Below are 117871 nucleotides of genomic sequence, written 5' to 3' on the forward strand. Positions count from 1 at the left end.
ATTTGAATACAGGATGGTTCCTGCAATGGCTTACAGCACTATGCAGCCTTGGGAAGAGATAGTGTATGTTTGCTGTTTGTAGATAAGCAATTTTTGCCCCTTCTGAATGATTTACAATTCATATTCTCATGCTAGAGTTTCAGTTTTGTATTTTTTTTTCCTTAATATGGTTCAAGAAATCTAAACTCCTGTTCCTGACATAAATAAAACTTACCTTGCATCTAGGCCTTATATTCTCTAAATGGTTCCCCTTTTTCCGCTTAAAGTTCTCCTTTGGCATTACAGAGAAGTGAGTTAGGGGAATGGTGTTATTAAAATCACCCCAAGTATTGAGAAACTTGACTTGCTAGCCTCATTAGCTCATTTTTTGTAACTTCTGCTACAATATTATAAGGCTTGCACTGTCTGAGTAGCTGCTGTTTTTATATGCATGTAGTCAGATTTTCTTTTATTTAAGATAGTTTGGTTGGATGCTTTTAGATTTTGTTAACTGGTTCCCCACCTCCCAACCAAACAAGAAACCGGGGGATTGGTTTTCATTTGGAATGAGGATTATGTTGAAATAAACAAACTGAAAGTTAATATCTTGAATGAACTGAATCTTATTTTTTGGTCTAAAAACTCCCTTCTCTTTCTCTTGAATGATTTGTAATGTGAATGTGAGGTTGAATCGTACATCTTTGCTTGTATTATAAATTTAAAATGTTGGGTTGGTCTAACTTCTCTCAATCACAAATTATTACCCACTAATTATCAGCTTATCATTAACGACTTTTTATGCGTTGGCAGTTTAAAAGTGCATCTGTCGTCTCACATCTTTTATCTGTTTTTGTAGTTGGAAGCTGCAGCAGTTAACTTGGTTGCTGGAGAGAAACCAGCTGATGTTTATTCAGAAATTGCTGTAAGGTATATTGAATTTCATTTCTCAAACCTGCAAGTAAGGCATTGGAACTGAAGAATTCGTTTAGTTATTAACTAGTAAACTTGTAATGGGCATAGAAAGCTTGCTGTATCACACATCTTTTCTTGATTCAGTCAGAATTTTTTCCTGGTCATATTGTTTGAACCATTTAGTTGTTACTTAAGGATGAGGAAAGGAGTAAATAGGAACCAAAACATAAACATTCCACTTGCATATTGAAGTAAAAGTCAAACTTTTAATGTTTAATTCTTTAAAAAAAAATTTTGGCTTATGGATTCAAAGTGGACTTTTTGCCTTTTACTTTGGTAGCAAAATTAAGGAAAAAAAGCAACAATTAACGGAGCCTCAGTCATTGGGGAAAAGACTGCTGGATGTTGGTAGTGCTGCTTTAACTGAAACATTACACTTGGTAGAAGCATATACATAGAAGAAATCTTTTTCCATATAAATAGACATTTAAAAACTAAAGCAACATGAATTAGACAATTCAGGAATTTGATTATGGATTAGATATATTTGGTTTGGTAGATCAAAATCAAAGGAGCTGTTGATATAATTTCATAATTGCAGCATGAGGTGTAGATAAAAGGAACTTTTAGAAGGAGTATGGTGATAAATCTTAGAATAAACTCAAAAAATAGCCTGTCAAACTTGCAGGCTTTGTGGATACTTCCGTGATATAGAGCTTATAGAGCCGGTTACAGAAGTTGCCTTTGATCACTTGCTCTGTGCACTAGCCTATGAAGTTTGTAACATATGGTGTGTGATACATAACTGGTCCTATATGAAAATGCTTGACTTAAAAAGTTGAAGAATAGATAAGATACTAGTTGCAAGAGTTTCTGAACTGCAGCAATGTGGAAGAGTTTAAGGATGGTTTCAAATGTTTAAAGGATACAGAAGGAGAAACTTGGTGGTGGGTTGCCTAAGGTTGGAAAGATCAAGTACTTGAGGACTTCTCTGAGGGTATGATATGAAAACTGTTGATTTTGGCAGCTTGTAGCAGATGATTGAGCATTTGATAGTGGAAAGAGATGAGATCCCAAAGGTGTAAGATGAAAGGGTTAAGTGAGTTGCAAGTGCTACGTAGTATTATTGCGAGAGAATCAATTGAATTCTTTTAATGTCAGAAAATTAAGGATAAGAAAGAGAAAAATAAACAATCAGAAGATCTAAAGAAAACTCAGATGCTTACAAAATGAACTCATTCTATTCTACTCTAATCAGGTTCAATGATAATTGACGGCTGGTTCAATGTCTGCCAACTCTCTGTCAACTCTTACAATCTGCTCAGCCTGCTAGGAGAATTTTGCATTAGGCGGCTACAAAACTTGACTACTAAATTAACATGATAATTCATGGTTCAATAAATGAAGCTTTTTATTTTAGTAAATTAATCAAGCAATGTGACTGAAAATTTGTTGTAAAATTGGATCATCTTCTTAAATTTGAAAACAATAAGAAGAGACTGATCATCACTACTAAGCACAAAATATTACGAAGAGGACTTGGTTTTCTAGGTCTATTCTCAACAGGACCAGCATGTGGTATAACCTTGAGTTATCATATCATCCTTGCTTGAAAGTGGCCTATGTGTCTTGAGGGCACCTATGAAGCTCGGATACACGATAACCCTGTGTTTGTTTTATACATGTATAAACCCTTGATAAGGGGGATGTATTGGACTTGGTGGGATACAACCAAAAAGTAAAAAAGAAAAAAAGGGGGAAAAGTCAGATATGGTAGTACATTGAGAGGACACCAGATGGAAAAGGACAAGGCTGTGCTTTCATCATTTGGCTCCACCTTGAGTGACTCGTTGCAGATTTCCAATGGGTAAAATGGATGGTGGATGGCCGGTCTTGTTAGTTCTGTCAAGATAAAAAGAAAGGAAAGAAAAAGATTAAGAGAGGGAAAGTGTTTGACTGAAGGAAAGAAAGTTTGTTGCTAAAGAGATGGCTGTAGCAAAGAGTAGTTATTTACTGGAAGTGTGCAGCGGCATCAAATGAAGAGGACAAGAAGACCATAGTATCTGATTTTCAGGTTTCTAATTGGGCTGGGTCTGGGCATTTTTTTGGTCAAAGAATATATTTAAGCTGGATGCATTGGATAATTTTCATAATTGACTTTACTCTTATAAAGTTTTACTACTATTTTGATTTCAATATATATAACCCAATCACGAAAACAATTTATCCTGCATATGAATTCGGCATATGGGATCAAATTCCATCTGGGAGGGATGGAAACAGATACTGTACTCCTACTGTTTTAAGACTCTCTATGTCATTGTGCTCATACAAGTGTTTTCCACATAGCTTGTGTCCATATCTGTGCTTCATAGGTGAACACCTTTCAACATCATTTTCTTGTTGCCTAATCTTTGGGTGTTATGTCAGTCTCTTATCTCTTTTGCTACTTTAATTTCTGGCAATTTTCTTCTATTTCTTAAATATAATACTGCAAAATGAGGACTAAAGATTTTCTTGATTCCTTATCACTATTTAATTAATATTTTTGGGGGCTGGCAGGGTTCACAATATAATGAAGAGGGACAGTGACAAGGATCCTGCAACAAATCCCAATGCTTCATTGGCAAAGCTCTTAATTGATCAGGTTGGACTTGGTTCTTTTGAAACCAAAATTTCTAGATTTCCCTGAAGAGTTAGCCTTGAAATTTGTTATAATTGATTTTGAATTAGGATTTTCTGTTCTTACACTAACAGCTTAAAATGTTGGAAACTTTTAGGTGGATCGGAAATTAGTAAAACAAACAGTAATGACCTCAGTATATGGTGTCACTTTTGTTGGGGCACGTGAGCAAATAAAACGACGATTAGAGGAGAAGGGTCATATAACTGATGATAGAGTGCTGTTTGCCGCAGCTTGCTATACTGCAAAAGTAAGCAATGCATTTAGCATTATGTATTTATGCATGTGTGAACAATGCATGTGCACACTGTGATGATCTCTATAAACACATGCTACTGACTTGTGTGCACATGCATACGTACAGATCTCTCTCTTTCTCTCTCTCGTTCTCTTCAATTGATCTCAAATACTCTTTCTTCTCTGAATTTCTTGACATTGGTATCATATTCTTTGAAAATTGTTGTTGTTAGACTGATGTGAAATGAGAGTGTTCTGGATTTGTTCTTTTATTAGGTGGGTGGGGTTCCTAGAACTGTTTCATCAGTATTTGGAGGATGAAAGAAATGTTCTATTTATGTATGCATGTGGTGTGTGTGTCTCGGTGTTTTTGTTTGCCTGTGTCCTTGAAAAAGGGTAAATAAAAACAATTTTTTCTAATATTAATATTTTCTGTTGAAACTAAACAACTATGCTCAACATCTGAATTTGATACCAAAGTTATAAATTTTTTGACAGGTGACATTGGCAGCCCTTGGAGAACTATTTCAAGCAGCACGAAACATAATGGGCTGGCTTGGTGACTGTGCGAAGGTATACAAGAATCAATGCATAGAAACTGCCTTATGGTAATTATGGAGCATTGAGTTCTGGTACAATCATTTACTGGACTGTGAAATCCTTGTAGGTTATCGCTTCGGAGAATCAACCGGTGCAGTGGACAACACCTCTTGGACTCCCTGTTGTGCAACCCTACTATAAAAGTGAACGACATCTTGTAAGTGTTAAGAGTTGCAGTGTATTGGATTTCAAATGAGCAACATGATATCCTTATTAGCACTTTTATTAAATACTCGTAGGATATCAGGATGGCAGTTAAGATTTATGGTTACTCAACACTTTCTTAATTACTAAATAACTACTGATCATTAATCATTTTTGGTGGCATTGATCATTAGGGGCAGAAATGGTTAGAGTATAAGATTTTAATGAGAAATCAATTGATATGCAGCCTTTATATTCAAGACAGTTTCTAGGTTTATCAGACTTGGGAGCAGACATTAACAGAAGGATTGAGACGCAAGGTCAACAATCAAACTGTTATGTGCAAGGTTGAAAGAATGTTTTATAACATAATTTTAGAACATTATTAATTGTGTAAACTTAAAAAAATTTAAAAATTAAAGATTTTTACAGTTGAACAAGGATGCCCTATATAGCATACCAGAGCTGTACTTTTAAGTGTTTCTGTTTAAATAATTAATTGACATTAGAGTAACAAACTCACTGCTGCTTTTCAGATAAGAACATCTCTCCAGGTATTAGCCTTGCAGCGGGAGGGCGACTCAGTAAGTTCATTATTTTAGCCCTTCTTTTGAGTTCCCATTTCTGCTTTGGTTTGTTTTAAAACAAGTAGAAACACTCATATTTTGTCAATTCCAGGTAGAAGTTAGAAAACAGAGAACTGCATTCCCTCCGAACTTTGTGCACTCACTTGATGGTTCTCACATGATGATGACTGCTGTTGCATGCAGGGATGCTGGTCTACATTTTGCAGGTCTGTCTTGCTAACCTTTAGTAGGCAGAGCTTAGACCAATATAAGATTATTTTTGCATGAGAACAAGCAAAATTAACTTTCTATAGAGCCTTTGCACATTATTAGAATAGGTGGAAATACTTTAAGTGAATGCATATTCAAAAAAATGTATTAAACTGTTATACATCTTATAATCTTTTGCATATGTTGGGCATATTCATTACTTTATGGTGTCTACGTTTTCTCTTAATAGAATTTTCTTTTTATTGTCAAATATGTGGAACAAAGGAAACATAAATACCTAAAAACTTATTAAAGCTTTGCCACATTTAGCATTGACATACAGCTTAGATTGCTTCAACTGCATATTACAATTGGCTGCATGTTTTTTCATGCGTCTATTAAGAATTTTGGAGGCATGTTGATTACTAAGCTTAGAAGTGAAAAATCTTTGGAGGATAAACCATGATTTTGGTAGATTCTTTGGTTGTTCTCCTGGTCTCATTCTCTCAAGATGAAGGTGACATTCTGCTGTGTCACCACTAGTATGTCATAGTTCAAGTATGTGTTCTCCTTTATTTTATCAGAATTTCTCACAGTAAAAGCTATTATAACCATCTAAACGCCCTTGATTTAAGATCAACTTCCGCCATATTATTTACATAGGCTTTGATACTTTCTTGTGATGTTGTAATGTCTGTAATCAAACTCTTCAACAGAAAAGCATTTGTTGCAAAAATGAGCTTGAAAATAATTTGCAGGGTATCTAGTTTGTTATTAACATATATGTAAGAGTGAACTTGCTATATTTAGTATTTACACTTTTTCAAGATATTGGGAAGACCATAAAAAAAAATGTTTTTCTGACACGTAAATGTTCATGTCCTTATAAAATAAATCTTTTGCAGGGGTCCATGACTCCTTCTGGACACATGCATGCGATGTGGAGAAGATGAACCAGATACTCAGAGAAAAATTTGTTGAGCTTTATAGCATGCCAGTTCTTGAAAATGTAAGTGTTGTGATCCCTGTCTTTCTATTCTTAGAGGGAGCCGGTAGACAGTATTTTATTGGTTTGTAAATGTTTCTTTAGTTCACCTTCCCGTATATGAAAGTCAAAAACCTTTTTCGTTCTAATATTAACCAGTCAATTGTGGTGTTGCTTTTATTTTGTTTTAATTTGAAAATTGACTATTACATTTACCAACTTTTCAATGTATTCTTAAATTTATGTTTCATTCATTTTCTTTGACCATATTAATTTTACTTTGATTCTCCCCAGTTGTTTGAAAGCTTCCAGACATCATATCCATCATTGGTTTTTCCTCCCCTTCCAGAGAGAGGCAACTTTGACTTGCGAGAGGTTCTCAAGTCTCCTTACTTTTTCAACTGATTCTTGAAGTGGAACAACATTTGTATATTATGTGCAGAAACAGTGCTAGCTTGTGCTACAAACATTGCTAGCTTGTTGTACATTCTTTTGCCCTAGAGCATCAAGAAGTTTCGGAGAGGAGTAAATCCCTGTGGGACTCAACTGAAATTTGGGATATGAAGATCTGACTGCTTTTGCTTCCGGGTAAGCTATCTAGACTGTGTAGGATTAGAATTGTCCTTAACAGTGGCTGAGATTTATAGAGAAACCTTGTCTCTGGCTTTGAGGTACTGTTACTCAGAGGAAATGGTTACTCCTTATATGGAAGTGTTAATGATTTCTAGAGCATGGGTTGAAACTTCCTGGAAGCCAAGAGACATTGTAGATGCCAAATACTTGCAGCGATTTTTTATATGCTGCGGGAGCTGATCATCCAAGATTACAACAGATGTCTTTTTTGAGTGATGTAAACAAGTAGCTGTTTCTATTCTTTCATGTCTATTTGTTGTATCAAAGGAACAAAAGATAATGTAGCAGGCACACGGGTAGTCACATGCACCTGCTGAATATCAACCTATGTACCTTAAAGCCAACATAATGAAATAGAAGAAAATTCTTTTAGCTCACTTGCACTCCCTTCAAAATCGGATATGTAAGTTTCTTCAAGTACTTTAATCCAAGTTTCATTTTGCACTCCCTTCAACATCGGATATGTAAGTTTCTTCAAGTTCTTTAATCCAAGTTTCTTTTAGCTTCATGACCCAACTCGACACTGAGTTTCTCACGAACTTAAGTTTCTCCATGTTCAGCCTTTAGTGCCAACTAGAAGTTCAATTGTTTTCCTGGTTTTGACAATATTTAGTCCTAGCCCTCTACTTATTGGATGGATATTTTGGTTGGTGATGAGAAATTGTGAGTGAATTCAGGAAAATAAGATAATTCAAATATTATATATTTTACTTAAATTTTGAGGGTATATATTTTATGAACCAAGCAAATACGCAAAACAATTGAAACTTAGGAAACGAGATTGATACGTGAAATCAGATATTATCTGAGAGACTTTTATTCAGCTGATACAAACAAATATTACATGTAATAAAGAGAAAAAGAGGTATGATGCGGTATGCTTTCCTGTATCTAATAGTACAAATATTTTGTAAACCAGAAGTATGGCTGCAAAAATGATCGAGAAACCAACATTCTGAACCAACAAATCCAACCATAATTGGATGATGATACCCCAGTTTGTTTCACGGAGTAGCATGCCTTGTCAATGAACACTAACTACTGTGCCCGAAGCTAATATTCTTGGTGAAGTAGAATTGAGGACAAACCCACCTCTATCTTCTTCTTGTTGGCTTGACTTTGCTTGCTCCCTCATTTGAGTTTATTTGATATTTTCACTTCCACAAACTGGCTTCAAATACACAGCTTTTCACTTCTTCGCACTCCATTCCATGGTAGTGGCATCTGCAAGAATCCTCCAAGCATCCAATGGCGTCTGCTTACCAGTTTCAGAATAGCTGGTTTCGCTTCAAGCTTCCACAGAGCTGAAAGAACAGCACAAAAATATTTCAGCTGAGCAAATGGAGAAGGCAGAAAAAGCAGAGATAGCAAGATCAACGTTATACACTCCAGATTTCAGCCAGAATTTTAACCAAAAAACGAAAATCGTTGAATGTGAGTCTTCAACATGGACGCTCAAATGAGGCTGAAAAATAACTCCTTGAATGTCAATTTTAGACAGGGATGTGCACCCAAGGCCAAAGAAGAAGCCAAAAGATAATCATGCTCTTAAAGAGAAATAAGAAGATCCAAAGTAAGTAATGGCTGTAACCGGTTTAAAAGCCGTTACACTTTGGGGAAAAGAAATGAGAAACCATGAAGTTGTGTAGAGAATAAGTATCAACTATTCATAAAATCCACCCTTCTGAATTTTCTGTCAAAAGCATTTAACTTCAAAAAATTTTAAGAAGTTGCTTGAGCAACAAAGACAAACTTGATTTCTTATATTCAAAGATATAGGAAATCATCAGAAGCCCATAGATGAAAGAAGTCACTGACAGAATCTTCATGTATGCATACGCAGAGGAAATAAATGCAGGGTAGAAAATTGATCGCCTTAGAGGCAAATACCTGGGAAATGTTTAAGTAGAATTCCAAGACGAGTTTGGATGTGAAATGACAGAAGCAAAAAGATTATGTAGGTCCACCTTCTGCAGTTCACATTCCCATCTGCTTCATCCACAATGACCACTTAACAGCCTCTAAGAACTTATCATTCTTTCGTAATGCAGTGATTAAATTGTTGTAAGTTATGTTATCAGGCTCTACCCCATTTTCTCGCATTTCCTTAATCAAACCCACAGCATCTTCAACCATTCCAGCAATTCCATATGCCTTTATCAATGTGTTATAACTGCAGAGATCAGGTCCTAGTCCACATTCTTTCAGTTCGGTCAACACAGCAGCAACTTCATCAATCCATCTCTGTTCTCCATAAATATTGATCATAATGTTGTATGTATAGCGGTCCAAAGCACAATTCGATTCCTTCATCCTCTGCAAGACACTTCTAAATTTCTCCATTTGGCCATCTTTTCCATACGTGTCCAACATACAATTGTAGGCTTCAAGGGAAACTGAAAAACCATTGAATTGCATTTCTCGAACAGTTGATGACATATTCTTTAAGTCCTTATTTTGACCATAGGCAGCTATAACAGTATTGTAAGAGATTACATCCACCAATCCTCGAGTTTTTGCCATCCAGAATAGTTTCTTGACCTTCTTGAAAAGTTTGGCTTTACCATAAACATCAAGCATGACATTGAAGGTGATAGTATGAGGGCCAAAACCATGCAGAAGCATCCGATCAAAAATCTTAGAAAGCTCATCAACTGGCAGGGCACGTGCACAACAGTTAATGACACAGTTATACATTTCTTGATCCCAAGTGACTCCGCTCTTCAAAATTTTATAGTAAAGTTCTGCTAATTTATCCTTCATGTTGCACTTTTGATAGATTCTGAGCATGTCACGGAACAGATAAATGTCTGGGACAATTTCTTTCTGCTTCTCCATGATTTGTAGAACACTGCAAGCATCTTTTAAAGATCCAGCTTTAACATACATTCTTCCAACTATGCTAAAGCCAATCATGTCCAAGGCAACTCCTGAGGATTTCAACTTCAAATAGAGTGTTTCTGCTTCAGTGAAGTGACCCATGACACTATAAATGTCAATCATTGTACACATTATATGCAAGTTTGGCTTGATTTCAGCATTAGGCATTTGAGAAAATATCTTAACAGCATTATCAAGATCACCCAGCTCCTTGCAAGAGCAAATTAATAAATGATACAGGTTATCCTCAAAAACTGGATCCTTCCATTTTTTGCTCCCCAATACTTTAATTGCATAATCCACTAATCCATTTTTCACATAAGCCATGACCAGAATGGAACAAGAAGTCTGATCCTTTAAGACATGTTCATAGAAAGACCCAATTAAGATGAGAGGTACTTTATCAATCCTCCCAACCCTCTCATATGCTTGCAAAACAGTACCAAGGATTGAAGAATGTTGACACCTCATCTTGAGCATATCATCAAGTGTTTTAGTGGCACCCTCTTCATCCCCGTGCTTTGCTTGCAAAGTTATTAGCGTGTACAAGTTGGAAGAGTTAGGCTTGAATCCCAGCTGTTTGAGCTCCTTGTAATACCATTTAACTTCCTTATAGTTGTCAGCTCGTCCCCAGCCCTCAATCATTGAACGGTAAGTTGTTTCATCAGGTTCTAATCCAACTTGCTGGATGCTCAGGAATACAAGTTGAGCAGCATCCATATTAGATGATTTCCCATACCCTGTGATCAGTGTATTATATGCAACAATATTTGGAGAAAAGCCTGCTTCTTGCATTGAGACCAATACCTGCTCAGCCTCCTCTAACTTGCCCCGTTGACTATAGGCATTAAGCATCACCAACCAATTTTCGAGATTCAATATCACTTTATCTTTTCTCATAAAGCCAATAATATCTTCTGCCTTGTCATACAAACTCAAGCGTGTATATATCGTGATCATCGCAGAGTATGCAGATTGACAAACAATGCCAGAATTCCTCATCTGTGAGAATGTAAACTCTGCCTCGCTAGCATTCCAACCCTTCTGGTAAAGTCCCATAAGCATGCCAAAAGTGGCAACATTTGGCCGAAACCCATGTTCCAGCATCATCCTAAACCACTTTGCCCCCAATTCCACAAGCCCCTTTTTAGAACACGCATATATAATCGTATTGAAAACCTGAAAATTAAGTTTACAACCTGAATCACCATTTGCTTGCCTTAACATCATTTCCGCTGCATCCCAATCTTCTCTCCTACCCAACACTCGAAGAACCAACCTATAGGCAGTCACATTTCCCTTTAATTTCCCATTGCTCCTCATCCACTCAAAAAATCTCAAAGCATTACTATCATTAGACCTCTCAAGTCTTTTCAATATAAAATTACAATGCGGCAAGTTCAAGTTAGGCTTAATAGCAGAGTAATCAACATCCAAGCCACTATTATTATGTACAAAAAGATCCTCTCTTTCTATTTCATTTCTATTCCTTCTGAAACGAAACTTGAAACCCACATTTTTTCTAATCCCTTTCTTGGGGTTTTGACCTTTTTGGCCCTCAACAAATTTTGGGTTTTCATTCACTAAATGAATTTTAGAAGAAAAATGGATATCTTTGTCGACTGGGCTTGGCTCAGGAATGTTGGGGAATTCAGTTTCAAAGCGTGAGACTTTGAAATGCTTAAGCCTAGTCAGAGAAGTGAGATTAGAAGCAGCTTTTGTAACATGTATACAACTAGTGAATGAAAAAATGGAGCAATGATCAGGTACATGAGATGGGTTTACATAGAAATTGAGTTTCTTTGAATCAACAGTGTCCAAAGAAATGGGCAATTTCAAAGAAGCCATAGCTGCTCTTGTTACTGTTATCAAATTTTGACTCAGAAGAAGAAAGTTTTATGCATCATTTTGTGAATGAAAGAATTAAGAAGATTCAGTACAAAGAGTAGTTGCACTTGTTTGAAAGAGAAGGAAAAAGTGAGAAAGCTTTTGTGCATACCTTGATGATGGGTCGTTGGGATAAAGGAAGTTGAAGCAGTGGAGGAAAATAACTGTCTCTGGATTTTCATGTTTAGTTTTTATGTTTCTCTCTCTACATTTCCTTTTCAGCTATTTTTAATATTCTTTAAATTCTAGTGTTAATCTAATTCAGATTTTTGCTCCCTTTCTGGTAATTTGCCTGCTGTTTTGTTTCTTTTTACATTTTACCTTACATACTTTTATACGTATAGACTACCGGTACGCAAAATTCTTTTTCTTTTGGAAGGGGCTAACTTTGGGAAAACGCCAAAATGTAAAGGTGGCAGGTGGAGGAGAGAGAGGGTTCGTAACGAAACGAACAGGGGCCAGCTTTCCCTCGCCCTCCCTCCAACGTCACTCGACTCGACTGTCGACACTGTCCTATGTAGTCCTGCTCTCTCTCTCTCTCTCTCTTTTCCTCTTCCCTCCGTTTCTCCAGAGACTTTGAAACAAGAGAGTAATGAGCGAAGAAAACCCTAAGCAATTAAAGAAGCGAACAGCATTAGTAATGGCGTGGGACTCGAATGTTAAAGCTTCAGTTTCAGAAAAGCTTCTTCATTTGCTTGGAGACTTCAATTACAACCCTGATAGCTTGCGCGTCCTCACTGTAACGATAGTTTTACTCCCTTTCGTTTCTTTTGTTTTCTTTCATGATTCTTTGGGTTCGGGTAAATGAAAAAACACCAATCCTTCCTTATGTTTGTTTTGGTACCTTTGTTGTTCAGGAGTATGTTGTCGTGCTTGTTTCTAATGGCAAGTGCCAGTCTGAAGTAAAATCTGCGTTGGAGGCGTTTCTTGGTGATAGTGTCACTGAGTTTGTATCCTGGTAACCAACCCTATCATGTTTCTTCATCAACGGACTACTTTTTTGTTTTCATCTTCATTCTTTTTTTACAACTGCAAATGTTTTCTTTTGTATAGGCTATGGGACATTCTATCAGAAACTTCCAATGATTTAAATGCGAATATGAGCTCGTCAGATTTGGAGAACATCACTGGTGCAAGTTCCACTGAGGCTGATGCTTCTGGCAAGAACCAGTCACAAAAATGTGGGTCAGAAGCCCCTAAGAGTCATTGCCAGTTTTCGGTCTTTTCTAACACGTTGGCTGAGGAAACTAATAAGGATGCTTCAACGCATTCTTGTAAATTTAACAAAAACTTCAGAGAATTTGAGAATAATCAAGATGGGTCCTTAGCTGGCTGTTCATTTAAAACGAAGCCCTCTGCTGAAATCCTGGTTGCTGATGAACAACATATGCAATACGAGAAGGTTCATGAGAGTAAGCCTTTCCCGATCATTTGTAGTTATTTGGTACCTATTATTGGTGTCTAATAACTGAAACTCAAATGCTTTTGAAACACGTATCTGACTGAAAATATAATGGTTTGTCGTCTTAGCCTTCTCAAGGACCAAAGAGCAAACTGCTATCCAGGAATACTAACCCTTAAACTTCTGCTAATTGTAACGTCAAAGGATGTCTGCTTAGGCTTCACTACTGTCTCTTTGGCGTGTGTTGGCGTGTGTGTGTGGCTGTGTGTGCATGTGTATTTAAAATGCGGTGAGATTTAATCATTCATGCATGCAGTGCATTTATTTGGTGTCAAGAATGTGTTTTGCCCCTGTTATTGTTCTGCATTAATTTTTTGTACTAATACTTCTCTGATACCCATTAATGATCTGGAATGGCTCTCCCTAATTTTTACTCTTCTATCAGATAACTGAATATTTTACAGAATTTGTTGTAGAAAATTATACATGTGTGCACAATTAAATGTTGGAGTTCATCTGAATAAAAGTAACCTGAAAGCTGGCATGTGAATCAATTAAATGTTTATGGGAATTTTATGCAGGAAGCCCTCCTTCCAAGCATTGTCAGGAGACAAATGTTGGTAGAAGGAGGCTCTTTTCCAAGGCAGCTGGTGTCATATTTGTTCAGAAGGGAATTAATGGAACCACACGTGGTAATGTTTGGGATAGATTGGGAAAGCTGACTGAAAATGACAAGGTTAAAGCAAATGAAGGTGATAATATCAAGAGGCAAATGTTAGAACAGAATTCGCCAAGGCTTGGTCAAAATACATTGATACCTACTGTTCATGACAGCAAAGTCAATGAAAATGTGTCAGGAAACTGTAATGTGAAAACTTATCGAAGCAATCATGATCGAAAGAGGCAATTAAATGATTTTATTCCTATTTCTGCTAGCACTTCAAATTCTCTGTATCATGAAGAAGAAAAATCTAGAAAATATAGAAGACAGGCTGAAAATTACACTTATATGCTCAAAGAGAGTGGTGCTTCATGTAAATCAGAAAAGTCAAAAAGTTACAATAAGTGCTGCACATCTGTTTTTGATGCATCAGTAAGCTCCAGACCAGAAAAAATATCTCAAGAGAAGTTGAGGATGGAGGCTCCGGAGTCTACTCAGACACTGATTTCACATAGTGCTTGTCCAGCCACCACTGGAGGAACTGGGCCTGTCCAAGCTGTAAGGAAATAAGTGCTTGCAAAACCGTCAGATGCTTTCTTGAAGTTCAAATAGAGTTTGTTTACTTAACATGCTTAAGCTTTTGATTTCTTACACAGCAATTGGTAGATATGAAGTTAAGATTACATCAACTTGAAACAGAAATTTCCAAGCTAAAATCAAATCCAGTGAACAAGGATGGAAATCATGCCTTATCCTCTAGCTTTGGTAAGATCATTTTATATGAGGTGCTTTCTTAATGAATGAGTCTAATGATCTTTGCATAAATAACTTCTTCAAATTGTCTATATTTCTTTGCTGCCCTGTCTTTTAATTTGAAATCAAGTCGTTTGAGGACTGTGGCTGGGCTATGTTGTTTTCTGATGTGTGGCAGTGGAAATAATTGACATCAAGATACTTCATAAATTTTTGAAAACATTTGTTTGTTTCTTGTTTTTGAGTTTGACAGCACAACTTCAAATTTGTCGTTTCATTGAATGCTGAATAATATATATTTATTTAAGAGGCTGTAATCAAAGAACATTTGGCTCTAGTGTACTGTGGAGATGTCTAGATTCCGTCTAGCAGATGTACAGGAAGGAATTTAATCAACTATGAAAAAGTTTTTGTGTTTTTTATGTGATTTTTGTATGCAGAAGATTTTTTTTTAGTCGGAATAATGTTTTCTTTGGCTACTTCAGGTTCAATTGATCTGCTCAAGGAAGGAGTTGAGTCAAGGACTGTATCTGTGACAAATGTGAGTTTGATGGATCATTTTTGAGTCATATCTCTTTTACCTTGGAATATTATTTTGTTTGGTTGCTGCTGCAAATTCTTTTTGTTTTTCCCTTCACTTGTGTGATATTTGTGCATAGCAAAGCACCATAGTGTATTGTTGCTTCTTTTGTCATGAATGTGGGCATTGTTCTCAAAGATTTCTTATTGTTCACAGATTTGATCATTTAAAAATTTCCCTGTTTTGCCGTGAAAAAGAAACAATTATAGAGGTATACCTTCCGTGTTCTTTGTGTTGTTTATCAATTTTTGGAATGATTTGGCTGGTAGATAATAGTTTTTGCAACTTTAATCATACATTTGTTTTGCATTGTTCTTTAATCATGAATGAAGAAATTGGAAAGGTTGGGCTATTGATTCTTCCATTATGATCATACCACCTTAGAGGGCTTCACACTGTCAAATTCTATATTAGAATGTCAATTACTTTCTTTATTTTATTGTTTTTGTTAAAAACTTTTCAGTGCTATCAATTCCTAGGAGTGATTAGCGCTGAGCTGCAGTATAACTTAAAACAACTCACCACTTGATCTAAGAGAGATTGTATATATTAGGTTATTTTATCATATCTTCATTTTAGTGCTATGATCTTTATCATCATCTGTTATCCTTGAAATGGGAGTATTAGAAGAAATCTATTGGTAAACTTGTGTCAAAAAAATGCATTCCTATCATTTTTATTTCTTTTATATCTGCCAGTTACTTCTGAAGATATAAGTAGTCAATCACGAAGGTTGTCCTGTTAACCAGAGTCCAATTGACACTGTAGATTCACCTGCAACAGCACTGACTTTTTGTCTCTCAAGTCCTACGTCTGAACTAATTGTAAACTTGGTACTGTCAAATTTGGGGATCATTTATGGCAATAACTCCTTGTAGTTAAAACACACTTTAGGTTCATGTTGCAGCAACTCAAGATGCTGTGAGATCTTACTTTGCCAGATGTGGAGCCATTATCAGAGTTATTAAGTTGACTGACACATTAACTGTCAAACAGAAATGGTATGACTCTCACCTCAGTTACTGTGTTGTACTTAATCTACCCTTTATTATGTTTTTTGCAGCATGATTAACAATGACTTTGGCTTATCAGGTCTGCATACATTACCTTTGCCAACAAGGAGTCAGTGGACAAGGCATTGGCATTGAATGGGACAAATTTCTTTTCCAGGATCATATGGGTTAGTAAGAAATTTTAGCTGTACTTCTTTGATGCTTGGGATTGGGGAGATTAATGTAGTACTCATAGCCATTCTAAATTTGACTAGTTTTGGTACCTTTTTGCAGCACTAGAAACATGAAAAGCTTGTTATTGTATTATGAATAACAATGCACTGAATTTGGAACAAGATTAGGACTTGTTCTTGTCCTCCATAGACATATACTGCCATGCATTGGTTTGTGTTATTGTGAGGTATAATTCTCACATGACAACTCTGCCTGAAGATGATTGGGGGATCTCACATATAAGAAAAGAGAAATCATTGAAGAAAAATGGATCTAGTTTGGAAAATGTCCACATAGATGAGATTACCCTTGTGTTGTGTGTGTCTCTGTGTGTCTGCACTTTATTTTTTTTTATCAGTTTATAGTTTTGGGTGAGGAGGGAATGGAATCCAGCTTAGAGAGTTAGAGGATATATCGCACTTACCATTTAGCAAATACTTAGGTATCTCTATCTATGTGGTTGGGAGTGAGGGAGGGCTCACAGATATATCTACCAGATCATAGTTCACGAGTTATTTCCCTTTTTTTCTTTTTTCATATATATTCGATTGTCGTAAGAACCATTCTCGTTGCCTGGAGTAGTCCAGAATTGCTTTGCGTAAATAGTAAAAAAAAAAAAATAATGCAAGTAGTATTAAGTTGTCAAGTCTTCCATGTCCTTAGATAAGATAGTAGTAGTTAATCCCAAAACCCATGCAATAATTGTTGTGTAAAACTTTTATCTGTGAGCTACAGAAGAGTCTACTAAGGAAATTGATGAACTCAGAGCTATTTTTCTGTAACAAATAAACATGCTATGAATTTTACATTTCCTTGAACAAATAGTTTCATTATGCATATTTCATTAAACTCATGCACCAGGTGTCCAGTCAATGTTTACATATTGCACAGAAACTTAGGTGTCAAAGATGCAGTCTCGTTAGTCTCTAGTATTATTACTGTTGCTGCTCTTTCATTTAGGTAAGAAAAGCAGGAAAGCAGCAAGCCAACCTGCTCGCAACATGCCAGTGACAGGGAAGCTATCTTCCAACAAAAGCACTATCACAACCCTCATCTACCTTGGCAAAGGAACTATGTAGATGATGCTCACTGACAGCATAGAGACATTATGTTGATGCAGAATTTTCAACTTAGCGAGCTGTATGATTTCCGCCAATTAAAAGACAAGATGTTTTGGGGGATTGAGACAAGGATCCAATGGCATCTCTAACCTTGTGTAAGCTTGAACCTGTTGAAAAAAGTTTGTACATGGATCTGCATGCGCACCTCTCTCTCTCTCTCTCTCTCTCTCTCTTCTACTAAACATTTATAAGTCTGTTCACTTAATGAAAAGCCACAAAGAAAGCAAGAGAAAAAGTTTCCAGGTTTTGAGCGTTTTTCTGGTCAAAAAGTTATCAGCATTTCACTGTCTTCCTCATCGATTCCAATTGCGACCATAACCTACTTATTATATGTAATGTCTAGGATATTCAAGTAAATCACACCGGACGAGATTAGAAGTATAATACAACCATGCCTGACATATATGAGATGTTAAATTCAAATGGGACAAGACTGAATTAAACCATTTCTAATAATTTCAACATGGTTCACATCTCAATCGAAACATTGTGCTGAATGTTGATTGGATATTTTTGGGAAAGGAAGAATGGTTTGTGGCCACCCACATAAACATTGCAGTCACATAGAGAAATGTTCTCTTCCTTATTTCGAGAAACCTGTCACCCAACCCAAATTCAGGAGTCACTGACTTGTTCCAAGCCCGGCATCGAGGTTCCTGATAAGAATGCTTTGACGAGTGTGAGAGCTAGTTTGGGTCTATGCAAAGGGACTTCATGCCCAGCTCCCCTCACTGAAACAAAGTTAAGTCCAGCATACTCCTGAGTCCATCCTCCCACCTGTTTGGCAGATTATTACTCACCATGATTACTGTCAAAAGCTGGATAACAGTGCCCAAGACACTGCTATACATATATAGCTACCAATAATGCTAGTTACTATGACAAAGAATCAAATCCGAAATTTTTTTAAGGAATGACTAGTTAAAATTACCTATAGAAATGAAAGATTATGGAATATATAAGATACAGTTCCTAAAGCGATTTACCTGTCCATCATCATACCAGGCACGCCAAGGCTTCACAGTTGGAAGCTTGAGAGCATCTATACTGTAGCGGGTGGATGTAACAGGGATTACAGCATCTGCGTCACCACTGTGGAATTGGTGGGATGTGGGGAATAAAGAAAATGAAAAAGATCAGAAAACATTGTCTGAAGTCACTTCTACAAAAAAAAAGGTAAAACTGCATTGAGAATCTAAATTATATAAAAAGACATGAGTTGTGCATGTCTAAATTCCAAAAAATGTTCAGTGAGTGTTTGATATGTCAAACTGTAATGTAATAGAACCTAAACATAAATCTAGCATTCGAAACAAAACAGATAAATTATCTTCACAAATAATGGTTTGCATTCTAACGATAATAATCTTCTACCATTTCAGTCTTTTAGACAGAAAGGTATGCAAGTTCCAAACATTATAAATGATAAATTATGAACACAAAAACACTAAATTAATCCACACAGCATATATTGCCAAGTATACCAGCATGAACACTTCTATCAGTCTTTCACCAGTGATAATATTTAGATATATCCTATTATTACACTATCAAATCTTAATCACTCCTTTTATAATTTGTCTCATGCATCCCAAATTGACATTATTACTGTATTCTGGAAAAGTTTGTCCATCAAGCTTATTCATAGTATATTTATTTTTCAAACTATCTTCCTATAACTTCTAGCTGTGAGATTTACATAACAATTTTACAGGATCAATGGAAACGTTCTATTCACTCAAAGTGTATCATCATGCATGAGTCACCAACTTATACAACTTACACTCCTTTCACTCCATGCAAAAGTAAAAATCAAAGGTTACAGTGCAGTGAACAGTATATACAAATGAAAAGGTGAAAAGAGGATAATATGTTGAAGGATAATGCTAGGATGAGATTTAACAAGATAGAGATTACTAATATCATATACAGAATAGTTTTTGTATTGATCCATTTCTTCAAACACTAAAGCATTTACGATTGACCTCTTGCAACCTATGTTAGACACATGCTAGCTATATAGTAAAGCAACATCACAGATTTAGAGATAAACCTGAATATCCATATGCGAAGTCCTACATGTATAAGCTCACGGTAAACATCCAGCATAGTTCTTGGAGAATCCTTCCAGTTGGTACTTACAATATCACTGCAAAAAAGAAAGAAAAGCAAAACCTTTTAATTAAGACATATGTCTCCATGTGACTTCTAGAAAGTAAATGGGTAAACAGAAATGGTATCAAATAAAAGATGGTTTGAATTTACACATGGCGTGTAAAATAATTTAATGCTCAAACTTTGCTCTAAAAGAAGCAAACTAATAACGGTTTTCCTTATCAGCATACTGGATATGTCCTCTGAACACATTAAAATAAGGTTCATATGGACACAGTTAGAGCTATAACATTTTGTTGGGTGGTCTAGTTACTTTCGGTGAATGAAGGAATTCGTATCTATGAAAATACACCACATACCTGCACGTCTCCCACTTAGATGGTGCAACTTCTGGTAAAACATGGAGTGCCTTTTGAACCTCAGGTAGATTGAAGTATACTTCTGAGTGCTTCTCAGTGCAAGGATCATACTTATCACTGACCTGACCAACCCTCTGTTGCATAATACCGAATTTCCATAATGATTACACATAAAATATCAAATTCTCTAGAATTCAGTGTCAATTATTTAAAATAAAGTCTAAAATTTTCATTTCTGGTTAATTCCGGGGACTGTTATGGCCAATGAATTCTGCAGTTGATGAACTTTACGATAGCTTAAGTGAGCCTCAGTTCTTAAGAGTATAAATACAGATGAAAATTATCAGGTTCCTGCAGCAACTGTTACCACAAATATGAATATAATGATTTTGAAGATGATATGTGATCACCATCATTGAAATTCCTAAGAATAAGGACAGAAGAGTTAGATACATATAGACAGCATAAAAACCACCGAAAAAAATTAATGCTAAGAATTTTAAATTATAGACAATGCATATGTTCAACTGAATGCTGTCAAAACTTAAGCCTGAAGTTGAATTAATTAGAAAATCTTTTGACCGATATTAAAGATGGGAGAAAAGATGCAGAAGAATTACTCACAAGCCTTCTTTTCAGAAGCCACTTTGACTGGCTAACATTAGCAGAGCAGGGAGGAGTGAAGATGCTATATGGGTCAATATTTCCAAGTTCTTCACTTGCAACCTCCATAATCTTATCACAAGAACTTGAGGAGTGGACAAATGACTCAAAATCACATAGTACATTCAATAGCTTGTATGTTTCATCAGAAATCAAACCTGCTGACCACATAAATTGGAAGACCCCCAAATGATCGAAGTAATCATCAGTTAAAGCATTTCCAACCTGCATTACATATAGCCTCTATATGTCAGTTTTCTCAAATGATGCAAAGCTGATTCTGTTTCAAGAATAGAGTCTCTACCATATAACCCTTTAGATTAATTGCTTTTGCCTTGGTTGCCCAGTTGTATCTTAAAATAGCTTGACTTAGCTGTGGAACATAATGCCCTGCAATACAGTCTTTAATGTAAAAAACTACAACAACAAAAAAATCATAATGAATTTATTGTTAAACAGCAATTAAATATACAAAATATAAATATTGCAAAGTTCCAAAGTCATCAAGGGTATTGATGAATGTTACTTTTCTTATTTTCACAAATTTCTTTTGACTCCAAGCATACATCAGGCAGCACCAAAGTCATTTAACATACGTCCCAAAATGAAATGAAACATTCTTTAGCAACCTGTTATTTCGTACATTTACAGTGGCCACCTAGCTAAGTGGAGGTCAGAACTTGTTTGCATTTCTTTGAGCCATGAATATGAATATAACTCTTATACCCCTTTGCAAGCAGCTTATTTTAATAGAAAGAAAACTGCAAAACCAAAACATTTATGATTTCAGCCCGTAGCTGTTTTCAATGGTTCAGCTACGTGAATCTGTTTTCTCCAATCCACTCAGTTATACTTTTTGAAGATAAAAGGCAGCAAAATAGTTTTCTATGATTTCAACACAAGTAGTTTTTAGTCTACCTTTACCTCTTTTTATTCTTCCTACAGTGACCAAATCACTCTTGAGCACACAAGAGCATCCCGAGTTGGCAGCAATCCTGCAATTGAAGACAGTTTTCTTCTTTTTGCCCCTTCCACCCATCTTGCACTCCTTTACAGGTGTGATCTACTTGTAATTTCCAGCATGTCCAATATATTTTAGATATTCAGAATTATCTTTCTTGCCTAGAAACCTGGCTTTTATTACCAATTTGTGTTTATCAATATTTTAACTTCAGAAATGTCCCAATCAGTAGCTTAACAAAACAGAAACAGATGTTTGTTATTAATCTTAACTTAATGGCAAATGGTCCTTGAAAGAAGCATGTTATTTCGCTAGAATAACAGAGCTAGTAAACCACATTATGCGTTTCTGTAATCCAAAGGAAAATGACAAAAATTACTATTTACCTCCGTAGCTCTCTCCAGCAATGTAGAAATCCCTTTCTTTATACTGAGGAAAGCGCTCAAGCCACTTTAGCAAAAATGCCAGTGAGTCCTTAGCTGTACATCAAAGGGTGAGAAGGTACACAATTGCATAAGCTAGCCAAAATAAAAATTCAACTCTAGGTATGAAGTAGAAATGTTTCAGCCTTACCGGTTCTTTTATCACCATTGTTAAGCAAATCAAACGAAGTATTTGAATATGAAAAACCAACTCCAATGGGAGACTCAAGAAATAGAAGGTTGGCAACTGCAAAGCAGTAAAAGAATCTTGTAATGATGTAACTAATAAGGTTATTTCTAACATTCACATCCCCAAGTTGAAAAAAAATACTCTTGACATAGATTCAAACAGCACAGCTCTTTTAGATACAATGGGGTAAAAATCTTCTGAAAAATCATTCAAGCATAACATGCAGCTGACAATGTAATAAAAGGAAATTGTCAAGATTCCATAGAGCTCAAAAGAAAATGAAAATCATATGCTCACCAATACACATTTGTTGGTCACTTGGGTTTATGTTTTGGGTGTCTACACATGCGTGCACGTGTTGTTTTATGAGAGGGGGAGGAGGAGGAGGAAGATGCAGGTGCAAGAGTGCAGCAACAGCTTTAGATTTGAGTGCTAAATAAGATTGTGTAATAATTTGGATAGTAAAAGCCCACAATAGCCTAAGGAAAGTGATTGAAGTTAACCAGATGAAATGATATAACTTTTTTTTTTAAAAAAAAAAAAACAGATGAAATGATACACCCAAAAAGTAATGGTTGCACCTAAGAATAAATATCTCTACGTCATAATGAAATTGAACTAATTGGCACTGCCCACCTATCGCGCACCATAAACAAATCATTCTCTTCTAGGTAATAAATAAAGTATACCATCATTCTAGAGGCTCAAGTACATGAAGTAAAACAATTCCATTTCCAATTTTTTACACCAACTATAAGAAGCACTAAAGAGAAAGTTTTGTCTTGCAAAACTGCTTTAATTTGCTCAACTCTCCGGTGAAATTTTAAAAGAATTGATTACCTTTATTCCAAGAGTAAGGGTTCAAGTAAAGGGTCTTTCCATCTGGCCTAATGTGAAATGGGCCTATTTCCTCTGCTTCACCATAAGCAACGGATGAACACCCAGGCCCTGAAAACATAAAACTGGAAATGAGTACTGCCTTTTTCCCCTGATGAGAAGTATTGGTATTGATTAGAAGCCAAACATAAAACTATTTCTAAAACCAAAACAAGATAATAAGAACTACAGGAGCCAACACACAAACTAGAAAAGAAATAAATCAAAAACACAATATTCCTATAAAAAGTTTTCTGCATGTTTAGACTCAAACAAAGAGAAACAAAGCTAATCAAATGAGAAAGGAAAAAGAATATACCCAGAAAAGGATCACAGTGAAATCATAAAACAAAAGATTGGATATTCAATAACATAGTCAATAATCAGTAAAAAGAACTAATGACCATATAATCATAATGTAAATAGCGAAACAGTATATACCCACATAATTAAATTAATCAAATAGTGCTAAAAAAAAGTCAAAACAAGACAAGAATCTTAAAACGTTTTAAACTCTGACCTCCATTGAGCCAAAGAAGAAGAGGCTTGGAATCAGGATCCTCAGCAGCTTCAAAGAACCAGTAAAAGAGAGCTCTCCCTGAGCCTTCATTGACAGTAACATAACCAGCATAGTGTGCAAAGCTCACATTGAAATTCTGCCCAGGAAGCTTAGGAACCTTATCAAGTTTTTGTTGGGCAACTGAGTCTTCCAAAGAAGTTGCAATTACACAACTACTCAGAGAGAGATAGAGGCTTGTTAAGATCAACCAGGTCTTAAGACCAAAAACCCATCCTGGATTTGCCATGTACTTGTTTTGTTGTGTTTAGTCAAGTTTAAGATTGTTGTATGAGTTTTTGTTGGGTTTTTATAGAGAGAAAGAGTCGGAACAGGGAAGCAAGCTGGGGTCAATGAAAATGTCCCATTTGCTTGCTTTGTCGGCTTCTGCCATGAAATTTATGTGAAGGAATGGCTGCTGCAGAAAAAGATTACAACTTGAACTGAAAACTGGTTTTCTTTTCTATCTTACCATTTTGGGATGCGAAAAGGTCAGCATCTTGCTTGGAATTTGAATGTTTTTTATCCGAGATATGTTTAATTTTTTTGGAAGGGAAATTTAATTTAGTTGATGAAGAAGAATAGAAGATGGTCGGTATAATATTTTTAAAAAAAATTAGAAATTTTATCTTTTTAATATATTTAGTTAATTTTTTATTTTAAATTAAATGAATTTATAAAATATAATAATAATAATAAAATAATTTTAAAAGTACAATTTGATGTAATTTAATCTACATTTCCTTTCCATGTTTATTTCCATTTATATTTCCTTTCTGCCCATTCTTCATCTTTTTCTTCTCCTTCTGCTAAATATAATATCCACATGAGAAATAATTTATTCGAGTAGATATTGTTCAAGGTTTAGTAGATTTCAGTATCTACTAAAAGATATCATTATATAAATTACAAAACTTCGAAAGAGATGGTGTAACTTGCTTAGCACCATAAGAGACTAACTGACAACCTATCACTGACCGGGCAACGAAGAGCCACAAAAATGAAGGCTAAGGTAACAAGAGCAACACTATTTGAGATGTGACCTTATCTTTGCTTGTGTATAATAGTCCTAAGTCCCAACCCAATGACAAAAAGGTGAAAGGCAAGTGCACCCAATGAACATAAACGAGGAAGCCATCTTTTCAACTATGGGCAAAAAAGTAAGGGAAGCCAACTTTTTAGCCATTCAAAAAGGGGAGAAAGGGGCAAATTTTGCTTTGTCATGGTCTAACTTTTTTCATCTGTTGGGGTTTGGGTTTGACGAATAATTTACATTTATGTAACGTTTGGTATTTTATAATATAATATAATTATAAATAATGTGATTACAAGTAATATGATTGTAGAAAAGATAACATTACAGTGTTTGGTATATAAGTAATGTAATGATTAAAATACAGAGAAGATAATATTGCAGCGTTTGTTTTGTAAGTACTTTACAGGATATGTAATGTTAATTTTCAAAACTACTCTTATATATTAAAATATAAGCTTAACATGTATTTTTTTATTGTTAATTTTTATATAATGTCATTTTTAAATATGGTTTTAATTAAATATATTTTTTTCATTTCTTATTACAAGTATATATTTTATTTTTATTTTTAATATAATTTCTTATATTGTATATTTTATTTTAAATTTTTTCTTTAGAAGATAATATTTTATTTTTATTTCTTAATACGTTTTATATGTATACATTAATGTGATAGCTTCCTCTCTTGTAACCAATAGCAAATTGGCAATAAAATACCCATAATTCTCAATCTCCAATTAATTTCTTTTGAAAATATCATAAATTCAAAATAACTTACTATCTAGCTAAAATAAAATATCAAGCATAACATCACCAAAACCAAATAATTGAAAATCATAAATGAAGTTCCTTAATTGATGCTCTAAACCAAAAGTCATAAAGTTCTAATAAACCAAAGTTGAAGTCACCTAAAGGATAGATACACCATTGTTAAAATACAAAAGAGTTCAAAGTTAATAACACTGTTAAAGTTCACCCTAAATTGATAACTAGTTCTTTACAATAACAATACCCATCATTTAGATAGAGCCCACTAAGCAAAACCTTCACATATATGCAACTCCTCTGACAATGAAAATAGATAATTTATCTTCCACATATCATTAGAGATGATATGTCTAGCCTTAACAATTTCTTCGGGAGTCAAACCTTCAACTCCTTGAACTGTCTCAACTACACGCTTTTTCAACCTCACATCTTCAGCCATGAATTGAAAACAACTTGCTAATTTATCAATTCCTTCCCTTGCACCTTGACAAATTTCTCCAATTTTATCCACACTAGATTGGAATGCATGAACAATGTTGTCACCATTACTTTTTGTCTTAGTTTTTTTGCGACTCACCTCTCTGTCACCTTGCTTTATAGTCTTTCTTCTAGCAGCAGTAGATCCCTCACTATTGGTAGCTTGAGCAGGAGAAACATCATCATCACCATTGTCATCTTCATCAACATTCAATGCACTTAAAGCTTCTGAAGCTACCCTTGTTACTACAAATGCAACTTCCTCAGTTTCTAAGTTCTCCACTGCATCAGCTGGTGACTCTACTCCTTCCCCAGTTGCTCTATCCTTCCCAAATATAATGGCTAATTGATCAAAGTGAGGGAAAGGCTTGTTTCTAAGTCCTGCAGCAGCTGGGTGACTCTATATATAAAACCAAATACAAGGCATCAAAAAACCATGCAAAACCAAATATATGCCTAACTTTAGAATATAACAATGCTGTAAAATAAATTAGAATCATTACCTTGACCCAAGCAATCCAAACATCATCATCACAAGTAACACATTTCTTGACATCATCCCAACCGAATCCAGAAGTGGAATGCGATATCATCTCAGCAATTTCCCTATATTGTGTCTTCAACAACCTCATTCTAGAGTTAATATGGGGGATAACCCTTATGTTGCAATTTGGGATCCTTTCTTTCATCCATTGCTCAAGTTGTTGCAAGTAACCAGGCTTGAATGTTCCATTATCTCTACCCCAACTTCCTTCATTCACAAGATCAATGCAGCAGTCAATTAAGACTCCATCTTAAGTAGGTGTTCACTGATGGGTGGATCTTTTGCTTGTCCTTCCTAATCCTTGAGATGATGCAACTTCCATCTACAGGTATAAAACATAATATAGAAACGGCATAATAACAAATATATAGTATACAATAGTTAATTAAAAATTAAAGAAGAAACATAACTTATCTAATTAAGAACAAATACAAATATGTCTCAATCAACACAATTTTGAGTTATTACAAATAAAACATACAACATTTGTTGAACCAAATAAAAAATTAAGTTTCATTTCTCGAAGCTATCCAATCATTCCACATTTCTTGTGCCAAGTTATTTCTCCAAGTAGTCCATGCATTTGATGTCTCAATGTATTGGATCGTATCTGCATTTTTCATCGCTTCTGATTCCACATACTTTTCATCCATTTCATCCTCAAGTGGATCATGTGTCATTTCTCTCCTAATGTGATTGTGTAACAATGCACAAGCAGAGATAATTCTACATTTTGTTTTCACTAGGTACCCAAACTTCTCTCTAAGTATTGCCCATCTCATCTTAAGGAATCCAAAACATCTCTCAATAACATTCCTAACACTAGAGTGTTTGTAATTAAACAGTTCTTTTTTTGAATGAGGAGTGGGATTTTGTCTCCATTCATTCAAATGATAACGCTGACCTCTATATAGAGTTAAAAACCCTTCTCCATTTGTAAACCCAGCATCACATAAGTAGAAAAAACCTATGATAAAAAATTTATTTTTAGTCCATCACTCTAAAATAGTTAATAATTGAATGTATATTTTCCTCATACCTTTTGGGACTTTCAATCCATTTCTTCTAGATATTGCATGTCGAAGAACCCTAAAGTCTGAAGCAAAACCCTCCCATCCAGGTAAGATATATATGAATTGCATATCCTGTGAACATACCCCTAACACATTTGTAGCAATTTCATTCTTCCTTGTTCTATATCTAGGCTTATCAATTTTCAGGGCATTGACTTTAATGTAAGGTCCATCTAAAGCACCTAAACAATTCTATTGTTTTCAATAGAATAATGACAAAATTATCCTTTAGTTGCATTTTTAATAGATTTTTTTATACTCAAGCTATAAATGTTTAAGAAATTTTAATTTACCTTAAACCATTTCCATCTGAAGTCAGTTGAATTCTCAGGTACAAGCTCTAGCTTCTTTAGCAGTATTGATTACAATCTTAAAACAGAATTCAAAACTAAACCAAAATGCCTAGTCACTGTCTCACCACTTCTAACAAATTCCCTCTTTATGATCCTATTCTTTGCATGATGAGAAATAATGTACAAAAAGATAGCCACCATTTCCTCAACATTCATGTTTTTTGTTGGTGTAAACCTACCAATGCATTGAAGCATATTACATAGTTTATAAAATGCAGCTCTATCCATTCTAATATTTTCAATGCATGTTAAATCAAAATCAAACACTATTCTCCTAAAATTTAATTGTCTAATAATATGTCTCCTATAAGTATTAGTTTTGGATTTTTTACGCTTTCTAGTATATATTAAAATATGATAACATCCTTGAACCAAAGTATTAGCTAAACGTATCATGTTGAACAACTCAATGGCTAATACAATAGCAGACACGATCGTTGCAGTTTGCTCTTGAGAAAACCCTTCCATTGTGTGAACTAACAATATAAAAAATAATTAAAATAATGAAATATAAACATTATATAAAAACAACATATACTAAGCACAAAGTTAACTTTTCATGTCCACCTTACAAATATTCAATTTATATAAAAACATTATATAAATATATTTTCATTATTTTTAAGTTAACTTTTTGCACTCTTTTCTTGCACCCTAAAATCTAAAAAAAAATTGCAATGATTTTCTACTATCAAGACCAATTTTACCTTAAACAAAATAAAAAAAAATGGGAGGTCAAATCTTAAAAAAAAGGCAAAAAAAGAGTAAAAATTTAAATTCATGGTTAAAATGAGGTTTTTTGGGGTCAAAACAGCAGCAGACCGCCTTCGGCTGTTTGTCAACGCGTAGATCTCGAAAAGTTACATGGATTCAAAAAAACACCCCCATCGGACAACCGAGCGTAAAGTTATGACCTTTTGAAGTTGAGTAGGGGAAGAGATTCCTATATAAACCAACCGGGCATTTTTAAAGATAAGATATTTTCACTATGTACAGAAACATGTGACACGTCATGTACAGAAATATGTGACACGCCATGTACAAAAATATGTAACACGCCATGTAAAGGAACATATGACATGCCATGTACAGAAATATGTAACACGTCATGTATAAAAATATGTGACACGTCATGTACAAAAATATGTGACTCGCCATGTACAAAAACATGTGACTCGTCATGTACAAAAACATGTGACTCACCATGTACAAAAACATGTGACTCACCATGTACAAAAACATATGACACGCCATATACAGAAATATGTGACATGTCATGTAAAGGAATATGTGACACGCCATATATAGAAACATATAACACGCTATATATAAAAACATGTGACAAGTCATGGTTAGCTTGTTACACGTCATGTTGAAAAAAAATACCATTGTTACACGTCATGTATAAAAACATGTTACATGCCATAGTTAAAAAAGGTTGTTACACGCAATGTTGAAAAAAAAATATTGTTATTACACGTCATGTTGAAAAAATATTATTGTTACACGACATATTCAAAAACATTTTGTTACATGTTAATACTAGGTATGAGTTCTGCTCAAAGCTAGGATCTATGGATTTGGCAATGCTAGGTACGAGTTCTGCTGCTTTCAGCATTTCTAATTGGATAGAAGTTCTAATTGGATATAACTTGAAAACTATTTGATTACCCATATTTTGTTGAGGGAACAAAAACCAAAAATTGCAACACCAAAAATTACAACCAAACACGCAGCATTTTATTTCATCACAATTACCTGTGCATTTTGTTGAAAATTAGCCCAGAAATCCAACCTTTCTTACCGATCAAGGGCCAAATTGTTTCAGCGATAAACCCTAAAATACAAATAAGAAGAAAACTTAAATTAACACAAAAAAAGTCAGATTAAAGAATACAAGAAGAAGATAAAAAAAAATGAGAAAAAAAAAGAAGAATGGGAGATTTTAACCCACAATTTCAGATGATGATGAAGCAGAACTAGAAGAAGGATGAGCAACTTTAGCAAAATGGAGAAGAAGCAGCAGAAATCCCAAAAACGATGATTTTGCTTCAGATTTTTTAGTTATTTTTTTAAAAGATGATGGGTAAAAATGTCCTTAAAGACATTGTAGAGTGCAATGTAATGTGATTGCATTGGTTTTGAACTGCAATCACATTATATCCATTGGCTGCAATGTGATTGCATTGCAATCTTACATTGCAATGGTCTGTTACAAAACAAACACTGCAATGTAATTTAATTGGACACAAGACAGGAAATGTGACTTTACATCCCTTATACCAAACACAACCTTAAGTTTTAGCAGTCCCCTTTTCACCTACTTACAATATACATATCTATATCTATCTCTATATGCATAATATGTAAGATTTGTGTGTTGAGACATGATAAAATTAGACAAGTAATGATAGTAGTTTCCAAGTTACTGCAATTTAGAAATTGAGATGTGATTTGTACTATTCTAAATGCTCTTTTTTGTTTTCTTCAACTAGGAGGATAAGGAAGAGTGAGTTGGCGGAGGCCATTTTATTATTGCTTGGCTAGTAGTGTAGATAAGGTTATATTATGTTGGTGTATTTTTAAAATAAAAAAATTATGTCACATAATGAAAAGTTATTTTAATTTAAAAGTTATGTCACATAAATAGTGTGACTATTAGATTATAAGTAAATTTTTCATGTGAATAGTTATTTCTCCTGATAATATAACATATTGAAAAAACACCTCTAAATCCAAAAGTAATGAGATAATTGAAAAAATACCATAGCTAAAAAGTTTAGATATAAAAAATTATCTTTTCATATTATAGCTCAAAAATTATATTTTATGGAATGAATGGACAACCATTCATAAGGATGATTATTGAAATAATACATCTATCTAAGGATTGTATCTTATAAAATGCAAATGTATTTTTAAGACAAAGAAGTGTCTTAATGAAAAAGTTGTGTCTCTAAAAACAGACACTTGTAAGCTTATATAAATGACTTGCTACTAACCATTTTTATACACAAAAAACAAATAAAATATTAGTAGAAAAATCAAAATAAATACAAATCTTATGTTCTAAAATTAAACATAAATGCTCAAATTCCCATCATCTATCAAAGGAATCAAAATTCTTTATAATCCACTCACCGTAAAAAAGTAAGCTCCTCTAAAGCGAAACAACATTGCAAACTACCTAGTGTATCTAGCAGTCTACTTTTGTAGAGTGCAAAGACGAAGTTAAACGTTAACTTCATTGTATCTTATTCGTATAATTTTTTCTTTTTACATACCAAGTGATAAGAGCGAAATAAATTTTAAAAATAATATCTATTAAAAGGCTTGTAGAGTCAAATTTACCGATTATTTGAATTCTATCTAAACCCTATTTACACCAACCTATTATGTTCTACAATTTATCTTTGCAGGGTGAATTTGTGTTCAACTTGAACTGAAAACTGCTTTTCTTTTCTATCTTACCATTTTGGGATGCGAAAAGGTCAGCATCTTGTTTGGAATTTGAATGTTTTTTATTCGAGAGATGTTTAATTTTTTTGAAAGGGAAATTTAATTTAGTTGATGAAGAAGAATAGAAGATGGTCGGTATAATATTTTTTAAAAAAATTAAAAATTTTATCTTTTTAATATATTCAATCTATTTTTTATTTTTTATTTTTTATTTTAAATCAAATGAACTCATAAAATATAATAATAATAATAAAATAATTTTAAAAGTACAATTTGATGTAATTTAGTCTCCATTTCCTTCCCCTGTTTATTTCCATTTATATTTCCTTTCTGCCCATTCCTCATCTTTTTCTTCTCCTTCTGCTAAATATAATATTCACAGGAGAAATAATTTATTCGAGTAGATATTATTCAAGGTTTAGTAGATTTCAGTATGTACTAAAAGATATCATTATATAAATTACAAAACCTCGAAAGAGATGGTGTAACTTGCTTAGCACCATAGGAGACTAACTGACAACCTATCACTGACCGGGCAACGAAGAGCCACAAAAATGAAGGCTAAGGTAACAAGAGCAACACTATTTGAGATGTGACCTTATCTTTGCTTGTGTATAATAGTCCCAAGTCCCAACCCAATGACAAAAAGGTGAAAGGCAAGTGCACCCAATGAACATAAACAAGGAAGCCATCTTTTCAACTATGGGCAAAAAGCAAGGGAAGCCAACTTTTTAGCCATTCAAAAAGGGGAGAAAGGGGCAAATTTTGCTTTGTCATGGTCTAACTTTTTCCATCTGTTGGGGTTTGATGAATAATTTACATTTAAGTTTTAGCAGTCCCCTTTTTGCCTCTTACAGTATACATATCTATATCTATCCCTATATGTATAATATGTAAGATTTGTGTGTTGAGACATGATAAAATCAGACAAGTAATGATAGTAGTTTCAAGTTACTGCAATTTAGAAATTGAGATGTGATTTGTACTATTCTAAATGCTCTTTTTTGTTTTCTTCAACTAGGAGGATAAGGAAAAGTGAGTTGGCGGAGGCCATTTAATTATTGCTTGGCTAGTAGTGTAGATAAGGTTATATTATGTTGGTGTATTTTTAAAATAAAAAAATTATGTCACATAATGAAAAGTTATTTTAATTTAAAAGTTATGTCATATAAATAGTGTGATTATTAGATTATAAGTAAATTTTTCATGTGAATAATTATGTCTCCTGATAATATGACATATTAGAAAAACACATCTAAATCCAAAAATAATGAGATAATTGAAAAAATACCACAGCTAAAAAGTTTAGATATAAAAAATTATCTTGCCATGTTGTAACTCAAAAATTATATTTTATGGAATGAATGGACAACCATTCATAAGGATGATTATTGAAATAATACATCTATCTAAGGATTGTATCTTATAAAATGCAAATGTATTTTTAAGATAAAGAAGTGTCTTAATGAAAAAGTTGTGTCTCTAAAAAAAGACACTTGTAAGCTTATATAAATGACTTGCTACCAACCATTTTTATACACCAAAAACAAATAAAATATTAGTAGAAAAATCAAAAGCAATACAAGTGTTATGTTCGAAAATTAAACATAAATACTCAAGTTCCCATCATCTATCAAAAAAATCAAAATTCTTTTATAATCTACTCACTGTAAAAAAGAAAGCTCCTCTAAAGCCGAATAACATTGCAAACTCCCTAGTGTATCTAGCAATCTACTTTTGTAGAGTGCAAAGACGAAGTTAAACGTTAACTTCATTGTATCTTTAAGGTTATTCGTATAATTTTTCCTTTTTATATACAAAGTAGTAAGAGCGAAATAAATTTTAAAAATAATATCTATTGAAAGGCTCGTAGAGTCAAATTTACCGATTATTTGAATTCTATCTAAATCCTATTTACACCAACCTGTTGTGTTTTATAATTTATCTTTACAGGGTGGATTTTTGTTCAACATTCTAAATTAGGCCCATTTGAGCCCAACCTACGATCCTTTTGTCTGTTTTGCACCTTCAAAACTGGTAGGTAGCAGCAGTCTGAAACAATTCTGTTGCTTTAAATCTAAGTTTCAACAGATAATTAATGTTTTCATTCCTTGGAAGAAGTCACCGGCCATTCATTTCTTCACTCATCCCCACTTCGTATCCACACTTGGGATATATATATGCAACGACCGTATGCTCTCTTCTCCAAGCCATTAAAGAAGAAAATAAAAGAAGAAAACCCTCATGACGACTGTGTTTACGTAAGTCATTTGGTTGCCTTGTACAGTTGAGACTTATTTTGCCCCATCCAGTTGGGAGTTGGTATTGAAATCATGTTGCTTTTCTTTTAAAACTTCTTCCCACGCAAACAACTATTCTTACTTTTTGTATTTCTTTTGTCAAAGAAAACAATACTCCTTACGTTCTCAATGGAAAATAAAAAAAGAAGATTATTTTAAGGTTAAAGCACTAAATAAGCTTCTAAATTAACTTAAAATATTTTTAAAAAATCATTAGCTTTTATCTTTTTATTATACACAAATAAGTTCCTATTCTGTAATTTTATTTAGATAAGTTTTTATATTAATGAAAAGACTGCATGTGATCTTAATGATCATTCAACTCATGATCGGCTGAAATGACCATCTCTTAAGAAGAAAATTTTTCTACATAATCCATTTTCGTAATGTAAAAAAAGTCCTGTTATTATCTACTTGTACGAAAGATATTAATTGATCGCGAACCTAACAGTTGTTAAGGGTCACGTGATAAAAGATGGAATATCTTGATAGCACAAGGGTTTATTTGGATATAAATCAAAAAATAAAAATTTATTTAAATATAATAAAAAAGATAAATCAAAATATTACCTGCTTAAAAAATTACTAATCATTTCGTTCCTTACTTGCTTTTTATTTAGAAAAGAGTGCAACCCAAAGAATCAATTATCTAGCTTCTAATTTTAAAAAATATGTTAGAAAAATTAATAATGCAACGCTGGCGCTAAAAAATATAGTTATTAGTTGAATTTAAGATTGAAATTTGATATAGACGTTGGATTGCCTAACTATAGAAAAAAATCATACTTGACATTTGGTTAAGCCCTGATGGTTGCAAGGGAAGCCCACCCTCCCTCTTTCCTCAACTGTTTACCCAAATAGTTTACCTTTGGACAAATGCTCATTTTGTTGGATTAAATTTTTTAAAATTTTAATTGAAATTTGACGTAAATCTTTAATTTTTGAAATAAATAATAAAATTTAAAAATGCAAATAACATTAATAAAAGATATAATTTTTTTTTTCAAATAATGTGATCATAATCGACCAATACGTTCTCATTCGCAAGCTAACCATCCCATGGCATGTGCTTCCCAAGAGAGGTGCCCCCTCCATTGGGTGCATCAAATTGGTTCTCCGGGAGCACCAAATTGGGTCTCGCCTCCCCTGGCTTGAATTTTTTTTTTTGTTAAATAAAAAATATAATTTATATAATATTAATTTTTAATATTAATAAAAAGTAAAATTATTATTTTAATATTATCATATCATTAAATTAACAAAAACATTAATAATTGATTAACGACTAGATCTATATATCTAACGAAATATTTTTTAAAAATAAATATTTATTTAAAAATTAATAAATTAATGTGAAATTTCAATTAAAACTTAAAAGATTTATGTATTTTAGCCTCTTTTGTTTGATCCAAACCAATGAAAACCAAGTCTTAGTCTTGTTATATTATATTGACCGTCCAACTAATCAACTTGGAGTACTCCATTTTGTTTATATTAGATTTGAGAGTTGCACCCAACACAGATGTCAATCATTGATAACGCCAAACATTAACAATCCAACAAGATGGGAGATCACATTGGTCTGATACTTCTCTTTTTCTCTCTCTTTTTTTTTATTATTTTTTAAATACAGTCATTCGTCTACCTTATCACTTTCCCAGCCCCTCACTCACCACTATGATAATATTTTTATCCATACTAAATTTTTTGTTCTTAACTCATTCCATGGCTCCGGCGAGTAAAAAGAGGAAGTAGAAAGTTTTTTAAATCATGAAAGCATCAGCTAGATTTCGTTTCATCTTTGGAATGATAATCTACAGCACTGTTACGGAAAGCTAATTTGTTATTTCATCATTAGAATAATAATGTTATTGGATAAATTTAATTTTAAAAATAAATAAGTTACTTCAATCTTTATAATAAAACATAAAATGTAAATGTCCAGAATTATCTTCAAAATAAAAAATAAAATTTCTTTATTTTTTGAGAAAAATATAGTTTTAAAAGAAGAGGGATCCAAATTCAACTTTTTGAAAAATGAGATCTACTATATAATGAGATTCTAGATTCCATTACAAAATGGTATCTAAAATTAAGAATTAAAATTACTTTGTAATTACCAAATTACAATATTTGAATTTTTATTACGTTTAATTAAGTCAATGTGTTTTTATTTTTAGTCAAATAAGTTTTTATATTTTTATTATGAGTCAAATAAGTTTTTATGACTAATAATTGACTTAATTAAAATATCATACATCATTGTATCTCATATGACGCTAACGTGATAGAATAACATATCATAATTAATAATAAAATAGCATGCTAACATATCATAACTAATGATGACGTGATATACTAATTTAATATCATAACATGATTGTGGCATTTTTCATCATTTACGTTAATACTAATTTAGTGTCACGTGAATATAACATGAAAAATGATATTTTGTCATATGGATATAAAATGACAAGTAATATTATGAGTAATGATAATTAATCAATTATTAATTATAAAAACTAATTTGATTCAAAATGAAAATACAAAAACTTAACTGAACACAATAAAATCACAAAAAATTATTTAAAACTTTTTTGAATAGTTTAAGAACTTATTTAAGTATTATTCCCATTTCTAACTACCTCTTTATATTGATCAAAACTTTTTATTTTTATTATAATTCTTATTATTTTATAATTTCATATAATAAACATAACAAGGAAAAACACTATTTTACAGTCAAAGTAGATCAAAAAAAACGTGTTACTATATTTTACATGTTTAATACACGTCACTCTAATATCAATCAACAAGTTTATAAAAAATAAAGAAATTATGTATTTAAATATTTAATTTACTAATAAATACATATAAAAAGTCAAATCCTTATTTGCTAATTTTTTTTAAACTAAATTATGTCTTTCTTTACTTCCCCCTTCTTGCACGTTTCACATTTAAAAATTCTAGCACCTCAGCTTTCATGTTTTAATTTAATTCATCCTCTTTCACATTGACACGTAAATCCCAAGTAGCCATAATCATTTTTCTCCTAGGCAAGAGCTCGACAAGATCAATATTATTAGTCAAGTCCTTGTTTTATTATTATTAATTTTTTGTTAATGATTTTACCAAGCAAAAGTTGATAGGATCAAATTCCCCTCTCAAACTCAATGATTTCATCGAGACATCATTAGCTTTTTCCACCTCGCGCTCCTAAAACCTTTTCCACGTTGAAAAAACAGATTGATTTATCTCACGACTTTTAGACTCGATGGCTAAGACTACGTGGGTAAATATTGTAATTAAAACATTTATTTGAATAATATACTAAAACTTAATAGTCAATTGAAATTTTTTTTGTACATAATCAACACTAAAATTTCAATTTTAAATTTAAGTTTATTTTTTTTCTTTCAATAATTAAAAATAGAACGATATTCTGCCCACATAATTAATCTCTCTAATAGAAACAGCATGAACGTGTTTTGCCTCGTGTGGAAATTAATGTTTATTCCAATTGCCCGTCCACATCTACAGTATTGTAATTGACTTCACATGTTTTCCTTGGACCCCATAAGAAAATCCCACATGCATATTTTTGTGACCAATTCTTGTAGACATGATTCTGTTCAATCATATTCAATCCCAAACCGAATCAATGGAAGGCCACGTGTATCCATGGCTTGGCTAACTAACATTGGACCTCAAAAATGTTAGCTTTTATATATTTTATATTAGATATTAGATATAAGTTTAAATTTTAAATTTAAAGTTGTTCACTATTGGCTTCAACTTCTTGCTAGCTCATTCGTTTTTATTTGTTACCATTTAATACATTTATTATTATTGTCCACATCCCCAAAGTTGATAATTAATTATTAGATTCCGTGCAAATGATGATGATAAATACGTCAAAAAGTAATAAATAAAAATTAATGAAAAACATCTTAATCCAGTTAAATTAAAAATTAAGTTATAACATACCAATTTTACGTATCAAATTGACATTATATAAGTTTAAACATGTATTCTCGATCAACATTATACATTTGAATCCAAACCTTTACAAGTTCCATCCTAAGAGTGATTGGCATATGCTAAGTTTGCATTAATTATGAATGGGACATTAATCATAGAGGAGTACGCTCGCATCCCTTTTAACATGTTTTATAATAAATATTATATATTTTTATTAAATTTTAATATTAAAATATATTTTAAAAAATTAAAATTAAAATATATTATTATTTAAATAATAAAATAATAACAATAATACAAACCCTAAACGCCTAGAATGACTCAAGATTGAGAGCCTAAATCAAAGTCACTTTCAAGTTTTAACATATTCATGCACATGCAAAGCATTTTTGCAGCCTGGCTAGTTGCCAGGTGCTATCTAAGGAAGTTGCCAAGAAACAGCTAAATTCAGCACAGCAGTGCCATTGAATCAATTGTGTCCCTGTTTCCCCTTTAATGTAAAAAAAAAAAAAAAGTGGCGAAATGTCAGCAATTAACAGGCTTACTTATCTAGTCACCGTGTCTCCGTTTTCAGCCACGAAGGTGGACTGAGCACAGTGTACGAGCATGCGTGAGTCGGTGGGTCTTCTTTGTTCACAAGATGTTACCCTGTAATTTCCTTTGGCATCTTCAATGGCTGGCTAGCCCCGGAAGGAGGCAAAGACAACTTGAAGATTTGGGTCATCTAATTCTGTGACCTTTTGTCCAATTAATTACATTAACAATGTGATTTTTGTACAATTTCTTAATTATTCCCAAGCAAGCGTGGCATTTGAGGATTGCAATTGGGCATCTGAAAACAAAATGGTACCGTAAAGAAGGCAATAATTAAAGGTGTAGAAACAAAGAAGATGTGTAGCATGCTCCTTTGTGGGCTAATAATGAAACACTACGTGACCACTTGAACTACTTATTTTTAGATAAAGGAAGCTGTGGTTCTGCCAAGAATAGTAGTAGTAAGTGCAAACAATGAGCTCAGAAGAAATGATTGTGCAGATACAGTGATAGAGAGGTTGGGGTAGGAGAATGTACGGATGCAGAATCAGTGACGGTGATGGAGGATAACTAAATTGGTACTTCGCTAGCAAACGCCATTATTAATTCTAATTTCAAGTTTCTATTTTTTAGGGATTTTGATTTTAAATTTTAAAATAGATACGATAATCTTTATAAAATAAAAGAATTATCTCTTGTCGTTTAACTTAAAATCTCTTCGTAATTAAATAATTAATCTCATTATAATTAGTAATAAAATATAAATATAAACCACCTTCTCGATTTTGGATTTATTTTCTTAACGGAGATGAATTTCTTATGTACATATTTAAGTAAGTTGAGCAGTGGGAATTACTTGAAAATAAAAGTAAAATTTTTTATTTGGATTAAATTTTTATTTATGTGTAGCATATAAGTATTTTGTTTAAATAAATGAGAATCACGTTCTATTATGATTTCTTAATTTTATATAAATCTTTGCTATTTGAGGTTATGGCTGGTTACCATCGGTTCAAAACTCCTTTTACCTCTAATACCACTTTTCAACCCCAATCCATTTCTATTTGTTAGAGGAAAATTCTTTACTGATAAATTAAAAATTTATCTTATTTTTTACTAACGTGGATAAACTATATCTCTTTAAATTATAAATAATAAACTTATCAAAAAATATATAAATATTAAAAAAATAAAATCTCAATCCTTTTTAAAAGTATTAATCATTGAATTAAATTCAAATTGTTCAAAAAATTGGATATTTAATACAATTTAATTTAATAAAAATAATATTATTCCTTCCAAAGATTAGTTTTTTTTTGAATTAGTATTATTTTTCCAAATCCAACAGTGAGAAGAAAAAATTTATTCACTTTTTAACTTGTTATTAAAGATTCAAGATTGGATTTTACATGAATTAGTTGAGGTGAAAGAGTACTTCCTTGAGATAAGTCCTTGTTATATAAAAACAAATTAAATTTTCTTTCGAAGATGGAATTTCCGTAAATTAAAGAATAGAAAACTGGGATTTTCAGAAATGACAAAATTAAAATAAAGCTGCATTAATCCAATAATTAAAACAATTAGTCAAATGATAAGGCTATAAATAAAAATAAAAATAAAAATAAAAGCTGATTAGCTTTTACTTGTTCTTCCAACAGAGATAAAGGAAAGAAAGAGAGAGAGAGATAAACTGAGAGAGCTCTTCTGCTCACACCGTCGTGGTTACTTCCTGCAGAAGGTTCTCTGTGATTCTCCCATTATTACTATAAAAAAAAAAAACCAAAGAAGAAGACGTAGATATTTAAAAAAATAAAAAAAATTTTATATCGAAGGGGTTTCGTGGAGAGAACCTTGTTTCCAACCCTATAAAAAAAAAATTCCCTCCTTTCAGATTCCTTCTCTTCACGTAATTGCTTTTGATTTTTGTCTCCTCTCAGCTTCCGATTCCTCTTCCCTTTCCTCTTCGAAACGCCCTTTTCATTTTCCCTGGAGGAAACGTGGGGATTATCTGAGAATTGAGGTGGGGTTTTCTCTGGGTCTGTGGTAATTAATTGAATTTGTTGGTGGGTTGATCATGATAGGATTTTGGTGGCTTTATAATTGTTGGGTCTGGTCGGAATTCGGCTTTTTGGGATAAATTTCATGGTGGGTCTATTTCGATTTAGGGGTTTTGAGAAGGATTCAAGCTTAAATTTGGGAATTTTATTGGTCTGCTATATTTTTTGTGGGAGCCGTTGCAGAGGTGGATTTGGTCAAAATTTTGAGTTTTATCATTAAAGGAAGAGTTTTTGGGATTTTTTTGTCATTTGACTGCGGGTTAATTTGCAAAAATATTGAATTTTGAGTGGTCTATTTGAGATTTTTATTGTGGTTTCTGGGAGCTGAAGAAAAGATGAGTTCAAGTATCACGGAGAATTTGGTTCCTGAAGGGAAGCTTTTGGTTCATATAGCTGAAAATGGACATTCGTTTGAGCTTGATTGTGATGAAACTACATTGGTTGAAGCAGTTATGCAATCGATCCAACCAGTTTCCGGGATTCACTTTAATGATCAGCTTGTTCTATGTTCAGACATGAAACTTGAGCCACATAGGCCACTTTCTGCATATAAGCTTCCTTCTAGTGACCGCGAAGTCTTCATATTTAACAAGTCAAGGTTGCAAACTAATTCCCCCCCACCAATACCAGAGCAAGTTGATATAGATGAAGTTTCAGAACCCCGGCCGCCAGCTTCTTCTAGTGATCCTCATCCTTTGGATGATGCTCCCGACCCTGCTTTGAAGGCTTTACCTTCTTATGAGAGGCAATTTAGGTACCATTATCACCGTGGACATGTTATATATAATCGAACACTAGCAAAGTTGAATAATTGTGAAAGGCTGTTGAGGGAGCAGAAGGTTCAGGAGAGAGCATTGGAAGTTGCAAGGAGTAATTTAGATCAATATTATAGGATGATTCACCAAAATTGTTCGGAATTCATGAAGCGCTATAAACAGCAATATCGTTTTCATTCTGATTTGTTGGCAAACTTTGATAAGGATATGCAGAAGTTGAGATCCACCAAGCTTCATCCTACATTGCAGACTGCTACTAGGAAATGCTTATTGGATTTTCTGAAGGAAGATAACTTAAGGAAGTCCGCAGATGATTGTAACAGCTCCCACAAGCAGTTTGAGAACAAAGTTGTAGATTTCAATCAGACGTTTGGTGAAGTGAAGCGCAAGGTAGAGGAGTTGTTCACTTGGAGGGCTACCTTACCTATTAAAAATTTAGAACTAACCATTAAGGAGCACCATCGGTACCTGAATGAACAGAAGAGCATTATGCAGTCTTTAAGGTTTGCTCTCTTGGTTTATGCATTTTTTTCCTTCCTAGTAATTTGAAGGGAGTTTTGATCTTTACATACCATCCACCTTGCATTATGGTTTAAAGTTCTGATTCAGAGAGTTGATCATTTATGCAAGTTTTCCTGTTTCAATCTTGAACTCTTCATGTTTTCTTTTTATATGGATGCTTGACCTCACAGTAGGTGAAATTGAGACTTTGGTATGGACAAATCATTGCTTTTGTTCTTCTTTTGACCTTTGTTCTGCATGATTTGTCAGAAATGTTGCAATGAATATTTAGATACACAACCTAGGACAAATGTCTGATCCGCATGGCTGCTGGAATGGAAGCAGGGATTAGCATTACAGATTAGAAAAGAACTGAGTTGGTGTGTTTCTTGTCTGAATTGATGTTTAGGCATTAAGGCCCTTTGGTTGGAAATTCAAAGTGGAGATTTGAGGAGCTAGACATTGATGACTTCATGTTTATTGTGGAAATAATCGATATCCAGGGCAGTGATGAATTGAAGTCAATCACCTGAGTGATTGATGAGGATTGTCAGAACTTGCAGATGAGGATTATCCTTTTTACAAATATTATATGGCCTTATCAATTTGGAGGAGGTTTATTGTTGGGTTTCCTCATGTCCATGTCGGGGACTGCTTTTTTTTTTTTTGGGTTACAAGAGGGAGCATTGCGGCTTGAACCTAAGATCTCTGATCTGTCAGAGACTGCCTTTGTTGTAGAGCTTAGCGTATAATAACTTATGTACATCAATCTAAAGTAGTGTCAACTTCAGAACTTTTCAAACGCAAGATTGGGAGTGTTAATGTCATAGTTGTCTAAAAAAGTCATAAAAGGGTCAAGGACCTTTAATAACACTTGAAAACGTATTTGAAGCATGCATAAGTGAAAATATTTCTTTTAATGCTAGCTATTAATACTTCACCTCTTATAGAATATTTTGAGTTAATCTATATTTTAGACAATTTTACAATGCTTATTTCCTCTATACTCTACTTTCTGAGATCCAAATGGATCTTACATGTTCCAGTCATAAGGTTGAGTTTTGTTTAATAATTTTTTTGCAACTGCTTTATAGTTTACACTGTTTTCTATGTTCGTCATCTGGGGTGTTATTCTGTAATAGTTGTCTTCGTAGAATTTCATTGATGTCTGAAATTGAAGAATTTGGGTGTCTATTCTTGCAGCAAAGATGTCAATACAGTGAAGAAGCTTGTAGATGATTGTCTGTCCTGCCAATTGTCTTCTTCCCTTCGTCCTCATGATGCAGTTTCAGCCCTGGGTCCTATGTACGATGTCCACGACAAGAGTCATCTGCCCAGGATGCTGGCTTGTGAGCGTGCAATATCAAAGCTGCTTGACTTTTTTAAGGATAAGAAGAATGAGATGAACATCTTTGTTCACAACTACATGCAAAAAACAACCTATGTTACGTACTATATTAAGGATGTCAAGTTGCAGTTTCCTGTTTTCAGAGAGGCGATGATCCGTCAGGATGATCTATTTACGGACCTTAAGTCTGTCCGTGGAATTGGTCCCGCATATAGAGCCTGTCTTGCTGAAATAGTAAGAAGAAAGGCATCTATGAAGCTTTACATGGGCATGGCTGGTCAGCTGGCTGAAAGGCTTGCAACAAAGAGAGAAGTTGAGGTCAGGAGACGAGAGGAGTTTCTAAAAGCACATGGTCGTTTCATACCCAAGGATGTATTGGCTTCCATGGGGTTATGTGATACCCCTAGCCAGTGCGATGTCAATATAGCTCCTTTTGACACTACATTGCTTGATATTGATATTCCTGATCTGGACCATTATGCTCCTGAGTATTTAGCTGGACTGCCTACCAAGGCTGAGAAGCCTGGTAGCTTAAGAGCTTCTATTTCCATGTCGAATGAGAGTTCTAATTTGGCTGATACTGAAGAGGTTGGTGTAGATACTCTTGAAAAAGATGATTCTGATGACTTCCTTGGATGTGAACTGGTAGAGATTGCTGGAACTAGCAAGATGGAAGTTGAGAATGCAAAACTGAAAGCTGAACTTGCTTCTGCAATAGCCCTGATTTGTTCTATGGGTCCTGAATTTGAATATGAATCACTTGATGATAGTAAAGTAAATAATTTGTTGAAAGATGCTGCAGAAAAGACTGCTGAAGCCTTGCATCTAAAAGATGAGTATGGGAAACACCTCCAGTCTATGCTCAAGGCAAAGCAAATGCAGTGTGTTTCATATGAGAAGCGCATTCAGGAACTGGAGCAGAGATTGTCTGATAAGTATTCACAGGGGCAAAAGCTTTCCACAACTAATGATGGCACTGACTTTGGCCTCCTGGCTTCAAAGGCTGTTGATTGCAAGCCAGAAATCTCAGGTTGTGAGGTCAATATGCCTCGCATATCTACATCTGAGCCCATGGATGAGGTTTCATGCATTTCTAATTCTTTGGATGCAAAGCTGGGACTTTTTACACGGCAATCAAGCAAAGGTCGAGAAGGGGTTGATGAGAATATGATGGATTCCTCTGGAATACTCAACCCTCAGTTGGATTCATCAATGCAAGAGCCGCATCGAGAAGAACTGCAAGTTGGTGAGAAAGATGGTAAAGATAAGATAGTGGGACATTCGGGCATGTCACTCACTAACAGTTCTACCGCAGAGAGCATGCCTGAGCCTTTGAATGCTTTACCTTGTGGGACAGCAGCTGAGCTGATTTTCGATTCTAAAGTTAGGGAGGATCTTGTGTTGGAATTGCAAAGTGCACTTGCAGAGAAGTCAAACCAATTAAGTGTAACTGAAACCAAGCTCAGAGATGCTTTGGATGAGGTTGCCATGCTTAGGAGGGAGATGGAAACAAGTAGTAAACTTCTTGATGAATCTCAGGTAGAGCAGATGAAAATTTTTCCCTCCCTATTTGCATTTTGGTTTTCCTGAAAATTGTGATAATTTAGCTGATTCTATTTGCATTTCTTACTGTTCTTAATTTAGCATGTCCTTTTTTAAGCATTCATGTTAGGTAATGCATGGATATTACTGGGATTCCCTGCTTCACATGTTATGAACTACATTATTTGAAGTCATATACTTTATTTTAGTACTTTAAGTTACCTGGAATATTATGTGGAAGTGGCGATGAAACTTGGTGCGAATTGTTAGGCTAACTATCTGCATATTGCATAACAAGGTTATTCTTGTATGTTGAATGCATTAAGCTGCCTATTCTTCACTTCAGCACCTTTTGTAGTAGCCCACCCACAGTATGGGTGGAGAGAGAGACAGAATTGGAGAAGACTAAGACTAAAGAACATTCGAGGTGTAACTAACTTTTCAAAGTGAGAGAAAATGTGATAAAGTAAGAGGTTGAACTAGGTGCCCAAATTGGATGGCAGACCAACTTTCTTATAAATTTAGGAGGAGGTTAATGGTGAACTCAAGGGCTCCTTTATATATTGTAGAGAGGTTATGAACTTGTTAATGTTATTACTTTTCTAATAGTTTTTCTGGTATGCTAGAGTCGATTTGAAACTTGGTAGCAATTGCTAAGCTGTTCTATCTGCAAATTATGGCTGAGAGTTTTAGCCTTTTCAGTATTACTAAAAAGCAGCATGGGTATAATGGGCTGTATGCTGTCTCCTTTTTAATGCAGTTCCTTTGAGTTGATTTAAAGATTCTAGGAACAAGGAATTTTATTCTTCTGTGGTAGAATCCACTTAAAGTTGGGATGTCTGGAGGATCAAGTCTATGACAGCACCCAGATTACATCTAATTGCATTGTGAGGATTGTATGCCCTGTTACAGTGATATCATGTAATTTTAAATTTCCTGAAAATATCTTTAGCGAATGAGATAATCAAACCTTGATTATTTTCAAGCCATTGATTGACTGCCTTTTCTTTTTGCTTTCTCCTGTTTCGTTTTCATTATTTCTGACTTTTTCCCTAATGCCCCTTGTCATCAATATTCCAATGTTGCTTTAGTTTAAAGTTATGAGGTTGTTGTTATGGTTGATTTACATCTTTGTTCCTAAGACAAATGTAATGCATGTAATCAACATTGCGTTTTCTCTCAAGTCTGCATCCCCCCTTTCTATTATGGTGGATAAGGCCACCTAGGTGAGATCTTGTCTAATATTGTTGGCAGTTAGGTGTAAATATAAATATATAGAAAAGTGGATACTAAAAGCTTTGATTTGTCTGATGACATTTTTGCCTGTGTAGTAGCTGGTGTGCTTGTGAAAAGAATTTCATTTATTTTTATTTTTGCCTCCCGCTTGTGAGGTATAGTTTGCAAACCTTAGGGATTCTGGGGAAATTGGAGAAACGGCAAAAAATTGTCGTTTCTTATGAAGTATTTAGTAACTAATGGCTTCTAGATAGCATTAAAGGGACTAAAAATAATTGTTGCAGCCAATTGTGCTGCCAATCAAATTTGATATGAGGGAATGTTGGAGGAAAGTATTTTATTTGCTTTAATAGTGTAAATTAGCTATTTGATCACCATTACATGCTAAACTCTAATTTTTCCCTCTCTGAGTTGCAGATGAACTGTGCTCACTTAGAGAATTGTTTGCATGAAGCAAGGGAGGAAGCCCAAAGCCATCGTTGTGCTGCTGATCGGAGGGCCTCAGAGTATAGTGCACTGCGTGCATCTGCTGTGAAGATGCGTGGTATTTTTGAAAGACTTCGAAATTGTGTCTACGCTCCTGGTGGGATGGCTGGTTTTGCTGATTCTTTGCGTGCTTTGGCTCAGTCTTTGGCCAAGTAAGTTACTTGCTACAATGCTTGTGAGGCTTCCACAGTAGTAATTTTATGTTCAGTCTCACCAACTCCCACTATTTCCCTTTCCAGTGTTAGGCCATTTTTAGGTGCAAAAGATTGGTGGGCTTAGGGCTGGAATAAAACTAGAAACTTATTTTATTCTCTACTTTATAAATTAAAGCAGAGAGAAAGCTTAATCAAATTTTAAAGTTGAAGTCCATGCACAAAAATTATTTGTTCATAATAAAACTTTTAGGTCCTATTTAGCATTCCAGAAAGTGCATTTGTTTATAAGAATGTAGTTGTAAATGCATTTTTCCCCCCTTTCAACACATTGCTTTTTTCAATTTTTGGGGAAAAAGTTGAAACTTCTGTAATCTAATATACTTAGAAGTTTAAAGGGCTATACACAGACATGACTGTTATCTTTTCTGATGTTCTGAAGTGTATTTTTTTTTTCCTGTTGAATATCACTTATGTGATTGACAATTTAATGACAATGTTCCAAACATCTGTGCTATGAAATTTTCAGTTCCATTAGTGATAGTGAAGATGATGGAACTGCTGAGTTCCGCAAATGTATCCGGGTCCTTGCCGAAAAAGTTGGTTTCTTGTCCAGGCATCGCGAAGAGCTGCATGAGAAGTACACTAATATTGAAGCAGTAAAGGAACAGCTTAGGAAGGAACTGGAAGAGAAAAATGAGCTGGTTAAAACCCTCTACACTAAGCATCAACTTGAGAAGCAGGTAACCTGTTCTCAATGATAGGGCTGGGTGGATAAGACTTGTTTATGCCATGCAGATATATGCTTGAACCACGAAAAAAAGTTTCTACCAGCTTTTGTTCTTGCCGAGCCATTAACCATGTATAGCAAGCTGTTGTAGAATAAATAATTTGCTTGTCACTTATTCTTCCTGATTATTCTAAATCTAATTGTTCATGGCCTCTTTCTTTTTATGTGCATGCACAGAGAGGATATATAGGATCTTTTTAGTCTTAACTAAGTTGTTTGATGTTCTTGGTTCAGGCAAACAAGGAAAAGATATCTTTCAGCCGCTTGCAGGTCCATGAGATTGCTGCATTTGTACTTAACTCAGCTGGGCATTATGAGGCTATCACCCGAAACTGCTCCAACTACTACTTGTCTACTGAATCTGTGGCCTTGTTTACTGATCATCTCCCAATCCAACCAAGCTTTATTGTCGGCCAGATTGTGCATATTGAGCGCCAAACTGTAAAGTCACTGCCGCCTTCATCAACTAGACCTGAGCATGGTAGGGCGGATCCTGTGGATCAAATGACTTTTGACTCTGGGACAGAGCGGTTAACCTTGAATTCTGGATCAAGTTTAAACCCCTATGGTCTCCCTATTGGATGTGAATACTTCATTGTGACAGTAGCCATGTTACCTGATACCACCATTCATTCAGCGCCTCCTTCCTGATCCCTGCCCTGAAAGCAGATATGACATGATGGAAGAAACCAAAGTGTACATACGTTATAAAAGCCATCATGGTGGCAGTTGATCTAGATTTTCCTTTTGTACAGCTGATATTCCAAGTTTAATTTCCTTTGTACATAAAGCTCCTCTTTTTAGATATGTAAAAAGAAAAAAAAAACTGTAAATATTCTCCAGGCATTTGCCCTTTAACAAAGCCTTGCTCATTTATTCAAAGTTCATTTCAAAAATGTGCTTCTGCATGCTTGAACATCATCTACCCCATCATCTTTACCTGTAAAATATCACTTGAAGGCAATCATCACCTGCATTATTTCCTGATGTTGCTAGCAGAAATGAGTTTTATTTCCTGATGTTGTCTCAGACCAGCTGCCCTTTTGAATTGTTGTTATTAAGAAAGCTGGATGTCTGCAAATGTTTGTGGTAATATTCGTTGCATTCACTAGCGATTAGGACTTGTTTTACCGTGGTGTGATTGCAACCCTTTCCTTTGTTGTTAGACATACCCGTAAAGCCTTACTATGAACACTTTTTAAACATATTTTCAGAATCTAATGCTTCGGAAGTTTGAACCCATTTTGTGATAATTAAATTTTGCAAATGATATCTGGTGGAGGATGTACGGAGGACTGGATTTTTGTCACCAATGAATATTAGCACTTGGGACCTTGTCATAGACATCAATACATGGGCAAAGTTTATAATGACAGGAAAATCAGGAAACCATAGACATTTTTACATAAAGTTTTCATTTTCCTTATGGATGCATCTTACATAAATAGCTACTATTTAGGAGATGAGGATGACTGGATGAGAGTTTCATGGTTCATGGGTTTGTTCTACATTGACTTTTGACAAAACCCAAAGTCCCATCCCCAAGGGAAAAAAAGAGAAAGAAGAAATGGCTTTGCTTGCTGGCAGCCCAATGCAAACGGCAGATTCTACTTGGAGGTGTACATTAAGGCCGACAACCCTGAACTCCAGTTAGATAACCCACCAATTAGAAGAAAACTTCTGTAGGCTGAACCTTTTGGATGCTATTCGACATGTTGATGACTTGATACAAGTGGCTGACTTCAGTACCTCAGGTAGGTTTCGGCCAACCACAACTACACTTGACAATTTTTAAGTCCAACATTAACGAGAAGATGAACTAACAAATCATTCAAAATGACTGCTTCTTTTTCCTTCCATATGTGATCAATAATCAACAACCTGAGGGGCCACGTCCCCTGCTTCCAAGCTATATATAAGCCTTAGAGCATGCCTTGTTTTCCTCACTCAAACCATAAGAGAGAACTTTCCTTCTTTAAGAAAACAGTACTCTGCTTAGTTTCAAATCTCTAGAAATGGCCTCTTTCAATTGTTTTGTTTTAGCATTCTTCATGGCTTTTTCATTTTCAAGCATCAATGTTGGCCTAGCAGCTCGTTATCTTCTCCAGATGCCACCTTTACCACCAATGCCAACTTTCCCTAGAGCAACGCTGCCACCATTGCCATCTATTCCAAATCTCCCACAGCCAACAACACCAACATTGCCAACCACCCAACCATCTCTACCCAAGCCTGGAACTCTACCCCCTCTTCCTAGCATGCCAACCTTGCCCACCATCCCTAATACCCCCAAAATAACCCTACCACCTCTGCCTAACATGCCCTCAATCCCCACCATACCGACTACTATTCCATCCATCCCATTTTTCTCACCACCTCCTGCAAAAACTAGCCCTTGATGAAAATGTTCAGTTTGTGCTCCCTGATACAAAGAGTTTGGATTATGTGTCTTTGCTTTGGTGTGGTTTAATACTTTTAAACATTAATCTTGTATCACCAAGGGATTACATAGAGGCTTTTAGCCGATTGATTCATTCCAGTTTACTTGTGGCAGAGGTTTTTTTTTTTATTCATATTTGTTTGTACAAATATTGGGAGTTTGCTGTATTATTGGTGTCTTGTTCTTGTATGATCAGAAATCACTTTGTGATTATATATATTGAATGAATACCGCAATAATATTGTAAATTGTGGAATGATTGAATGCAAAGAATCAGTTGGGAGAATTTCTGAAATATTTTTCATCATCTACAAATTCAGTTACAAGCTGCTGATGAACAGTTAACTGAATAACAGAATGAGGAGTAAAATTGTCCAAGCCACAAATGAACAGTAACAGTCTGTTAAAAACATTAAACAAACTTGGTAAAATACTACTAGACCTATAGCATCTCAAACTGAAGCCACTAAGATTTTTGTTGACAACAAATCAACCATTGCCATTAATAAGAATTTTGTTTATTATGGTAGGACCAAACATATCCATGTGAAGTTCCATGCATCAGAGAAGCTAAGAAGAATGGTGAAATTCATGTAAACTACTACCGCTTTGAAATTCAGTTGGCAGACATTATGGCCAAAGGTTTGCCTAGGTAGAGTTTTGAGTATCTGAGATCAAAGTTGGGAGTCTTAAAAGCAATTCTCAAGGAGGACTGTTGAAGTTGAGACCTTCGTCGAAGACACAACTACAGGAAGCATAAACACTTCACTGATGCAGCAGCAGCCTACTGGATGAAGCTAAATATTTTTGGTCTTCATTCCTTTTGTAACTTAGGGTCTTGTAGCATATGTTTGCATGATTATAAGGTTGTGTAGGCGGTGTATATTTCCACTGTATGTGATGTAATGTTGACTTCTTCTAAAGAACACATTTTGTGATTTTATATTAGCATCTGTGGGAGTAGGTGGCAGTATTGTATTTTGAACTCTGCCCAGATTACTTGCAAAGTTTAGTTAGTGTGCTTTACAAGCTTATGTCATGATCATTGGAGTAAACTTGCTTGCATATAAACCCTATTGTGAATGAAAGAAATGAGAGGGAAAAATTTCAGTTCAAAACCAAGAGCTTAAACAATTCCTGCACTGCTTCTCTTCTTTCATTGGTCTTAGTCTCTAATGCTTCCGTGTTTGAACTGAGTTAATGCTGTTTTTATTACGTTTCATCAAATATCAATACAACAGGCAAAATTCAGAGGCAAATCCAACTCAGCTCAAGGTTGTGTGATGCGGCAGCATAGTCAGCCAACTTCAACAAAATGGGCTAATATCTATTATTCCTTTTCTGCTTGTTACATGAGTTATCGTTTATTCTGTATATCTGAACCTAATCCTGTCCTCCATTGTTAATGTCTAGAGTTAAAAATCCAGTGTATATTGTTCCTAAGAACAGTCTTGTGCAACACCGCTGTCCATAAAGCATTGCAGGGCCAGGATAGTTTGATCTGCACACGACAGATCTATTTTTGATTTAGTGGTTTCTTCAACACTGATCGTTTCTAGCTGTCCAATGTGAACACTTCAATATGATTCATTTTCCAGCTTATTCATCTCTTTCACACTTGCACCAGATTAGCCCATCTTTCCGGTGTCACCTTTCTGTTTCTTCATTCAAATGTTAATAGATGATTGCAGTTGCAGTTGCACGGGCTCAAAAGACGTTCCCATCTTTAAAAAGTATAGAAATATACGCCACAGTGAGGCTTCAAACAAAGAGCATAACATAGATTTGCTAAGGAAGGAAACATGTCTAGGACTAGTAATCTACCTTTGTGACGAGAGCATACAAGGGCAAGGTGATGTAACTGCATAGACCTTGAGCAATTACACTGCAGAAGCAAAAAACCAAGATGAAAATATACAAAACAAGTACTGATGGACACCAGGATACAGCATCAGGTCTCGATTATTTACCCCATTATGAGTCTAGTGATGATATAGCCTTTTCTTCCCATGATGCATGAATGGAAACCATAGGTCCACTGAGAGGATATGACTTTAAACAAGTTAATACATTTACAAAACACACTAGAGAAAGATAGCTTATCTTCTTCCCAAAAATGCCATACCAAGATCCAGAAGAAGAATGCAATCTCAAAGGCATTCTGAAATAGAATAAAGTGAATAAAGTGAAGAACGATCCGAGGGCGATTAAACCAGAAGTATTCATCGGAAGGTTTTACTGGTGGTGCTGCTTCCCGCCCCTGCAGCTTCTTCATTTCATCAACATCTTGAGCTAAACGAACTATTATGTGCTCTAGCTTGGCTCCCACAAGAAGTAGAAGCTGTAAAACTCCATTTACTTAAAAAATGTTAAACTATGTAAATCTCAGTCCACAACCAGTTTAAATGATCCACTGAAATTCAACTAATTCACTTACAACTACAGGTAGAAATGATAACCAGAAATACGCGTGCCATCCTGCTTGGAATTATAGAAATACTTAGAATCCCATTATTGTGAATTGTGAAATGTGAAACGACAAATGCAGTTGATTCATTCAGATTAAAGGAAAACTTACCTTCCACATTCAATGTCAAAAACACCACCACAAATAGCCATTGGTACCAGCTATGTAGGACAGGATACTAGTGAGCAATATTTATCTTCAAATCAAACAGATCTTGGGTTTAAAATTTGCTAAGATTTTAAGAATTACCTTATGCCAACAACATGTCTGAAGTCCCTTTCAAGTGACAATGTCATGTACTTGTGAAAATCATATTCACGATTGTCAGGGCAATGGGTCTAAGACGGTAGGGAAATAGGTAAGTAGCATGCTTTTTGTAAAGCAACAATACAAACAAAACTAAAAACCAAGCATTAAGTACATATTAGACGAGAACTTAACCATGATAAACCCATCTCGAAGTGCTATGTACTCTGACAGGGTAACAGGGCTATGAAACTGTTTAAAAAATGACATCTGCCAAAAGAACATGGAAATCAATTGCCGTCATATGCTAAAGCTGAGTCATTATACCTCGCAGGAAAACATCAAACACCTTAGTTATTGTTAGCAACAATTGTAAAAAAATTATCATATAGAAATTTTTTTTTTTACTCCTACCTTTAACCATTGTCAACAATGTTTTTTACTTTTAACTTAAAACTCCCTTAGCTAAATAACAGACGTGATACTGGAAAATGTCATAAGTTTGTGCCATTGCTGGTGTAACTTGTAAAAATAAGAAATAACTATTATTTTAGACAAGTAAGAGTAAGATGAGCAGATGCATGCAGGATAGATGAAAAATATATGTAAAATTTTGTTACTTGTTCAGGAACAGCTGTAATACTTACGGTCCAGCTCACAACAGCTGCCTTTCTCCAATATCCCCATGCATGTTTTTCGAGTACCTTTTGAAGATGATGGTTATGAGTGTCTATACCTGCAAAACAAGATGAATCTCAACTCTGAATTATAAAACTCCAAGAAACCAGGATGCTCTAATAATAAAAGATAACTAATAATCTTTGGAAACTCTATTGAGTATTTACCCTTTTCTACTTTAGAAATCCACTCTTCCCAAGGTTTCCATTCGCGTATCTACATGAAATAAAGCTATAGATTTTGTTAGTTGAGAGTCGAAAACAATTACAACAGTTCAATTAAAGAGCAGGCAATTTCGAAATTGATCTGGTACTCCTATATCATGAAATATTTAACCTTGTTTTTACTCATTTTTACCATTGTTATTGAGTCTGATTGCATGACGTCGACGCTCAAATACTTATTTTTAGCCGAAGTTGCAGTCATATTAAGGCATGACATCCTCTAAAACGAATAAGCTATCAAATTACATTGCTGCAAATAGTGAAAGTTAGAGGCAGATTACATTACCCTGGCTCCGCCAAGAACCAATATAATGGCACAGGATACCACGTGGACAACTGCCACTACAAAGATTAAAATGTGCAGCTGATGAAATGCTTCCGTTGATAATAAAGGGACCTTCCCCTGAGTTTGGAAAGAGAAAATTACAGAAATAAGCTAGATGCAACCTTAAATCAACCCCTCTTGGAAGGGTGAGCTTCATCTTGAGTTTCTTTCTTTTTCTTTTATTACCCAAAAGAAGCAGGCAATCCCTGCTATAAGAGAACACTTCTACAAAAGCAAGAAAACAGAGAAAACAAAAAGCTCAATCAAACATTGTTTCTCCCAATCCCCAGACCATACACAATTCACAGTTAAGTAGATCCCTGGTAATATGCTGCAAGCCTGAGAGTCTGAATCTGCTACCATATGCCATGAAGAATCTCGTCTTGAGATCTCCCCCTTCTCCTAAAGAACCTGCCATTTCTTTCTGTCCACACAGTATAGATATAAGCACTCCAGGCAAGCCTTAAACAACAGAGTTAAAGCCTTGTCTTTTAAACTTTGCTAAGCCCTCTGAAATTCACTCATCCAGTTCTTGACATGTCTCCTCAAACCATGGAGTTGGAGAATCCAGATCCACAAGTGCTTCGTGAAAGCATAGCCAAAGAAGAGATACTCCCTGGTTTCCTCATCATGGTAGCAGAATAAACACCAAGTGTTTATAACAGAAGAAGCACCCCAAAATATAATTCTCTTTTTCGTTGGCAGCCTATCCATTGCCGTCCACACTACTGAAGTATTTGTAGAAGTATAATGTTTAAACTCTCTCCTACTTATGGCGAAAAACCCTCCAAGGGCTGGCAGTACAATGCAATGTACATGTGTTTCATCTTGAGTTTCATCATTGTATTTTCTCATTAAAAAAAAATAGGAAATGTATGTGAAAGGGGATGTGCAAGCGCATAGGCATCCCTCAATTGACATGAAGGGCCACATTCATTAGCCAGCATCGGCAGGGTGCTGAAAAAATAAACAACTTCTTTAAGCATGGTAACGTACCTCACGTGAACAATGCTCTGAACTACTATCTGCAGAAAAGAGGAGATGTCCATTGACAGCTAGAGAAGAAAATTCTTTGTGACTTTTGCTTTCAGTATGCTTCTTGCATGGAAGCATACTAGATTCCAAGTGAGTTGGGATGCAGATTTGACTTATTAGACCTTGAAAGACATTTAATAGAAGGGAAATGAATCCTAATAGCATCAATTCTGTCAAGAAACATCAGTAGCACATTGGTTAGGCTAAAAACATAGTAACTTGGGGAAATTTAAGGTGTGGTGAAGATGCACAGATAAGTTAGGAATCAATCTATACCATTTCTGCGCCGTAAATGACCATTCATGAATTAAAGAAGTGAAACTGTATTTGGTCAAGATCAGGTACAACAGTATGTGTGAATGCAAGTGAGAAGCATATTAAAGTTGACGTTAGGACAATCTGAAAAACTGAGAAGCATCTTAAAGTTGAAGGGCTAATTGATACAAGACATTATGTGTGAATGCAAGTAAATATTCAAAGCCAAGTACATAACTGCTTCAAACTCCCTAAAATTCTACCTTTGCAATTGTGATAAAACTTTTTACTTGGTTAATGTTGTGTTGCGTATATAACTAAATTACAGAACCACAAAGCTAAGTTGGATTAACTCCTAATTTGATAAATGTGACAGAAATTACTGAGCATTACATCAGCTGCCTCGACATTTTAATTCAGCAAATCTAAAACACTGCTAATGCATGAGAAGTTCAAGACAGAAGAAAGGGCAAACCTGCTTTTAGTTTTTGTAATGCTTCAAACAGTGCATCTTGTTTGTTACGCCTCAACCACTGGATTGCCAAGTCAAAAACATACACAAGATTTTCTTAGGAGTGAGACACCCATGAACTGAAAAATTTTAGTTCTGGAAGCTTCGTAGAACAGCTCCAATAGAAAATACCAAGAGATAAAGGAATTCCATTGTGAGTGACTGCAATATACATTCAAAAGTCCTAAGAAATATTAAGACCTTCACGTTCTGCAAAATTTTACAGACTGGAGAGGCAGATATGATCCTACATAGAATTAGATTTCTCTCTAAATGTCCAATGACTCATGATTTAGTCAGCTTTATAAAGCAGGTGCAAGTTGGTTTGACCTGCTTCAGAAGCATGAAATTCTTCTTTCGAACTTCCTCTTGTATTAAGAATATGAATTTGACCTCTAAAATCATCTGTAAGTCTGGTAATTTAAGAAAAGCTCACACCCTAGAGCTATTGCATTAAATAAATTTGGAACTTGTGCTTCCCCTTCCCACTTCTGTTTGAATTCCAGGACAAATATTTAATTGGAATAAAGGAAAAACAGAATTGCGATTTTATCGTTCTACAAAATACAATTATACATTTGGTGAAACATGGAGGTCAGAAGAATGTAAAGTGTACCTTTCCAAGGTGATTAAGGCCACGTTCAGCGAAAAGACATATAAGAATAATGACAAAACAGACCGCTGCAACCACCCATGTTGGTTTATACTCCAGGGACCTGGACTCTGCCATTATCTTGATTCAAGTCAATATAGGGTAGCTTCTGCGCACTGATGAGCCACCAGAAAATGAATGCAGATGTTGTCTCAAGTACATTGTATATGAAGCTTGACTTTGACTTTACGAATATATGAAACAGAAAGAAGTGAGGGTGGCAAAGAATAAAGCATATACAAAGCTAAGGGTAAAGAACTTGATTGGATAACCCTAGTAACTTTCCAAGGAATCAACTCCCGCTGTTGGTGTGATTCATATGAATCACTTGATCATTCATGTTGTTTCCGTGGCATGACAAAACATATCTAGGATTAGGAACAAGAGCTTTACAACCTTTCTTACATTAAATCAAGAAATGCTTGTCAATTTAACGATGCTGTCGGCCTAGTTTCCTAATCAGAAGCATTCATATGGGATAGCTCACAAAGTGAAATAGCTAGTGTAAAGATCTCTAAACTCCTAAATAAGCAACCCTTTGAAATTAAGCTCTTGCTTGTTATGAAGTACATAGAAAAGTACAAGGATGAAATATTGAGACAAGGGTTGTAGAGGAATTTCTTCTGTAATAAGAAGAGATAGTGTTGCAAACAAGGAAAATGGATATGCTGATTGTGTAGAGGAAGATCAAAGCAAATATCTTTGAAATACTAAATGCTTGGGATATATAAGTTTATTTAAAAGTAAATCTACTTAATTCTTGATAATCAAGTAATATATAGGGTTCTACAAATATGAAGTTGGTTTTAGCCTTTAGAATTATGAGAGAGATAAATTTTTTATGAGCGATTCACAAAATTGTAAAATTGTGAGAAAGAGTAGGAAACCCCTCGATTAATTTTTTGAGATAAAAGGTATTTCATTGGTCTAAACACGTGAATATAAATATTAAGTTAATTTTGGAGTTCAAGTTTACTCTTTGTTTTCTAGTGTTTTGTGCTTCTTTTTTTTTAATTTTTACACTTAATAATAAATTATTTCTTTTTCTTTTGTGGATGTAGATGGTAGGTGCCGAATTACATTAAATATTATCTTTTATATATGATTTTATTTTTGTTTTCCATGCGATAATACAATTTACCGTAGAACAAGATTAGTTCTTGAAAAGATGATATATTAATAACCAAAATTAAGCATATTTAGTTGAAAGCTGAAACAGATTTTCTATTAATTTGTTTGCATGGTAATTTTTTAATATATATATATATATATATTGGCTATAATTAAAAATACCAATATTTATAAAATAAAACAATATATACTTATTGCAACTGAAAGCAGAGAAGAAAACAGTAAAGAAAACCCTTTGATAATGATACAGCAACAAGTATATGGCAAATCAATTTAAATAAAATAGTTATGTAATTGCATAAAAAATGTAAATTTTTTCTGATAATTATAAAACATATTTAAATGTCAAACACTGGAGTTCCTATTTCATGCAAATAATTGAGTAAAAACTAAAGTCTAATTAATAATTTTGTTGTAAAACATAATAGAAGTTGCAAAAATTTCAAAAGGAAAAAGAAAAACTAAAAGTGTGATAGGGAAATAAAGGAGAAACGAAAAAAAAAAGGTTGCATTCATAATTGCTGTATTTTCTTGGCAGTAATTAGTGTAAAAAATATTTGTTTTGATTAATTGAAAAGATAAATTTATAATTTAAGGAATTAAAAGAATAAAGTGCAATAATGTTTACATAAAAAATAGTCAAATGAAATAAAACTAGTGATTAATTATACTAAAAGTGTCAACGAATTATAAAATTATATATCTTATGGAAGGGTCATAGTCCCCATTAATAAAATAAAGGCGGTTGTGGTGGACTTCTAGTCCACACTGAAGAAGGACAAGTCGTGGACCAAAGCCTTTATATGGAGGATTAAACCCTACCTCCAACCAACAAAGTGTAGATTGTTTTCTTGAAACCCTTCGCAGGTTTTCTCTTTCAACGTTAATCAGGGTATGATTTATATGTATATAGTTTATGTCAAACTGTTTCAACGCTTATGCCTTTTCCATGTTTTGTTCCTTCGTTTGCATTAGTTCAATCTCTATTGATATGTGAGATTAAGATGGGTTTGGATCTTTTTAACTTCTTTTTCCAAAGAACATGTTACATGTGCTCTTTCTTCTTTGTGATTTCACTTTCCAGGATTTTATTTTTCAATGGCGACGTCGAAGGATGACCCTCTTGATCAAAGGGAAGATCCAAGACTCTGCTTCTTGGAGAACACCAACAGGCAAGGCCTTCGACCTTCGTCAGGATCTTTGCTTGCTTTTTTCAGGCAATGCAGATAGTTCATAATCAGTGCTATCCTTTTGGCCCTGAGGCCGATTTTATTAACCCAAATCTGTATACAAGTCTGATGAGTTCTAGAAATTACTTTCCTAACACATGCCAAATTTTCATGGTTCCAGGAAGGTAATTGATGGCAATTCCCAACGCCTCAGCGCATACCATCCTCCCCATCAAGGCGTTTCAAGTCCTGGCAACAACCTGCCCGGTGGCGCTTCGAGCTCTGGTCACAGTAGAGGACTTCGGACTTGGAGTCGTGTTCGCGGAATTCTGAATGGTACACACCACGCTGGTGAATCTTCTCGAGCCTCTAACCCTGCTTTAGCAGCGGCAATGTCAAGCAGAGAGTCGATAGAATCCACTCGTATTGTCAGTGGACAACATCCTTTAGGATTAAAGCATGGTTCTGCTGATGAAGTTAGGACCTCCCAAACTGAAAACTTAGCAAACTCTTCAGTAGTTAAGCCCACGGGATTCAATAAAGTAAAAAGTCGCTCAGGTATTTTGCAATTTTGGCTCCTTATTATGTTTATCTTACCCCTAAAGTAAGATCATTCTTGGATAATAACAATTTATCCACATCTTTTTTTTTTTTTTGATAAGTCTTATCTACTGTATATGGGGAACTTCCTAATTATTCTGTTAACAGAATTGATTTCTCATATGTAAGATGCGTTAACAAACCATGTTTTCAGCTTGAAATTAGAGCTGATACATTACTTCTTGAAACCCAGGTCATGCTCAACAGCATCAATACAATAAGACAGAGAGGAACCATGATCCTGCACCCTTGGTTAACAAGAGTGGATCCAATAGAACTCCAGTATCTAGGCTGTCTAAGCAGCAAGAAGAAACAACAGAACCTCCCAAAAATCACTCAAGTTCGTTCAGGAGTGTAACTAGTAGAATTCCGGTGTCAACGCAGCGTAGACTGATGGGTACAACCCAACCTCTCAAAGATCCCGCAGAATCAGCCAAAACGAGTACAATTAGTAGAATTCGGGCGTCGATGCGTTTTGTGAAGAAGGAAAGAACCCAACCTCCCAAAAATCCTACAGATTTGGTCGAGAATGGTGGAATAGGTACAATTCTGGCATCAAAGCATGCAATGCAGAAAAAGGAAACAGCCCAACCTCCCAAAGATCCTGCAAGATTGGTCAGGAATATTGGAACCGTTAGAATTCCAGTATCAATTGATGGTAATATTGGAACTAGTAGACTTCCGGTATCAATGCATAGGATGCAGAAAAAGGAAACGACCCAATCTCCCAAAGACTCCGCAGCGTTGGTTAAGAAGAATGAAACCACTAGTAGAATTCCGATGGGGAAGCAGGTTACTCAGAAAAAGGCAGAATCCCAACCTTCCAAAGGCACTTCTGATCTGGTCAGCAAGAGTGCAACAGGTAGAACTCTGCCTTCTATGCTGGTTACAAGGAACATAGAGACAACCCCAGCCAAACCAAGACAAAAGCAACTTTTCTGTACCTACGAAGATCATATTGTGTGGGAAGGTATGTCCAAAGGTTCTTTCTGGTTTGTTCTACTCTTATCTGATACTAATATCTTTTAACATTCATCCAACACTTGCTGGTGGATGATGATCTGAGTACAACATTGTTCTTTCAGTTTAGTCCAATACTGTAGTTGCTCTTGTAACATGCATAATTGCATATACATTTGCCTGAAAAATCCCAGAAGAGATCCTGGAAAGTAAATATCTTGCATTTGGCTTACCGCTCTTTTCAAGTAGCATGTTAAAGGAGTAGAGCTAAAAACAGATAACTGAGATGTATGGCAGATTGCTTAGACTGACAGAACTTATATGTGAAATAACTAGGAATAAAAATTGGTGAACTCAGTTTCAGTCAAAGGATAGCAAAAGTATTAGGAAGAGGGAGGAAACTTGCGGCCTAGTATGTTAAAAGATACCAAAAGTAAAGGCCAGCAGAGTTAATTGCATGGAGAGACAGCTTGATGTTTTCTGTAATCTGTTATACAATGTAAAGATCCACCAATTTAGTGTTCATTTAGAATTAACCCAAAATGGAAATCTGAAAAAACAATAATAACCTTGATCATAACAATTTCCTTCCAATTTTGCAGGTTTTGACGAGCGCATTGTGCCACTTGGGAAGAGCTGTCTCTTATGCGATGGTGATCTAGCAAATAAACCAGTAAATAGTCCAGATATAGAGCGTCTTAACCCTTCGGAGAATGCTGTTCTTTCTTGTGGTCATGTCTATCATAGCCTGTGCTTGCAGTTCGTCACATCAGAAGAGAAGTCTAGAGATCCTCCTTGCATAATATGTGCCAGTATTTTGTCTTAAAGCCTCTATATTTTTTCATTCTCTTAAAATCTTCTCATTTTTTGTACTACATTCTTTGGCTGTTTTACCAGAGTAGGAAAGTCGAACGAAAACCGAATACAAGTGGGAACTGTTGATAACTTCATGAACCATAAATTTTATGCAATTGTAAGAAGCATGGAATAGAAAAACTTACTTCATAAACTTCCTGTATATGTATCGCTATACTTGTACAAGTAAGGATTGCTGAACTTACTTTGTGACAGTTTATCACATTGATATATGGCTGAATCATATATTAATTTCCTTCACAAAATCTCCCTTTTCCTTACTTTTCTTATTTTTATCTTATCCCATGCACTGTGAGAACACGAATTTCAACAATACCATGGAGGAAAAGGTTACCGGGCGTTTTTTACAGTAACAAATTGGAATGAGGGGCGTGTTCACTTTCCTCTGTACATCCACGTTTAAGTTCCCACTAGCATAGCTTTTCACGTATTATTCCCCTTCCCAGTCATAATCAGAAGATGCTTCCGGAGCCGGCTTTTCTTCCATGTGGTCATGCCTTTCACAGCATGTTACATCCTAAAAAGCAGCCGAAAGATCCTCCACACCTTCTAGTGACGTGCAAATGTTTTGGGGTATATGTAGTTCGTCCTCTAAAGTTCTTTCCATTGACCTCTCATTCATTTTGTTCATTCTCTCAAAATCTTGGCAATCAAGGGAAGTGATTGCAAATCAAATAGTAAATGGAACTGCTTGAATTTTCTTTCATCAAGAATATATGCAATGGAAAAGACTAAAAGTTGCCCCCACCAACGCTCAAACAAGTTTGTATTGCTGAAAATGCTTGAACTGTCTTGTATCAGAACTTTTCAATATCCATAGTTGAAGTAACTTCATCCCTCACACAAGTTTTACTTGTCTATCTTTCCCCTTGGAACAGAGTGCGGTTGGGTGGCTAGAAGGAATTGAGAACACCTTACCGTATCCGAACTGCTATAAGAAAGCAAGTCTTATCACTGTCATTAATTACTAAGCAAGGCTTATCACTAGCATTAATTACAAACCCTTTGTTTTCTGAAAGGCTCGTTAATTACATTAATTACAAACCTCATGCGGGTGGTTATGACTCTTTGATTGGTTGCCCGCAAAAATTAGAAATACGAAACATCTATCAACAGGATTCAGCAAAATATCCACGGGAACCAACGTCACCAAACAGCAAAATGGAAACTCGCCCCAATCCCATCATGTCAAAATATCCAACTTACAATCAAGAGCCAAAAACAATTGACCAATTTCCACAGTGTATGATAAGAACAGAGAACTTGCAAGGATCAATTACAATTTACTTACAAATTAAAATAGAAACAACAATCTGCTCCAGATATTACATCAAACAATTTTGCTAAAACTCCTAAAGATTTTTACATGGGATTTACTAGAATTCTTCATCAAAAGAATTTTCCAAATCCTGATAAATCCCATTGTCGAAGCATCCCACGACATACATTTGATATAATAGACAACCTTCAGCTTTGCAACTAACATGAGAGAGATTGGGAAATTCATCATTTTCCAAAAGGTCGATAAACAAGAACACTATCTTATCTAGCTTGACTCTCTCCATCATCTTCTGAAATGTTAAACAAGAATTTTGGGAGAGATGCAATTCGGGGAAGATGAAGTAGCAACTCACCAAATGAGTCTTTTCTTGACATGCCTGGAGCCTGCTTGCTAGTAGAGACTTCCTTTGTATCCCCTTCAGAAGTCTTCACATCACCGTTAGCTGTAATATTAAACCCAGATTCGTAACTTCCATTTAGCTGAACATCTTTTCCATCATCAGGTCCACCGTAATTTTCTCCATTAGCCTGTGAGTTTGTGCCTGTTGTAGTGTCCTTTTGCAAAAGACAACAGAGAGAATTGACCCTTGACATGAGGGATTTCTCATCAGAGGCTGTTGTAAACTGAGTGTCACTGAGAAGGTACTGTGCAATCTCCTCCAGCATTTCCTGGCAGTCTGGTATATTTTCAGAGGATGGATTTCCAGAGGTCATCTGTTCTGAAAGACAGTGTCCGATATGGCTCATAAAATCACTCATGGACATAGATGGGTGAAGTCCAGGCACTTTTATCTGGTCCCAATTCCTTGACCCCTTTGAATCCACTGCTTCACAAACTCCACTTCCTTCAATGGCATGAGAATCCATCACTAATGTGAAAATGAGAAATTAATTAGAGAATAATAAAGAAAAGTAAAAATGCTACAGTTACAAATAGATTATACTGTGTCATAAGGAAGAAAACATTATTGTACTAAAGCTATAAGTCTAAGCCCAGGAAGAAATGAAACAGTATCAATGTGCATACTAAATCCATCAGACACTGAACAATTCAAATAGCATGTATATGCAGAATACAGCATATATAGAAATAAAAAATAGACTACTGTGTATTTCTATGCTGCTACCTATATCAAAGCAGTACCACCACCATTAGCAAAAAGATATATAACTTCAAGTCTGTGCAACATCATTATCAACAATCAAAAAGCATGCTTTAGATCAAATGTATGCAAATTCCTAAGAAATCACACGCCACATTGTGTTAGGCATTGGACTTCAATAAAGTAAATAAAAGAAAATACAAAAAGTCTAAATAACTTAAGACACTCTATCCATCAGCACATCAAAAACAAACCCAAAGCTCCTGACTGTACCTGAACTGGGGGATGGAGCTTCCCTGGACATGTTTTCTGAGGTTATACCAGCAGAATCCCCCTTCTCAACCTCCAGGGATGAAGACTGAGCTGCAGCTGGTGATGCTATATTCTGGAAGCCAGAGCTAGTGGATCCTTTACCAGTCTCCCCCTGGCCAAAACCATGCCCTTTCGATTCATCAGGATCCTCAAACACTGAAGTTCGTGATTCGAAGTATGGTGAATCCAAAATTATCTCTGGCTGTCTGCTTAAACAGTTCAAACGCATGTCACACTGGATAAGCTTTTCAAAATGCTTGTTTAACAATCCTTGGGGACACTGCAGAAAATGTTGCCTAAAAAGCAACAATAAAAATTTTGCATTAGTATATTAGCCATATAGCCATATGCAAACACTCTGATAAAGCATCAAAATTCATCTTGTACCTCCACAAATAAGAATTAGATCCATATTAGTCTTACCTATGCATGCTAGCTTGACCGTCAGTAAAATCTGAAGTTGCCTGCCATAAGGTGTGTTTTCTAGGCTGTGGATTAGTCTCCCTAAAAAAAAGTGGCTGTCTAGCCAGCTGCAGCATAGAAGAAATAACGAAGTCATACATATTCAGATTGCAGGAGAAGAGAGAGAAACAGAGAAGATTATACTAAAAACAAAAAAATCTTACCACAACATTCAAAGTCCCTGATCCATTATCAGGACAGTTTGCCTTAAGAGCCATAATATCCGACCACTGTATTTCAATCTTACTCTTCAGCCCACCTTCCAATACCTCCCAAACAAGCTTATGCTTTGCAAAATAACACTTGGCCACTAAATCACCTTCATACCTCGACTTATACTGCAAATCACCAAGTAAAACAATCCTTCAGGTACTTGACCCCCATTATGAATGCACTTAATCACACAATTAAACTAAACTTATTAAAAAATTACCTCCCAATGGCCGATTCGGAGAATGGAAGCTGGAAAATTTGAGGCTTTAAGCTTATCCGTAGTCACAGCAGCTTTAGCCTCCTTTTTGACTCCAGAGCTCAAATTTTCAGCTTCGGCAGCTGAGCTACTGCTTTGGGATTGAGAAAGGCGCATTTGGATCAAATCCAAAAGTGAAGGACTCTTCCTTAGCCTCAAACCAAGTGGACTCGGCTCATCCAACGGATTGTATAGCGATGGAGGGATCGGGAAAGCATTGACGTCGGAGTTCCACTGACAAAAAAAAATCATCAAAACAATGCCAAAAAACACAGAAATAAAATCTTTAAAATTTAAAACCTCTAATACAAAGCTCTTTTTTTTTCCTTAAATAGCTAACATCTTTCTCCAAAATTAATTTAATGTTTTATTTCTTAAAATTACACAGGGAAATAAATTTGAGAAAAGAAATTACCTGTTGAAGATTTGGAGAGGCTTTGGATCGTTTACTAAGAGGGCCATGTTCTTCCTCTAAAGTATCCTCGACGATCTCCAATTTCACCGGCGGCTTGTCCCGGCACGACGTCGTCTCCGGCTCCGGCCTAAGATTTCCCGATCTCATTAACTGCACCATCCAATTCAAATCGAAACCCCGATTATCCCAATCTCAACCCCAAAAATCGCGGAAAATTCTAAATTTAACTTTTTCTTCTCTCTCAAAATTTCAAGAAAGAGAGCAAATTTCGGAGATTCTGAAGACCCTAGAAATTACTTTGGGGCAATCTAATTAACGGTGTTGAAGGAAGAGAGAGAGGGAAAGAGGGCCTTTTTTCTGACGGCGAGCACGTGCGAGATCCCGCGTTCTTTGATCCCTCGCACATGCGATAAGTTTCGGGGATTACTCCAATATCCTTGGTTTATAGCAATTATTGGCGTTAGAGCGGATGTTATTTTGGGTATTTGGCAAGAAAAGAGAAGCATGTGCTGGCAGACACGTAAACACATTAACGGATAATATGTGGGGTCCAGCGGAGTTAGGGTTTCTTTTAAATGACGGCGGTTGTTTGGTGCTGTCTGAAACGTGGCGAAAGATCCGGGGGTAGCTTCTAGCCTATGGTTTTTGAAGTTGACACGTGCACTGTTCCATTGAACGCCGAGGACAAAAGGTTAATACGAGGATGATTTGTTTTGTAGTCATTGTAATCAAAAGTGTCATTCTACCGTATAAATTTATATAAATTAATATTATTATATCATAAAATTTATCAATTACTTAAAATATTATTTAATTAATAAATTAATAATTTATTAACTTATAGATCAATTAAACTTTTGCTATACTTAATTAATGTATAAATTAATTATTTGATATTATTTTTGGTATTGGAGCATGTTTGGCATAAAGACACTCAAAATAATAATCACATTATATAATTTTTTCTCACAATACGATAGCATTATACCAAATATATCAATTTTAAAAAAAATTAGAGATGAGGTTTAAAAAGATATCAATTTTAAAAATAAACAAGTAATATTGGAGTTATATTTTATAAAGGTCTCATAATTGAGTTATTTATATATATAATTTTGATGTATAAGGAGATTATTAATTTATATATCAAGTGAAGCATATATGTTTTTTTAGATGTATTATTATATAAATTTAGTAAATTATTAATATACCACATTGATCCTGATCAATTAAAAATATTATTTAATCGAAATTATTAATTTATCAAGTATTAATTTAAAGAGGTTATATTGTACTATGATCCCGTTCCAAAATTGAAAGTTTATTTTTGATTTGGTATGAAAATTTTAAAAAAATGTTTTTCTTTTTCTTAATAATGTTTTCAAAAAATTGTTTTATAACATTAATAAATTTATAGTTTCCATATAAAAAATTATAAAAATTATTATAAAAATATTGAAAGAAAATAAAAAGTATACATGCCTAAAATAGAAAAATGAATTAATTTTAAAACAAATTTAAAAAAAGAAAAATAGATATTTAATTTGAAACAAATAGAATATTATTTTCATCGTATGTTAATTTATCAGACTAGTCGCAAGTGGTATGAACTTAATAAAACATATTCTTAATGGATGTTTATATATACTTGCTAAAATTAATTAAATGTTTAAATTTAAAGTTAATAAAATACTATTTTTAAATTTTCTTTCCATTTCATACATTACTACATTATACTTGCTTTGAGGACACTTTTAAAGTTTATCATATTAAATAAATATCTCCTTTCACTATTTAAATTTAAAATAAGTTATGGAAAATGATCAATTTCATAAGTTTATTTTTAAAATAACTTTTAATATAAAATTAATTATTTTATTCAAAATTTAGTCATGAAGTGATAAAAATGTTTTTGAAACCATTTTAAACAAATTAAACTTTCAGTTTCCCCATCTTATTATCTATACAAATTAAATGCTCTCTTAGTTCTCTTTTGTCATCCAAGTCTCTCAACTCTCTCTTGACATCCAGTTCTTTGTAATACTACCACCATTCTCATCGCCATTGCCATCGTCATCATTTTTTAATTTATCTCTTGTAGTGATTTATTTAATTTAAAATAAAATATAATAAAATTTTTTAAAATTTATACAATAATTTGAGAACCTTTTAAAACATTACATTTTTATTTAATAACTTCAGGCTCTTCTTTGATTTGAATTAAAATACTATCTCTTTTGATTGGAGCATTTAACAGACGATTGTAATCGTGGCTCATCATTAAGTTATTGGACCGTCTGCCCGGTCATACCAAAAACGTGGTGAAAATGGTACAAAAATATTCTCTGATGCAATTAATTAAAGATATTGATATGATTAGAGGTCGGTGGTTTAAAGGGAACAAAGCTCAGAGAAAGATGCTTCGATTGGGACGACATTACATTGCGTACGAACATTGTATTTACAGAAATACAACTGTAATTTGATGCCACTTGCACAGGGAAGCACACAATCAGATATTTTAGGCAATAAATAGAATGGTGGGGTCCAGAAATGAAGGCCGGCTTTGGGGTTTGAAAAGTTTGGCCAGTCGTTTGACATTTAAGCACATTTAACACAACGCAATATGGTAGCCAAGCCGCCAAACGCGACCGCCCTCTGCGGTTCTTATTATTTGCCAAATTCAGAAATTATTACCGAATCTTAACAAGTTAAATCATTTAAGTTTAGCTAAGTTAAATTCATCATTAACTTAAATTTAATAGAACATGCCGCCATAGACAGATCACTTCTCTCTAGGGTCTCAAAACCATTAATTATTTATCAATTTATCATAGTTTTCGAGAATATTTAGGATTAGGTTGAAAAATTCTTTCGAAAAATATTTTAATCTATTTTTTTCTCATTTGAAAGGATAAAAACTTTTATAAATATAAAATGCTTACTAGTCAACGAGAAAAACTATGTTGATCGATGTAAATTGTTTTACATTTAAAGAAGGTATAAAGCGTTTTTCATTTATTTTCTCCCTTTTTGAAAACGATTTCATAAATCTCGAAATCAATTTCACTTCAAAAATATTACTTTTCCTTTCTTGTGAGATCAATCCCACATAGCCATAAAGCATCATTAATTTTTTTTAATCTATTTAATTATTATTTTCCTGCTTGTGGGATCAATCTCATAAAATTAATTACATATGGAAGGAGAAAATGAAAATAATGTTTGTCGTTTATTAAAAACTTTCCCCAGTTTTGTTGTTTCTAATGTACCTCCCGGAAATGAGGGCAGATGAAAGTGGAGTTTGAGGATTTAGCTAACCAAAATTCATGCTTTTCCTCTTGAAGCCATGAATTGTGGAAAGATACACTGAACATCAAGAGGAGACAAGGTTGTCCATTAACATGACAAGGACATTGGAACAAGGAACAAAGCAATTAACTTACCATTTGGACGCGTTGCATGTTTTTTCTGGAACGTGTCTTATCTGGGTAAGTGTTCAAGGACCATGTTAGGTTGGATATGAGAAGAAGGAAAATGGAAATATCTATTCAGTCTGGTTTCAAAGTTCAAACCAACCCACACTCGCTAAACGGGTAGAGAAATTAGGAAAACATAAGATCGGTGGTAGGTAGAAGCTACTCTCGGATTTGAATCCAACTCTTCTACACGTGAACACCCATAATGAATGTATTAAAAAATGGCCGATGAAAAAAATAAAAAAAAAATCAAATTAAATTTCCGTATATATAATATTTTCTCTTTTTTTTTAATAGACCAAGAGTAGGATGGGAATTAAAAGAAAATATGTAATAAATCAAATTAAATTTCCGTATATATAAAACTTTGTTGCTAATTAAAAGAAAATAAACATTCATGTTTTTCTATCCATCTTTTCATTCTTTTGTAGAAGCACAATGTTTGGAGCAAATTGGCAAAAGAAAAAGGTTCTTCTTCTCTTCACCTTTATTAACTTTCCATTCTCCTGCTGCTCAAAGAAACCTGCCAAGCGTGTTTTTACTTTGGTTCTGAAATTGGATTTTGATGGGTGTGAGACCCTACAGAGAGCAACATGACATGTTCTCAACCTTAATAGGAGAAAACAAGATTTGATGGGTTTGAAAGATGGCCGGCCAATAAGCAAAAACTTGAGCCCGTGATGGGAAAACACTCCATATATTTAGCTTTGTGAACTTCAGTTGCTAACAAGTAGTCAAGAACAGAATAGGCTTTTTATCAAGATGGAAATTGGCAACAAGATTTTGCTGGTAGGGATAGCATTGCTCTACCAAATGAGTTTCCTGTTAGGGATAGTGATGCCTACCAATTATAACAAACGAAAAACGCTACACTTAATGTTTTTTCTGTCCTCAAAATAGCCCACCATGCATAACCACTCCATTGTTAAATACCGTCGTCGTTTCGTGAATCATCTACCCTTCCTTCTATTCACCAAAGTTGAGTTGCACGGACTGCTTATTGCACTCCAGAAATCAACTCTTGTTAACCAAATGAATTGCTATTAAAACAAATACCAATGAAAAGGTAGACTTCACACAACAGTAACATAACAAAGCAAATACAAGAGATGTCATGAACCATTCTATCCCTTTTGTTTAGAACAGAAATGATTGAGGATCCTTATGGATGGCCTAAGCCTTTTTTTTAAACCCCAAAGCATCCACCATCCAAGGAATCGGCATTTGATGCATGTAATATTTATTTGTGTGATGTCGTAAACTGGGTTCTGAGCATCAACATGAGTGGAAAAAAATAAAATTCAAATTAGAAATTAAAACAATCAACAAACTTTTCTCTGACATAATTGTGAGAAATTACAAGGTAACAAAATAATTAACTCCTCACATGACACTTGAAGACACTCTCTTTACTTAGCATTTCTATTTACTTTGAGATAAGGCAACGCACCAATCACATTGTCATAGTCATTCCGGCTAACTGCATGCTGCAAACAGAAATTGACACATACACTATAAGAACAAATTATATACTTCAATAAAGACCAAACGATTTAACCTTACACATTAAAAGAAAAGTGTTTCATTGTAAATTATCTCAGCAATTTAAACAGTCTGTTTAAAACAAACAAGGTAATGGATCAATTTCTCTTATGTCCCAAGGCATCTTGAAGACATGAAGACTAGACGGTAAGTAAGTCCATGATGTTAAACAGGGCATGTCTTCATGTCTTCAAAAGTGCAGTAAATTTTAAGTGTAGCGTATGAATAAAGTCTCTTGGTTTAAGTGTAGTGTATGAATAAAGTCTAACAATGGTCAAATATGATCAGTAAATTTCTCTATGACCTAATTTTATGCATATGCTTATGTATTGTACTAAACATGGTGCTAAATTTTAAGCTTTTTGAATAGCCTATCCCTTTAAGTTTAACATGGGACTTTCTCACAGTGTCATCTTATCAGAAAAACAAAAGTGCAATCTGCCTCTCATCCACCACACTTACCACAGAATGGGTAATAGCAAATAACTATAATTTCACCTTGAAATACAGTAAATAGATAAAGATGACATTCAGTTTACAATATATGTTTCAACATCTCCAGTCCAGGTATCTTTATATGAGTTCATATGAAGAAACAAAGAATCATGTTATCAACTGAGCATTTAAGAAAAACATTTCATTGATGGCGGTGCATGTTACTTTTGAATACCGTTCACTCACTTCATAAGGTCAATATGGAACTTTCTCACACTGTCGACTTATCAGAAAAAAAGTGCAATTTGCATCCCATCCCACCACACTCACCAAACAATGGGTAAGAAAAAAAAAACAATGATTCCACCCATCAAAACCTCCCAAAAAATCCAAGCTGATTTTGCTATATCCCAGAAAGAACATAGGTTCATTATTTCACCGTAAAAAAAGCTATATAGATACTCTGGGGATGCCTGACCCTTTAGTCAGTACAAGATATGAAATGTATCTATATTAATTGGGTAGCCACAACTCTGCTTGAAAGAACAGGCGTGAACTTCGAATTCTACCTTTTGACAACGTTAAAAAGAGAAAAAACATGTCACAAATATAACAGGCAACAAAACAGGTGCCCCTTCAGGACTCTTTTCTCTCTCTGGATAAATTAAAAAGGAAAAATGTTATTCATAGCCTGTGTGACATGCCAAGGTGGAGTCCATTTACTAATCCCAACCACACATGGGAAACTCATTAAAGCCAACAGACAAGAGACTGAATAGCAGGATTGAATTCCCATTGATGTGGAGGAAAAGAAGGGTGGTGGGAGAAAGAGGAATGGGGAAGGCACCAAAATTTAGGATATAATTTTGAAAATGAGCCTCATTCTAAGACATTCAGATCTAGAGTAAAAATGATCTAATTATTCTATTTTTTTACAAAATATTCTTCTCTATGCAATGTCTGATTTGCTCTCTCTCTCTCTCTCTCACCCCTCAACACAATTCTCTGCAGATTCAAAATTTATTTCTTTGACACAATATACCAGTCATTATAAATAGCTCCAATTAAGAAATTAAAAATATGACCTACAAATTCATTTCCCCAAGTTGGTATCTCCAATTAAAGGGATCAAGTGGCTTATCCTGTCCTAAGTTATAAAATGAAAGACAGCATAAATTTGGAGCAATGCTCACTTTTTTAGACTATCTAAAAGCTCAAAGATTAAATAAGAACAAAGCACAAGCAGAGGCAAAACTTTGGAGGAAAATAAAAAAACTGACCATCTTGGAAAGGCGCAATTTACGTTTGGTGTTCTTCTTAGCCAACAAATGCTGCTTCCCAGCTCTCCTCCTAACTATTTTCCCTCTTCCTGTTACACGGAATCGCTTTGCAGAAGCCTAATAAACCATATGACAACACGAAATCCATTAGAAAAACATACCCAAATGCATAAAAGGTAGAACAAACGCGTTGTAGTTTTTAAGCTGTGTCTTTCAATTGCCAAGAAAAATTTTCAACCATTTTGGAAGAATAGTCGTAAGGAACCGAATTTGCTCCAAAAATTCTAACTTTTCTGAACTCAAACCAGAGCTAAAAGTGTGGACTCTTTTGGCCTAATTTTAACTCAATATACCAACCAAATTTATAATATTGTTTGATATAATAACAGAAAAATAATGCTTAGAAAATGTAATCTTTCCTTTGTTTTGTAAGGAGTCAGTAGAGAAGAAAGAGAGAAGTACCTTATGGGTTTTCATTTTGTAGCCTTTAGCAGCAAAGACAGTGAGAGATTGGAGTCTTTGAGGGGCAGGGGTGATAGTGCAAAGCTTATAGGAAACAAATGAAGGGAACCCAGAAATGTTCTGAGTGGAACTCAGTTTCAAGGCCTTGCCCAACTTGTTGAATTGGGGGAGTTGGAGTGAGTCGCGCGAGAGTCGAGTGGAGGAGGAGTGGTAAGAATGGCAAAAGGGTAAATTAAAAGACATGGTCGTTAAATTCAGAGAAGAAGCCATTGATGATTGATGAGTGTGTTCTTTCGTTGAAGCTAAGGTTATGTTTGTGGGAAGGGACTGGTCATTGCATTTACGTGGGAGGCAGTGGATTTGGATAGAACGGAAATGTGCAGCCTTGACATTGCGTCCTCATGGAATGTCATGGACCAGCGGAACATGGGCGTTTGTGGCTGTAATTCGTTTGATACCAAAACTTTTACCTCTCCCTGTTCTATGGAAAGAAATGTTAGTAATATTTTTATGTAGAGGCAGTAGTTGATAATTTATGTGACAAATTTTAACATATATTAGAAGAATATGTTTATTATAATAATTATAAAAAGTATGCTTAAAATATTCATTTATAAACCTTATAATAAATAAATATCTATGAATATTATTAATTTATAAAGTAACCAGTGATAAATAATAAAATTAATTAATTTTAATTGAGAAGGTAATAAAAAATCTCGACCTGCAAAATAAGCATTTCATGGATGGCATTTCCCTTCCACATTTACTATTCAACTTAATCATAGAATAGAGCAACAAAAAGATAATATCTACCCTACCAAAGTTAAAAGATATGGTTTAGCAGAAAAAGGGTTCAATCTCATTGTAATTATCGAAGGCATAGGATTTTTTATAATTATAGACATTAATCTTGAGAATATTGTTGAGAGCAATACCCTTGGCTTGGGTTTTGTCTGCATCAACCCATTAAATGGGCGATAGAGATCTCTTCCTTACACATCTATCAAGACAAATCACCCTCACTTGTCGCATGGTTGTATTGAACACAAATAACTTCAGAGTACACCATCTGCATTGTACAGGCCAAAAGAAAACAAGAGACCATTCCACATTCTGGATCTTACATTCACGGCATGTCAACTTTGCCGAACCAAAAAAATTAGTCGTTCCATTCCCACAAAGGCAAAGAATGGCTGGATGAAATTCAGTCTCCTCAAGTTACAGCTCACAGAAAGCATTGATAAATTCAATGCTAACGTTGTCTCTTTCCTGTCTTTTGTGTCTATTTCTTAATATTACGACCTTGTCAATATGGCTATAGATTCCCACTCCAAGCCACATATAACATCCTGCACGATATTGCATATAACTGTAAGAAACATAATTTATGCTTTTTAGATTTGAAACCCAGTGGGATAGTGAAGTTTCTATTTACCGAGGGGTTCTGCTGGTCAATGTCAAAGCTATTGATTGCACAGGGTTCCGCTAACAGCTCAACAGGTTCTTCACCTATGCAGTTGATAGAATATTATACATGTTAGTCACATGTGAATCCTTGAAAATAAAACGTAGATTCATCAGATCGATCCAAATACAAATTAATATATCTCATCATTAACTATTGGTCTGCCCTAGCTACAGATGACAATTCAACAATAGTTGCTTAAAAAATCGCTTACCTTGTTCTATAACGGCAAGAATCCCATCTTCTGAACAGATCATAACAGGTAGAATTCGTGTGGAAGACATGTTGTTAATGTTCGAAGACCTTGTGTAGCGGTCATACTGAACTTCCCAAACCTCACTTTCAGATAACAAAGGCATGGCAGTCTGATCTGTCACTCCACCAGAAAGAACAATAGGCTGTTGTTGTGCTCGAAGATCCCAAGCAAATACAGTCCCTGACGAGCCTCCTGCCTAAAAAATCCTAGAAAGATTGAAAATCAGCACAAGACCTCAAGCAAATAGAAAATGTTAAAATCTTAGTTTGAAGAGAAGGCTAGCATGGATATAAAGTAGCCATTAAAGAATCCAATAAACAACAATTTCAATTTGATAAAAGAAACAACCTCTTAAAGTTTTTCTCAACATGGTTTTCATGCAGGTAAACTGATCAGATTTAAATCTTTTTCTTAAGAAAAAGTTAAAATGAGTTAATATACTGACATCACAGAGAATGAATAACCTTGGTTGGAATAGCACCTCAGGACATCACTTTGTAGTTCATATAACTTTCCCTATTGCTTAAATACATAAGAAAGAACTAAAATGTTGTATGAACTGAACAACTATGTAGCCAAAAAATTAATGATCAATTGCATGCACAGAATTCAATACAAGTAACATTAATGTTAAAAAATCATTTTATCTAACAAAGTATGGTCCTCATCCTTTATTTATTGTACATAAGAATGTTCAACTATCTACTGCTTATGCCAGTAGCAATCAGCAACAAATAATTCCACCAATTACTATATGGTCCAGTACAACCTAGCAACAGCTAATATTAACTGTTGCTACCCTTTAAAATAATCACAACAGGATTGGGGGGCTATAGTCACCATTGTCTTCAACTTCATCCATATTGTTTATGCAACTTCTATCAGCAACAATATTTGTAAAGAAAGTAGAAAAACTAAAAAACTACCAGATCTAATCAGCAAATTATTTAGAAAATAAGAAAGAGGAGGAAAGATAAAGGCCGATTTTCTATCCTTTCTTTCTCTTGTTCTTCTTTATCTTATAATCTTTTTACAGTAGAAAGGAAAAATACCAGATGCTAACAAAAAAATATTTAGAAAGTAAAAAAGAGAGAAAGAGGCTGTTTTCTGTCTTTCTTTTTTTCCCCCTTGTTTAAAGAAGAAAAAGAAAACAAAGGTACAGTTAATTTATCTCATATGTTAGTAGTCATTTCACCAAAAGATAAGAATACTTAAAAAGAAACCAAAAATATATCACTGATACCAGTATTAGTAAATTAATTGCTGCGATGTAGAACTAAAACATTGAGAAAGAAAAAGCCATCTTACCAGACAAGTGTGCTTCCGTGATGGATGAATATCAATCGAGTGTACAATTCCAGATGTTTTTCCTTGACACCTGCAAGATAACCATTAAAAGAATAACATCATTTAATACGGTAGCACAGTAAGCATGTTTAATCTATAAGTTGTAAACATCATGATTGCGGTTGATGAGCCATTTAAATATTTCTTTAAGAAGCACAGATACTCAAAAAGTTCATAGGACAAAGAGAGAAGTGACCCAGACAGTTTTCCCCTTCTAAAGGTTCAAAAAGATGCAGCCAAACCAATCCTATAAAACTGAAATGCCAAGAGAAAATCTGTTTGTACGGGTTTTCAAGTCATCTACAATAACCAAAGACCAATAACCTTTCTATCATTAAATGGAAGCCAATTGCCAACAGGGAGGAACCCTTTGGATATAATTAGTTTTCCCCTTTTCAAATTATTTGCAGAGTTTCCACCTACACACGTGTGTGTATAGTTGCATGTACCCACATTGGTAATGAGGTGATGTTGATGGTGAAGGACACTTAAAGCTGCCTTGTTTAAAGGCCTGTGGAAGATTAACTGTGGAAAAAGTAGGATGGCCAGTTAAAGCAAAAATAGGGTTACATCGTGCTGAAGGCAGCAATGTGAATACCACAGCATCGAGCAGCATTGACATGGTGACAATGCCGTGGTACCTATTTATAAGCTACATTGAATCTCATCCAAACATAACCAGCAGCAGCTATCTTCATAGACAAATTACTCATTTCATAACTCATAACCACACACCAATAATATGTTGTTCACTTGTTGTGCAGAAAACAGATGCAAAATTCTTTTTAGGAAGAACTCCTTCAAAACTTCAATATAACTGCTCCAATCTTGATAGCTAATAAAAAAAATGTTGGAATAACCTAATGTCTAAAACTCCAATTACAACAACTACATTTCTATTACCATTCATTATTGCAAAAATGCTTTTGATAAATCTCTCAGTTTACATTGTGGCGTTACAATTCACATAAACAATCCTTATGAGCATCAAAAGAAACCAAAGGACAATGGAGCCTCCATTTTTCAGATCATCAAATTATCCTACTAATATCATATAAAGTATAGAATTTGTCCAACTACTGTCATAATTCCTAAACATATCAAAAATCATAAAATGCCCATTAACATGCAACTTAGGAAGCAACTGATAACAACATAATAAAAGCACAAGCAACACCAGAATTTTTGCCAAATTGACCTCCATGGTGAAGAGCATCAATTTTATTTCTACCCACATTCTAAGAGAAATTGGCTAATCACATAACATTACATAAATGCACAGTAAAATTTGTTAAAATCACTATAAGCTATATCACTAGATTCAACAACATAATTTCTTTTTTCACAACAAAACCAAGCAAATCCACTCACCAGTTCCCCTTAAACTGCGAAACAGGTCCACCAGGCCTCCTCTGATCCCACCACTGTAAACCAAACCCATACCCACCAGTCACAAACTCACTCGGGGACGCCCACCTAACCGCTGTATAACCCACTAGCCCATTCGCGTCGAAAATTCTTCGGTAACTCAGCTTCGAAGAATTCCCAACGACACTCACCAAATTAACCCTCCCATCTTCTCCAACACTCACGCACTCACTCCCACTCTCCCTCAAATCCACGGCCGCCACATGCCCTATATGAAACTCCGTCCCCGAAATCGACGCCTCGGATTCGATCACCGCTCCCTTTATTAAATCGGAGACCAAAATGTGAAGCGAGCCCGAGAAAGTAGCGGCAGCGAGGATGGGTTGGGGGGTGGATTGGGCGGTTCTGAGGGATGAAATGCGGGAAGGTGGAGTCCACGATGATTGAGGGGTTAAGGTTGGAGATGGGTTTTGTACGCTTGGGTTCAGACAGTGGATTTCGACGGAGGGAGAGTTGGAATCCGTGTCGAAATAAGCAATGGCTGCAAATCTGTCGAATGCGGAAACCGGTGGGAGCCAGCGGACGGCGTCAATGTACTTGGATTGTGGGATTCTATGGACTTGTGAGGGGTTTTGGGGTCCTGAAATGGCCATTGTTTCAAGAATTTTAAGGGGTTTAGAAGGGGGAAGCGGGGTTGTAATTTTACCAGGAAGGGAAATGGTGAGTGTTTTGGGGGAAGGGGTTTTGGGTGGGAGGAGGGAAGGCAAGGGTTTTGGGTCGGGTGGAATTTGATTTAAAGGGACGTTTGCCAGCACGGGCGGTACGGTGAGGAGCCAAGCGCTCCCTAAATTATTTTCAGTTTTAAGTTAGCATTTCGATTATTTTAAATTTTAAATTATTTAAATTCGATTCTCTATTTTTTTTCAAGTTTAAAATCGTCCTGAATTTAAAAAACTGCAAGTTTTCTAATATTCTTTTATTTTTTTAATAAACTTTTGTTTTGTTACAATATTTTAATAAACTTATTATTTATGTAAAATTGCTAATGCTCAATTCTTGCTTATCTTTAAATAAATACAAATTCTCAATTATCCAAAAATATATATATATATATATATATATATAGACAATAAAAGCATGCATATATACGGGTCTGGTGGTTGAAACTTTTGTGAAATTACATAAACGGCCTTGTGATAGAGGATTTGAATGGATAGGGTGATGGGCGTTTTTCACTGGATAGGAAATGCTGGCGATACACAAAAGCCTTGTCTTCAAAAGCATCGACTCTTATCTTCTTGTGAGGAGAATTGACAGAAGACTTGTTCCCAAAATGACTAAAAGGAAAGATCCGCCAGAAAGTTCAAGAACTCAGCAGCAACCCATTTTCCCACAAAGGGTTTCCAACACAATTCTGGCTAGGTCTGTGGTTGCTGTGGTTGGACTTGGCTTCATTGATGCTGGGTAACATTTCTTCTTTCTTTTTCTCCCTTCCAAATCTTTGATCACCTCAATCTTCTGGTCAAATCTATCTTTTATATATATATAAATATATGCAACAAATTGTGTAATGCGCAGGTATAGTGGGGATTGGTCAAGGATTGGAGTGATCTCAAAGGAGGTTGAGGACCTGCTAAAGATTGCTGCCTTTGTAGTTGTTCCTTTGTGTTTCTTTCTCATATTTTCTTTTTCCAAGGACTCTGCTGAGACTTGAGTGTTGGGTTGGGCAAGGAAGATAGCAGTCTGAGTTATAACAAAATAACACTGCCATGTATTTGTAATAATTGCTTAAAAGTTCAAAAGCTACGACTCTACAAGTTAGCAGCGTACTGACAGAAAAGAAGGTACTGCCAGCATATACTTGAACCATTGCACCCCCTGTGCAGTATTCAATGTGCTACCCATCGTTACTGGAACTTTCTGCAATTTTCCTTCTCAGGTAACATGAAAGGGAAAAACCAAACTGTTGTTTTTTTATTATGAAGAAATTGTGAGGAATGTTTTTTTTAATAAAATATTTTAAAAATAATCATTAAAATAAATTTAATTATTTTTAATTATATTTAACTATGACTTGATAAAAATAATTTTTAAACTATTTCAAATAAATTAAACCATTCATAATTTCTTTTCATTTGCGTTTCAGATTTTTTTCTCTCACCATCTCATTCTCTCAAATTTTATCAATTTCTCTTCGGCATTTATCTGTTATACTTCCGATTTCTCTCTTCTGCATTTTCATATTTCTCTTTCTTGCGCTTTCAAGATACCAAATAATAGTTTTGATGTGTTTGGATGGGTAGCTATTTGAGAAATTCGATTTTTAGGTATTTTAGATAAAATTAAAACAGTAAAAATAATCACAGATGTATGAAATAACTTTTAATTAAATCAATTCGGGACTTAGATACCAAATAAAAAATAAAAGGTAAAAATATTAACCAAATAGATTTTTAATATAAAAGTTTCAGATGCTGTTTGACACCAATAGCCATTTTTAAAGGGAAAAAAGGGATCCGATCCCACTGCTCCTCTAGAGATTGATGCCAACAATTTTTATTTTATCGGGAAAGGAGATTAATGAATTTATTTTTTTGAATAAAGAGATATATTATATATACTTAAATGTGAATTATTTTTAAACTCTATTTTGTTTATGTTTTTATTACTCGTTTTTTGCTCAAAAAAATAACATTTTGGAATATTATACATTAAAAAATATGTAATTTGATTTTTAAATGATTAAATGCTTGGTTTTAGATTTACATAGATTAATTTTGTTGTAATTATCCTTACATTTTTAATGATTTTTTCACTTTTAAGCAATTACAATTTTTTTCTTTATAGTAATTAATTTTTTTAACAAATAAAAAGTAAATAATAAAAATATTAAGAATACGGATTAATTTACTAGCTTTATGGTTAAATGATCAAGGCTTTGTGTTACAGTCCAACGGCAAGTCATGTAAATCTCACATCGAAATAAGTTTCTAACAAAAAATTAAAAGAGATTGTTATGATTTTAAAGAGGTGCTGTGAACTCCACATCGACTTTGCTGTATTAAAGTAAGATTAAGTATTTAATAATTTACACCATCTTCAATGGTGTCTTTTGTAGAACAAAATCATGAAGTTAGTGAATAAAAATGAACAATACAATGCAGATTGGTGTTGGTATGGATTGTGGCAATTTGTATCAAAACAAACTTTAAAATATTATCAATGTGCCACTAAGGACAGGCACATCAAAGAGAAGCTCCTAATGAAGAGCTAAGTAAACCATCTTCAATTTGTAAGACGTGTTTTGTAAAATAAAATCAAGTCAAAACGGATAATATCTTACAAATTGGTATTGGTGTAACAAATTGGTGTTGGTTTGGAAGGTAACACTTCTGCTGGTATAGCCATAAGAAGGCAACCACAATATAGAAAGAGACGTTTGTGGTCCTAATGGCTGCGAACAAACACGCCAACTTTCTTATTTTAAGTCGGCTAAACCTATTATCCCCTTTCCTCCTTCATGTCTCGAACTACGAACAAGATAACAGTGATATTAGCAGACAATATAACTGCATAAGATGTTCATTCGGTGAATTGGTTGCTGCATACATTGTGTTTATGCATGTAGTTATGCCATTCTGTGTGTTGAGCATTGTGAAACATGAATATGTTATATGCGCTGCTAGAGTTCACTGCCTTTTTGTTTCGATCCTCTGTCTCCATTGCTATAAGCTCATCTATCCAGGGGAGGAGGTATTATGAGGATCTGATGCATATATATATATACACTTGAATAATTAACCAATAAATAACTTCTTCAAACGGATAGAGTAAGATTTATAAGATTAGGTATACGGTTGTTGCAAGAATCTACACAAGAAAATTTTTGGCTTGGCTGGGTTTTACGCAAGGGACTATGTTTCTGCTTCAGTTCCGTATCAAAAGGAGAAATCTGCTTGGTATTATTGACTATGTGCCTTGGTGTGGATGGCTGTTGATGCTGGTGGTCCTGATCCGGTGAAGATGGTAACTGAATGAGGGGGATGAATCTGTTTTGCTCCTTGGGTTATTTTCTGGTTGCCTAAGGGAGCTTGTCTTTGCTGCTGCCTCTAGGTTCATCCCGTTGGCAGCCTCTTCAGTTATTTTGCTTTATCTTTACCATACGCAGGGCAAGTCAATACAGGGTAATTGTCTTGCATGTGCTGTGCTGCATTTTTTTTTTTCTTGAGCAATGAAATCATTAGAATTATCTTTTAAAAAAAAAAGAGATCTGTAAGATTAGATTCGAAACAAAAGCTAGATCAAAATTCTTTGTAAAGAGAGAAATGATCAAACTAAGAAATCAGTCATATAATTGAAAGAGTTCATGACAAAATGAGATCCAATGGTAGGATTTGAACCACATCAAACCCAACGATGTCATAGTCTAGCCAGGTTTTAAAACTTTAGTTTGTCCAACTATTATAGAGGAAATTCACGAAAGAAGGATATATATAGGGAAAAGATTTAGGTCTTTTTGTTCATAAATATTATGTTTCGTTTTTTTTTGTAGCCATGCACGTGGCATTGCACTTGAAATAATATGCAACACACTCATCTTATCTTTCCACATTTCCATTCTAAGATCATTTCTTGTCTTACTTAAGCTTCTGCTTTAACCACACAACAGCTGTAGTGCACAAATTCTATGTTTTACCCCCAAAAAAAAAACACAGAAAGAAAATCTTCCTTTGTAGTACTATCTTAGAGTTTCTATCCCCGTATATAGGATAGCTTAAAAGAGCCATTTACCAAAAAGAAGATCAAATCCGGCAAACTTAAGATTAGATCCCTTGAAGTCATCAACATATTACACAAAGAGTTTTGTTCATTGCTTTTAGCTATAAAATTAATGGTTTGTTACATGAATATGTAGTGGTTGTTTAATTACGGGGAAAAATTTATTGACGGTTTATTGCTAATAAAAATGGGAAATGGAGACAATCCTTGTGAGTATAGTCTCTCTGACTTGATATGATTGCATACAAAAGAAAACACTCAGCAGCTGGCGAGCTATATAAAGCAAGTAATCAATGTGTCATGTATCCATTGGATTGAATTTCACTCAACCAATTCCAACCTAGTAGATGCTGATAACCCTTCAATCAGTTGTTTCTACTTTGGAATGGCAACCTTCCAAAATCTAGAGGTATGGAAAAAACGAAAAGAAAAAGAAAAGAGTCAAAATCAAAATAAAAATTAGAGAATGAGAGATGATGAGGTGTTAAGGAAGGAGGAGAAAAATGAGAGGTCTGAAATTGCTAGCCTTACGTTCTGGTTTGCTTGTGTACAAGAAAGCACCTGGCTTACCTTATCCTATCCAACTCTCTGTCTCTTCCCTTTCTCTCTCTATATCCTCTTCCCAAGCAACAGTACTCTCCTATCTCTCTCATTCTCTCCCCTTGTCCCCAGCTTTTCTTTCTTTCTTTCACTTGCACTTTTTAGTTTTCCCCTGATGCTCACCAATATCGTATTCCCTCTTATTCCTTCACCATGTAAAATCTCCTTTCCAGATCTTTTAAGTGCCTTTAATTAAAACCCATAATTCAATGCGGAAAAACCATAAGCAATCACATCACAATATCTCATCTGCTGCTCATTCAATGCTCTATTTAATTCACATTGCTATTGGTTTTTGCTTGAGCTGCTTTCAGCAGTTTCTTAATTTTCTTCTCTTTAGTTTTGCTGTTCTATATATCTGTTTCTTTATTGAAACTTTTGAGTTCTTTGTGCTGAGATATTACTGTCCACGGTCAAGTAACTCTCTGGTTTTTCTTATTCTTTACTATAAACAGAAAAGTTTTCGAGCGTTGGACGGAGATTTCTCTCAAAATTTGCATGCAGAGAAATTTAGTCGATAAATTCAATCTGGGTCATAGTTTTTATCGTCAAAGAACCGATTGAAGCATTCAACACTTGCATCTTTATAAGCAATCCCACACTTGTGGTGCATAATGGCTCCCAAGGCAGGCAAGGCAAAACCGCACAAAGCCAAGGGTGAGAAGAAGAAGAAAGAAGAGAAAGGTGTTTCCTCTCTTCGACCTCTCTCTCCCTTTTCTTTCCATTTCTTCTCCTATAGTTTGCTTGCATTTGGTTGCAAAGAAAAATTAGGAGGAAAACCCAAGGAAATAACCTCTAATTAAACTTATACCTGTGTTTGTTTGATTGGTGTTTGTTGGTTTGACGAGTCATATCAATTCAAAAACGTCTGGTTCAAAATCTTTTGCTTATGATATTATATGCTTTCTACTTCAATTTTCTGAAACCTTATCTCATATGCTCCATTGTCTCAACAGTTTTGCCGACTGTAATCGAAATCACCGTCGAAGCACCGGAGGAATCCCAAGTCACTCTCAAGGTATCCATCTATCTATCTATATGTATGTATCCCGGTCTTACCAATTTGTTGAACAATACATAAAGAAATTTCATGCCTTATATATATATATATATATATGTATGTATGCTTAAGAAATGCCATATATATATATATATAACATGTATATTTGTCACATTTGGTTCTTAATTTTTGGTTAGTGGTATGAATTATGGTTTCCCACGAATGGGCGTGGTTTTATTCAGGGGATATCTACGGACAGGATCTTGGATGTAAGAAAGCTTTTGGGGGTCCACGTCGAGACATGTCATTTGACCAACATCTCCTTATCCCACGAGGTAGGTATTATATACACACATTTTTTTTTAATTTTTAATTTTTATTTTCATGCATTTTAAATCACGTGTTTTGCACATGCATAAATAATCTTCTTCTTCTTTCTCTTGCAATTCTGGCGCACAACATTTTAGTGTTAAAAAGTATGTGAACCTAAGGTTAGCTTTCTAGTTTGAGATTGGCATCCTCATCACCCAAAAAGTGGACGTGCCGGCCGTGGACCGAAGAAATAAATGTCCCCTTTTTCTAACCATTGGCTCCGTTAACTCCTAAATTCCTTAGCTGCGGTCCTTACCCAATTGTCCATCAACGCTAGCTCTGAGTTTATTTTCATTGAGATATCTAACTTCTTTTCACATTTTCAAGCGTCATTAACTCTAGGAATTCTTCAATAAAAAAGACAAAAATTTTAGTTGCTCTTGTTTATTACTACTTGACTATAACATTATGTTTAATATTAATCATAATGTGACATATTTAAAAAATAGTAAATTATTATTAGATATAAAATTCTCTAAAAAATTATTGAATGACACTTGGAAGGAATGAAAGAAGAAATTCTGCATTCATTTGTAAGGAATTTAGCCCCAAATTTTTTCTTTTTTTTTAATTTTAATTTAATGATGTCACGTTCAACTGGAAACAGAATAGGACTAAAAGTTAACCGTGAGTTCTCCCTGATCACATGGTTTGCCGTTACCCCATAAGCTCAAATTTTTAAAATATTTATGATTAAATCAAATTATTGAGTATGTATTCAAATATTTAATTTATTAATTAATGTATGATCTTTATACACTATATATTTCTAAATCTGATTAATGTTGGTAAAATGATAAATTGCAAAATAATTCATTTTGTACAGTTTTACATTTGATTTATAAATTTCTGTTTTCTTAATCTTCAACAATTTTTTTTAAAAAAAAATTGGAAATTGAGTTGGAATGGACCCCGGAATGATACTTTCTAACGGAATTAACAACCAGACTTAAGTGAAATTGACGGTCTGATATCTCGCGGGCGAAATCCCCTTCAGGTACGAGGACCTCAACTCAAGGACTCCGTTGACATCGCCTCCCTCAAACCATGCCACCTCTCCATCATCGAAGGTAACGTCCTAATCCGGCGGTCACAATTTCTCATTCCCCAGAAAATCTATCTTGTTAAAGAAACAAAAAAATTGGTGCAGAGGACTACACGGAGGAGCTAGCGATCGCGCACATCCGACGACTCCTCGACATCGTTGCCTGCACAACCTCCTTCGGTTCGTCCAAACCTTCTGCTCGAACCGTTCCTAAAGAACCGGGTTCTAAGGAATCCGCTGCCGCCGACAACGGTCCAAGCCATGGGAGTGATTCTTCCGACAACTCGAAGGCGAAGGAAAAAACCGAAGCGGCGGCGGTGACGGTGGTGTCGATGTGTCCTCCGCCGCAGCTCCGCCAGTTCTACGATTTCTTCTCCTTCTCTCACCTCACCCCTCCTATCCAATGTAAGTCTTTTTTTCTTTGTAGCCATTAACTGGTTTTGTTCTATTTTTTTCAAAGTTAAATTCCATTTTTATATATTTATGTTATTGCAGATATTAGAAGATCAACTCGTCCATTCCTGGAGGATAAAACAAAAGATGACTTTTTCCAAATTGATGTATGTCAAAGTGGGATTCTTTACTTTGAAGTTTTATTGTATTTTTTTGCTTTCAAAAATGGGGGGCTAACTTGATTCTTTGGGGGGCCAACAATATTCGCAGGTACGAGTTTGTAGTGGGAAACCGGTGACCATAGTTGCCTCTCAAAAAGGGTTTTACCCAGCCGGAAAGCGCCCTCTTATGTGTCACTCTTTGGTCACTCTTCTGCAGCAAATTAGCAGGGTCTTTGATGCTGTAAGTTCCATTTCATCTCTTCTCATTCAAATTCTTTCCATTAGGTATCCCCTTGGAGATGTTTACTTTTTCTACAAAATGCATTTGTTACTACTACTACTACTACTACTACTACTACTACTATTATTATTATTATTATTATTATTATTATTATTATTATTGGGGGTTACATAATGTATTCATTTTAAGGAACTCTAATTTTCCTTGCAGGCGTACAAGGCTCTTATGAAAGCTTTCACTGAGCACAATAAAGTAAGTAAATTTTCAGTCGAGTTCCTGCATTTTGATATTAATAAGAGTAGATGGTTTTAATTTTTTCTTTTTTTTACATTTACAATTCAGTTTGGCAACTTACCTTATGGTTTTCGGGCAAATACATGGGTTGTTCCACCTATAGTAGCGGATAACCCATCAGTTTTTCCCCCACTTCCAGTGGAAGATGAAAACTGGGGAGGAAATGGAGGTGGACAAGGAAGAGACAGTAAACATGAATATAGGCAATGGGCAAAAGAGTTTGCAATTTTGGCAGCAATGCCGTGCAAAACAGCAGAAGAGAGGCAAATTCGAGATCGGAAAGCCTTTCTGTTTCACAGTTTATTTGTCGACGTTTCAGTTTTTGAAGCAGTCGCAGCAATCAAGAACATCATTGAAACCAATCAGAATACTTTAAGTGACCCTTCTGCTTCAATTTTGCAAGAAGAAAAGGTGGGAGATTTGATTATTAAGGTGACACGAGATGCTCCTGATGCAAGTGTGAAATTGGATTGTAAAAATGATGGGAGTCGGGTTCTTGGAATGTCAGAAGAGGAGCTTGCTCAGAGAAATTTACTTAAAGGCATAACTGCTGATGAAAGTGCAACTGTTCATGTCAGTGAACTATTTCTTCTGAGTGTTTACTTGGCGAACTAAGAAGGTGGGGATCTATTGCTGATATCACTTTTTTTTTTGTCTTGTAGGATACTTCTACGTTAGGTGTTGTGGTTGTCAGACACTGTGGCCACACAGCTGTAGTAAAAGTTTCAGCTGAAGTAAATTGGGAGGGGAATCTTATTCCTCAGGATATCGACATTGAGGACCAGCCTGAAGGAGGCGCCAATGCCTTAAATGTCAATAGGTAAGCTCATCTCTTGTCCTTTTCATTACCAAGTAGTTCTTATTCTATATTCAAAGATATATTATATGCACTAACTATCCCTCAATAACTCAAACACACAGAAAGAATCAAACATATGGATGCATACACAAACGAAAATGTGCACATACTTGATTTTGAAACAATTAGATATGGCAGTGGTATCTATGTCCACTACAGGATTGTGAGATATTAATGTCTATCTCTTACAAATACCTTTCAGCTTAAGGTTGTTATTGCACAAGTCATCCACACCTCAATCATCAGCTCAGCGATCACAGAGTGTGGATTTTGAGAATTTACATTCTGCTAGGGCTTCAGTTAGGAAAGTGTTAGAAGATAGCTTGCAGAAGTTGCAGGATGAACCCTCTAAAAACTCCACGTCTATCAGATGGGAGCTAGGAGCATGCTGGGTACAACACCTCCAAAATCAGGCTTCTGGGAAAACCGAGTCTAAGAAAAATGAAGATGTTAAGCCTGAGCCTGCCGTGAAAGGTCTTGGAAAGCAAGTTGCATTACTAAAGGAGATTAAAAAGAGAACAGATATAAAAGGTGGTAAAACTGAACATAGTAAGGAGGTTTCTCCAGGCAACAACCTTGATATGAACAGGAAATCAGAAGTCAGAAATCAGAAGGAACTAGAGAAGCAAGATGAAGAAATGCAAATAATGTGGAAGAAACTGCTTCCTGAAGCAGCATATTTGCGACTAAAAAAGTCAGATACTGGTCTTCACCTTAAGGTATAGATTGCTACATTCCCAGAAGAATGACTGTCCTGAATTTGATCCATCCATGGGCTTTTTGAACTTATTTACCTGTTCTTTTTCCCCAAAATTTAACCTGTAAAATTTTTATGTATTAGGCAGCTCTCTCTCTCCTCAAAAGAAAGAAAAAACGTAGTTGCTTGTAGGTCATTTTTCATTTTAAGTTTGGTAGTAATGTTTCTATGGTTTGTTCATATGTCAGTCGCCTGATGAGTTGATTGAAATGGCACATAAATACTATGCTGATACTGCTCTTCCAAAGCTGGTTAGTCCCTCAACAATCAATATTTCCTTGTTCTCTGATATGTTGTGGACTTAATATATATGGTTGGTGTGACTTCAAATCTTTTAGGTGGCAGATTTTGGCTCCCTTGAACTTTCACCAGTTGATGGAAGGACTTTGACAGATTTTATGCATACGAGGGGTTTACAAATGTGTTCTCTAGGACGTGTGGTAAATAATTTATCTCAACATTTTTCCTTTTCCTTATAACTCATCACCATCTTTCTTATTATTATCATCTTCATTTATAATTACTTCTATTACAGCCGGGTTATACATACCTTTACGCCTGTAGCAAGTAGTAATGATAATCTGTTTTATAAAGAAGCAAAAAAATAATAATATGCTAATGGTCTCAAATTATACCAGCAAATAGTTAAAGCTAATATAAGAGTATTAATTTTCTTCTGTCATTCTATTAGAAAGTATGCCAACCAAATGATAAAAATCATATGGAGAAAAATTAGGTCACTAGGTAAGATATATTTAAAGAATATAATTTTTTCTGGAATACTGAATCTGAATCTCTTTTGAACTAATTCAATCCACCCTCAAAAGACCAAGCAAGAAAAGAAGAAAACAGGTGGAGTCTCAATCATTTTTACCTTTCAGAGAAAATGTTGAACACTATCCACTAAAAGGACTAAAGTTATTACTATGCCATTAATATAATTTCTACTGAATGGTGTCAAATTTTGAGTTTTTTTCATTGGTAATTTTTTTCAACCTAGTTGTGGCAATTAACACATTTAAAAGACAGTCTCAGTAATGCCTCTAGCAAGTGTAGATATTTGGCACGTATTTCTTGCACTGTTAATCACATTTGTTCTTCTTCCCTTTTATATCATTCATCTACTAAGAACAAAAAAACAGTTTTGTCTGAGTGGGGGCAACTTTGACTAGATATAATAGTCTATAGTGTCAGTTTGTCCAAAATGTCTTGAAATGAAAAATATGTTTGAAGAGTATCTGATCTCATTTAAGTTGGACGGCAGACAGGGAGCTTGGCTTTCTTATAATTACATATTAATGGCTACTACTGAGGACTGAAATTTTGAACTCCCCTCTCTCTTCTTCCCATCTTTTCCTCTTTCCTATCATTTTAGGTTGAGCTTGCAGACAAGCTGCCTCATGTGCAATCACTCTGTATACATGAAATGGTTGTTCGTGCCTATAAACACGTGTTGCAGGCTGTTGTATCAGCGGTTGATAGTGTTAGTGACTTGGCTGCTTCAGTAGCGGCATGTTTAAATATATTGTTGGGAACACCATTAATTGAGAATGGTGACATAGATATCATTAATGATGATAAATTAAAATGGAGATGGGTGGAAACTTTCCTTTCAAAGAGGTTTGGGTGGCAGTGGAAACCAGAAAGTGGCCAGGATCTGAGAAAATTTGCCATTCTTCGTGGACTGTCCCACAAGGTACAATCATCTTGACATAGTATGAGGAATCTCAGAATAAATGTTTCTCCATCTCCATTTTCTAAATGAAATGATAATTTCTCAGGTTGGGCTTGAGCTTGTTCCTAGGGACTATGACATGGATACTCCATCTCCTTTTAGGAAGTCAGATATCATAAGCATGGTCCCTCTATACAAGGTAAATAAACCACTGAGTGGAATATAAAAATGGCAATGAATTGTCTTACAATTTTGACTTGAGTTTGACTTTGGTGACATTTTTTCTTTCCCCACAGCATGTTGCATGTTCATCAGCTGATGGACGTACATTGTTGGAATCATCTAAGACTTCCCTGGATAAAGGTAAATTGGAGGATGCAGTCAATTATGGCACTAAGGTATGCGGAAGCATCTCTCTATGTGTTGTTCTAAATGGTTTTATTCTTCAGCTATATAAATGGAAAACTGAACCAATATATCTGAATTCTGAAGGCACTTTCAAAGCTTGTGTCAGTCTGTGGTCCTTACCATCGGATGACAGCAGGAGCATACAGTCTTCTGGCTGTTGTGCTTTACCATACTGGAGACTTCAATCAGGTATTTGCTTTATATGTGGACATTTATTTTTCTTTTTCTTTTTTTTTTAATTTGGGGGAAGGGGGGTTTCAAACCCTGCTCTTCGAGCAAGGGGATCATGCACCAATCACTGTGCCAAATGTACAGGTGCTATATGTGGACATTTCGATTCATGCAACGCATGATCAAATTTATCTGCTTTGCTTACTAAAGGACTGAGAACTTTGATTGCTATTGGAAATCCATTGATGATCAAAAGATATAAAATAGAATAAAGTGGAATATCATCTTTTTATTTTTGGTTTTTTTTTCTTAGGTACCTCTGTTGTCATTCTTTTTTTAAATTTACTTTATTTGAATTTGGCGGTACTGAATCAAGGATTGGTTTCTAGCCATATGCTTCTGTGTGATCTCTATCCAGATTTAATAATTCTAGTGTTTTGCGTTTTCTTATCTGTTTTTCAATTGTGTAGGCAACCATTTATCAGCAGAAAGCATTGGATATAAATGAAAGAGAGCTTGGACTTGACCATCCAGATACAATGAAAAGTTATGGAGACCTAGCTGTCTTCTACTACCGCCTTCAACATACAGAGTTAGCCTTGAAGTATGCTTTTATATCTTTTTAATTAAAAATTTGTTTGGTTTAGCTTCCTTTGTTTTTAATTTTGAGATCTAAAATTAGTCCTAAGCCTTAGTGGAAAGAGAAAGGAGCTTACCCTGGAGATAATCCTCTTTGTGATTTCTCTGTCAAAAGGGTGCATGTTATTGATCAGGAGAGGTTTAACAATGATTTATATTTTGCAGTTTCTGTATAGAAAATTTATGTTCATATGCTGCACAGTTTATACCATTTACTTGACCACATAATAGGTTGTTGTTAGGTTATGACTTTTGAGTTATGACTATGTTAAGAGCTAATATTGCTATTTCCTTTTTCTGTTCATGGTGCCTAGGATTTCTTGTAGTGGTAAAACATATATTGTAGCTTGCTCAATAGCATCAAGAATTGCAGCTTTTAGAAAGATAATTCTTATCAACTACAATATAATTGCAATAGTCATAATCAATTGTTAACTAGGTGATTGCTTCATATAAACTCAGCCAGAAGAATCTGGATCATGATATGTTTTATTAAATTTTTTGTCCCATAAAAATTGAGATGTAATTGGGTTTAGACTCACTGAGAATATTATTGATGTCCTAAAGAGTGTAGATTCTAATACAATGGAGTTCAATAAACATCCATTGTTATATGATTGCAAACTTCCTAAATGTCAATGTTGTGGTAATCATAGGAATTATTCCTCATAAAAAATGAAACTTGTGAGCATGAGCCTTTCCAATGATGGTATTTGTGTCACAGGAGTGTTGTTGCTTGAGATTAGTAGGAAAACTTAACATCAATAGCTAAAAACTGAAACTTGATGCTGTCCACATGAGAAGTAAAACATAGTTCTTTAGAAGCAAAGCCCATGATTTTGAGAACGCAGAAGTTCTATTATTTTGTAGGATGAAATTCATTCTCAAGTAACATCAAGCGATGTTTTTATTATTAGAGTTCGTGCTTACCTTTTTCTTTTCTCATTCTAGGTATGTCAATCGTGCATTGTATCTTTTGCATTTAACGTGTGGGCCATCTCATCCAAATACGGCAGCCACCTATATTAATGTAGCAATGATGGAAGAAGGGTTGGGAAATGTTCATGTTGCTCTTAGATATCTCCATGAGGCTCTCAAATGCAACCAAAGACTACTTGGAGCTGATCATATACAGGTAAACTATCATATTAACAACTGAGAGTAAAGTAATCTCTGTTCATCATTCAATTAGATGTACTAGATTGAATCATGTCATTTATGTTGCTAAATTGAATGAATACCTATTCACTGAATGAACTGAAATTTAAAATCTGGATTTGCATTTTGAAGTTGAGCTCCTTTTATCAAATTTAACCCAAAAACAAAACTCAATCTAAATTGAACTGAAAGCAGACTTGGAAATAATAATGTCTATGTTAATGTATTTCTGACTTCTACAGACTGCTGCCAGCTACCACGCCATTGCTATTGCTCTCTCTTTGATGGAAGTTTACTCGTTAAGTGTTCAGCATGAACAAACTACCCTACAAATACTGCAGGCAAAACTAGGGTCTGAGGACCTACGTACACAGGTAGTTTGATGTTTGATAATTCTAGATTATATCTCATTTTATGTAGTGATTGTTGGTCCTCAGATCCATATCCTATGTCTTCTATAGGATGCGGCTGCCTGGCTTGAGTACTTTGAGTCCAAGGCCCTTGAGCAGCAAGAAGCTGCACGTAATGGTACTCCTAAGCCCGATGCATCAATCTCCAGCAAAGGCCATTTAAGGTATAATATACAAGCAAAATATATGTAGCTGATATTAGTTCATGTTGTTCAATAGATAGTTTATTTTTTATTGTCCAATTCAACACAGTTGAAATTGTTGAACCATAGGCTCAAAGGTTTCCCTAATCTTTAGTTGGCCTGTATTTTTCTGTTAAAGTTGATGGACATTTTTACTTGCAATGATCAAGAATCCTTTTGGAATGAATAAGCGTCCTGAAAAGATATGATTTACTCCCAAGGAAACCTCTTATATTTGAGATAAATTTAATTGTGAAGTCACCCAGTTGCCCCCAACCTCTTTTCTCTTTTAGTGTTATTTGTGTTGGTAAGAATTATTTATGATAGCTTCCCATTTTGGATCAGTGTATCGGACCTTTTGGATTATATAACCCCAGATGCAGATATGAAAGCAAGAGATGCCCAAAAGAAAGCCCGTGCGAAGGTTAGTCCCCTAACTAATCCCTGGCAGTCCTTTTGGTTACTATCATCTTCATATTGACAACATATCTAAGAGAAGGTTTCCCTTCAACAAACAGATGAAGGGCAAACCAGGCCAAAACTGGGAGACAGTCACAGACGAATACCAGAATGATGAGATTTCATCACCAACTTATCCTGTTATGGAGAATTCAAATGATAAAGAAAACAAATCTGAAGCTCAATTCATGGAATCTAGTAATGAGAAACCCGATTCACTTCTCCCAGATCAGCCAGTGTTCATTAAAAATGATGGCCAAGAACTGGATGACACCTCAGATGAAGGATGGCAAGAAGCTGTTCCTAAAGGTCGTTCACCTGCAGCTCGTAAATCTTCTGCTTCAAGAAGGCCAAGTCTAGCAAAACTGAATACAAACTTTATGAATGTGTCCCAATCCTCAAGATACCGAGGAAAGCCCAATAATTTCACATCTCCACGAACAAAACCCAATGAGCCTACTGCTTCAGCTGGACCTAGTCCTCCTGCTTCAAAAAAGTTTGTTAAAAGTTCAAGCTTCGGTCCAAAGCTAAATAACCCAAGCAACACAACCGGTGGAATGGAGAGACTGGTAAACCCAAAATCAGCCCCAGCTAGCCCAGCTTCAACTGATCAAGCTACCAAGCCTACTCCAGTGGCATCTCCGATCAGCGTGCAGGCAGCTGGAAAACTATTCTCCTACAAGGAAGTTGCTTTGGCCCCACCTGGGACAATTGTAAAGGCAGTGGCAGAGCAGTTGCCAAAAGGAAATCCTCTCCCAGAACAAAATTCTCAGGCAAGCCAAGAGACAGCAGCACTAGACATTACACCTAGTGATTTGGCAACATTAACAGTTGCCAAGGATGAAGTTCTGGAAGCCACTGGAGAAAAAGAGTTTCTAGGTTCTGAGACAGAAATCAAAAGCACTGCTAATGAAGAAAAAAAAGCACAGACCAGGAAGTCAGTGGCGATTGAAGCTTTGGAGGAAACAAAGGACACTGTAATTAAAGACATAAATATAGAAGCTGGAGCAGTAGAAGTAAAAACTGATGTTGAAACCACAAAAACAGAAGCTGCAAATGGATTCGCAAATTCTGATTCCTGCAAGGATTCAAATAGTGTTAGTTTAAAAATTGAAGCACTGGAAACTGGATCTTTAGACAAATGCCAAGTTACATTTTCCAATGCAGAACTGCTGGCTGTTGTAACTGATAATACAGCTCAGTTGCCACAAAAAGAGGCCTCTATTCCCTCAGGAGAAGTGGCAGATGAAGATTCTCAAGAGCTATCTGGTGGTGAAGTGAGTGTTAGGCAGTTGCCAACTGAAGGAGAAAAGCAAGATGAAGCAGAAACTGGTAAAGAGACAACAAAGAAACTTTCTGCAGCTGCACCCCCATTTAATCCATCCACAATTCCAGTTTTTAGCTCAGTTACAGTTCCTGGTTTCAAGGATCATGGAGGAATCCTGCCCCCACCAGTGAATATACCTCCAATGCTTCAAGTCAGCCCTGTCCGTAGGTCACCTCATCAATCTGCGACAACTAGAGTTCCATACGGCCCTAGGCTCTCTGGAGGCTATAACAGATCCGGAAATCGGGTTCCACGCAACAAGTCTAGCTACAACAGCAGTGAACATTCTGGAGAAGGGAACCACTACAGTCCTCCAAGAATAATGAACCCACATGCAGCTGAGTTTGTACCTGCCCAACCTTGGATTCCCAATGGCTACCCTGTCTCTCCTAATGGATTTTTGGCTTCTCCAAATGGCATGCCAATTTCACCAAATGGTTACCCCATGTCCCCAGTGACAGCAAATGGTTATCCGGCAACACCAAATGGTGTTCCTGTGACTCAAAATGGATTTCTGGCAACTCCAGTAGGATCAGTAGAACTGCCAGTTGTTGTAACTGTTGATATTGGAGCTGAAAACAAAAGTGAAGCAGTAGCAGGGCAGACTCCTCAGAGTTCCTCCACGGAAGTTGAAGGTGAAAATCAACCAACAGAGCAGAAACCACAAAAGGATCAAACTTTAGACAATGAAAACATGCTGCCTGAAAAGGAAGGAAAGCCTGCAGATGTGGTTCCTCTGACTGGTGATGTTACTATGGCAAAAGAAGCTTGCTGTGAAATACAAGTTGATGAAAAATCAAGCAAGTGTTGGGGAGATTACAGCGATGGTGAAGCTGAGATTGTTGAGGTTACAAGTTGAAGAAAACAAGATTATTTTTGGATGGTAAGTGATTTTTCATAGCCAAGGGCTACATAGCACTATAGCTACAAGAGACAAGTAGTGATAAACAATGCAGAGCCACTAAAGACAGGGCTAAGGATGGGGAAGTTTATTTTGCAAAGTTTGTGACATGTTTGACAGTAAACCGAAGTGATGCGAATACGTTCTGATACGGTTGATTTTGCAGCACAAGGAGGCTTGTCGAGAGACTGGTATGTGAAAGGTACATACCATGACCATCATCTGTTGAGTAGTTCGTCGATGACTAGTACTTTTTGTTCTCTTTTTTTTTCCAAAAGTTTTTGGTTATTTTCCTGCCATCACTTTTGTTGGATGTGAACGAAAAGATAAAGAACCATGGAAGAATTGTACCTTTTCTAGGTTGTTTCCTAGGAATAATAAGTTGATGTAAAATTGACCTTAATAAAGCTTCAGTTTTCTTTCTTGTAAGATATAATGCAATAGAGATATCGTGCGTGTTTTTAGCTTTCCAGCATTAAAAGAGTATGCCTTCAAGTTTAGCATCACCCATAACAAATGAGGATGATATAAGTGGTGCAACTTTGGGTTTCAAATCAGCATGATGAGCAATCAAATATATTCTTGAAACATCACCAATACAACAACATGAACTGCGCTCACTTTCTGAAGAAAACCATGTTCTTGGACGTGATACAAACAACAGGAGAAACAACCTAGAAATATATTTTCCTCATTACTAACATTGTCTTCCTAACAGTGGAATGCCTAATACCCGCAGGTTGCTGTTTCCCGGCGAAAATCCATAATCACTAGTGTGGCAGCACCATGAGCAAGTGCCCCGAGAACAACAAATACATGAAATATTTGATGGCTGTGCCCTGCAATATCAAATGCACCGGGCTTCCACCGCTCTGGTATTCTGCTAGTGTAAACTGCAGCTCCCGCAGCGTATAGAAAGGCCATCGCAAGCTCATATCCAAGGGATACGAATATGTGCGGATGGCCCCAGTGCAGGGCAACTGCATGTGCTGCCGGGATCACCCCTGAGAAACCCATTGTGAGGAATAATGTAGCTCGAAAGGATCGGAAACGGGGTGCTGAGAGAGCAGGTGCTAGCAGAGTGATGATGGCAAGGATTCCAAGCACTGTTATGGATGTGAGATAAAAGAGCCGTGAATATGTGTGGCAGAAGAAGGCATAATAGATGGGTGCAAAGAAGGAGCAGACTATCATAAGAGAGATGCCAGCATAGTCTAGGCGCCAGAAGAAGAGGTTAAAGCGTCTGGAATGGCAAGCAAAGAGGTGTGAGACCGAGCTGCAAACCAAGCAGCCCATAGTACCAGACAAGAAAACAAACCAGGGCCATTTTGGAATAGAGTCATATTTATCTTCTTTCTGCAATTCATACATAGATGGCTGAGGAATGTGCCTTAAGTGTGAATCCTGCACGGAAGCATCCAAATCATACGCATTAGAGTTCCTTCTGATGATTTACTGCTCCTACTAGAAGGATGTGGCACAGCAGGGTGAAGAAAAGATTAAAATTACAGTATTTGATGAACAATTTCTCTGTTCACAGATATCACGTCATTTTGAACTGTCATTTAAAATGGGCAGATACACCAAGGTCTAATGATTGAAACAAAGATCCAGATTATCAAGTATGCAAAATGCAAGCACAAATGAACACTTCAACAGTTCACCAGTGACCATAGGCCCATTGGTGGTTAGCCCTCTTACCCAAAATGCCTGTTTCAAGTCCTCTTGAGCTGGTGACTTGCATAGAAAAAAGGCAAAAATGAAAAAGAAAGGACATGAAGTCAAGAGTGAGACATTAAAATTATATTATTTCTTCAAGCTGTCCACAAGTTTCTTTTATTATCTTCTTTGTATGGTTTCTATATAAGATTGTTGTCTTGCAGTATGCAAGTCCCAAGGCTGTCAAAAGATCACTAAAATCAAAGCAAATGAACCTCCAGGAGGGATACATCATCCTTCAAAGATTGTCCATTTCAGACACTGACATTCACCCATTTCCCTGCTAAAGGTGTTTTGGCCTATCACGTCACTTGTCCATAACTGAAAGCACACAGTCCCATCTTCTTGATTACGAGACTTTAACATCTGTTTTAAACGTTGAATCAAATGCAAACGATAAACTTTACAAAATCCTAAACAACTTACAGCCTATTCTCGTCAAGCATTGTGAAACAATTTCATATCAAATAATATAAAAATAATAAAAATAGAATAAAATAAAAGATTAAACATAGACATGTCAAAAAGAACCTGCGTTGGAAAAACATAGAATGAGACAATGTGAACAGCATCACAAATTTCAAATTTAATACTACTACTCTTTAATTATAATTGATAAAGCAACGCTGGTGAATGTAACACGTCAAATGTTGTGAATTACTAGTGAGCAGCATACATCCAAAGAGATATTAGAAAATTAGTAGCGGCCACCGCCAGATGAGTAGTCACAAATGTTATGAACTGCTTACTGCTTTAACCAAAAGAATTACCATTAATGGCAGTCAGCCAGCTTAAAAATCTTTCTTAAATCACTACTGGTCCTGGTCCATTGGTCATTGCCAGATATAAATATGGTAAGTGGTAAAATATTGGGAGCATATACTAAAAGAAAAAGGAAAAGAAAAAGAAAAAATATCACATGGTGTGGCCCCCATTTTCGTTTCAGAATCAAGATATTATCTTTTACTCTGTAACCCACCGAACCATAACTCAACAAAAACCGCTCTGTGCTGTAACGTCCCGCCCATTTCCCTTCCCTTCCGGCCTTCCCTTCCCTTCTTCCGCTCTGCCCAACCCAATCTTCTTTTCCATTTATATTTTTTATACACCACAAAAAATTTCCAATAAAGAAAAAGCCTTTTTAAAAAAGTTTTAAATATTAAATAAAAAGAGAAAAGAAGGAAAAGAACTGACCGGAGTGATGCTACTATGATTATTATCAGAGACGTTAACGTCATTCTTCATCATCATCATCATCAACGGTCCTGATACCTGAGCTCTGGAAACATCCCAACCCTCACGCAAGTTAGCTGTTTGCTTGTAATGGAAACCCAGAAAACCCGGACAAAAACTAAAAAATGACAACCAGGTCCTTACCTGGAAAAACTGGTGATCAAACCTCCAACTCCAAACTCCTCCATGGAACTCATCACCGTCAATCCAACGAATATTAAAAACCCTCCAAAATGCCTGCAAATATATATATGTAGAAATCCCAAAAAAAAAAGAAAAAGACAGAAAAATTTGTCTAATTATGATCGAGTCCCTTACGTCCAGATGTTTAGCGTTTCGTTGTGCAATGAGAAAAGGCTTAACAAAATGTCTTTCAATGGCCATTCGCATCGGTAATGATCCAAAATGAACTCGTTATCTTTCAAATACTCAGGTAAATCTTCGTACTTCATCAATTTCCTCTTCTTCTCCTCCTTATCATATTCAGCTGAGTCAACTCGCTCGAGTTTCTTATCATCATTCTTCACCGCGGCAACTTTTCGATTACGATGTTGATGATGATGATTTTGCATGTTGCTTGAAGTTGTTCCCAAATGACCTCGCCGGCAAACACCTCCGATATTTTTCCCGGCGAGGAATCGCAAATTGGTTTTTTTTTTTTGGAAGGCGATATATTTATTTATCTTTAGGCATTTCTGCTACAATTCCTGTTGACATATAAAAAGGCGAAAGCAGGGAAAAGGGAAAACGCGGAAATTCTTTTTAGTTCTCACGCTTCTCTTTTTCAAAATGTTGGTTGGTTTACGTGGCATTAATCGATTAAATAGAAACAATTTTGCGAGCACTCTTTGAAGAATAGGTTCTACGTAGAGTTGGGCTGTGTCTGATTATTGCCCTCAGCTTTTTATTTAATTAACTTTTTTTTTTTTTGAGTTATGAAAATTCGAATTCAAAAGAGAGGCAAGAAATCTAGAAATTATATATATTTTTTGTACTAACTTTGGTCATTGTATTTACATTGCAATCATGGCTAACGCCAGCAATATTTCTTCTTTTTTGGAGTTATTTTTGTTTCCATTTCCGATCATTTTTGTAATTGTTTTCATTAAACCATAAATGTTTTCAAATATCTTATTTTCAAAATTCAAAGCAAATTAACGTGAATGTGAAGCACTGGCATGTATTGTTCCTTGTAAGCAATTCCCTCCCAAACTTGGGATAAACATATAAATGAAAGCAAGCCTAAATTTATTTTTATCGCCTTATCTCATCGCTTTGCACTATTATTGAAGAGGAAATAGGAAAGGCAACAAGTTCGAATGTTAAACGGCGGATTGATGATTTAGGTGAAATCATCAATCATCAACTACTACAAGTATTTCAATTTCTCCCGCCCTCGTAAAAGCAGAAAAGAATAAGGCCATTAAATTAAGCTTAATTTGGATCAAAGGTTTTGGATTTTTGTTAATTTAAAATAAAAAGTTTCAATTGTAATAATTAAGGGTCAAATATTTATGGTTCTTTACAATTAAAGACTAAGGTGAAAGGTTTCTAACACGTGTAAGACACGCACATGACATAAACGCTAATTTGTTGTATAAAATTTTCCAACATGCCATGTCATCAACTCAGACTCCATTCACTTATCAACTTAACCTTTAATTGTAAGAAATCAAAAACATTAGATTCTTAATTATTACAATTGAAACGTTTGGTCCTTAATTTAAAAAATGATCAAATATTTAATCCTAATTTAAGCATTTAACCTTAAACTAAATATCATGCTACATTGGCAGTTGTGGTAGCTTACTGTATTAATTAATTAATTTATTTATTTATTGAATGGCTGTATTAACTTTAATTAGGTAAATTCAACCAACTAGCAAGTTTTGTATTAAGTTATTTTATTTTTATTCCACACTAGGTGGTATTATGTCCAGGTCTTACAGCTGCTCCATCAAATTATTGTTAATCTAATATGCATAATTTTTATGAAGTATATATATATTAGTGATCAAATGAAATAATTAAAACTCTGTATTATACCTTGGATATGGACATTAAATAAGGTCATGATTTGGATTTTCATTATATTTTCATGTTTTATTTTTAGAGTTAAAGTTTGTAAATCTTCAATTTGAAGTCCAAGTATTTGTTAAAATCCTACTTAGAATAAGAAAAACGTTTAAAGAAAAAAAATTAGTTACATTAATACTATCCAGAAACTATAATAAATTACTTTTAATTAATTTATTACAAAAAATAATTTATATTTCATTATTTTTAATGCATTAGTACATATATATTGTTAGTTATCATATATTTACATTATTATTATTATCATTTATAAGAAAATTTTGGCATAATGCTCAAAAAGCCTCTAAATTATTCAAAAAAATTCAAATAAGCACTTATTTATTATTCTATTGCGTTCAATTAAATTCCTATATTTTTGTTATGAATCAAATAAGCTCTTGTAACTAATGGTTGATTAATTCTTATTAATCAAAATGTACTTTATCATTTTATACTCACATGACATTGATGTATATAGGATAAAAAATGCAATAGGACCATATTATCATCCTATGTTAATATGTCACATCATCATCCATTATGACGTACTAATATGTCACACCAAGACCACATCAGTACCACATATTATAGAATGACAAGTGATATTTTAACTAAGTCAATAATTAATTATAAAGACTTATTTGATTTAAAACAAAAATATAAAAATTTGTTGGATTCAAAATAAAAATATAAAAGCTTAATTGAACACAATAAAAATATAAAAACTTATTTAAATTTTCTGAATAATTTAGAAACTTTTTTTTAGATATTATGTCAAAACATTTCAATAAAAAAATTATTACTGATTCGTTATTAGTATTATACCAAATATTTACATTCATCGTGTATCCTTCCTTTGTTCGAAGTAAAAGTTATTGTAATTTACTAATTGCAAATATCATAATCTTTCAAACTTTTTAATGATTCAATTAAAGTAAAGATCTAGAACTTTTAGGTGTGCTGAATAAATAAATAAAAAAAAATGAGTCAATATTTAATTCAATAAAAAATAATCAATTAAGAAAAGTTTACTTTAATAAGGATTTCAATATTAACTCGTACCTAAGAATAGTTTACTTTCATAGAGAGTTTGCGATTAATGAAGAACATAAATAAATTGATATTAGTTAATATTAATTTAATAAAAGTTTGATAAAATTTATTGTAATTAATCACCAACTTTGAAAATCTCCTAATTTTTTAAACTCTTTAATGATTCCGGTAAATAAAGATTCTAGAACTTTTAAGCACCTAATAGATAGATAAAAATTAATCAATATATAATTTAGCAAGAACTTCAATTTAATATATATATATATATACCTTTATCTTTGCTAACTCTATGAGTACACTTTGGAGGCTAACACTACATTACGAAATTAGTACGCAGTTGGGTTTTTAGGTACATAAAAATTGAAGGAAGTCGAGCAGCGGATAGGTAAGGACGATATGTTGTTGCCGGCACTCACTGACGGCTTGCATCGTGGTGGAAAAGTTGGTTGAGCCACCACATATTTCAATGCCAAATACACAAGGATTTTCTCACCGGTGAAGGCTAAAAGTATGTTTTATTTTTATTAAATGCTGACCATTTTTTTCTTTTTGGCAACTTGTTCAACAAACATTTTCACCAGAAGTTAAGTTTATTAATTGGTTTACTCCATCCAAAGGTTGTTAACCTGTTACATTTTCTGATCCTCAAGGTTTTGATGATAAACAAGGCAAGTAATTTACGTGGTAGTGATTGAAGGGATGACGATATATAGTAGACTTAATTGATAATAGGGAAGAGGGACTTGGCTTAATTAATTTGTGAGCCTTTTTTATGAGTTTATGAAGAAGCTTAATTAATCGATCAAAAGGGTTAGTCTAGGGTAAGGTTGAGCATCAGTTGGTTAAAATAGCATGGTCGATCGATTATGACGGTTTTTGGTTAGTATCAGGTTGGTTATTTGGTGTCGATTACCTGTCACAATTTGACTAGTTAATCGACTTGATCGTCGACAAAGAACTTATTGGGTAAGAGCTGATCATGCATCATATATAAATAAAAACACAATTAAAACAAAATTAACAAATTAAATTACACCTCACCTTCTTAGGATCTCGTTTTTATCAAATTGAGTACAAAATTAAATTAATAAATAAAATATATGATATATCACTTTATCTAGATAGCAAAGATTGATAAATCCTTTGTTAAACTACCAAATCAGCCTTCAAAAAGTTCAACCACCTTAGTCCGGTTGTTACAAACCAAAGTTCACCAAAGAATCCTTGTGCATCCTCTAATGGTAATCCACACTAATAAATTATAAAATCTTTCTTTAAGAATTGAGAGTGCTATGCCTTGACAATGTACTAGCAAAGATGAGTTTCATAAACTCATAATCCACACAAAAATTTGAGGTTGAACACACTTAAAAATCAAGTGAATGAAAAACTATTTTTTTCTTCACACAAGGGGGTGGCAAGGCAAAAGGAATTTTTAGTATGTCATTCTTCTAATTTTTAGCCACTCACTTATTTTTGTTTGGAGGCTATAGCAAGGTATTTATACCTTGGATTAATTTTAAACCCTAATTACAAAGTTATTTTGTAATTGCTAATTAATCCAATAATTTGATTAAACAATCTAATCAAGTCCTTAAGAAACTCAATTAACTTAAATGTTTAATTTAATCAATTGGACCCAATAACTTAATTAAACAGTTTAATTAATTAAGCACAACAACTTAATTAAACAATTTTAATCAATTAGGTCCAATAACTTAATTAAACAATTTAATTAATTAAGCTCAACAACTTAATTAAACAATTTTAATCTAGTACTTAAGAACCTCATAACTTCAAATTTGATTAAGTCCAACTTAATCACCTCTCCCATTTTATTTTCAACATTCATTTTAGATGTGTGACTTATTAGGCTTCTAACATGTTGGCAATAAACTCAATATATAATTCTTGAATTAAACTTAGAATTAGATAAATTTAAATTACTTTAAATTTGTCATTAACCAAGTCAACTACCTAGAGTTCAGAGACCTAGATTGAGATCTAGCAATCCATTATGGCCACCCAAATGTTAGAAGAATCAAGATAGTTTGACTCAACTTTTCAGTGATCAACCTTTCAGTGATTAACCTTTCAGTGTAATTCATTCCTTCATCATATATCCCGAATATGATAAGAGTATGGTGCAATGTTTACTTTTATTTATCTCCATATTTATTTTTGAAGTTTGATCATTAGCTTTATCGAGACTTATGAAACTCCTTTCATAATCTCCTTGGCCAAGGACTTCAATAAATTAATAGCAATCAAGAACTATTAGGATATGTCCTCTGAATCACTTGGGGTGATGATTCCTATCTTGACTACTCATTTGCCTTCACATATTTTATGTTATACCTAATAGCAGCCTATTGTGACATCTTTGGTTAAGCACCCGTAGAAATAAAATCAAAACATAGCACTCCACACATAAAACAATCTGGTGTCCCAAGTCTATGAGTATTTATACAATTGACACATGAAAAGTATTGCATAGACACTTAATAAAATACCAAATGCACTTATCATCGTAGGTCATATTCAGTGAACTTACTCTCCTAAGCTAGCACCTACATTCTAATTCCAAGTATCTCTATACTTCAACCTATGAAATCGGTTGTGTACCTCTCAAGTAAGAAACGTAAAATGTACCAGTTTGTAGGTATCATTGATGTCCAGTCTCAATTATACATCGATTAAGAATATTTAGATATTATGCTTTGATACATAGGAATCTCATAACTGCAACCCATTACAGTTCCCTTATAAAACATATTAATCTCATGGATTTCATCCAATTAGACTTATAATCCATTATAATTAACATCTTATTGATGAAAAAAAACCATTAATCATTCAACATGAATGATATTGTTGCATGATTGGAATCAAGCCTTAACCAATCCCAATTGGCTGCAGGGGTCATTCCAACAGAACCTTCTCCTCAATATCGACCAAATAATTGATCTTTTTTTTAATTATATTTATGTACATTTAAAGTCCTTTCTTGCTCTTAATAGAGCTTATTACACAGCCATTATCTAAAATTCGTGCAATTTACAACACCCCGCTCTTACACCACAATCGCACTGTTTGAACCTTAAACCCCTCTTCTGTTAGATTGATAAAAGATTAAGTAATGGCAGTAGGTTATAGCCTCTGTGAAACTTAATGTGGTCTTAGTAGGAGCAACTTGGTTAGAACTTAATCCTATACAGCGTTGCCTCACTTATGGAAATTTAGTTACTAGAGCAGCTTGGCTAGGGCACCCAAAGTTCATTTCTCAATTAATGGCTTTCCTCGGTATTAAAGTTCCTTTCTAGTTGATCCTTGATACCAACTTTGCGAGTCTATATAAATGTATGGAGCAAATGTTGTAAAATTATGTGAATATGTGACTTCATTCACGCAATTGGTTATCCAACCAATAGGGCCTAACATGGTCACATGCCAATAAGGTTGTAAAAAAGCCACAAATTGGTAATACTTGTTATCCCTTATCCCCTACATTTCCATCTTTCTTGTTTATAACAAGCTTCCTTTGTGTACTAAGAGATGATTATGAATGTTTCTTGTTTTGGGTTATATGACATTTTGATCGTGGATGAATCTATGTTGTCATTTGATCAGTTATATATATATATAAAAGGTTACAGCCTCTGTTTGTGATTCATAATATAGGGATGAACATAGTAAAGGGACAATGGGATTTGTAATTGACTGACTCGCTTGAGTTGCCTTGTCTTGTTGCTAAGCTCATAATCGATCGAGTCAATCATAGTTTGGTCGGTTACCCCATAACATCAGTTGATGGCAATCAATTCCACCACCTTGGTTGGCTTGGTCGAATATGACCTCCTTCACAATTGAAACTGACCGCACCAACAAACGCTCACCCCTAATCAAGGGTCCTCAAGTTCAATGCCCTTTTTATACCTTTCATGACTTTAATGTTAAGCAATCCTTAAAACAATTAATCCTCCAAGTCAAGTAAAGAAATATATATATATATATATAATTTTAGAATATTTAATGAAAAATAATTTTCTTTTATCACATAAACTTTATTCTATTTTTAAAATTCAAATTAGAAATTCTAAATTCAAAATCATCTTCTTAATTATTGTGATGTTGGTTAAGACTTAAAAACTAACAAATTTTAATTGAAGTTGTGTAACTTTGCTCATTGATTATGTATGTAAGGTTTAGCTAGGCTTGAGTTGTCACGACCCGGAACTCCCATCGAGCCCGTGACAACCGTCGCGACGTCCCGATAGGCACTCATTACCCCGAATGCGAATCGAAACCTCGCAAGGCTTAGCATCAGCTTCCGCATCTCCCTAGTGAGCGACAGTTATTAAATCTCACATTTCAAAAAAACATAAGTTGTTTCCAAATCAAAATAATAAAATATTACTTTCTGGATCACAAGGGCATTTTCATCATTTTTCTTCGAAAATACCGAAACTCCCCAAAAACATGGTGTAAAAGCTAAATATATTCATACATATTTTAAATCAAATAACTGAAGAATAAATTACTTTTACAGTGACACGTGGGCTCCCAACTGACTAAGAAGATGTAGGGCTACGAACCCTTACTTTCTAGGATGTAACTCTGAGATTAATTCTCGTCTTAATCAACTATCAACAAATTGTCCTGAGCCTGAAAAATGGATAGGAAGAGGGGTGAGATTAAATAATCTCAGTGAGTAAACAATTACCATCAAAAGCATCTAAAGTCGAGTAGATGGAGACAATATAAAAACGTTATACCTCAATAATGTTCATAAAACAAAATTCGTTTCAATCTATACCAAATAATTTTTTTTCATCAAAATTTCCCAGCTTATGAATTTCTTAAACTTGGCCCCTGCCAGAATCATTCTCGCAGGTACCTTCGTCAAGGTATCCCACTGAGACTGCTAAGGCTGTTTAATGACCCATACCCATAAACATGTTTTCACATCTAACACACAGCCGTTCCTTGGCGTTGGCTGAGTCTCACTCTCACGTGGTGGCCCGAACGTGAGGTGCACTCAAATCATACCTCAGGAGATACTTCACCCAACATCTCTCCCCGGAGGTAAGTATATAATTGAGTTACCGTGCCCCTCTCATAGGCAGTCCACGGAAACCCCCACCACTGCAGTGACCGTTTAATATACCACCAGACCCATAAAAATTCCAGTAGCATAATATGGCGAATAAAATGTAATCCAGTCTACCGAGACCAATCCAAAATTGTTCATATATTTCATGCCAACCTCAAAAATTTAGCCATCATGCTACCATAGTGTCATAAGCCCCAATTTCAATAACATATAAAATCATAAATTTCAACACAGTCTCCATATACTCAATTTTCCCAAAACAATATTTGATTTCAAAACCAGTATAAATCTCATTTTTATTAAAAAACATTTTAATTGGAAAACATAATATTTTATAATTTAAATTCACCATTCAATAAAAGCATCAAACAAGTATAATTACTCTAGATATTTAAGACGATAAATTGTCCACTCACAGTTCTAGGAGTCGATGTACTCCTAATCCCAGTCTTCAAGCACAATTTTGGTACTTTTACCAGTGTAATTTGCTCACCACCTATCCACAATGTACAATACATAATTCACCACATCAATGCTTGACCATTATAAAATCAATTCAGGCTCGGTATATATGCATGATATGACATGCAACTTATCCGACTACCGCTTAAATGCGGTGCTGACCTAATTCGGCCTATTACCCGATTAAATTACTAACGCGTCCAATTTAATCTCAAATTAATTTTTTTCAGTTTCTATACCTCAATTGCACCCAAATTGACTTAATGTCCCTCAGTGTGGTGCAAATTATCAGTCCCAATAGCAAATTACGAAAATACCCCTAATGGGTAAAAATTCATATTTTTGCTCCGAAAATTCCCATTATTTTTCTAGGCTCATAATTCATTATTCCTTAACCAATTCTCCTAGAATAAAATCAAACTCATCCTCACTCACTACATGGTAAATTCAGCCATTAATGGTTGGGGGAGAAAATAAATTCTTTTCTTGTTGTTTTGTTTCTAAATATGCTAAACTAACTAAAAACACTAACATAAATTAAAATCAAATAAATCCAACAACTTTCTCTCTCCTAACCCATTTTTTCAGAATTGAATTCATCATGAAAACATGTAATTTAATCATGGAAAATAAAGAGAAATGCTTGGGAATAAGAAAACTCAAGCTTAATAGAAAAAATCTCACATTTTTCACTTAATTTCCTTGAAAATTCACACTTTTTCTTTGATTTTCTCTCTCTAGGGTTTTGTTTTTGTTTTCTCTCTCTTCTTGCTGGTTTGGCCGGCCATGGGGTGGAAGATGAGCTGATTTTTGTGCCTTTTGAAAAAGAAAATAATAAATTAATAAAGGCATGACACGTGGCATCATGTCATTGGTCCGTTTTTAAAACTTTAAAATTTTAATCCTTTTTATCTCCACCACACTATTAGTCAATGGTCAAAATGAGGATAAGAGATGACCATGTGCTGAAAAAATATCCTGGTGGTGGAAAATTACTGTTTTGCCCCTAGGGTGGTAAAATTATCATTTTACCCCTATACTCTAAATTATACCGAAATTAAAATTTTTCACTTCTAAACCTCAAATCTTACTCCAATAAGTCAAATTATACTCCAATAAGTCAAATGGGGCCAAAAGAATCTTTTCTAAAATTCCCATTTTGTCCCAAGTGGCAAATGACCATTTTGCCCATAGATAGCGAAAATTTCGGTTTGTCTCCAAATTGATCTTCGAACTCCGAATTACCATATTAAACCATTCTGGAACTTTAAAATTCTTAATTTCATCGTAAATTCTCTATTTGATTTAGTTCGAGGCTTAAATCAACTTTATTGTACCTCTAGGTACAATACCGACTTTTGTAAATTTTTCGAGACTCTCTTCGCATGCAAACATACTATCCATCACATGTATGTCATGATAAATATTTTTATAGAGTCAGGCTTGTCATCTTCTCCCCCACTTGAATCAACCATATGATCCTTCTTCTTGATTGACTTCGACATCCGGCTAAATATTAATATTTTAATATTATTTTATTAAAAAAATTATTTTATTCTAAAAATTTTATCTTGTCTCCTTGGTACCCAAAATACCTTATTATGCCTCACTTGCGAAATATTTTATCCTAAACTACTCCTTTCGTCTTTTATCACTTCTAAACATTTTAATTGACCTCAATTTGCATTCAATCAACTTTATTTATCACCATATCAAAGTATGGGGTATTTCATGAGTAACATTCGGTGGAAATCGAAGAATCAACTAATGTCGACAATTTTCAGCCACAAACGGCTCGGGTGATTAGTGTCGGTTATCTTCTTTGTTGCTTTAAGTGGTGAACTTGGTTGACCGGCTTGGTTGTCAACAAGGAAACTTTTCTTTGAAATCGATCAAAAAATCAACAAATAATTTTTTTTATATTATATATAATATAGGGGAAAATAACATATTTAACCTTCATTAATTTTCCCCCAATTGTAATTTTTGAAACCCTAAATCGCAACCTTCTACCCTTACATTCCCTTTGAAACTCTAAGCTTCCCAATTTCATATCTCTGTTACTACCATTAGTCCACCATCCGACAACCATGCCGCTTGGAGTTGTCGAGCTCATCTCGACCTCTTGTTTACCTCCCCCACTCCCTAAACCTTTACAGAAGCTAGAATTCATAAGGTGAAATGAGCAAACTGTGTGTGTGTGTGTATATATATGTATTTATGAAATTGTGTTTATGTATAAATGCCAAAACCCTAACCGATCGACTGACTATAACCAATTAAGTATGATCAATTACGACTTTCTTGGTTTCTCACACCATGCCAATCAGTGAGCTTAGGCCATTGATTGCTCTCTGCTTCACAACCGAAGTCAACCGAAACCGATCGTAGCTCCACCTAGGTATAGTTTTTTTTTTTTTTTGAGAATTTGGTATAGCTCCTTAACCAAAGCAAACACTTTTAATTGGATACTCGTTGGTAATTTGGACAGCAGTCAAATTAAATCACGTGGCAAGCAATCTTTGGGTATGAGTTCCATCTTCCATGCCAGATTTTAAACAAACTTTGTGATTTATGTCTGTTACTTAAGTTCACGTTATGCATAAACTTGAGTTGTTATTAAGGTAAACCATATCTAAACTCTTCGATTTAAAAACCGAATAATGGGCCGCTTAAGCCCAAATTTGGACTTTACAAATTCTTGGCCCCTTGAAGTGTGTTGATAAGTTTGCTTCTATTTTAGCCATTCTTTTGTGTGGCCAAACTATAGAGCTCTTTGAGTATGAAATTTTGACTGGACATACCCGGAAACAATGTTTCTTCAGCCCAAACTAAGATTGGTTTGCATATTTTGAACTCCATACAGCGTAAAGGAGCCAAATTTGTAGAGAAACCTTAACCTATTTTTTATGGGATTTAGGTTGGACCTTGTTTTTAGTGTTTCTTTTCGACCATTTAGGTATGGTAAGGTTTTATATGTTATGGGCTAGAGTTTGATATTCCAACCTCACAAGGATGGGTTAGTTTGTTGGGCTAAATTGACTTTAAGCTTTTGCTTGAATAAAAAAAATAGTTTTAGGTAATTTATGTGTTGTTTTTTCCCATCCATTTTTTAATATGTTATTATCAAACTATTACTAAGTATTACATATCTATTCTATCAATTTATGTTTTAAAATAGAGTGAAAAATAATTAAGTCTTTTTTATATAGTAAGGTTTAACTCTTTTGGTGAAAGAAAAAGAAAGATAAGAGAGAGCAAAGAAAAAAAATATATATATATATATATGTATGAAAATATTTATTATTGTATTTTTCTATGTTTTTCTAATTTTAAAATTTTCATTTTTTGATATTATTTTTATAATTGTTTATAATTTAAACTAGTTACTTTGTAAAAAAAAATCATCCAATATAAAAATTTATTGATTTATATTTAAGAAAACACCTCCTGTATTGAAGTGTGAGGGATTTTCCTAATTTTTATATTTAAAAATTAGCATAATATTTAAAAAAAGTTCATAAACTATTTAAAAAAATTTAAATAAACCCTTATATTTTTATTACATTCAATCAAGTTTTTATACTTTTATTTTGAATCAAGTAAGTTTTTATATTTTTATTTTGAGTCAAATAATCCCTTATGATTAATGATTAACTTAATTAAAATACCATTTGTAATTCTATATCGTATCACCCTGACGTGGCATATATTATAATTAATGATAGTGTGGTATATTAACATATCATAATTGATGATGACATGACATGTTAATTTGTAATGATAATATGACCATGTAGCATTTTTTACTCTCTCCATCAATATCATATTAGTGCCATATGAATATAAAATAACTAATAATATTTTGACTAATGGTAATTAATAAACGATTAATCATAAAAGGCTTATTTGATTCAAAATAAAAATACAAAGTCTTGATTGAATACAATAAAAGAATAAAGATTTACTTGAATTTGTTTGAATAATTTAAAAATCTTTTTGAACATTATGCTTTAAAAATTCAAGCATTTCGTGTTTCAACTACAAAACTAATAATATTATTTGTCTTAACTTATTCCACTCGATGTGGCAAGAGTTTATGGAATCAATTTAAGGATAGGGTTTTATAAAATTTTAGGTGTGCCAATCTATTGATAAAGAAAATGCTTAAAATTAGAATTATTAAATTATTATCATATAAATATAATTGGAAATAATAATGACAAATAATGTCCTTAGGCAGAATAAGGCATTTAATTAGTGGGTTGGAGTAGCACGTTACAGCAAAGTCAAAAGACGGCAAAATTAAGGTGACACTTGTCATTGCTATATTAATTATTAGGTTTCTCATAATTTAGTCACACTTTTATGCATGGAAATATAAACAACAAAAAATCAGCTATTTTTGCCTCAACTACTAGTAATAAACCCCAAGTGAATTCTAAAGATAACACTGTTCAAAGTTTAATAAATGAAAGCTTAGTTCTTAGGTTAAGTCAACTTCCCCCTTCCCCGAGGCAATTGATAGATATTATATAATATAATTGTAATTAATGGATTATATAAAATTAAATATCTTTTGATATTCCAAATGATGGGACTCAATATAAATATTTTTTTTTATTCATATGATAAAATATTCATGGATATATCTATGTATTCGTGAATATTTATGAAAAATCTGTAGTGAAAATCACGAACTTTGTTGCTATCAAATATATATGGAAATAATAAAGATATCTCAAAAAAAATATTAATTCATGAAAATTTTGATGAATAAGTAAGATTAATGATTTTATATTTAGCTTTACTCAGTACAACCATAGAATAAAACTTAATTGATTATGGAAGGAGAATGAGATCAAGTGGGAATAATTGCTATGATGGCCTATGTGGGGTAAATAATTATGGATAATCATATCAATGATTAATATCCATTCATATTATATGCTTGAAAATTAACCAACTAAACCACAGTCGGTTCTTTCCACTTGGATAACTTGTGCAAGTTAACCAAGAGAAAATATTTTAGAATTATTTAATTGGTTATCAAAACTTTACCACATGGTCCCAATATTTTGTAATAACTCAATGTACCAATCAAAGTAGGAATTGTAATAATAGTCCTCCAAAGCTTCTAAGGAATTCCATGTGGTATTAGGTATTATTAATCACTTCAATTATATAATATTTAATGTTATTATAAATCAATATTTTACAAATTTGTTCAATTTATTTCTATTTGAGTCATGTAAATTATAATGTAATATATTAATTTGGATTATTTATATTTTCGACAGTTCAAATATTTAACAATATTTTAGATGTAGCATTTTGGTACGTTATAATTCTTATATTTATGACTCTAAAATAGGTAAAAAAACATATCAATAAACATATGCTGAAATTTTATTTCTAATTTCCAATATTTATTATAATTTTTGTCATTTGTCTCGTTTTTTATCAATATTTGTCAATATTCTTTTACGGTTGTTGATATATTCATTTATGTAAATGTAATTTGTAGGGATCAATATTTGTAATATCGATGCGTAATTGTTTGATTAATTGTAAGAGATATATTTCCAACACTAATATATGCTTTTTATATGATAATTATATAGAGTGAATTACCCATTTGGCTATTAACTTTTCAAGAGTTTTTGTTTTTATTGTCTAATTTTGCAATATTATATTTTGGTCACTAACATTTATAAAAGTTAATATTTTGATAACTCAACCGTTGAAAAGTTAAAAATTTACAATTGTCTGACATAGCTTTTAATTAAGTCAACTGACTTGGCCATGTGATAGACTTGACAATTTTGTATATGACATGACAACAGGATATAAACACAACATGAATTTAAGCGGGTTTGAGTTTAAATTAATCGTGTTTTATAAATTAATCATGTCGACACAGTTAATACACGAATAAACTGTGTCTTAACTGTGTTAAACCCGCTTAACTCGTAGAGATATCAACGGGTACCCTATTATAGGGTACCCTACCCGGTTACACCGAGTTAGGGTACTCCATAAAAGGGTTCGGGTAGGGATTTCACTACTCGAATAGGGTTCGGGTAGGGTTTGGGTACCACTCCTTGGATACCCGCTACCCGAACCCGATTAATATTTATAAATATTTTATTATTATTTTAATAATTAAATTAAAATCTTACAATTTCTATCAACATTACAAGCAATTTTTTTTGTTAAAAACTAACAAATATATGAAAAGTATGGTTACTCTAATTATTAATATGATGACATTAATATATTTAAATTAAAAAATTATTAGATTGTTAATTATGTTTAAATAATTTGAATATTATATCATATTATAAAGGAATATAATTACTATTATATATGTATTTTTAATATACATATATTTACTTTTTATTTTGTGTTAACATTTATAACTTATAAAATTATTAATAATAATATATATACTATTATTTATATAAACTTATAACATATAAACCTAAAGAGAAGTTGTGAAATTAGAATAGTTTTAGAACCTAAATGTTTTTTTTTAATTTCATGAAATTAAGAATAAATCCTTATAATTAATTAAATTAATTCATGAAACTACTATTACTAATTAACTTGTAATGTCTTTTAAAATATATAGTTTATATATTGTGTTAATTTGTAAGAAATATAATTACTATTTTATTTATTAAAATATTTTTTATGTATGCGTGTGTATATATATATATAATGTACTTTAAATATAAATATATATTTATTTTTTATTTTGTATTAACATTAGAAAAATTATAACTCATAAAATTATTAATTACAGTATATATACCTTTGTTTATATAAACTTATAACATATAAATTTAAAGAGAAGTTATGAGGTTAGAAAAGTTAATTGGGTAATTGGGTAGCCATGAAGAAGATTTTAATAATTTTTTTTATTTAATCGGGTATTTAAACGGGGTTAGGGTAATTATAGGGTAGTAGGAATGTATTAGGGTTAGGGTTAGAGTAATAATTTTTAAATTATTCGGGTAGTTAATAGGGTTAGGGTAGTTAATTTTTAATAGGGTTAGGGTTCGGGTACTTCGAAATTATAGGGTACCGGACCCGTTGACATCCCTATTTACTCATTTACCGTCTAAGACATGATTGGTTAATCATGTTATCATGTATTCATATACTCGTAACTTGTTTATTACTTATTTATTTAATTGTGTTCACGTGTCGTGTAGACACGTTTAGTACACAGTTAAGACTCATTTATTGATCCATATAAATATTAAAGCAAATTGTGAGAAATAGTCAACTTTATAAATCTATTCCAAAAATAGTCTTTAATATAGAATTAACTGTTTTTACCTAACTTTTGTAATAACTTGACAAAAATGCCCTCAAAATCATCTTAGAAAAATTAAATGTTCTCATTTTCTCTCTCTCGCTATTCGTCTGCTATGTTCCCTATATTTCTTTCTCGTCATCCAACTTTCTCTAATTTTACCACCATCACCATCTCTCTTTGTCTATCTCTCATAATCTCACCATATTGTCATCGATATACAGATCAAAGAGCATGACACAGCAGGTAACAACATGTTCTTGGATTTATAGGTTTACATTCACAAAACCCTCTCTGTGTCTATCTTTCACCATCTCGTCATATTATCGTCGATCTACAAACGAAAGAGTATGTCATGGTGAGTAACAACGTGTTCTTAGATGTATTAGTGTTGAGTTTTTCAATGATTCATGCTTTAGCGTGTAACAAAGTGATTCGTGCCTTGGCGTGTAGCATCAATAGGAAAAAGGAAGCTTTGGCATGTAATATCTGATGCTGAAACTTTGGCATTGGAGTGTAACATTTGGTTTTAAAGCTTTAGCTTTAGTGTGTAATATCGGGTGCTAAAGCTTTGACTTTGTCATGTAACATTTGTTGCTAAAGCTTTGGTGTGTAACATTTTCTGCTGAAGTGCGTGACATTTGCTTAGGTTTGTAGTGTCATTTTGTTTTTATTTTCTATTATTTTTAGCTGTTGTAGGGCACAGTAAACTAAGTTTTTGGTTGTGTACTCCACCAACGTTTTGGGATTTTTTGTTTTTTGAGGCTATATTTACGGATTAGTAGTTTTTGTTATTTTGTAGGATTTTTTTTTTAAACACTAATCAAGATTTTGTTTATAATGGGCATATCACCAAAGGTATTTATTGCCAGGGAATCGGTATATTGTTAGAATATAAAATATTGCAACACAGGCAAGTCCTAAGTTACAACAAGCAAATGGGACTGAAGGTGATATTCAAATGAAAAGAAGGGGTGAGTAAGAAAGGAGGAAAAAGAATCATTTACAAATAAATTGAAAGAGAAACTATATACCTAGTGGCAACTGCTAGATTCTCAATGATAAAGGAACCAACCTTTGAAAGGGGTCAAAACAAAGGTAAAATGAGTGCCCTTGAATGGAGATTTCTGTAGCAGAGGCTTCTGAATAAGAGAAACCCTCTGACATTGACAATGAACTTTTAGGAGAGTTTGATAGATTATGGGAAAAACTGATAAATATAAATATATATATCCAAAAAAATTTGAATGAAGGTGAGAGAAAGTTTTTTCTTCCAAAGTTGTTTATCCTTTACTCAATTCATCTTCTTTTCTTGAAAATTTTCAAAATTCTTATTTTTCTGCAAAATTTTCTTGAAAAATTAATAATTAGTTTACATTCACAAAACCCAAAAATTGATAGGTTGAAGTTATAAGTGAAATGAAATATGTTAATTAGAACACTGCCTAGAATTGTTATACGCCATATCTGCATGTAACAACTCTAATGCACTTAGTGTGTAACAAATCTATTGAATATGGCATGACGTGTAATAACATGTTTTTGTACATATCTACATGTAACAACATTTTTTTCAAAATAGCGTTCAGTAAAATTTTTTTTGAACATGGCGTGTAACAAAAATATTTCTTAAACATGTTGTGTAACATGCTCCTTTGTATTTCACTAGAACATAACCTCTTAGAGTTAAACATCTTAAACATGGTATGTAACAACTTTTTTTTTTCAGCATGGCGTGCAATAACATTTTTTTTAAATATGGCGTGTAATAATAACATTTTTTAAACATGACGTGTAACTTGGTCTCTATCTTTGTATTTCATTAGACATAAACTCTTAGAATTAAATATCTTCACGATAGAGATAAAGTTTAAAATCAAAAAGAAATTTGACATGGAAAGGACGATGTATTGAAAAGTTATTCTACTACTAGGATGAAATAGATTTGAATAAAAAGATATTATTCAAAATCCTCAAAATTGGATAATTAGCTTTTAGGGTTATTTTATTTGTTACATTTCCTGTAATCACAAAAAAAGAAGAAATTATGAAAAATGGTCAACCTCATAAGGCCATTTCAAAAAGAGCCTTAATATAAAGTCAACTGTTTTTACCCAATTTTGTTCATGAATTGACAAAAATGCCCTTAAAGTCATTTAAATAAATTAAATCATTTATCACAATTTTCTCTCCTGATTCCTTTCTTCGACATCCGTCTGCTATGCTTTCGATTTCTCTCTCTTGCCATCCAGCTCTCTCTAATTTTATCCATTTCTTTCTCCCACATCCATCTGCTGTGCTTTCGATTTTTCTCTCCCACCATCCAGCTCTCTTTAATTTTACCACCATTGCTATCTTTCTCTGTCTATTTCTCGTCATATTGTCGTCAATTGACAGACTAAAGAGCAACGATGACATTAATGTGTATTCTTGGGTTTATTGATTTACATTCATAGAACCTTAAAATTGATGGATTAAAGTTATATAAGTGAATCTGTAAATTAAAACACTGTCCAGAATTGTTACACGTCATGCCTGTTTGTAAAAAATCTATTGAAAATAACATAGTTTAAACATAACATGTAATTTAATCTCTATTTTTGTATTTCACTAGAACATAACATAAACTCTTGGAGTTAAACATCTTAAATATGAAATATAATAATTTTATATTCAATATGGCATATAATAACTTTTTTTTAATATGATATGTAACTTGATCTCTATCTTTGTATTTCACTAGAATATAAACTGTTGGAATTAAATACCTTAAACATGGTGTGCAATAACTTTTCTTTTCAACATAACATGTAACTTGGTCTCTATATTTGTATTTCATTAGGAGAAAAACTCTTGGAGTTAAATACTTTAAACATGATATGTAGTAATTTTTTTTTCAAAATGGCGTGTAACGACTTTTTTTTTTTTTAACATGGCATGTAACTTAGTTTCTATCTTTGTATTTTTCTAAGGCTTTTACTCTTGGAATTAAACACTTTAAACATGATGTGTAACAACATTCTTTTTTCAACATAGTGTGTAATAACATTTTTTTGAACATGGCGTAAAACAATATTATTTTTTAAGCATGGCGTGTAACTTGGTCTCTATCTTCGTATTTCACAAGGATATAAACTTTTAGAGTTAAACACCTTAAATATGACGTGTAATAATTTTTTTTAACATAACGTGTAACAACATATTTTACTAGGTGTCCTGAGTTAGTCCTTTTATCGAAACTCTTACAGCAACTATATACTACCAGTACATCTTTAGGGCTACTGCTATCAAGGCTTTGGGCTCCTTCCGCAACAACCCTACCAATTAAAGAAAAAAAAAACAAAAGACTCATTGAAAACTAAAATTGCTTTGTCTTCACTTATCTTTTTCTTTTTCAGTATTTGTTCATTTATGTGTATGAGAGGATAATTATGATGATGAACTTTCTTTCTTCTTTTACATCTTTCTTTTTTTATAATTTAAATATTTTGCTATTAGCTTTTGCACCTCTATATCATTGTTCCTGAGTAATAGTGGTTTTGACTTTTTCTTTAAAAAAAAATATATTTTTTAACACGTGTGCTTGAATATGAGAAGGTTTCATTAAAAGCAATTTTATTTGAAAATATTTTCTTTTGGCTAAAAACAGTTAAGATTAAAAAGAGAGTTATTTTTTAAAATACTTTATGTTTGAGAGCTTAAAAAAATCATTATTAAAAAAAAATGACGTGTAACAACATTTTGTTTTAACACGTTTACTTAATATATGAGGAGATTTAATTAAAGGTAATTTTGTTCAAAAATTTTTTCTTTTAGTAGTTAAAACAGNGTTACTTTTGAAAACACCTTATCTTTGAGGACTAAAAAAAAAATTATCCTCAAATATTAATATTTTTATGATGATTTAAGATTTATTGATGTTAAATTTTATTATATTTGATAAATATTATGATGTGTATAATTTTTTATTGTAAATTTGACTAATAAAACTATATATTAATTGTACATATTCTAATTTAATCATTTTTTAAAGTTTTAATTTAATCATTTTAATTGTGTTAATTGTGTAAACATCTTATAAATTGTTTAAATTTTAATCAAGTTAATCTTATCATGTTATATAAAATTTAGTCTGAACACATTTAATAAAGGTATTAATCGTGTCATATCATGTTACACATTAATTAAACGTATCTATGTACGTGTTTAAGATCTTGACACGATTAATTAATTGTGTAATATTCGTATTTACTTATATACATGTTAATACTTTATTTTTACATAACACAGTTAAGACATGAAAATATGAATTGTCATATTTACATGTGACAGATGAGCTAATAATATGAATATGCATGCAACGTGGTTAAGGTTAGTTGAAGTGAAAAAGTCACATAAGACAACTTTTAATTTCTAACTGTTAAATGATCAAAGTAATAATTTTTATAAACATTGCCCATCAAAATATAAAATTTTAAAATTGACGGAGCAAAACAAAGATTTATGAAAAGCTAAGAGAGTAAATGGTAAGGTATCCAAGTTTAGTAAGAGTCTATGCGCCACTTGAGAACAATATAGTTAGGAATTAGCATGGAGAAAACTGGGTTGGTGTTTTTAAGTGCGTATTAATGACAAATTTTAATTAGGGAGAGGATACATATAACTTAAGGCTTGTAGTTTAATAGGGTTAGAGTATATTAATTGCCCTTATTCGTATTGAAGTAATAGGGGCAACGAATGGTTAAAAGTTAATAGTGTACATATATAGGTGTTATGTTCACCTTGCAAGGCAGTACAC

The 117871-nt window shown here is 34.1% G+C and overlaps 14 protein-coding genes across 21 annotated transcripts in view; 6 read left to right on the plus strand and 8 right to left on the minus strand.

Moving 5' to 3' along the window:
• LOC18589020 (DNA-directed RNA polymerase 3, chloroplastic) overlaps window positions 1-7326 on the plus strand; it is a 14088-nt gene extending 6762 nt beyond the window's left edge. The window contains exons 10-19 of one of the 2 annotated variants that reach the window (XR_001929526.1): window positions 13-63; window positions 836-906; window positions 3454-3538; window positions 3672-3824; window positions 4310-4384; window positions 4479-4568; window positions 4803-4902; window positions 5092-5139; window positions 5234-5348; window positions 6237-6340. Coding sequence is in view for 1 of the 2 variants with exons in the window: in XM_018127789.1 (XP_017983278.1) it covers window positions 13-63; window positions 836-906; window positions 3454-3538; window positions 3672-3824; window positions 4310-4384; window positions 4479-4568; window positions 5092-5139; window positions 5234-5348; window positions 6237-6340; window positions 6611-6721 (903 nt within the window). In the remaining variant the exon portion in view is untranslated. Of the gene's footprint in view, window positions 1-12; window positions 64-835; window positions 907-3453; window positions 3539-3671; window positions 3825-4309; window positions 4385-4478; window positions 4569-4802; window positions 4903-5091; window positions 5140-5233; window positions 5349-6236; window positions 6341-6610 lie in introns of those variants that run through there. The other variant, XM_018127789.1, reaches the window with a different exon arrangement.
• LOC18589021 (pentatricopeptide repeat-containing protein At4g30825, chloroplastic) lies at window positions 7731-11875 on the minus strand. The gene is made up of 2 exons (XM_018127792.1): window positions 8840-11875; window positions 7731-8253 (listed from the first exon to the last, which is right to left on the minus strand). Exon 1 carries the CDS (start codon window positions 11675-11677, stop codon window positions 8927-8929), a length of 2751 nt encoding a protein of 916 aa, XP_017983281.1. The 5' UTR covers window positions 11678-11875; the 3' UTR covers window positions 7731-8253; window positions 8840-8926.
• Window positions 13858-17603, plus strand: LOC18589022 (polyadenylate-binding protein 2). 3 transcript variants are annotated; one of them, XM_018127839.1, is made up of 6 exons: window positions 13858-14337; window positions 14436-14544; window positions 15018-15073; window positions 16007-16113; window positions 16205-16292; window positions 16399-17603. In XM_018127839.1, exons 1-6 carry the CDS (start codon window positions 13891-13893, stop codon window positions 16402-16404), a joined length of 813 nt encoding a protein of 270 aa, XP_017983328.1. In that variant the 5' UTR covers window positions 13858-13890; the 3' UTR covers window positions 16405-17603. The 3 variants fall into 3 exon arrangements, with proteins under 3 accessions (XP_017983328.1, XP_017983327.1, XP_017983329.1); XM_018127838.1 differs by having other exon boundaries at window positions 17299-17603; XM_018127840.1 differs by lacking the exons at window positions 16205-16292; window positions 16399-17603 and having other exon boundaries at window positions 15991-16096.
• Window positions 17838-24121, minus strand: LOC18589023 (serine carboxypeptidase II-2). Its single transcript, XM_007013822.2, has 10 exons — window positions 23566-24121; window positions 23010-23117; window positions 22131-22226; window positions 21944-22036; window positions 20901-20986; window positions 20558-20821; window positions 19934-20067; window positions 19513-19608; window positions 18446-18551; window positions 17838-18236 (listed from the first exon to the last, which is right to left on the minus strand). Exons 1-10 carry the CDS (start codon window positions 23849-23851, stop codon window positions 18075-18077), a joined length of 1431 nt encoding a protein of 476 aa, XP_007013884.1. The 5' UTR covers window positions 23852-24121; the 3' UTR covers window positions 17838-18074.
• LOC18589024 (autophagy-related protein 11) lies at window positions 39762-47910 on the plus strand. Its single transcript, XM_018127786.1, has 5 exons — window positions 39762-41462; window positions 42664-44347; window positions 46004-46224; window positions 46754-46967; window positions 47249-47910. The coding sequence occupies exons 1-5, from the start codon at window positions 40519-40521 to the stop codon at window positions 47663-47665; spliced, it is 3480 nt and encodes a 1159-aa protein (XP_017983275.1). The 5' UTR covers window positions 39762-40518; the 3' UTR covers window positions 47666-47910.
• On the minus strand, window positions 48966-49493 carry LOC108663223 (uncharacterized PE-PGRS family protein PE_PGRS10-like; the record flags this gene model as incomplete). The annotated part of the gene is made up of 1 exon (XM_018126804.1): window positions 48966-49493. A coding segment is annotated over one exon (384 nt), but the record flags the coding sequence as incomplete, so codon positions are not given.
• On the minus strand, window positions 50761-55964 carry LOC18589026 (MLO-like protein 13). Of its 2 annotated transcripts, none has more exons than XM_018127818.1 (14): window positions 55812-55964; window positions 55160-55217; window positions 54391-54551; window positions 53356-53472; window positions 53013-53061; window positions 52815-52903; window positions 52363-52437; window positions 52171-52259; window positions 52033-52082; window positions 51892-51932; window positions 51580-51795; window positions 51425-51492; window positions 51279-51339; window positions 50761-51178 (listed from the first exon to the last, which is right to left on the minus strand). In XM_018127818.1, exons 1-14 carry the CDS (start codon window positions 55923-55925, stop codon window positions 51122-51124), a joined length of 1245 nt encoding a protein of 414 aa, XP_017983307.1. In that variant the 5' UTR covers window positions 55926-55964; the 3' UTR covers window positions 50761-51121. The 2 variants fall into 2 exon arrangements, with proteins under 2 accessions (XP_017983307.1, XP_017983306.1); XM_018127817.1 differs by having other exon boundaries at window positions 54391-54599.
• LOC18589027 lies at window positions 57691-62112 on the plus strand. The gene is made up of 4 exons (XM_018127815.1): window positions 57691-58150; window positions 58329-58705; window positions 58941-59717; window positions 60310-62112. The coding sequence occupies exons 1-4, from the start codon at window positions 58077-58079 to the stop codon at window positions 60531-60533; spliced, it is 1452 nt and encodes a 483-aa protein (XP_017983304.1). The 5' UTR covers window positions 57691-58076; the 3' UTR covers window positions 60534-62112.
• Window positions 61743-64999, minus strand: LOC18589028. 2 transcript variants are annotated; one of them, XM_007013828.2, is made up of 6 exons: window positions 64626-64999; window positions 64175-64444; window positions 63906-64079; window positions 63703-63809; window positions 63241-63575; window positions 61743-62709 (listed from the first exon to the last, which is right to left on the minus strand). In XM_007013828.2, the coding sequence occupies exons 1-6, from the start codon at window positions 64782-64784 to the stop codon at window positions 62126-62128; spliced, it is 1629 nt and encodes a 542-aa protein (XP_007013890.2). In that variant the 5' UTR covers window positions 64785-64999; the 3' UTR covers window positions 61743-62125. The 2 variants fall into 2 exon arrangements, with proteins under 2 accessions (XP_007013890.2, XP_007013889.2); XM_007013827.2 differs by having other exon boundaries at window positions 61743-62733; window positions 64626-64985.
• Window positions 69162-72275, minus strand: LOC18589029 (50S ribosomal protein L35, chloroplastic). Its single transcript, XM_018127847.1, has 3 exons — window positions 71824-72275; window positions 71362-71478; window positions 69162-69591 (listed from the first exon to the last, which is right to left on the minus strand). The coding sequence occupies exons 1-3, from the start codon at window positions 72091-72093 to the stop codon at window positions 69514-69516; spliced, it is 465 nt and encodes a 154-aa protein (XP_017983336.1). The 5' UTR covers window positions 72094-72275; the 3' UTR covers window positions 69162-69513.
• LOC18589030 (nuclear pore complex protein NUP43) lies at window positions 72663-77081 on the minus strand. Its single transcript, XM_018127834.1, has 5 exons — window positions 76266-77081; window positions 74856-74925; window positions 73506-73743; window positions 73262-73335; window positions 72663-73175 (listed from the first exon to the last, which is right to left on the minus strand). Exons 1-5 carry the CDS (start codon window positions 76913-76915, stop codon window positions 73122-73124), a joined length of 1086 nt encoding a protein of 361 aa, XP_017983323.1. The 5' UTR covers window positions 76916-77081; the 3' UTR covers window positions 72663-73121.
• On the plus strand, window positions 77463-78237 carry LOC18589031. The gene is made up of 2 exons (XM_007013834.2): window positions 77463-77726; window positions 77841-78237. The coding sequence occupies exons 1-2, from the start codon at window positions 77509-77511 to the stop codon at window positions 77974-77976; spliced, it is 354 nt and encodes a 117-aa protein (XP_007013896.2). The 5' UTR covers window positions 77463-77508; the 3' UTR covers window positions 77977-78237.
• Window positions 81571-95121, plus strand: LOC18589032 (protein TSS). 2 transcript variants are annotated; one of them, XR_001929525.1, is made up of 25 exons: window positions 81571-81796; window positions 82097-82325; window positions 82598-82659; window positions 82884-82976; window positions 84011-84083; window positions 84164-84463; window positions 84554-84618; window positions 84722-84853; window positions 85064-85105; window positions 85196-85720; window positions 85810-85967; window positions 86209-86725; window positions 86952-87014; window positions 87102-87203; window positions 88139-88459; window positions 88545-88637; window positions 88735-88836; window positions 88931-89035; window positions 89488-89621; window positions 90608-90791; window positions 91057-91188; window positions 91276-91388; window positions 91752-91830; window positions 91925-94295; window positions 94833-95121. XR_001929525.1 is itself a non-coding variant. In XM_018127783.1 (24 exons), the coding sequence occupies exons 2-24, from the start codon at window positions 82256-82258 to the stop codon at window positions 94049-94051; spliced, it is 5592 nt and encodes a 1863-aa protein (XP_017983272.1). In that variant the 5' UTR covers window positions 81571-81796; window positions 82097-82255; the 3' UTR covers window positions 94052-94540. The 2 variants fall into 2 exon arrangements, 1 of the variants encoding a protein (XP_017983272.1); XM_018127783.1 differs by lacking the exon at window positions 94833-95121 and having other exon boundaries at window positions 91925-94540.
• LOC18589033 (heptahelical transmembrane protein 2) lies at window positions 94622-97831 on the minus strand. Of its 2 annotated transcripts, none has more exons than XM_018127833.1 (4): window positions 97364-97831; window positions 97190-97282; window positions 95729-95743; window positions 94622-95534 (listed from the first exon to the last, which is right to left on the minus strand). In XM_018127833.1, the coding sequence occupies exons 1-4, from the start codon at window positions 97615-97617 to the stop codon at window positions 94820-94822; spliced, it is 1077 nt and encodes a 358-aa protein (XP_017983322.1). In that variant the 5' UTR covers window positions 97618-97831; the 3' UTR covers window positions 94622-94819. The 2 variants fall into 2 exon arrangements, with proteins under 2 accessions (XP_017983322.1, XP_007013901.2); XM_007013839.2 differs by lacking the exon at window positions 95729-95743 and adding an exon at window positions 97007-97091 and having other exon boundaries at window positions 94622-95497.

Source organism: Theobroma cacao, chromosome 9, assembly GCF_000208745.1.
Source record: "Theobroma cacao cultivar B97-61/B2 chromosome 9, Criollo_cocoa_genome_V2, whole genome shotgun sequence".
In the NCBI taxonomy this organism is placed as follows: Eukaryota; Viridiplantae; Streptophyta; class Magnoliopsida; order Malvales; family Malvaceae; genus Theobroma; species Theobroma cacao.

Excerpts from the sequence above, each read along its gene's own strand:
- LOC18589021 (XM_018127792.1), bottom strand. The coding sequence starts at position 11,677 with ATGGCTTCTTTGAAATTGCCCATTTCTTTGGACACTGTTGATTCAAAG.
- LOC18589022 (XM_018127838.1), top strand. The coding sequence starts at position 13,891 with ATGTTAGAACAGAATTCGCCAAGGCTTGGTCAAAATACATTGATACCT. Across the intron at positions 15,074-16,006 it reads GGACTGTATCTGTGACAAAT|GTTCATGTTGCAGCAACTCA; the intron begins GTGAGTTTGATG and ends AACACACTTTAG. Across the intron at positions 16,293-17,298 it reads TCTTTTCCAGGATCATATGG|GTAAGAAAAGCAGGAAAGCA; the intron begins GTTAGTAAGAAA and ends TCTTTCATTTAG.
- LOC18589023 (XM_007013822.2), bottom strand. The coding sequence starts at position 23,851 with ATGGCAAATCCAGGATGGGTTTTTGGTCTTAAGACCTGGTTGATCTTA. Across the intron at positions 18,552-19,512 it reads CTTCGCATATGGATATTCAG|TGGTGACGCAGATGCTGTAA; the intron begins GTTTATCTCTAA and ends CCAATTCCACAG. Across the intron at positions 18,237-18,445 it reads CCTGGTATGATGATGGACAG|GTGGGAGGATGGACTCAGGA; the intron begins GTAAATCGCTTT and ends TCTGCCAAACAG.
- LOC18589024 (XM_018127786.1), top strand. The coding sequence starts at position 40,519 with ATGAGTTCAAGTATCACGGAGAATTTGGTTCCTGAAGGGAAGCTTTTG. Across the intron at positions 44,348-46,003 it reads AACTTCTTGATGAATCTCAG|ATGAACTGTGCTCACTTAGA; the intron begins GTAGAGCAGATG and ends TCTGAGTTGCAG. Across the intron at positions 46,968-47,248 it reads AGCATCAACTTGAGAAGCAG|GCAAACAAGGAAAAGATATC; the intron begins GTAACCTGTTCT and ends TTCTTGGTTCAG.
- LOC18589026 (XM_018127817.1), bottom strand. The coding sequence starts at position 55,925 with ATGGCAGAGTCCAGGTCCCTGGAGTATAAACCAACATGGGTGGTTGCA. Across the intron at positions 54,600-55,159 it reads ATTACAAAAACTAAAAGCAG|AATTGATGCTATTAGGATTC; the intron begins GTTTGCCCTTTC and ends GTTTCTTGACAG. Across the intron at positions 53,062-53,355 it reads TGGTTCTTGGCGGAGCCAGG|ATACGCGAATGGAAACCTTG; the intron begins GTAATGTAATCT and ends TATTTCATGTAG.
- LOC18589027 (XM_018127815.1), top strand. The coding sequence starts at position 58,077 with ATGGCGACGTCGAAGGATGACCCTCTTGATCAAAGGGAAGATCCAAGA. Across the intron at positions 58,706-58,940 it reads TAAAGTAAAAAGTCGCTCAG|GTCATGCTCAACAGCATCAA; the intron begins GTATTTTGCAAT and ends CTTGAAACCCAG. Across the intron at positions 59,718-60,309 it reads AGATCATATTGTGTGGGAAG|GTTTTGACGAGCGCATTGTG; the intron begins GTATGTCCAAAG and ends CCAATTTTGCAG.
- LOC18589028 (XM_007013827.2), bottom strand. The coding sequence starts at position 64,784 with ATGGTGCAGTTAATGAGATCGGGAAATCTTAGGCCGGAGCCGGAGACG. Across the intron at positions 64,080-64,174 it reads TCCGAATCGGCCATTGGGAG|TATAAGTCGAGGTATGAAGG; the intron begins GTAATTTTTTAA and ends GGTGATTTGCAG. Across the intron at positions 63,810-63,905 it reads CAGGGACTTTGAATGTTGTG|CTGGCTAGACAGCCACTTTT; the intron begins GTAAGATTTTTT and ends TCTATGCTGCAG.
- LOC18589029 (XM_018127847.1), bottom strand. The coding sequence starts at position 72,093 with ATGGCTTCTTCTCTGAATTTAACGACCATGTCTTTTAATTTACCCTTT. Across the intron at positions 71,479-71,823 it reads ACAAAATGAAAACCCATAAG|GCTTCTGCAAAGCGATTCCG; the intron begins GTACTTCTCTCT and ends ATGGTTTATTAG. Across the intron at positions 69,592-71,361 it reads AATTGCGCCTTTCCAAGATG|CATGCAGTTAGCCGGAATGA; the intron begins GTCAGTTTTTTT and ends TTCTGTTTGCAG.
- LOC18589030 (XM_018127834.1), bottom strand. The coding sequence starts at position 76,915 with ATGGCCATTTCAGGACCCCAAAACCCCTCACAAGTCCATAGAATCCCA. Across the intron at positions 73,336-73,505 it reads TCTTGCCGTTATAGAACAAG|GTGAAGAACCTGTTGAGCTG; the intron begins GTAAGCGATTTT and ends TCAACTGCATAG. Across the intron at positions 73,176-73,261 it reads TTGACCAGCAGAACCCCTCG|GATGTTATATGTGGCTTGGA; the intron begins GTAAATAGAAAC and ends AATATCGTGCAG.
- LOC18589031 (XM_007013834.2), top strand. The coding sequence starts at position 77,509 with ATGCTGGCGATACACAAAAGCCTTGTCTTCAAAAGCATCGACTCTTAT. Across the intron at positions 77,727-77,840 it reads CTTGGCTTCATTGATGCTGG|GTATAGTGGGGATTGGTCAA; the intron begins GTAACATTTCTT and ends TGTAATGCGCAG.
- LOC18589032 (XM_018127783.1), top strand. The coding sequence starts at position 82,256 with ATGGCTCCCAAGGCAGGCAAGGCAAAACCGCACAAAGCCAAGGGTGAG. Across the intron at positions 85,721-85,809 it reads ATGAAAGTGCAACTGTTCAT|GATACTTCTACGTTAGGTGT; the intron begins GTCAGTGAACTA and ends TTTGTCTTGTAG. Across the intron at positions 86,726-86,951 it reads ATACTGGTCTTCACCTTAAG|TCGCCTGATGAGTTGATTGA; the intron begins GTATAGATTGCT and ends TTCATATGTCAG.
- LOC18589033 (XM_007013839.2), bottom strand. The coding sequence starts at position 97,617 with ATGCAAAATCATCATCATCAACATCGTAATCGAAAAGTTGCCGCGGTG. Across the intron at positions 97,283-97,363 it reads GAAACGCTAAACATCTGGAC|GCATTTTGGAGGGTTTTTAA; the intron begins GTAAGGGACTCG and ends ATATATTTGCAG. Across the intron at positions 95,498-97,006 it reads ATCATAGTAGCATCACTCCG|GATTCACACTTAAGGCACAT; the intron begins GTCAGTTCTTTT and ends GCTTCCGTGCAG.